Genomic DNA, 144,179 nt, shown 5'->3' with positions numbered 1-144,179 from the left:
GGAAGGTGTCATCAACAGTGCCATCAAGTGGCACTTGCTTAGCAATAACCTGCTCAGTGACGCTCAGTTTGGATGCCTTCAGGGCCACTCAGCTCCTGACTTCATTACAGCCTTGGTTCAAACATGGACAAAAGAGCTGAACTCAAGAGGTGAGGTGAGAGTGACTGCCCTTGACATCAAGGCAGCATTTGACCGAGTATGGCATCAAGGAGCCTGAGCAAAACTGAGGTCAATGGGAATCAGGGGGAAAACCCTCCGCTGGCTGGGGTCATACCTAGCACAAAGGAAGATGGTTGTGGTTGTTGGAGGTCAATCATCTGAGCTCCAGGACATCACTGCAGGAGTTCCTCAGGGTAGGTCCAACCATCTTCAGCTGCTTCATCAATGACCTTCTTTCAATCATAAGGTCAGAAGTGGGGATGTTCGCTGATGATTGCACAATGTTCAGCACCATTCAGCACCATTCGTGACTCCTCAGATACTGAAGCAGTCCGTGTAGAAATGCAGCAAGACCTGGACAATATCCAGGCTTGGGCTGATAAGTGGCAAGTAACATTCGTGCCACACAAGTGCCGGGCAACGACCATCTCCAACAAAAGAGAATCTAACCATCTCCCCTTGACATTCAACGGCATTACCATCGCTGAATCCCCCACTATCAACATCCTAGGGGCTACCATTGACCAGAAACTGAACTGGAGTAGCCATATAAATACCGTGGCTACAAGAGCAGGTCAGAGGCTAGGAATCCTGAGGCGAGTAACTCACCTCCTGACTCCCCAAAGCCTGTCCACCATCTACAATGCACAAGTCAGGAGTGTGATGGAATACTCTCCACTTGCCTGGATGGGTGCAGCTCCAACAACACTCAAGAAGTTCGACACCATCCAGGACAAAGCAGCCCACTTGATTGGCACACCATCTACAAACATTCACTCCCTCCACCACCGACGCACAGTGGCAGCAGTGTGTACCATCTACAAGATGCACTGCAGCAATGCACCAAGACTCCTTAAACAGCACCTTCCAATCCCGTGACTATACCAACTGGAAGGACAGGGGCAGCAAATACATGGGAACAACACCACCTGCAAGTTCCCCTCCAAGTCACACACCATCCTGACTTGGAACTATATCACCGTTGCTTCACTGTTGCTGGGTCAAAATCCTGGAACTCCCTTCCTAACAGCACTGTGGGTATACCTACCCCAAATGGACTGCAGCAGTTCAAGAAGGCAGCTCACCACCACCCTCTCAAGGGCAATTAGGGATGGGCAATAAATGCTGGCCTGACCAGTGACATCCACATCCCATGAATGAATAAAAAAAAAATGTAGAGAACCAGAAGGTTTCAACAACCAGAAAGGCAGCAGAAATTGCTAATGATAATGAGCTTGTTTATAAGCCCAAACCCTTTGTCCGACACTCCCACAAACCTGAGAAGGGTAGAAGATGGGAGAGTGAAAGTATGGCAAGTAGCTGGGGACAGGAAGGGACAGCTGGGAGTGCCCTGGAATCTCCTCCTCAGGCCAGAAAGGAAGATGCTGAGGGCGGAAGTGAGATCTGCAAGCCTAAGCGTTATCATTGTCACAAGGTGGGACACCTTTGTGCAGAATGCTTGAATTTGCAGGGTAAACCCATGGGACTTATTGGGGTACACAAAGCCAATGCAGGAAAGCGGCCCTGACGCAGAGTATGACAGCTCAGGCTGTAGATTTGACTGTCAGCTGTAAGGCCAAATACAAAAACACAAAGATTGGTAGGAAAGTAACTTGTGAAGTGGGCATAAGGGGACCACAAAGGGATATAGATAGGTTAAGTGAGTGGACAAAGATCTGGCAAATGGAGTATAATGTGGGAAAATGTGAAATTGTCTACTTTGGCAGGAAGAATAGAAAAGAAGCATCTTATAAAAATTGTGAGAGATTGCAGCGCTCTGAGATGCAGAGGGATCTGGGTGTCCTAGTGCATGAATTGCAAAAGGTTAGTATGCAGGTACAGCACGTAATTAGGAAAGCTAATTACGTTTATCCTGAGGGAAATTGAATACAAATGTAGGGAGGTTATGCTTCAGCTATACAGGGCATTGGTGAGATCACATCTGGAGTACTGTGTACAGTACTGGGCCCCTTATTTAAGGAAGGATGTAAATGCATTGGAGGCAGTACAGAGAAGGTTTACTAGACTAATACCTGGAATGGGTGGGCTGTCTTATGAGGAAAGATTGGACAGGCTAGGCTTGTATCCGCTGGAATTTAGAAGAGTAAGAGGTGACTTGATTGAAACATATAAGATCTTGAGGGGTCTTGACAGGGTGGATGTTGAAAGGATGTTTTCCCTTGTGGGAGAATCTAGAACTAGGGTTTAAAAATAGGGGGTCGCCCAGTGTGAGGTGGGGGGGAATGGAGTCAAATTAGCATCATGGGTGGAGGGGATGGTGGGAAGGGTTGTCAGTGAAAGTTTGTGCAGTTTGTGGGGGGAAAGATCAGATGGTAAAGGTAAGTGTTTTGGGGGGAAAGGGCAAATAATTAATGTAATTGTTATTGGGGGGGAAGAGGGGCAAAAGAGATGTATTTATCTTTTTAAATTTGATTTAACTTTAAATATGCAAATTTCCCGGTAGGGCTGACAGCCCTTTAGAAATGGCGTCAGCACCTATGCACAGGTAGCTGACACAATTGCTGGGGACGGACAGCTCACCCCTTCCACGTGATCGGCTGGGGGTCGGCCAGCCCTGGCTATTTAAATGCACCACACTGTTTGGAATTGGGGTGGCTCATTAAGAGGAACATAAATATGTGCTGTCTTTTCTCGACATTGAAGGCCCTTTGCTAGCAAAAACCTGAAGCTAGGGACTAAAGGAGTGACCTGAAATAGCTAAGTGTCAGTGCTCCATTAATTTGGAGAATAACAAGGGTACTAGCAGAGCTGTGTGTGCTGATTGACCCCAAAAGGGCTGAACTCGACAAACACGAACCACTCACATTGGTCAAGGCATTTTTTGTTGGCAATTAATGGCATGTGTGAGGAGCTTGTGGACCTCCTTGTCACAGATCTGTTCAGTTGCCTCTGCCTTTTTCCATCTTTCCCCTTGTACACCAAGCTAAGCTTCTCCCAAGATTCTCCTCTGCCCTAGCTGTGAACATGTGTCTTTCTCTAGTTTTTCTCCATCACCCCAAATGCCCTCTGTTCTCAATGCAATGGATGAGGAGGACCATTCGGATCATCAAAATCAAACAAGCCCCAGAGATTCCCAACTTCTCCCATTGTAGCATCTAATTGTTTCTTAAATAATTCCAGGGTTTTTGCCTGCATTGATCTATCTGGACGCTAATTCCACATGTTGATTACTTTTTGCATGAAGGATTTCCTGACATCAGACTAAAATTACATTTCACTTACTTGAATCTGTGTCCCTAGTCCTTAACTATCTGCGTTGACATTTTCAATAGCCTTAATAATCTTACATAAAGGATTACCTCTCAGATATATCCTTTTTACACTAAAAAGCCCAAGACCTAGATATTGGTTCACAGGCCAGCTTAAACTGGGCACAGGGATCGACCCCTGCCATGTGATGGGTAAGACGAAAGCACACCTGCTATTAACCTCGGGTCTCATTTACAAGAGGCCAGTGAGCTGCAGATGCCTGCTGGTGCCTCCAGGCAGCTTGCTGGCAGTAAAGTTCAATTTCAATTTCAGGCCCAACCATTAGTTTCCAGCATCTTCATAACTGTATTAACAACTTCAGTTTGTCAATGTCCAATGACCTCATTAAATTTACCAATGTAGTCTTAAGAAATTTCTTCCAAGTTAATGCAGTGTCTAATGTTGATAGCATGTGGAAGTCTTTAACTATCAGTTGACTGACTAGCAGACCCTCCCAGCTGATAGCCCCAATTTGCATATTTAGAGGACCCTACCACCTGACTCAGATGGGCACAGCAGCCATACGACATTAGGCCATTCCTAAATTGGCCTTAGCCAGATCGAGAGTGTGGATGAGTGAATAAGCTTTCCCCCACCATTTTAATAGCACTACTCCCCTGTTTCCTCCCAGCAGTGCCAGTGAAAATCTACCCGAATAAGAATTTTATTTTTTTTTATTTTAGAGATACAGCACCGAAACAGGCCCTTCGGCCCACCGAGTCTGTGCCGACCATCAACCACCCATTTATACTAATCCTACACTAATCCCATATTCCTACAACATACCCACCTGTCCCTATATTCCCCTACCACCTATCTCTACTAGGGGCAATTTATAATGGCCAATTTACCTATTTTACTCTGAAAGTGTACAAGAATTGAACTTGTAAGGAAAAGCATTCTTAAGATTGCTCCCAAAGTGGTCTGTGATATAAATGCTAATTTTATGATGTGTCCACATTGAAGTATATATATATATATATATATATATACACACACACTCTCAAAATATGGTTTAAATGGATTCCTGCCTATCTTACTTATTCCGTGAAATTATATTAAATTCTGTTAAGGTTTCAGTTTCCACTTACTGTGTCACTTTGACGGGATTCCCTTTCCAGAACTCCCTGTTGACTGCTGTCCTTTTACATGCTGCAGTCCATCACTCAGCAGATTGAGTGGATTTAGCTGTCAATTTGTGAATAATACAGTTAATTAGAGCCACTCAATGCGTACTAATAATCTGCCTATCTCTCATTAATCTGCTTAATAAAATGCCACTTTTTATAAATAGTCCTTTAAATGCATCTGTGCCAGTTATAATTTAAATACAAGATAAATGTCTTCATAATTGCTAAATAACTACTACATTAAGTAAGTTAAAGCACTAGAAACTGGCACATGAAAGTAATAACTTGAATAGGGGTTTCAATCACAAGAAGAAATGAAACTCAGGAATTTCTCAGAAAATAGGTTCATATTTGAAAATTAACTGAAATAAGCTTGTATATTAAGGTCAACATCATGGTGTTGGAGAGTTTTACATCAGGCTTAGTCTACAGCCGCTCCATCCCCGGCAATGGTGTCTGGCGCCACCGTGCAGGCGCAGGTGCTATTTTTAAAGGGCTTCAAGCCCTTAACAAAAATTTGAACGTTTAAAGAGAAAGTACTTTGTTAATTTTTTTAATCAAGATCAAAATCTGGAGGCCCTTTCCCAACCCCCCAATGGTTGTTTTATATGCCAATATGACAATCATTAATTTTATTCCCACCCTGAACATCCCCCCCACAACCTCGTCACTATTGCCCTTCAACCTCTTCCCACCATCCCCACAGCCAATAAAAAACATTTTCCCATTTCCCCCCCCCACACCCCTGCCTTGATAATTTCAGTCCTCCCCCCTCCCCACCAGTGTCTCGCCTCGGAACTCCATACAGTAAGTGGATTTGGATTTGTTTTACATATTTTTAAGATTTAAATGACGGTCCCGCTGCCAAGCGGCAGGGGGGGCTGCACCAAGGCCTCGCCGCCGCCGGTAATATGCGTCGGGGCCTTCCCAGCGTCGAGGGTCGTGGTGGGCTGCTCCCGAAGTAGTTTACGGGGTCCCCCCCCCCCCCCACCACGACCCCCGACGTTGAGCTGCTGGTAAAATTCAGCCCCGTGTGTGCGGAGAAGCTTGCTGATTGGAGGGGATAGAAAATATGGTGGCTCCACAGCAGAAAACAGCTGGTCCAGGTAAGACAAATTTCCAAGATTCCTACAAGGCCTTGGAATAGACTAAAGGAACTACACTTCAGAAAGGAAACATAATCTCCTAATGAGATAGTGTTCTGTGCCCCAGGACACATATATACCATTATTTATAGTACAGTACTGCCTCTGCAGCCATAATAGAATCAGGGTATTAAAGAGATGAAGCACCAACAAATATGACCCAGCACTGGCGTCGAATCTCCAGACCCATGGGAATCCTATGCACTAGACCTTGAAATTTAATTTGACTTTTACAGTGGTCCCTCTTAAGGACATCAAATAATTTCAGATATTAGAAGTTTTTACCACCTAACTGCTGAATAATTTAAATAAAGTATATTATGCTGCAGCAGCAGCAATAATATGTTTCAAAGATGGTTGTGAAAAACATGCAGTGAACAGAAATGTTTATAAACCATATAGTGAATGGATGTTCAGATAACAAGTGGCTTGCTATTATTTAAAAGAGGGACTCCGGAGCTTTTTGGCTGATAAGTCATTTGCCGATAGCACCAGAATTATTTGTTTACATGGGGATGGAAGTTCTTCACTAATCAGGGTTGCAACTCTTTTTGAAAATGCATTTATTTAAATTTTCCATTAAATATTAGCTGAAGTAACACAATGACAGTGTCTCTAAGATATGTAAAGCTAAATGAAGGAAGGGAACAAATGCAAGTATAATGAGATTGTATTTGGATGTAGAGGGGGAGAAACTGATTGTCTCTGGCAGTAATACGAGGACAGAAAAAAACAGTTTTGGGGTGTAATGTCCCATTTGCGACTATGTTACGGATGATGCCATATTGGTAAAGATGGCTTTGCAGCTGCATAAAACTGTCATTAGGTCCCTTGCATATGTAAACTTCACCAAAAATTGTTGGTGAGTAGGTGCCAGGCCCGCTCCGCTTTGCATTCCCCAATGGTTGCCAGTAAAAACATCGATCAATCATTACTGCTGCAGAGCTAGGAGCAGCAGGAGAGTCCTCCCAAATCCACTGCACAGGTAATTGCCCTGTTACAATCTGTTTCCACTTCACCCCCTTCCCTGGAACTTATCTTTGGGTTGCAGCCCTCACTGGCAACAGCCTGATATTCATATATTAAAATGGATGTGCTGCCTTAGGATAAACAAATTAAATTATTAAAAGGATACTCAAAGATGGAAGCCCAATTTCGAGCGGGCCTTGCACCTTCTGATTGGGGCATATGCTGCCTGTGCAATACTGATCCTGGTCCCATAAACCTGCCCAGACAAATTGCTACCTCGAAATAACTATTCACACTCTCTTTTACTCAGTGCTGGAATGAAACTTCCAGGCTTAGGGGAGTAAAAAGGCGTTGGCCCTGTTTTTTGAGCATGAGGACTGTGATTCGCAACCTACTGATGCTGATTCTGCTGGAGGTAGGCAGCAGGTAAATTTGGTGCTGTCACCTTATTTACATGATAGTTGCATTGGGCTGAGTGGCTTCTATGCTACTGGCTGCCTCTGCACTCAATGGCTTGAATTTAATGCAGCCGTCAAGGGTACAACTGTCCGCCCGGAAATCCGACGTTGTGACGTCAGTTCCGGATTTTGTCAGTGGTGGGAAAGGGCAATGGGAAAGGGCTGCCGCAATGTGATGTGATGAGAACCTATTTTAAATTGCTGAAATGGTGATTAATATGCATTTAAATATAATTAAAAACTATTTAATGATAGGTGAGTGAATCTATGAATAGCAGGCGGCAGCCACATGCCTCTAGATTCCCATCCCGTGAAACCTGGCGGCACTGAGAAGACAGGCCTCATTACCGCGATGAGTAGGCAGCATTGAGCACTGCTGCAGAGGAGAAGAGGGGGTTTGGAGGCCATTTTGAAACTGCGTTGCTGTGTGCTCTGCAAGTGGGTCTGGCTTACTGGGGGTTAAGTGTGGGCTTGGGGGTGTCAGTATAGGGATGGCAAACTGCTGTGTGATGGGTCTGTTTGCTCACACTGCTGGAACAGAGGGTGGGCCATCATCAATGTTAGGCTCTGAGGTCCATCAGCGACTCCACTGACAGAACTGTCACATCCTCAGGTACCAAGGCAGGAGGCCAGATGGGTGAAGCAACGGGGGAGGAGACAAGAGACAACCTCATAATAACTTGTTTACAGCCATCCCGGTGTCTATTCACAGAGGGTGAAATACATGCTCACCTTAATGCCTGAAGTCTGTCGTGTCCTTTCCATTTGTGGTCCGTATCTTGCAATTTTTTTTATTCATTCATGGGATGCGGGCGTCACTGGCTATGCCAGCATTTATTGCCCATCCCTAATTTCCCTTGAGAAGATGGTGGTGAGCTGCCGTCTTGAACCGTTGCAGTCCATGTGAGGTAGGTATACCCACAGTGCTGTTAGGAAGGGAGTTCCAGGATTTTGACCCAGCGACAGTGAAGGAGCGGCAATATAGTTACAAGTCAGGATGGTGTGTGTCTTGGAGGGCAACTTGCAGGTGGTGGTGTTCCCATGCATTTGCTGCCTCTGTCCTTCTAATTGGTAGAGGTCGTGGGTTTGGAAGGTGCTGTCTAAGGAGCCTTGGTGCTTTGCTGCAGTGCATCTTGTAGATGGTACATACTGTTGCCACTGTGCTTCGGTGGCGGAGGAAGTGAATGTTTGTGGATGGGGTGCCAATCAAGGGGGCTGCTTTGTCCTGGATGGTGTCGAGCTTCTTGAGTGTTGTTGGAGCTGCACCCATCCAGGCAAATGGAGAGTATTCCATCACACTCCTGACTTGTGCCCTGTAGATGGAGGACAGGCTTTGGGGAGTCAGGAGGTGAGTTCCTCGCTGCAGGATTCCTAGCCTCTGACCTGCTCTTGTAGCCACGGTATTTATATGGCTACTCCAGTTCAGTTTCTGCAATACACGCTAGTGACCATGGGAGAACATATGTTAACGAGGGCTCTCATCATATTGGCATGTTAATGAGGGCTGTGGTCAGATTGGCATAGCCCTAAGGAGGAAGGGGGACGTCAGCAGTTCACGACATAATGACTCATGGCTTTCAGACAATGAAGCCTAATAATTGGAACAAAGGATATTTTAATTTTTTACCACAAAACATATATGCTACACCCGTGTTATGACCACATGGTGTGATGTGGGTGGTTCCCACTGTTCAACTCTCCACCTGACTGCAGCAATTGTATTTGTATTAGAGTTTAGCCCCTTGGTGTTTTATTTTTCAGATAGACAGCGACAGGTTTTATTGTAGGTTTTAAAAACAGAAAGTCAATTGTTTTTTGATCAATGCGCCTTATGCCAAAATTGTTGCAACCGCATTCACTCGCATTTGTTCGCACACATAAACACAAGAAGAGACAGAGAGAGAAGGGAAAAAGGAAGATGAATTTTAGTGAGGGGGAAGGTTATGATAAACCTGTTGAAGTCTCTTGGAAATCAAGTTCTCATGGATGCAGGCCTGGTATGAGTGTAGATTTCTCTCTTGATTGAAGGTTCAATTGAAGACTTCTAGCTCTCACTGATATATAATGTAGGTGTCGGATTGGCAGCAGGGCATGTACTTTTTCTGGCTTGGCTGGAACACAAGCTGTTAGGATGTTGCTTCACCCTTCTTCTCTCTCTCTTACTGTGTTTTTTTTTGAGGCAGAGCTGTTATCTCCCACCTCATGTTAGGAGACATTCTGGTCTCTTCCCCGTGGTGATCGCACATGAAGATTGGTCCTTTGTCTTTGTCAGACAGTTTGAAACACAAAAGGCCAATCCCCTTTTTCTTCAGTGACCATTTTGGACCATTGTTCACTTTTTAAAATAAAGGTTCAATTTTTTCAAGACGAAGTCAATTTTTCATAACTGTTTAGAGTTAGTTGTTGTATCATTGCACTTCTGGTGTGCATGACACAGATGAGACCCAAAGTGTGGCTATGTGCTCTTCTTAACACGTTTGCAGGTGCTCCTATGTGGCAGCAGCTCAGCTGGAGGCAGCTGTTGATCAGGCTGCCCCTTGACCTGTGATGACTTTGGCAGCTGTCCTCTGGCTGCTTGAGGTCTGGAAGACCCCAGCTGCCTGGAGGTGTCCTGAACTGGTGCAGGCCTCGCCTCAGGCATCGTGGCTGCTTGAGCTGGGGTCACTGGTGGAGGAGCTGAGGAGCCGATGGCCACACTCAGAGTGCCCTTAGGGGAGCTAACAGATATGGATGGCAGCCTCTCTTCCTCTGTTCAAAGGCTCTCTTGAGCCTCCCTGCTTACCAGAGAAGGACCAGGAGTTGAAGAAGGATCCAGGCTCCTGTTCCTCCTCTCACCTTGCTATTGCTGCATTGAGTTCATGGCCAAGGTGATGGTGTGCAGTTCTGTGCGTATTTGTGGGATCTGGCATCCATGAGGGTGGCCAACCTCTTGATGGAGGAGGCCATTTGCTTATAGGTCTGAGACATGGTAGCATTCATGGAATGGATAGACTTCTGCACTTTCCACTCATGACTGCATATTGCATCTCCGTCAGATGTTGCCTTACCTCTCTCTGCAACACCAGCATGCCCTGTGCTGTCGACACCAGAGGCTTGTCTTAGAGTCATAGAGTTATACAGCACAGAAACAGGCCCTTCGGCCCATCGTGTCTGTGCTGGCCATCAAGCACCTAACTATTCTAATCCCATTTTCCAGCACTTGGCCCATAGCCTTGTATGCTATGGCATTTCAAGTGCACATGTAAATACTTCTGAAATGTTGTGAGGGTTCCTGCCTCTACCACCACTTCAGGCAGTGCGTTCCAGATTCCAGCCACCCTCTGGGTGAAAAATGTTTTCCTCAAATTCCCTCTAAACCTCCATTTGCCACAGCTCCGCCCATCTTACCAGCCCATCTATATCATCCTGTAATCTAAGGCTTTCCTCCTCACTATTTACGACACCACCAATTTTCGTGTCATCTGCGAACTTACTGATCATACCTCCTATATTCACGTCTAAATCATTAAGGTACACTACAAGCAGCAAAGGACCAAGCACTGATCCCTGTGGTACACCACTGATCACAGGCTTCCACTCACAAAAACAACCCTCGACCTTCACCCTCTGCCTCCTGCCACTAAGCCAATTTCAGATCCAATTTGCCAAATTGCCCTGGATCTCATGGGCTCTTACCTTCTTAACCAATCTCCCATGCGGGACCGTATCAAAAGCCTTACTGAAATCCATATAGACTACATCAACTGCTTTACCCTCATCTACACATTTGGTCACTGCCTCGAAAAATTCAATCAAGTTAGTCAGACACGATCTCCCCCTGACAAAGCCATGCTGACTATCCCTGATTAATCCCTGCCTCTCCAAGTGGAGATAAATTCTGTCCCTCAGAATTTTTTCCAATAGTTTCCCAACCACTGATGATAGACTCACCGGCCTGTAATTACCTGGTTTATCCCTGCTACCCTTCTTAAATAATGGTACCACATTCGCTGTCCTCCAATCCTCTGGTACCTCTCCTGTGGCCAGAGAGGATTTCAAAATTTGTGACAGAGCCCCTGCAATCTCCTCCCTTGCCTCACATAACAGCCTGGGATACATCTCATCTGGGCCTGAGGATTTATCCACTTTTAAGCCCGCTAAAACAGCTAATACTTTCTCCTTTTCAATGCTAATATGCTCAAGTATATCACAATCCCCCTCCCCGATCTCTACACCTAAATCGTCCTTCTCCACAGTGAACACAGATGAAAAGTAATCATTTAAAACCTCACCTATGTCCTCTGACTCCACACACAGATTGCCACTTTGGTCCCTAATGGGGCCTACTCTTTCCCTGGTTATCCTCTTGCCCTTAATATACATATAAAACGCCTTAGGATTTTCCTTTATCTTGCCCGCCAGTGTTTTCTCATCTCCCCTCTTCATTCTCCTAATTACTTTTTTAAATACCCCCCTACACTTTCTATACTCATCTAGTGCCTCCACTGTTTTCAGCACTCTGAATCTGCCATAAGCCTCCTTTTTTTAACTGATTCAATCTTCTATATCCCTTGACATCCAGGGTTCCCTGGACTTGTTGGTCCTATTCTTCACCTTTAACGGGTACATGTTGGCTCTGGACTCTCACTATTTCCTCTTTGAATGACTCCCACTGGTCTGATGTCGACTTTCCTACAAGTAGCTGCTCCCAGTCCACTTTGGCCAGATCCTGTTTTATCATCTTAAAATTGGCCTTCCCTCAATTCAGTATCTTTATTTTCGGTCCATCTTTGTCCTTTTCCATAACTACCTTAAATCTTACAGAGTTATAGTCACTATCCCCAAAATGTTCCCCCACTGACACTTCTACCACTTGTCCGGCTTCATTCCCTAGGATTAGGTCCACGACTGCCCCTTCCCTTGTAGGACTTTCTACGTACTGGCTCAAAAAGCTCTCCTGTATGCATTTTAAGAATTCTGCCCCCTTTAAGCCTTTTGTACTAAGACTATCCCAGTTGATTTTGGGGAAGTTGAAATCCCCTCCTATTATTACCCTATTATTTTTACACCTCTCTGAGATTTGCCGACATATTTGCTCCTCTATCTCTCCCTGACTGTTTGCAGACTGTAGTACACTCCCAGCCAACTGATTGCCCCCTTTTTGTTTTTAAGTTCTGCCCATATGGCCTCATTTGAGGAACCTTCTAAGATATCATCCCTCCTTACTGCAGTAATTGACTCCTTGATCAACAGTGCAATGCCACCTCCTCTTTTACCCCCTTCCCTGTCATGCCTGAAGATTCTATACCCTGGAATATTGAGCTGCCAGTCCTGCCCCTCCCTCAACCATGTCTCTGTGATAGCAATAATATCATAATGCCATGTGTTAATCAATGCCCTCAATTCATCTGCCCTACTAGTAAGACTCCCTGCATTAAAATAGATGCAATCCAGCCTTGCATTTTTCACTTGTGCCTTAACAGGTCTATATTTGCTCTGCCTTCCAGACTGATTCAGTTTCTCTTCTATATTTGACTGTGCATCACCCCCTACTGTAACTCCACTCTGTATCCCATCCCCCTGCCAAATTAGTTTAAACACGCCCCCCCCCCCCCCCCCCACCACCAATAGCACTAGCAAACCTCCCAGCAAGGATGTTTGTCCCGTTCTGGTTCAGGTGCAATCCTGTCCAACTTGTACAGGTCCCACCTTTGCCAGAAACAGACCCAGTGATCCAGGAAACTAAAGCCTTCCCTCCTGCACCATCTCCTCAGCCACGCATTCATCTGCTCTATCCTCCTATTCCTATACTCACTAGCACGTGGCACTGGGAGGAATCCAGAGATTACAACCTTTGAGGTCCTGCTTTTTAATCTGCTACCTAGCTCCCTAAATTCTTGTTGCAAGATCTCATCCCTCTTTCTACTTCTGTCGTTGGTACCAATGTGAACTACGACCTCTGACTGTTCACCCTTTCCCTTCAGAATGTTCTGCAGTTGCTCCGAGACATCCTTGACCCTAGCACCAGGGAGGCAACATACCATCCTGGAGTCTCGTTTGTGGCCACAGAAATGCCTGTCTGTTCCCCTTACAATTGAATCCCCTATCAGTATGGCTCTCCCAGTCTTTTTCATCCCCTCCTGTGCAGCAGAGCCATCCGTGGTGCCATGAACTTGGCTGTTGCTTATTTCCCCTGGGAGGCAAAGTGGTATATCTGTTTGAGAGAGGGATGTCCAGAGGGGACCCCTGCACTACCTGCCTGTGCCTACTACTCCTCCTGGTGGTCACCCATCCCTTTTCTGCCTCTGCAGCCATTACCTGCAGTGTGACCACCTCGCTAACCATGCTATCCACGATGTCCTCAGCATCTCGGATGCTCCACAGTGAGTCCATCCGCAGCTCCAGCTGCGCAATGCGGTCAGCTAGTAGCTGCAACTGGACACACATCCTGCACACATGGTCTACAGGGACACTGGAAGAGCTGAGCTCTCCTGCCATGACTTAGCCTTAGATTCAACTCCTTAGTTACTCCCTTTAATTTTGAGTACTAATTACGATAGGGACTTTATTCTACTCCAAACACTACCTACTACAATCTAAATTCCCGACCTTTACTTTTACTTTGGCTATTGAAAGTAGTAAAAAAGGTTAGAAATACTCACCTGTTCCTACTTACCAATCAACTGCCTCCCCTTGCAACGCATCATTTTCTGAGCTGTGACGTCAGTCCTGCAACTCTCTCACTATCCCTGTGAGAGTGTGTGAGCTGCTGGAACTCCCGCTCGCCGGTGCCTGTCTCCTTGCAGGTCAGCCTTGGTCTCCAGCCTGGGGCTCAGCATGGGCCTGGCCACCCACAGTCTTCCAACTGTCGGACACCTTGGCTGTCTCAGCCTCAGCCAGCTGCTCAGGCGCGTGTGATGTGCTGTCACCAGCTTGTGACCCTGATTCTAATTCCAAGAAGATACCCATGGAGGTGGAAGTATTTGTGCTGGTGGAGGGTGCAAGAGAGTCATAGCATGTGCATACTCTTGAGTTGTTGTCCTCCTCAGAGGTGGACAACTGACCCCCTGTGGCTGTGGACCCTTGCAAATGGCTACGTGCATGAGAGAATACAAACATATGTGGGTTAGGCTGTTTAGATCTCCTGATCCAACCATGCATTTTGTGCGTCTCCAACATTAATGCTCATGCCAATGGGAGTCAATCCTCATTCTCTTGTCCAAGGACTCCAATCTCCTCGTCTGATACTGTGCGGCCACCCGGGATGTCCGCCAGTTCCAATGTTTCTTCCTAGGCGGAGGTGAGAGGACACAGATCTGGGAGTTCTCTGCCAGTTCGGGCCATCTCCCGCCTATTGTGGGCCTTCTTGTCCTGCAAGAGGAAGGATGGAGAGGCTAAAGAATAGCAGACAGATCAACATGACTGTTCTGCTCATGTCAGCCCCTCATCCCGTACTGGGGGATCTGATATATCTAATACTGATACTCTGTCAGGGGAGTTAAGGGGGATGAGCAATGAATGAAGGTGGCCTGTGGCCAAGAGGCAGCCATGCATGTGTCAGGATGATATAAAACCCTCGCCACTTAGCGCTGCTACCCTCCCCCTGTTGTACAACCTCCCACGTAGTCACATGCAATGCTAAGAAAGGCAATTAGTATGGAGTACTCACCTGGGCAGAATGCAGGAGGTCACTGACCCGCTTCCTGCACTGGACTCAGTTATGATGGGTGATCGCACGGCTGCTAGCTACCTCTGCGATCTCCACCCAGGCCTGCTTGGTCAGGAGGGAGAACTTCTTCTTGCCATCGTGGGGGAACAGAACCTCCCGCCTTCCCCTTGCAGCCTGGAGGAGATTCTGCAGGAAGGCATCACTGAACCATGGGGCCACACTGTGTCTTGCCTCAGCTATCGCTTTCTGCCTTCCTTGACGGGGGTGGAGGGGGCAAAGGAACCGGTCCGACAGAACTTTCGGCTGCACAAAGCTGCAAATGACTCCAAGGCAGGAGTGAATGCAGGACTGGAAGGCCTTTAAATATGGTGCCAACACCTGCTCCAGAGTCATCGGAGGCCATAATCACTGACTCGCCTCCCACCTCAACACGTGATTGGGGGGACCTACGCCTCCCCTATGCTAAATGGCTGTCCACCACATAATTGTGGTGGGGCAGCTGTCTATGTTATGAGCTGGAACGGCACCCTTTTCCAGGCTTGCTGCCGGTCTCAGCAATGGGCTCATTAACTTCAGCCCAGCAGGGAGTCGAGCAGGGAGCCGAGCAGGGAGCTGAGCAGGGTGTGATGATAGCACGTGGTACAGCCAGCACTCTGTTCTTAAAAGCACTCTTAAAGGGAAGCTGCCCTGAATTACAGGAGGTTGCTGCTGAATTCTAATGCTAAACAAGAAAAATGGAACACCAGAGCAGAGAGGTGGCTCCAGGGTCATGGAGTGGCGCTGGGGTCCTTAGTGGTGGAGGTGGGCAGGAGGAGAGATGCCTAGGTTTCATGGAGGCGGGGGGCAGGGGGTTGGTGATGGTGGCGCAGGAGACCCTCAAGGACCACCTTCAGAAGGAATTGGGATCAGATGGCCAAGAAGGCTAATTCCTGGAGTCTGGACCTGAGGACCTGACAGCAGTGCCACAATGACCTCATGCAGGAGGCGAACATCAGTGACTGCACCTTTACACAACATCTCCTACCCACCACACCACCAACATCTCACGCTGCCCAATGTACCACACCCCCTCACTCACCCAGCAGCACTCATGCCCAACATCCAAATACTTCACCTCACCCTCACACTCCTACCAAATGCTGCCAGCCTCACACCCTCTTCTTCCTTCCTCCACATACCTCCAGCTATTCAGCTATGGCAGGCAGATCACTCAAACACAGTGTGACACAATCACTGATATTCTTCCCTCTCTCTTGCAGGACAAGGTGGCACACAATAGAAGGGAGCAGAGCAGAACCAGTGGGGAACAAGGACACTTGCTTCTCCTGGGCCCTACGGAGGAGAGGGCTCTCTGCATCATGGGGCCGGCTGCAACAGAGCCCATGACATCCAATGTCACTGAGAACATTGAGGATGATGGTATATTCCTGCCTTATGCCCCTTCTCAGCTCCCCATTTGCCCTCATTCTGCTATCTGGTATGATGATGGTGTGACCACAGACCTCATACTTTTCAACCCAGTCCCCTTCCCTCAGCTTAACCATCTTGTTCTGATTTTCTGCTTTCAGACACCCAAGAACTGCTGCCTGCCCAACCACAGTACATCTAGGAGGAGGAGAGCAACACCACAGCACTGAATAAGTGGGTTTGTCACCTGATCTGACACTTGCAACCACCAGCTCAGACATTGCCACTGCACTTACCTTGAAGGCTAGTATAGATTGGGGATCAGCACATAGTGAGTCACCGGGCAAAAGTGGGCTGCAGCTAGGCCAGGGGTTAAGGATGGTTTGTTTGCCAACTTACTAGAGGGCGAGGTCGCAGATGAGTTCTCCTGTACGGGATTCAGATAAGGACCTTGATGGGGAAGCTTACAGGAGAATTCTGGTGGGAATTCACACCTAGGAGCCGGGTACATTGGCTGGCCTGTCAGACAGTTTCCTTTCACTGTCAAGCAGCCTGGAGTAAAGACTTGCTCGGGTATGCAATTGAAACCCGACCCAAGCCCGACAGAACCACACCCAACCCAAACCCGACCCGGCCTGAATCCTTTGATTTTTTCCCGCACCCGACCCGACCCGACTACCAGAATGAAGTTGATTATATAAAAGAGGTTGTTTTCGACCTTGGATGGAATCGCTCACTGCAGACTAGGGCGAGTCCGGATGCACGTTTCCCACCTTGATGTTCTGGCTGTTTAACTTTTGAAGCTTTTCCCTCCCTGACCAAAAGGCAGCACTGTGTCTGACCCGGCCCGACCCAGCCCGAGCCCGAATGCCGGACCCGGAAGAGAGACCCGACCCGACCTGAACCCGACACATGTCGTCGAGTCTGGTCGGGTTCGGGTCGGGTAACCATGCTCGAGCATGGAGGACTCTGGCTCCACCTTGGCAGAGGGCATTGCGCAGAGCTCATCCTCTTCACAGCCTCTGTTCCATCTCCCTGTTGTCCTACAAACCCAGTGGCACTGCAACTGCATCTGCAGCCCCCATATCTGTTGGAGCTTTTGTGTGGACAGGTCACCCTACCTTTGAAAATGCAGCAACTCCCTGTCAAATCCAGGAACTTGCCACACCTCCAAAAACACTCCACAGTCCTTCCAGGCATTTCACAATAGCAGAATTTCTTCAAATGCCTGCATGTTAGGTCCCTGGCCCTTTACATAATGCTCATGTTGAGCCCCTGTTGCAGTTGAATGATTAACCTTTGGTGAGTGATATACACATTTGTTGAACGGACTTGTGTGGACCAAATTAGGACAATAGGCATCACATCAGCCTGTAGGGCTGTGTGATGTCAGGATAGTTTCTGGTATATTCAGGGTGTGCCTGTGTGAGTGCCCTTCTCAAGATCGAGTGCTGTGCGGGCCGTGTTGGAAACGGCTGGCAGCACAGTGTGTGCCCCCAGCAGAGCGTCCATGATCTTTGAATTTTTATTCATTATTTTTCACAATTGTACATATTGTTTGCAAGAAATATTTTTCCCTGTTGTTTTGGTAAGTGTTTTAGTCTCTAAGGATTTCCTTTGTCACAGAATTTTAGTTGAGAGCTGGCTATCAGTGACTGTCCTTACAAATGGATTTTTTAATCTTTCTGATTTTGCAGAAATCTCTCTGATTTGTGAGAAATGTTCCAGTCATAAATCAGTGACCATAATAAATGTCGAAGAATCCTGATGTTAAACTTTTGTTTTTCTTAGTTCTCCAGTGTGACTCTGCACTTTCCTGTGTTATCACACATTCGGCCAGCACGCACTGGAAATTAGGATTATCAAACAGATGTGGGATGATCCTCCTTCACTTCATAAAAAATATATAAACTGAAAATATTTTACATTGGGAAGTTTCAAAATGCTTCTTACCCCCCAAGAGAATATTGTGTTAGTTATCTGGAATTTTTGTCCCATAAAGTATTTTACTAATTTGGGCTAAAAAGGGGCCCACCCACTAGGGATATTATTACTTTCTATTCTTTGTCTATGTGCTGCTATGTATTTGGTGCCACAGCTGTTGTACTTTATTGAGTGTTTTATGTGTGTCGGGTTTATATATAATGTATCCTACGTGGTTACTGCAGGAGTGTTAAAGGTTACATGCCTCACATTGTTAACAATTGCATACATAAATTATAGTTAGATATCTGGAGGGGTCATTTTAACTTTTATTGATGGTGGAAGGGTAATATGTACAACTTGTATAACAGGCAGCTAAACCAAGATCACCTGTTTAACACCATTGACAAATGTTATAATTATCCCGCTGTAGTTTTCATCTCATAACAGTTGTTACTTCCTTTTAAGTAAAAGAAATCTGATATTTCTGTAACCACCATGAAAACCATGTGCATTTCTGAATCAGTACAGTGTCACTGTGTACAAAGAACACTCCATTGAATGAGTCAACAGAGTACTGTTTTATGCTGAAATAATTGTTGCATTCTGCTTTATACTGGAATGAGGAACAATAGTTGACTAAAGCAGGACGTACAGTAGGCTATTGTTTTAGAAATGGTAGCTTTCATTGTGTCTTAATGTCTGCTGATACAGCCAATTGGCAATCTTGCTTTTATTGATCTATGAATGGAGAATAATAAACTTCAGTGAGGGTACAGGGAAGCTTCAAGCATTGAGTTTGTTTACTGATTACTACAGTGACATTTGAAGAATTTCTTAATTAGAGTTTGAAGCCTTAATATGGTCTTTTTGAGAATCTTGTGAGTGCTTAAGTCACATTCCTAAGGCTATGTTTTTGATGTGAGACCTGGCTTAGATATTAAATAATGTCTATGCTACTGTGTAATTTGCATCATTGGGACTATAACTTTAGAAGCATTGGCTTGTGTGTGATGTACATGCTGAAATGTTTTTGTAACTATTTGTCACTCAGTGGTAGCATTCTCACCTCTGAGTCGGATTACAGGTTCAAACCCCTCTCCAGGGACTTGAGCACATTATCTGGGCTGAAACCCAACGCAGTACTGAGGGAGTGCCACACTGTCAGAGGTATTGTCTTTTGGATCTGATGTTAAACTGAGGCCCAGTCTGTCCTATCAGGTGGATGTAAAAAAATGACGCAGCATGATTTGAAGAGCAGGGGAGTTCTCTCAGTGTTCTAGCCAATATTTATCTCTGAACCAACATTATAAATACGCTATCTGGTGGTTGTCTCATTGTTGTTTGTGGGCCCTTGCTGTGCACATATCGGCTGCTGCCCTACTAGTTACATCCTCAAAAACCTCTAATAAATTTGTCAAACATGATTTCCTGTTTAAAAAACCATGTTGTCTTTATCTGAGGTTGTGAAATGTGCTATATAAATGCAGGTCTTACTTTCTTTTACATAGGCTGGTGCCATGTGGCTTCCTCAAAAACTACTCTGTCAAAAGTTTAAATCATATTTGATTAAATAATAATTGAATGTAAATCTCATGTATCTGAACTTGCTGAAAAATATAACTCATTCTGTAAGAATGGCAAAAGCAATCATTTCTGATGTTCAATTATATTTGTGTTAGCTTTATTTGTCATTAATTCACGAATGGCTAATAGTTACTTTTGAATTCTGAGTCAAGTATAAATTGATGAATATTATACTTGACGCTTGAAATTGTTTCCAATTCTTTGCCTTTTTAATTAGATGTATAAATTATCAGATTTAGTAAAGGAAGATTTTGTGGTGACTGTACATCAACAAAGCACATGGAAAGTTTCCAGTGTCTTGACTTCCACAAAACCCTTTAAATTACTTTAAACACACTTGTGGAAATTTAGTTTTACTGAGTCAATATGATTCAATGGGATTTTCAGAAATGTTTAATGATAGATAATATATGACATGTTTCGTGATATATATTCCTTCGTATTTTAGTTTAGAACAAAATAACAATTCTAAGCTGCCCAAAGCAACAACAGCAACAAATTGCATTTGTATAGTGCTATGAAAGTAGAAAAACATTCAAAGGCATTTTATAGAGGCATAATCAGACAAATATCGATGCTGAGCCAAAAAAGGAGATATTAGGAGATTGGTCAAGATTGGTCAAGGAGATGGGTTTTAAGGAAGGTCTTAAAGGAAATGCGGAAAGTGGACAGCAGAGAGGTTTAGGCAGGGAATTACAGGGCATGAGGCTTATATGGCTGAAGGCATGAGGGGACATAGCTTTAAGTTGAGGGGTGATAGATATAGGACAGATGTCAGAGGTAGTTTCTTTACTCAGAGAGTAGTAGGGGCGTGGAACGCCCTGCCTGCAACAGTAGTAGACTCGCCAACTTTAAGGGCATTTAAGTGGTCATTGGATAGACATATGGATGAAAATGGAATAGTGTAGGTCAGATGGTTTCACAGGTCGGCGCAACATCGAGGGCCGAAGGGCCTGTACTGCGCTGTAATGTTCTAATTCTAATTCTAATTGATGGTCGGGTGAAAAGATGGGGAATTCACAGGGTGCCAGAGTTGCAGGAACACAGAGTTCTCAATGGATTGTAGAGCTGGAGGAGGTTATAGTGATAGGGAGGGGAAAAGCAATGAAGGGATTTAAACATAAAGATAAAAAGTTTAAATTTGGAACCGTTGAGACAGACTTGGTGCAGGATAGGAAAGGTGCAGCAGAGTTTTGGTTAAGCTAAATTCTATGGAGGCTGGATGGTGGGAGACCAGCTAGGAAAGCATTGGAAATTAAAGTTTGGAGGTGTAAAAGGCAAAGATAAGTGTTCCGTAGCAGATGAGCTGAGGCAGGGGTGAAAAAGAGTGATATTGCAGAGCTGGAGTGGACATCTTAATGAGGCAAATAATATGGTGATGAGAGTTAAAGATAATGTCTTTGGCCTTTGCAAAAGGACTTTATCACTAAATTAATTTTGTGTACATACTGTTATGAATGCTGGACTTTGTAACATGATTATGTTTTAAAAACTGTGATTTTTACATGTTTAAGATGGAGTCAAAGAAGTCACATCAACTCTGCTTAAGGACAAGACAGAGATCTTGGTTACCAGGGCAAGCAAAGATCCAAGATCAAAGACTTTTTGAAAAACAGAGCCTGCAGGGGTGGAACACCTGAAGAAAAATGGATTTCACCCCACCAGACTTGCAGATCATAAATAAGGGAGTGCATTTTAAAAGCCCACCGGCAAAATTGGCAGCGGGTACAAAAATTTGCGGCCCACACTCATGGGGTCCAGGTCGCAGAACCGCCGCGATTTCAAATGCGTCAGCTCGTTAGCATGGCCAGGGTGGCCGCCCTCCTCAGTGATGATGCTTGTCCCCAGCAATGGCGTCTGGCGCCATTTTTAAAGGTCTTACAGCCCTCAATGACCATTTAAATTTTAAAGGAACAGTGACTTTAAAGTTTTAAAAAATGAATAAAATAAGCTTTCCATGCCCTCTCCCACCCCCTCTCCAATGGCATTAGACATCATTCCTGCCCTTCACCCCCCCCCCAACAGAATACCTACAGTGAAAATTTGACCTTTCCCCCACAAAGTCTGGAACCTTTGTCCTTTACCCCCTCCCATCACCACCCCCCCCCGACCAATTCGAAGCATTTTAAGCCTGCTCCCCACCTCCTGCACAGAGAAAATCACCTCCTCCCCCCTCCCCACAGGTGTCGCACCTCGTTTCCTTGAACGGGGATTGGAAGGCGCGTCATTGCCGGCCACCAGAATGAAGATCTCAATGTGTTGGCAGAATCGCTGTGGCCTGCATATTAATTAAAGGTATGTATCCATTTGCATATTATAATGCGGGTCCCATTGCTGAGCGGTGGGGCGGCTGCCACGAGGCCTCGCCACTGTCACCGAGATCGGGACGGGGCCTGCCGGCATGGGGTCGGTGAAGGGCCTCATCCGTCGCTATCTTCAATCCACCATTCTCAGTGTTGGAGAGCGTTTAAAATCCAGCCCAAGGAGTCAGTGATTCTCAGAATTCAAATGTGCATGGCAGGTTCTAACACCTGGAGACAATGGAAGGCCCAGGTGGCTCTGCTGAAACCAGACTTCTGAACTTTGCAGATTGGAAAAGGACAATCAGCAATTGATGTTTGATTCCAGATCAATTTAACAGGTTTTCTGAAGGAGACAGGCTGCAAGAATGGAAGTTAGCAGTGGCAGTCTCAGAGCAGGCTGGAAGAAAGACAACCAGTGGTGCCAGTGTCAAGAGAAAGAGAAGGAACACCTGCTCTCAGAGAAGACTGATACAGCGAAATACTGCAAAGACTTGAACCTGTTTTGAAAGCTGAAGTTCACAGAGAAGGAAAAGACCAACCAGTCCACCAGGGATCACCTTATTCATGGATGTCCAGTTCTCAAGTGCCCAGAAAAGTGAGCAAAGAGGACATTGACTTTGAGAAAGGTCTGGGACATCCAATCCATTGCAACAGGGAGGAGTTTGGGATTTTTAACCGCAATGATTGCGCCATCAAAGAGCATTGTGTAATGTAATTTCAAGTGTTTTAATAAATAAATATCTTTCTTTGTAATTTGGCATATCAGCTACTTGCAAAATACTATTTAGTTAATGGCAATTTGTTTTAGTTTAGTTGTTATAATAAGTCTTGAAACATGAAATTGTGTTGTGTAATTCTTTCAATTGGTCTGGGGGTTCATATCTTGTATTTTAATGTAAATCGTTTCACTGGGGTTGTAACAATACAATTGGTTTAATTTTATTACTGAACATTTGTCTATCTACCACTATTATCAAAGTGAACATCAAGATGCAAGCTTAAAAGTTAAAGGATTGATGAAGGAAACAAGCTATGTTATTTATGGAGAAGAGTAACTTTGTTTAGATTTCATTAAAAGGTTTTATTTGTTTACTGAGACCTTAATTACTTCTCTCTACCATCCATTGTAAGTTAATAGCCTTGAGGAAGTTTTCACAATGTTAAGAAAGTCAGTGGCTCAATTACTTTTTCATTAAATGCTGTTTTTACAGATGCTTGACACTAAACAAAATGAAAAAACTCGGGCAAAGTGAGAGAATTGTTGTTCTTTCATCACATATTAATTGAACAGCAGCAAAAAAAAGTCGTGGAGAATTTTTATCATCTTCGCATTTTGTGTATTATGTGCTGCCGAGCTGTGTAATGTGCTAATGGAAATGGAAGGACAACCCACTGAAGAACAAAACAAACTCATGATACCAGTGTGAAAAGAATATTTACACTTCATGAAAGTAATCCTTAGGCATGACTTAAAAAAGACTAGAATCTGCTGAACGCAAGTTTTGTTTGTGAGCACATTAAAAGGTAGGATTTTTTTATTTGTGAATCGTATATATTTCACTACAGTAAACAGGTGGGTTTGCTTGAGACTAAAATGATATTGCAAGCAGGTGTTTCTGAGGTAATTGATATAGGAGAATGTGTGTAAAATGATTATATGAATAACTTGTGCTATGCTATTTGAAAGTGGGACTGGCACTTTAATGTGTGTTGTGGCCCATGTTTCAATACATTAAAACCTTTATCAAAATATGATGAAGATCACACCTCAGATGGATATATTAAAATCAACACCAAATAAACTAAAAATCATCACAAATTAAATATCCTGAAAGTAAAATGGGGAGGAGGGATTTAAGATTCTGAAGTTACTGTTTGCCCTTCCTTTGTGTAAATATTTCCCCAAACACCTTTACTGTTAACTATACATTCTTCCCTGATCCACCCTGGGGCATGCACTTTAGCAAGAAAACTGTGGCTGGAATCTTGCTATGCTTATTCATGTTACTAGATGTTTGCTGCTTACAGCAGTTTAGTTCTGTTGATGGTGTTGCTAATTTTGTGCTAATACTGTAAAATCACATTTTCTGCAGCAAGTAAAACCGAGCCATATGACATTTCCACAAGATGTCTGAATTGCCAAGAAAGCTGATCATTGGGCTGTATCGGATTTAAAATAAACCAATTCTTTATATCCCGCATTTTGTTAAATGCTTTAAATCACATTTACTATATCAATTGATATTTAGTTATCAATCAGTGGTATATTTTCTGTAAGGTAGGAGTTTTCTTAAACACATTTTCCATCATGTTTAAAACTTTACCTTATTATACCTGCCTCTCTACACTTCCACCAGCTGAAGCTTGTAAAAATGCTCTGGGCTGAATTTAGTCACCCTGGTGGGGCTTCTGGCGACTGGCCGAAAAGGCAAACAGAACCACGCCACGGCGTTTTGGAACCCCCAGCCCCGCCCCGCCGCCCGCCGGCGCGATTCAATGGCATTCAGGCCCTTTAGTACCCGACGCTGGAACCCCATCCCTTTAATGACGGGGATCCCGCCTCCAAGAGCTGCCGATCAGAGGGCCTGCAGCTCAGCGGTATAGGTAGTGCCACCAGGAGTGGTGGCCACTGCCGGTACTACAGGAGGCCTGGAACCAGGCCAAGCTCTGGAGCCCGGGACGAGAGGTAAGTGAGGAAGGGTCGCTGGGGCAAGTCTGGCAGGCCCTGGCAATGGGTGGGGGGATGGTGGTCATTGAGGGCAGTCGTGTGTTACTGCAGGGGCAGCCTTTGTGATGGGGGGCCTCCCGTGGGTCACAGATTGTCCACGGCGGAGGCCCCCCCACAAGTCCACAGGGGGGTGGCAGGAAGAGGCCCTTAAGTGGCTAATAATTGAGCACTTAAGGGCCTCAATTTGCCTCTGGGCTGGAAGGCAGTCTTCGGCCTTTCCCATTCCTGATTTAATCATGGTGCGGCGGGCCCTCCACTCACCACCTTCTGTCGCAATTCAATTGGCTCCCCTGCCTCCTAGGCCAGTTCTGGCAACTGCCACTCTGGAACTGAGAAAGATGCCAATAACTGCAATCCAGAAATTGGCTTTAATTTGTTTAAAGCAAAATGCAGTCAGCAATAACTGGCTAAGTGCACTAATCACTTTAATTGACTGAAACAGGCTTCCCAGCTCAGTGATGGGAAAACACTTATAAAACTTTGTTCTTTGTTACACCCTACTTCCCCAAAAATCCCAGATCCAATCCCATTACACTAACGCAATATCAACCCTCCCAATAGTTCTACGTTAGCCTTCCAATCTGTTTAAATGCTAATCTTCTTCTCCTTAATCATCCCAGACCCTTGCATCCACCACTCCAGTAAATTATACCTCATTACCATCTCTCTCCTCACACATCCTGTGACACCCCTACCAATGGTCCCATTTGACCCACAATAGAGCAGCCAATGCTTGGCAGGTGGGGGTATGCCTGACAAAGGCAACAATTGAATAAAATACCGAACATATTATAACACGTAAATGTTCATCTCAATGCTTCCAGAGCCTATTGCCCAGTCTGCTGTTCCCAAACCCCATTATCCAATTTCTGTGCTCCCAAGCTACTACTTCCATTATTCCTCAAACCTGCATCTAGAATTCAGAAAAATGCTTGACCACACCTTAAAGCTAACTTCTCATTACTGTTACAAACCACTATATCATCCACCACTCCCTAACACTGCCACACCATAAACTCCCTACCTTCCTTCCACACACCACAACCCCTCTCCCATTGCTTCCAGACCCCTGAATCACCAATAGAACAGAACATTAGACCTGGTGATAGTTTGTGACAAGTGTTCTTTCACTTGTTTGATTTGCTATTATAACTCAGATGTGCTGTTGCGGGCCTTTTATGTTCCAAAGCTGGTCAACAAACTAATTGTTGAGCATATACAAGCAATGTTTCAAAGATTAAATGATATTTCTGCAGCAACCAAAGTTGAAACACACAAGTAGACTTGTCTAAAAGTATTTTCACATACACACCACCCTTATTACAATATACCCTCTGTGAGATGAACATTTACATGTTATAATATGTTCGGTATTTTATTCAATTGTTGCCTTTGTCAGGCAAACCCCCACCTGCCAAGACTGAGGCACACAATATTTCGCCACATGAAGACTAAAACTTAAAATTTCAAGCCCTGACCGGAAAGACATTTCCATGGGAACAGACAATGTTGCAACAATGGGGACTCTGCAGTTGCTCTCCAATACACAGAAATGGTCAGACTAGTCTTAGTCACATGGCTAGCTGGCTGGGGCATAGAAACTTGAGCCTCCAACAAGGGATGTGAAGAGACTGTTCCATATAAGGAACTAGTCATATGATTAACCTGCTGAGCACCCTGGGAGCTTTTTGAATTTGAACTCCCAAACAAAGGAATTGCCAGGCAGAATGCCATGTGCTCTCCTGGAACTAAGAACACCTCCTGCCTATCTCTCAGAGAACTGAAACCATTGAAGACACGTGAAACACAAAGAGAGAAAGGTTTGCCATGTGAACAAAGTTTTAAGAAGATTACTGGGCCCCAATGAAGGACTCCGGCGAGCCTGAGAAACAGTAACAAGACATTGCCTCAAACTGTTCTACATATCTCTTCTGCTGTTTTCTTTCCCTATCCTGCATGTTTATATCGTGTGTGCGTGCTAGCGTGTGCACGTTGTATATCTGCAGGCGTGAACCATATTAGAGTTAAGCTTAAGGTTTAATAAATTTCGTCTTTCTGCTTAAAACCAAAGAAAGCCTGTTTGTGCTCAGTTATTTGCCTGATAATTGGAAACTGTAAACACAGATTCACACAAAGGGGAGCTCAAAACACAGTGTGCTTAAAATTAAACCCTGTTACAATAAGACCAGCAAGAGACCCCCTAGACACATTGCTCATCTGGTCATAACACCTTATGAAACAGCACAAAATTAATCATGAAATGGTTGCAGTTAAAGTAGTTTCATTTTTTAACAACATTAAGAACATTTTGCTGAGATTAGTGTCCAAACATTTTATAAAAGTATACTTTTTAACAAATGTAACCTTAAAGTGAAACATGTGAATAGTTCAAGTTATCCATCTGTCACAGTCAGATCCCAGAATTTTTGAAAGGAGGTGGTGAATGAATAAAGTTGGTTATGTAGTTCAAGTAACAAGCAGAGTCACAAATGAAGTTTCATTAAAATCTTCCGAAGAGTTTTGAAGTAATTACCCAGCTCGTGATGGGTTACTCGCTGCGGAATTCTGAGCCTTTGACCTGCTCTTGTAGCCATAGTATTTGTGTGGATGGTGCAGTTCAGTTTTTGGTCAATGGTAGACCCCAGGATTTTGATAGTGGGGGTTTCTGTAATGTTAATGCCATTGAATGTCAATGGGAGATGGTGAGATTCTCTCTTATTGGAGATGGTCATTGCCTGCACTTGTGTGGCACGAATGTTACTTGCCACTTATCAGTCCAAGCCTGAATGTTGTCTGGGTCTTGCTGCATATTGACACGGACTGCTTCAGTATCTGAGGAGTTGCGAATCGTACAATCATCGGTGAACATCCCCACTTCTGACCATATAATGGAGGGAAAATCATTGATGAAGCAGTTGAAGATGGTTGGTCCTAGGACACTAGCCTGAGGGACTCCTGCAGTGTGACCAAATGCTCTTGCGATTGCCACCAGTATTTGAAAATTACACATCAAAATAATACGTACACCATACAATTGGAACAATGTGCTGGTAAAGGAAAAGATTTTGCATACATGAAAAAATCTCATCCAAATCATGATGCTAATGGTTTAAACTATTCCAGGTTAAATTTTAAACTATGCTGGTTTAGTTAATCTCTGTTGGAACAGGGATACAAGTGTTACAATTGGCACGGGGAAAAATCAATCAGGGCTTTTGCTCTTCCTAACTCTCCAGTGATTGACGCCTGCTGGAAGGTGTGAATGTTGGGTGAGAAGAAAATTGATCTTGAATCTAATGGCACACCAAATCTGTCATCCTTACCCAGTCTGGCCGATATGTGATTTATTCTGGTTTATCCTCTCATCTCTACATACAATTGAAAAAACAGTGACTACATTCCTATGTCTAGTTACAAAGATGAATTTGCACACTGTCACCTTGATGGTAATTTGGGTAGCGGTTAAGACGAATGTCAAAAAGCTATCGACAATATTGTTAAAGTCTGAGTTATTAAGAATTATGTTTTGAGGTATCTGATGTGGTTTTACTTTTGAGTGATATTGTGTTGCTGTATTAGTTTGCTCTGTCAGCCTTCTGACCTGGTGCTTCACTCCTCCCATTATTATGCAGAACAGGGGTGTATTCATTGGGTAGGCAATTCAAATCCTTCTAAATATGTGGGTAGGGTGCTCCAAGACTGACATATTGGCTAAGTGTAGTGCACGGCTATCAAGCTCCAAAAATCACAGTTACTTCAATAACAGGTCACCTCAGGTCATGCTGCATCTTATTTCAGTGTAAAACCGGCATAAATCAGTTTCACACTAATTTTTTTGGAAAAAAATTGGTGCAATGCCATCTTATGTGACAGCTACACTGAAACATTCCCCTGCATTTTAAGAGTCCGCAGCTGAAGTAGGCAGCAGATGTAAAAAAATTCAGCCCGCCCACACAAGCTGCTTCACGGAGCCGTCGCAATCTCAAACGCAGCGGTTCATTAACATGGCCGTGGTGCCTGCTCCCGCAATGATTTGGAAGGAGCGGGCAAGCCGCCGCAGGCAATGGCGTCCAGTGCCAATGTGCAGGCGCTGGCGCCATTTTTAAAGAACTTACAGCCCTCAATGCACATTTAAAATTTAAAGGGCCAGGTAAGTTTAAGTTTCCTAATACTAAATAAAATAAACGTACCCACCCCCCAATAGCAAATCACAACATTCCTGCCCTTCTCCCTCCTGGAACACAGATATTTAAAATTTGACCTTAAAATGTTTGGCACCTTTGCCCTTTACCCCTTCCCATCATGCTCCCCGACCAATCCACAGCATTTTAACCCCACTCTCCCTCCCCCCCCACCACCCCCAAAGAGAAAAAAATCCTCCTCCCCACAGGTGTCAAGCCACATTTCCCAGAACGGGGATTCGAAGGTGCGGCATTGACAGCCGCCCTAATAAAGATCTGTGCGGCGATTAAGGAGGCAACAGGACCCTCATTAAATCAGGTATGTAAATTAGTTTACATATTTAAATGGAGTCCCTTTGCCAAGCAGCGGGACAGCTGCCATGAGGCCTCACCGCCGAGATTGGCAAGGGGCCTGTCAGCGTCGGGGTCAGTGGTGCCACCCCCGCCAACGTTCCCAACGACGGAGGGGCTTTAAAATCCAGCCCTCCAAGTCAACACTGCTGAAAGCAGGAGCACATTCACACAGTTTAACATTTGCTGCTATTGGCCACTGGATGGTGCTGTGGTTTAGTGGCAGATCAAATAAAGCATAGAAGGAGAGCTTTGAGCCCATCAGGTACTTACACTTGAACTTTATTTTATTTAGAGATACAGCACTGAAAAAGGCCCTTCAGCCCACCGAGTCTGTGCTGACCATTAACCACCCCTTTTATACTAATCCTACATTAATCCCATATTCCCTATCACATCCCCACAATTCTCCTACCACCTACCTACACTAGGGGCAATTTACAATGGCCAATTTACCTGTCAACCTGCAAGTCTTTGGCTGTGGGAGGAAACTGGAGCACCCGGCAGAAACCCACACAGTCACAGGGAGAACTTGCAAACTCCACACAGGCAGTACTCAGAATCGAACCTGGGTCACTGGAACTGTGAGGCTGCGGTGCTAGCCACAGCGCCACTGAAGCACTTTAACTTCACTTCTCTGATTTTTAATCCATTTTTTTTATTAACATCCAATTTTTTTTGTAATTACTTTATCGTCTTTAATTCTTCTGGTGATAATCTTGAGTCTGCTCCCTTCTTACTGATTCCCAACCAGTGCAAGCATGCTTTCAATATTTAGCCTCTCAAAACATTTCATAAACTTGAAAACCTCTCAGATCCCTCTTAACTTTCTCTGTTCCAGTGAAAGAAGCCTCAATTGTTAACCTAGTTTTTGTACATATTTTATAATTCCTGGTGTCATTCTACTGAAGCTCCATTATTCTTTACCATCCTTCCAGTAATTGGGTGTTTGAAACCGCATACAATGATCCATCATCCCTCTGTGGTTCATGGGCATCTGCATTTATCTTGGATCCAAGCAGATTTATGATGGTAGATTTTCAACTTTACTGCCTGGATAATAATCTGGTGGGTGGATTGCCTGTCCTTTTAAAAACCTGCCTGATATTCATTCTATTGAGTTCAATAATGGATCTCTAACAGGTGGGCAATCACTCTGCCTCAATACCATCCAGGTGGTGAAGACAAATCTATCTCATGGATTTTTACACCAATAAAATGAAGATGCTTGACTGAAAGGTCCCAAGATAGACCAGTCCCTAGGATGGGTTGGTATATTCTCCTGAGTACTAAGAGAAATTGGGGACGAGATTTGGAGACGAGGGATTAAGGTGCAGACAATTTACTAGATTGAATACAATATATGCAATCCAGAGGAAAATTCTACTCCACCGGTCTTGCATCAGTAATTAGTAAAATAACGGAATTGGTTATCAGAAAAATGACTTGTAGGACAATAATCCAGTAAATAACAACCAATACAGTCAGTAAAGTCAGAAGGGGAAGCTCCTGCCTGACCAGTCTTGCTTTTTGAGGCATTCCAAGTATACACTGGAATTTCAGATGTGGTAAACTTGGATTTCTAAAAGAACTTTGACAATTTTCCACACAACAGGCTGCTTTTGATAGCAAAAGCAGTGGGAATTAAAATACGGATAAGAAATTAGCTGAAAGAAAAGGGACAGCAAGTCAGTGATGGGGGAGTGGTAATGGGCGGGGGAGATACTGATTGGAGTAATGCTACTGTTCCCAATATACATTAATATGGTGGATTCAGAAAATCAATGCAAATTGGTTAGATTTAGACATAGCACTAAATTGGGATGGGGATAGCAGGTTGAGTCAGTGGAAGTAGCCACTGACCCACAAGGAGAGTTAGATCAAATCTGTAAATAGGTAGTTCAATGGCAGCTGAAATTCATTGCCAGCAAATGTAAGGCACTGCACACTGAAAAGAAATTAAACATCATGTATACTATGGATGGTACGGAAGATGTAGTTGATAGTGACCTGAGAGTACTAGTAGATTTGACAATTAACATGTCAAGTCACAGTGGTGCAGCAATAAATAAAGTGAAAAGAATACTAAATGATATTGCAAGATCAGTAGAGTATACGCTGGAGAAAGTCACACTAAAACTATTCAGTTCACACAGCAGATTGAGTACTGTGTTCAGTTTTGGTCACTAAGACCTAAGGAATACAAATCTATGGCTCATAGATGAGCTACAGTACTGATCTCTGGTGTCAAAGGATGGAGGTATGAGGAAAGAAAGAAGAAAGTGCGGCTCCAACTTTGAAAGAAAGGACTCAGAGTGGATCTTATAGAAGTAGACAAGATAAAAAATAAGTTAAACCTGGAGCACAACATCAAAATAAACCAAAGCACTATAGCAAGGAGGCATAGGCTAAAACTGATGAAATGCCAATTTAAGACAGACATCAGGACAAACTTCTTCAAAGAGAATGATCAACAGTTGGAATGATCTTTTTGGTATGTAGTGGACAGAAATGCCAATCCCACTGTTGGATAAATCATGAGAAAATCTCTCAAAAGTCAAGTGATTTGATACAAAAATCATGAACTGCTATTTTTTCAAACTATGTTCAAATATAGTTTGACAGTTGGGTTAAAATCTTTTTTTTTAAAAGAATGCGTTTAGTGACAAAGACATTGTTGATAGCTCATTTTCTGTGCTCTTCCATTTCTGGCCTCTTGCACATTCCCAATTTTAATAGCTCCACCATTGGCGGTCATGCCTTCAGCTGCCTAGGCGTTAAACTATGGAATTCTCCTAGTCAGAGTTCAAGCCCCACTCCAGAAACTTGAGCATATAATCCAGGCTGACACTTCAATGCAGTACTGAAGGAGTGCTGCACTGCTGCAGGTGCTGTCATACAGCTGAGATGTGAAACTGAAGCCTCATCTACCCTCACAGGTGGATGTTAAAGATCCCATGGCACTATTTTGAAGAAGAGCAGGGGGGTGCTGTTCCCAATGTCCTGGTCATTACGTATCTTGCAACCAACATCACTATCACAGATTATCTGGTCATTATCTTGTTGATGTTTGTGGGAACTTGCTGTGTGCCAATTGTCTTCTGTGTTTCCTATAGTACAACAGATTCCATTTCAAAACTAATTCATCGGCTGTAAAGTGCTGAGAGACTTCCTGAGATCATGAAATGTGCTTTATAAATGCAAGTTTTGTTTTTTCCCCAAATCCATACTGGGCATTCTTAATGAACCCATATCTTTCTTGTTGAGTGTATTTTATCCAGTATTATAGCCTCCTTACACACTACTGGTGTTGGGATGATTGGTGTTGTAGTAAACTGTTTTATCCCTTTTTGAGCAGAAATATTATTCTCAAGTCCTTTGGCAAAATCTCCATATCCAAGAATGTTAAAAAGATAGTGGTCAGTACCTCTGCTATTCCCTCTGACTTCACTGATCATTCTGGGATGTAACCAGCAAGATCCAGTGTTTTACCCAGTTTTAGATCCATTTTTCCAATTCTGCATCCTTATATAATTTCTGTGCCTCCTGCTTCGTATCCTTATAGTGCCTTTGCCAACTCTTTGAAAACTGAAGCAAAGTCCTCATTTAGTATCTCTGCCATCACTTTACCCTTCAAAAGATTTCCTTTTTCATTTCAAATTGTCCCTATCCTTTCTTTTACATCCTTATAAAATTCTTCACCATTTCCTTTTATTCCCTGCCAGTCTTCTTTCACACCCTCAACCCCGCCCCCCCTGCCCCCCAAGCTTTCAAATCTCTTTTGCTTCCCTCCAATATTTGTCTTGATGTTCTTTTGTATGGATTAACCCTGGATTTGTCAGATGCCTCATTTTAATTTTAATTTCTCTTCCCATTCAATGAACTCCAGCTTTTGCTGCACCCCTTTTACTTGTTGGAATATTCCTGGTCTATACCCTAATCATCTCCACTTTAAACATTTTTCCATGGTTTATGCACTGTCCTATTTGATATTTTTTCTTTCCATTTTTGGGCTACTTCCCTTTTTAACTTCTTGAAATTGGTCCCAATAAAATCCATTTATCATTGACTGTTCCTCCCCTTTTCAGTTTTAATGTAAAACCTAATTAGTTTCTTGTCATTGTGGCCCAGATGTGCCCCTAGAGAAAGCTGTGAATTCTGATTCCTCTTAAAGAGATCTGATGCCTATGCTTTGTGTACAGTAGGTCCCTGCCCGCTCAGCACCAAACCTCCTCCTGACTCCGTCGCACACATGGCCGTGCTTTGCTTGCCAACTGCAATCTTTGCCCCAACATTAGTAGTAGGGGAGACAGTGGCATCGTGGTAATGTTGCTCAACTGGTAATCCAGAGGCTCAGCCTAAATGCCCTGGGGATATGGGTTCAAATCCCACCACAGCAGCTGGTGGAATTTCAATTCAATTAATTAATATATTCAATTAATTAATAAAAAATCTGGAATTGAAAGCTGGTCTCAGTAATGGTGCCATGAAACTATCATTGTTTGTTGTAAAAACCCATTTGATTCACTCATGTCCTTTAGGAAAAGAAATCTGCTGTCCTTACCTGGTCTGGCCCATGAGTGACTCCAGACCCACAGCAGTGTGGTGACTCTTAACTGCCCTCTGAAAAGGCCTAGCAAGCCACTCAGTTGTGAAGGGCAATTAGGCAACAAATGTTGGCTTTGCCAGTGACGCCTGCATCCCATGAAAGAATTTTTAAAAACTCACAAGTCCATGGCCGTTCCCTGTGTGTCAGCTGGTGGTTCGCTTCCATGCTGAAAGGGAAGCAGACCTTGAGGTCACATGACCTATATGAGCAGCAGCCAACAAAAGATGTGTTTTTCAATTCTTGCAAAAATTCCACGGAGCCTTCTCGTGAGTGAGGTTTAATTTTACTTAGAAGTCAAGTCTCCTGTGATAAATTTGTGAGAGTTAGCATGTCTGAGTCGAAGTGAGAAGTTCCGATTCATTCAATGTCAGACAATTTGATAGGAGGACTGCAAGGGTTTCTTGGATGGATGAGCCAAGATTGGCAAAATGACCTCCTTTATATGCATTTATCTTGTGGTTTTGTGAATAATCTTTGAATGAAACAAATGATTCCTTGATGCAGCTTACAGTCCAGCCTGCAGGTGGCTCTCTGTCTCTACACTTGAGTATTTAAAGAGCCTTCTCTTTTGAAAGTAAAATGTTTGGGAGAAGAAATTAATCTCTCTCTCTCTCTCTCTGTGCCCCCTTTCTCTCTCTCTCTCTCTCTGTCCCTCCTTTCTCTCTCTCTCTCTCTGTCCCCCCTTCTCTCTCTCTGTCCAAACTATATATGCTGTGCATGCATGAATTACATATTGTATAGATACCCAAATCAAATGCTAAGTGCTTGCTTACTTTACATACCTTAGTCTTGTCTTAAATAATGTTATCACAGAACTATGCCATGCCCACAATCTTATACTAACACCCACCCCCCAGAATATATTTTGATAAAATTACAAGGAAGTTTATTTAAATACAAAAATATTTTGAAGTATGTTGTTTAGTAAGCAGAAATGTCTTTGACCATTGAAAATATAAGAATCCTTTGATATTGTCCTGTAAAATTCATAATTTTCTGGCCAATATTTTGTATATTAATAATAGACTCAATTCCTTAAATTACACTGTCAAATGGGTAAGAATACTCTACACAACATTTATAATGCATTTCTCAGTTTAGGTAAATGGAGCAACAGATTTGCTGTCTCTTTAATGAAATGGAAAATATGATCAACTGGTATTCTACCACACCAAGAGAATGAAAGATAGCCTGGATCTCAGAGAGGCCATTAAGTGGTAGAGTCGGGTCACACATAACTTTTCTACCTAATTAGGATAAAAATGGAGACTGAGTGACGAGTTTTTCTTACTCATTCAGACTACATCTGAATCCATTTTCTCTCCTCTGCCCCCAGCTGTGGTACTTCATTCACCTTGTATAGGATATGAACCAATAGCCTGCAGAGGTCCTAGTCCTGTGAAACTGCTCAAGTCCTTTCTGAATCATAGGAGGAAACTTATTGAAGCAGAACAGGCCTCGACATCACATCGTCACTGTTTTAATCAAAGACCACAGACTTTATTGTCTGTCATTCTGTTTTTTATCCTCACTTCATGCTGGACTTTGCTCATCAATATTAATTGTGTTCTGGCAATTGAACCACAAAGAAAATTCAACTTGCCTTCTAATATTTAACATGATTGTGAAGTGATTTAAATGAAATAAAATCAACCTACACCGAACTAATGCTAACTTTAAGCAATCATTTAGCAGTAAAATTAGAGACATTTCCAATTACCACAGAGTGGGAAACTTCTACCTTTTAAGATCCAAGTGTTTTGATGGCTCATTGTTTAAGCAATTATACAGCATAATTGGGGGTAGCATTTAAAAGAAAAAACGGCAAATTTTTAAATAAATGAAATGTAAAAAGCATGCATATTTTAATAATCCTTTGAAATAAATAAGATTAGTGAAGTTAGCACAACAGACTCGATGACTAGTCCTTTAAGTATTGCTATCATCTACAAAGTTCAAATTGACACAAAAACATGGTGCAGAGATTGAGTTTTGTTCAAAAAATGTTTTGTGTGGCACATTTCTGATACCTCACAACTGACCCAAGTCAACCAACTAAAGGATCTTATAGCTTTAAATCTTTTGAAAAGTGGTCATAGGACAGCTTTCAGTTAAATAATTCATTTGTTTTTCTTTTCAAGAAGGTGTTGAGCAAAAATAAAACTGTTGTTCTTTGTTCCGTGGAAGTTGTTCATTCTTCATTGAAATTCATAGCACCAGCTCACTCCCCAGCTGAATGCATCAGTACGTATTGAGCTTATTTTGCAAATAGTGACTGATATCTCTTAATTACTGAAAGAACTTCTACTGAACACCTACAAAAAATAGATTGTTGTAAGATTATAGAACTAGATATCAGCAGCAGAAAAATAATTATGCTAGGGCCTCAACTTTCAAAACCCATTTAAGTGACACAATGCCAGAGGTGATGTTGCAAACTGCACTTCTGATCCTCCAAGCCCTACAAGGAGAGCTTAATCATCCTTTGTCGGAGATGCAGACTCTGTCCCCTACAGGAATGTGAAACACCCACGAGAGAGCCTGGAAGCCGATCTGGTCACCTACCTTGTGTCTGTGGACTCTTTTTGGGCCATGCAATTTTCCATAGCTTTCTGCCCATTTCTGGTGGGAATTCGGTGAGAGAAAATTAAGTGAGGTCTGGGAATTAAAATAGCCTAGGCTTCATTCCTTGAGAAGGGGTGAGTTACTTTCCACCTGCTCAAAACCTAGCAAGAGTTAAAATAGGGGCCTTTTTTTGCACTTTTTTTTAATTGCAGAGGAACTCCACTTAAAACTATACTGTAATGGGATGTCGAGTGATTAGGCAAATACCAGGATAATTGAGAAAATCAATTGCAATCTCTATGGACTCGAATATAAGATGAAAACTAATTTTGAATTGCATGGAACATTTAGTACAGCAAAATAATGTTATCTAAATGATTGTGCTAGTTTCCAAATCAAATATATTTTATGACACCACCAATTAAAACCATTTAGTTGTTAGCACAACTATTTAAAATTGTGTCTTATTTTTCAGTAAAACCCTCTTCACTAGCTGATCTTATTGTAACCTTCGTCTAGCGTCATAACCTTGTAAAATGCTCTTTCTTCCGATCACACATTAAACATTTTTTTTATATGTTTGCTTGAGCATTTTGTTTTTTGAAAAAACAAGGCAAACCAACATTCCTTTCATTAAATCCTAGTATTCTCAGAAAATTTGAGTGTTTGAGTGGAATGCTGAACGCAGTCATCCTGTTTTTCATAGTTTATTGTGAAGTTATAGACAAAGTTTTGAAGGCATCCACATGATGTACACATCAAGGTGTATACGTGACCCGAAGTACACACCTGGTCATGTCACATAGTCATGCCAAAGGCCCATTGTTGAACCTGATGCTGTCTCCTCGTGAGTAACAACCCCAACTGTCCCATCCTCTTCTCTCACTCTCCCTGGTTAGCTTGCCTGCTAGGGGCTAACTTTGCTAGCCCATTCTGTCCCGCTCACTGCACCCACCATTACCCCCTTCAACTCTGTCAACACCTCTCATGTTCAAAAACTGGAGGACGAGATTCCAAAAACATCCCCATCCTCAATGATGATGGAGTCCAGCACATCAGTGCCAGGGGTTGGCAACATGTCTGTACACGGACACCAGTGTAAAAATTTTGAGGCCCATGGTAATTTTAAGTGTCTTGCTTCAAGCCTTTAAGCTTGTGTTTTAAAATAACCCAGCAACTAGGTTATTTTAAAACTGGGTTATCCAACATATGGCCCACTGGTGAGGATCTGGCCACCAAAGTCATAGAGAGATACAACACTGAAACAGGCCCTTCAGCCCACCGAGTCTGTGCTGACCATCAACCACCCATTTATACTAATCCTACATTAATCCCATTTCCCTCTCACATCCCCACAATTCTCCTGCCATCTACCTACACTAGGGGCAATTTACAATGGCCAATTTACCTATCAACCCACAAGTCTTTGGCATGTGGGAGGAAACCAGAGCACCCAGAGGAAACCCACACAGGTCACAGGGAGAACTTGCAAACTCCACATAGGCAGTACCCAGAACCAAACCCGGGTCGCTGGAGCTGTGAGGCTGCGGTGCTAACCACTGCGCGCCCAAAGGTTTCCATTTGGCTTGCCAATCCTCTATAACTGACAAGGGGCTGCCTGTAGCTCGGCTTTGATTGACAGCTGTCCTATTAAAGTGTATATCAGGCGGAGGGGGTAGATAGTACCTGCATCTGACGGAACGTGGCCACCTGTCTGTGATTGCTCAGTGTCTGTGACTAACAGTGGGCTGCTCAGGCAGGGTGAGCGCTAATTGGCGGTTTGCAGTGCAGGCACATTGGGACTGGCTGCCCCTACTCTTTTTGCCTGTTCAGGGACCGAGCAGGAATGGGAATTGATGTTGAGGGGGAGAGGAGAGAGAGGCCGAGGGGAGCAGGAGGCAGGCCAGCACACTGCCAGAGGCCAGCACACTGCCAGAGGCCAGTGGTGTGATGCTGAAGGAGCACGCTGAGAATCAGGCAGCCCTTTAAACAAGCACTGGCACGGTGAGCAGAGGGGAGGGAGAGAGAAAGGGGAGAGGGGGAAAGAGAGTGGGGGGAGAGGGTGTGGGGAGAGAGAGAGGGGGCACAGAGGGGAGAGAGAGAGAGAGGGGAGAGATATAAACAGAAAGAGGAGAGAGAAAGAGGGACATAGAGGTGGAGTGGGGGGACAGATGGACACAGAGAGGGGAAAGGGATGGCTACAGAGAGATGGAGAGAGAGGGGAGAGAAAGGGAAGAGAGAGAGAGAGGGGGGGGAAGAAAGGGGAAGAGAGCGAGGGGGCACAAAGAGGACAAAGCGAGAGAGGGAGGGGAGAGACATGAACACAGAAGGGGAGAGAGAGGGAGGAGAGATGGACACAGAGAGGGGAGAAAGAGTGGGAGAGAGATATGGAGAGAGAGGGGCACAGAGGGGTTGAGAGAGAGAGAGAGGTGAGCGAGATGGACAGAGCAAGAGAGATAGAGAGTGGGGAGAGAAAGAGATCAAGATCACTCCTGACAGATGGACATCTATCTGAATTCTCTGCATTGCTACAATCGTGTGAGCAGACATTGACGACTTGTACAAGCAAAAACAATGCCAGGTATCTCACTAAATAGGGAGAAATGTGTATTAAATTGGACTGTTTTATGATGGCATTAGGTTGGCTATACACTTTATATACAAATTAATTGCTCCCATGTCCATGGTTGGGCCAATAATTTTGTCAAATGTCTGTGGTGCAACATGTTGGTGCCTACACCTGGTCAGTGCAAAAGACAAGGCTGAAGCATTTGCAACCATCTTCAGCCAGAAGTGCCGAGTGGATGATTCATCTTGGCCTCGTCCTGAGATCCCCACCATTGCACTCTTCAGCCAATTTGATTTTCTCCATGTGATATCACGAAATACCTGAAGCACTGGATACAGCAGAGGCTATGGACCCTGACAACATCCCAACTATTGTACTGAAGGCTTGTGCTTCAGGACTAGCTGCACGCTTAGCCAAGCTGCTCAAGTACAGCTACAACACTGGCATCTACATGACAAAGTAGAAAGTTGCCCAGGTATCTCTATCTATTAAAAGTAGGACAAATCCAATCCGGGCAATTACTGTCCCATCAGTCTACTTTCAATCATCATCAAAGTGATGGAAGGTGTTGTCAACCGGCACTTACTCACCAATAATCTACTCACCAGTGCTCAGCTTGGGTTCCACCAGGGCCTCTCAAGTCCAGGCCTCATTACAGCCTTGTTCCAAACATGGGCAAAAGAGCTGAATTCCAGTGGCAAGGCGAGAGTGACTGCCCTTGACATCAAGGCAGCATATGACCAAGTGTGGCATCAAGGAACCTTCGTGAAGTTGAAGTCAATGGGAATCAGGGGAAAAACTCTCAATTGATTGGAGTCATACCTAGCACAAAGGAAGATGGTTGTGGTTGTTGGAGGCCAATCATAGGACATCACTGCAGGAGTTCCTCAGGGTAGTGTCCAACACCCAACCATTTTCAGCTGCTTCATCAATGACCTTCACTCCATCATTAGGTGAGAAGTGTGGATGTTCGATGATGGTTTCACAGTGTTCAGTTCCATTTTCAACTTCTCAGATAATAAAGCAGTCTGTGCCCTGGTCAACACTCAGACTTGGGCTGATAAGTGGCAAGTAACATTCGCGCCACACAAGTGCCAGGCAATGACTGTTTCCAACAATCTAACCGTCTCTCCTTGATGTTCAACAGCATTACCATTGCAGAATTCACCACCATCAATATACTAGAAGTCACCATTGGCCAGAAACTTATCTGCACAAGTCATATAAATACTGTGGCTACAAGAGCAAGTCAGAGGTTGGGTTTTCTGCAGTGAGTAACTCACGTCCTGACTCCCCAAAATCTGTCCATCATCTACAAAGCACAAGTCAGGAGTGTGATGGAATACTCTCCACTTGCCTGGATGCGTCAAGCTCCAACAAAACTCAAGAAGCTCAACACCATCCAGGACAAAGCAGCCCACTTGATTGGCACCCCATCTGCCACCTTAAACATTCACTCCCTCCACACAAACGCACAGTGGCAGCAGTATGTACCATCTAAAAGCTGCATTGCAGTAACTCGTCAATGTTCTTTCAACAGTACCTTCCAAACCTGTGACCTCTACCGCCTTGAAAAACAAGGGAAGCAGGCCCATGGGAACACCACTGTCTGTAAGTTCCCCTCCAAGTCACACAGCATCCTTCTTGGAACTATATCACCATTCCTTCATTGTCGCTGGTCAAAATCCTGGAACACCCTCCCTAACAGCACTGCAGGTGTACATACACCACATGGACTGCAGAGGTTCAAGAAGGCAGCTCACCAGCACCTGCTGAAGGGCAATTAGGGATGGGCAAGAAATATTGGCTTAGCCAATGATGCCTACATTCTGAGAGCAAATAAAGATGCAATTTCTTTTCTTTCTTTTTCTGTTCTGTCTATGATTAACAATAGTAAGAAAAATTTGGTAGTGATAATGGAAGATACAAATGCTGATAATATCTGAATTGATAACTTTGGAAACAGTAAACATGAGAAACATTGTGCATGGTGTCCTGCAGGCCCCCACCTGCCAAGCATGAGGCATATTAATTTTGCCACATGGACATTAAATTTCAAACTGATGTTGAAGTGAAGAAAGGACTTGCTTTAAAAAATTGCCAGATCTGGGAAAGACATTTGCATATTAACAGACAGTGTTTGGAAGGACAAAGCAGCCATTCCATGACACATTCAAACCACAATGGACCCTTGGCTGGAAAGACATTTTCATATAAGAAGAAGAAGAAATAGGAGCAGGAGTAGGCCATTCAGCCCCTCAATCCTGCCCCGCCATTCAATAAGATCATGGCTGATCTGTCCCAGGCCTCAACTCTTTCGGGCCTGCTCTGCATACCTCTCGACTCCCCGAGATTTCAAAAATCTATCTATCTCCTCCTTAAATACATTTAGTGACCTAGCCTCCACAACGTTCTGAGGTAGCAAATTCCAGAGATTCACCACCCTCTGAGAGAAGAAATTCCTTTGCATCTCAGTTTTAAATGTATGCCCACTTATTCTGTAACTATGTCCCCTAGTTCGAGATTCCCCCACCAATAGAAACATAATCTCAACATCTACCCTGTCAAGCCCCCTTAAAATCTTATATGTTTCAATAAGATCACCTCTCATTCTTCTAAACTCCAATGAATAAAGGCCTAACCTGTATAGCCGTTCTTGATAAGACAACCCCTTCATCCCAGGAATCAGCCAAGTGAACCTTTTCTGAACTGCTTCCAATGCTAGTTTATTCTTCCATAAATACAGGGACCAAAATTATTTGCTGCACCTGCATGCTAACTTTTTGTGCTTCATGTACAGGAACACCCAGATCCCTCTGTACTGCAGTATTTTGTAGTATTTCACGATCTAAATAATCTGCCTTTTTATTCTTCCTACCAAAGTGGATGACCTCACACTTTCACACATTGAACTCCATCTGCCAAGTTTTTGCCCACTCACTTAACCTATCTATATCCCTTTGCAGATTCTTTGTGTCCTCATCACAACATGCCTTCCCACCTATTTTTGTATCTTCAGAAAATGTGGATACACTACGCTCTGTCCCTTCCTCCAAGTCATTAATATAGATAGTAAATAGTTGAGGCCCTAGGACCGATCTTTGTGGCACCTCACTAGTTACGGCTTTCCAACCTGAAAAAGGTTGATCCTGACTCTCTGCCTTCTGTGTGTTAGCTAATTTTCAATCCATGCCAATACCTAACCCCCAATAGCCTGAGCTCTTATTTTGTGCAATAACCTTTTATGTGGCACCTTATAGAATACCTTCTGAAAATCTAAATACACTACATCTACCGGTTCCCCTTTATCCACTCTGCTTGTTGTATCCTCAAAGAAATCTAATAAATTTGTCAAACATGATTTCCCTTTCATAAAACCATGTTGACTCTGTTTGATTATATTATGTTTTTCTAAATGTCCTGCTATTTTTTCCTTAATAATGGACTCTAACATTTTCCCAATGACAGATGTCAAGCTAACTGGTCTATAGTTTCCTGCTTTCTGTCTCCCTCCTTTCTTGAATACAGGCATATGCAGCAAGGCTCCTTCGGCAGCACCTTCCAAACCCGCGACCTCTACCACCTCGAAGGACAAGAGCAGCAGATGCATGGAAACATCACCACCTGCAAGTTCCTGTCCAAGTCACACACCATCCTGATTGGAACTATATCGCCGTTCCTTCACTGTCGCTGGGTCAAAATCCTGGAACTTCCTTCCTAACAGCACTGTGGGTGTACCTACCTCACATGGACTGCAGCGGTTCAAGAAGGCAGCTCACCACCAACTTCTCAAGGACAATTAGGGATGGGCAATAAATGTTGGCCTAGCCAGTGACGCCCACATCCCATGAATGAATTTTAAAAAACATTAGCGGTTTTCCAATCCACTGCTACCCTACCGGAATCTAGTGAGTTTTGGTATATGGTGACCAATGCCTCCACTATCTCTGCAGCCACTTCTTTTATAACTCTTAGATGCAGGCCATCAGGTCCTGGCGACTTGTCTGCCTTTAGTCCCATCAATTTGTCCAGCACCTTTTCCCTCTTGATAGAAATTGTTACAAGTTCCTCCCTCCCATTTACACCTTGCTCATCTATTATTGTCGGGATGCTTATAGTGTCCTCCACTGTGAAGACTGATGCAAAATATTGGTTTAAATTATCTGCCATTTTCCTGTTCACTGTTATTAATTCCCCAGTCTCATCCTCTAAGGGTCCCACACTTACTTGAGCTACTCTCTTCTTTTTTATATACCTGTAGAAGCTCTTACTGTTTGTTTTTTTATTTCTTGCCAATTTACTCTCATACTCAATTTTCTCCCTCTTTATTAGCTTTTAGTCATCCGCTGCTGGTTTCGAAAAAATTCCCAATCCTCTGGCCTACCACTAGCTTTTGCCGATTTGTACGCCTTTATTTTTGATTTGATACTCTCCTTAACTTCCTTTGTTATCCATGGGTGGTTCATCGTTCTCATCGAGTCCTTCCTTCTGACCGGAATAAATGTTTGCTGAGTGTTATGAAATATCTGATCAAAAGTCTGTCACTGTTCATCTACTGACTTTCCCTGTAGTCTATTTTCCCAGCCTGCTTTAGACAACTCTTTCTTCATTCCTCTGTAATTGCCCTTGTTTAAGTTGAAGACACTGGTTTGAGACCCGAGTTGCTCACCCTCAAACCTAATTTGAAATTCTACCATGTTATGATTGCTTCCCCTTAAAGGATCCTAAACTATGAGATCTCTTATTAATCCTACCTCATTACACAATACCAAATATGAAATAGGCTGTTCCCTGGTATGTTCTGCAACATATTGTTCTAAGAAACAATCCCTGATGCACTCTACAAATTCGTCTTCCATGCTACCCTTGCCAATTTGATTTGTCCAGTCTATGTGCAGATTAAAATCACCCATGATAATTGCAGTGCCCTTCTTACACACGCCTCATTTTCTGATTAATATTTTGTCCCACAGAAAGGCAACTCATCAGGGACCTATAGACGACTCCCACCCATGACTTCTTTCCCTTGCTATTCCTTATTTCCACCCAAACTGATTCTACATCACGATCTATTTACACCTATATCATTACTCGCAACTGCACTAATCCCTTCTTTTAATAACAAAGCTACCCCACCTCCTTTTCCTTTCTGCCTATTCTTCCGGAACGTCGTATATCCTTGAACATTGAGTTTCCAGCCCTGGTCATCCTGCAACCACGTCTCTGTGATAGCTATCAAATCATATTCATTTATTTTTTTCTGTGCCGTCAGCTCATCTGTCTTGTTACAAATGCCATGTGCATTCAGATAAAGAGCCTTAAGCTTTGACTTTTTACCATTTTTACCTACTCTGGTTCTAATTTCTGCTGTACTCTTATGCTTGTATTCTCTGTCCCTTCCTGTCACACTCTGATTAATGTATGCCCCTTCACTACCCTGCATCTCTGCTGTCTCGTTACTTTTTGACTTTTTAAACTTCCCTTCAATTGAACTCTCCCCCCACTATTTAGTTTAAAGCCTTATCTACAACCGTAGTTTTATGATTTGCCAGGACACTGGTCCCAGCATGGTTCAAGTGAAGCCCATCCCAACGGAACAGCTCTCTCTTTCCCCAGTACTGGTGCCCAGTGTCCCATGAATCGGAACCCATTTCTCCCACACCAATCTTGGAGCCACGCATTTACTTCTCTAATCTTATCTACTCTATGCCAATTTGCATGTGGCTCAGGTAGTAATCTGGAGATTATTACCTTTGTGGTTCTGCTTTTTAATTTATCCCCGAGCTGCTCATAGTCACTCAGCAAAACCTCTTTCCTAGTCCTACCTATGTCGTTGGTACCTACGTGGACCACGACAACTGGATCCTTTCCCTCCCACTCCAAGTTCCTCTCTAGCCCAGAAGCGATGTCCTTAACCGTGGCACCAGGTAGGCAACACAGCCTTCGCGACTCTCTATCTTTGCTGCAGAGAACAGTATCTATTCCCCTAACTATGCTATCCTCCATTACAACTACATTTCTCTTTTCTCCCCCTGCTTGAATGGTGCTCTGAACCACGGTGCTGTGGTCAGTTCGCTCATCCTCCCTGCAGTCTGTGCCCTCGTCCACACTGGGAGCAAGAACCTTGTACCTATTGGATAAGGGCACTGGCTGAGGCTCCTCCAAAGCTAACTTATGGATCCCCATACCTGCCTCACTCGCAGTCACACCCTCCTGTCCCTGACCACGGCCCAGATTGGATGTAATTAAATCTAAGGGGTATAACTGTCTCCTGAAACACAGTGTCCAGGTAACTCTCCCCCTCCCTGATGTGTCGCAGTGTCCACAGCTCGGACTCCAGCTCATCAACTCTGAGCTGAAGTTCCTCGAGCAGCCAACACTTGCTGCAGATGTGGTCACTGTGGATTGCACCAGCGTCCACCAGCTCCCACATACTACAGCTGCAACACATCGCCTGCCCAGCCATCTCTATTCTATTTAATTAATTAATTTGGATCTCAGTATTTAAAAAAAAGAATTATTTAAGTGTAGTCTTAACCTGTAATGACGTCTCCTGATTTAAATTACTTGGCCAAAACAAAAAGAGACACGGAAGAAATACCCACCGATCACTTACCAGGTCTCCTGTGACGTCACACTTTGATTTTTGTTGGTCAAGCAGGTCCACCGAACAGAGCGCTCTCACCGCCGCCGCTGCTTCTGGTCTCGGGCCTCGGATCTTGGCTCTTTTATCTCCCGGCTCCTCTCGCCTGTTCTGCTCTCACCGCCGCTGCCGCTACTGCTTCTGACAGTGCTTGGAAAGGACAAAGGACCATTCCCTGACATATTCAACCCACAATGGACTTTTGATCACCAGATGTTGAAGGTGAGGGAGCTTGCATTCCAGGTTGACTGCTAAGATGACCGAATACACAAACGGACACTGTCAAATCAGCTAGTCACATGACTAACCTGCTGGGCAACCTGATTCTTTTTGAATTTGTACAAACAGTTTGGGCAGAAAGCAGAATGCTCCTGGACTGAGAAGACCTCTCCTGTCTGCCTGCTCCCATCTCTTTCTCACAAGCCTCTGAATCCACTGAAGACACATGAACCCCAAGAGAGAAAATTCTCCTACAGTGGACAAGGTTTAAGAAGAAGACTGGACCCCAACGAAAAGCAAGATCTACCTACAATCAAGGACTCTACAGTGAGCTCAAAGAACCGTAACAACAACTCTTCAGATATTGCCTCAAACCTTTCCACTTTATTTTTCTGCTGCTCTTTTCTGTCTCTCTTTGCATGTGTGTATCGCGTAAGCATGCTAGAATGGCCATGTTGTGTATCTGTGGGCGTTAGCTGAATTAGAGTTTAAGTTTAATAAATTTCAACTTTTCTTCTTTAAATCTGAGAAAGCCTGTTTGTGCTGGTTTCTTTGCCTTATAATTGGAAAGCAGTGAACAAGGATTCACCAAGGGGGAGCTAAAAACATGGTGTGTTTAAAATTAAATCCTGTTATGGTAAACCAGGTGAAGGCTGAAAGGGAACCCCTTTCTCACCTGATTGCAATAATGGTTATGTATATATCCCACTGAACTGAAAGCATGTTTAAAACATTAGCTTATTAAAGTTCAGATGATTTTTTTTAAACAGCTTGAGACTATGTAACACTGTTTTTTCCACTACATTGTGGCCTTGTAATACTCTCCTGGCTATGTGTTGTGCTCGACATTGTACATTATGTTTGTAATCACTTATAGAGTATACATTGACCGGATCACAGTATAGAAGGTTTGCTCTTTGTCATGGGGGAGTGACTTGCTATTTAAAGTTAAGGTGAGGGGACATGAGGGGCAGATGGAACCTGCTTTTGCAATGAAAGACTTTTTTATGCTATTTATGATAATCAGTGGGAGCATTCCTCATGCATTTCAGATGATTTGGTAATGAGGTTGCATAGAATGTGCCCACATTGTTCCACAGAGACCATTAAAACTCCCACTTGCAACATTAGCAGCCCCTCTCTTTATATAGAGGCCTTGGAAAGTTTCAAGCAACAATAAAAAGAAGGTATCGTTGGACAGAGCAGAACGCCTTTGTGCTGCACCCAATTTATGTTGGTTTAACATCATTTGTAATGTTGGGGGGAGGGTTGCGCTTTATTCAGATTAAATATATTTAAAGCCGTAGAAAACGTAAGCATTACTTGAAAAGCTACACTGGACTGTGACTTGTCCATTTGTGCATTCAACTGAATTAAAGCATATCCCTCTTCAGGCTATCGAGGTTGTATTCAGAAGTGTCAGATGTCAAATCCACACATACAACGTGCACCAGCCTTCTCAGAACATTCTGCAGTTATGTTACAATGCTGCAGATGTCTTCATATAGAAAGACACTTTTGATTTAATTGCCCTATTGTTAGTGCAGATCAGTACTGCCTTCACTTTGTGAATTTGTTGAGCTAAGCTAGTTGTGAAATTTGTTCACAAAGCAAACCCATATAGCTGTGTTTTTGTACAAATTCAGATAGGCACAATGCCTTCCATTTCACAAGAAACTTGATTTAAAATAGAATTATTCTGTAGTATTCCTGAAGCATTAGTATTCCTTTCAATTATCCTGTAATGTATAGAGATTAGATTAGATTAGAGATACAGCACTGAAACAGGCCCTTCGGCCCACCGAGTCTGTGCCGAACATCAACCACCCATTTATTCTAATCCTACACTAATCCCATATTCCCAACAAACATCCCCACCTGTCCCTATATTTCCCTACCACCTACCTATACTGGTGACAATTTATAATGGCCAATTTACCTATCAAACTGCAAGTCTTTTGGCTTGTGGGAGGAAACCGGAGCACCCGGAGAAAACCCACGCAGACACAGGGAGAACTTGCAAACTCCACACAGGCAGTACCCGGAATCGAACCCGGGTCCCTGGAGCTGTGAGGCTGCGGTGCTAACCACTGCTCCACTGTGCCGCCCTGTGTTGGATAGAATTGTTTTGTTCCTCCTTTAAGACCCTCATGCAACCTCAATGATCCCAGTTTCTGCACCCTTAGGGCTGGATTTTGTACCCAGCCCGACGTCAGGTTCTGTGGGGGTGGTGGGTGGGAGGGGAGCGGTCAGAGAATCGAAGTAGCAGCGGCTGCCACGGAACCCGACGCTGGGATTTCTGGACCCGATTCTCCCAGGGACAGGATAGGCCTGCGCAGCCTTCCCACGCAAAGGCCGTTTGAGGCCCTTAAGTGGCCTATTGATGGCCAATTAAGGGCCTTTTCCTGCCACTGCTGGGAACTTACCAGCAGCGGGGTGGGGAGGGGGCTTCTGCCTTGTTGGGAGGACACCTGGTAAAATGAGGCACCCTCCCTGTGGGCTTGCAGGGGTGGGGGGGTGTCCCTCCTTCATGGGCGATTTGTGGTCCACAGAGGACCGCCCCCGCCCCCCCCCCAGGAACCACTGTACCCACCGGATGCCCCCTCCCCCAGACCGAATGCCCATTCCATCACCTCTCCTCACAGGGGCCTTCCGGATCGGCCCCGGTGACCCCAATCCCACTTACCTGCGTCCTGAGGTCTCCTCCATCTTCTCCACTGCAGGCTTCCTGCAGTACCACCAGTGGCCACCATTCCCAGTGGCGCTGCTGATACTATTGAGCTGCCGGCCCTGTGATTGACCGGAAGCTCTTGGGGCAGCATCCCTGTCCCTATTAAGTATTTTAAGGGATGGAGATCCTGCCTCCTTCAACTTTGATCCCAAAAGACCAGAGAATCGCTCCGGGGGTAAGAAAAATGCACAGACAGGGTTCCTCCTGCCTTTTTGGCTTAAAATCCAACCCTTAGTGTGCTATGCAAATCTACACCATTTTAATTAACTGTTAATTTTCTTGCAACACCCTTAACTAAATAATTCTGTGGTCCTTTATAGTAAACTTGCTTAATTTTGAGATTCCATATTCATAGAGTCATAGTCATTTATGAGACAGAAGGAGGCCATTCGGCCCATTGAGTCCATGCCGGCTCATTCATTCCAGTTATTAATAGATCTCTAGTTAGGAGAGATTTTCTCAAGATTTCAAGCAACTACAGGTCTTTATCTAATTGTTTTATTTGATTTGCAATGGGAAAGTTGCATACATAAACATGCTTTATATTAGTTTGTGCAAACTTTGTCTTGCAACATACTATAAATATATTTTCACATTCTTCATATTTTTTAACTTTTAGTTGGGCTTGTAGAAATTCGGATTGGAACACTAACACAACCAATGATCCTTATATAATATACCCCAAATAACTATCACACTGTCTCCTAATCCAACCTCAGAAATTGGCCTTTGGATTACACCAGTAGATTCTTTATGGAGAGTTTAGCTTTCTCATTTATCATCCTTGTACCAGCTAGCAGCTTAAGAGGTAATGTTATAATTTTTAAATACAATGAGAATATCATTGAAATAATTAGCTATCCCCATTTTTTTTACAAAGTGATGTCTTTGATAAGGGAGTATCATTGCTTCTGGGAACTAGCAATGTTAAGCACTCTTTGTAAACACAGGAAACAATACGTGTTTCAAAAAGTCATTCATTGCGTCACAAAACTACATGTGTTGCTAAAAATGTGATGTCACCATGACGCACACTCTTGTCACCTTCCATAAAACACTAACACTTCCATTTTAATATCTATGCTAAATAGTTGAATAGTGAGCATGGTTTTTAGCAGTAAAATTGAATATAGCTAAATGTGCCTGGTGTGGACATCTGGGTCTTATTGCAGGAGTTTAGAGGTGTTTAATATGATTTTGATCTAATTGGAAACAAACAAATTAGTAGTTTCTTGGCAATGTCCTTCAAAGTTTTCTCAAGACACTAGTAGGATAATAGTCTAATTACCAGATATAATTTGTCATCTCCTGAGGAGAGGTTAAGGACTAAGAGCACAGATTCCTTTGAGCTGGCTCTCTGCCACTGTGTCATCTGTCCAGGACTAATCAAGTTATCATATCAACAAATCTCCCTCAGTCACAGACTTTAGTGTCTGGCCTTTGAGAAAATTTTGATGGCTGCAGCGCAGACAAATTTCTAGCAGCAGGATGTTGGAGCTTTCCCGCCTGGCTGTATGAAAAGTACCTGTAACCTCCGCACAACCTCTCCTCTCCCTCACGCTGAGAGTTCACTTCATGTGAGTCTCATGCTGTTCATTGCAATCAGTCAGCAGCCTCTAATTAGGCCAGAACTACAGTGTGAGGGAGCTGTTCCTATTCACCATCAGATACACAATGCAGATTAAGCCATGCTGCAAATATCTGTTTTCAAAACCTTGTTTTCTGGAATTGTATCTCATTGAAGAGGATCTAAGCTTAGAGGATTTGAAATGAAAAATATAAACATGAAATTTTAATGAAGCCTTCTCTGATTTTACATAGTGATGAATCAAGTGTACATGTAAGTGCTTTTCTCTTCTAAGGTATTGTGAAGCAATGATATTCTTACTTTAGACATTGATTACATCGGAGCCCCATGAGTCACATAATGGCTTTTTGGGCCCAAACTAAAAGCATTGCAGAGTGCAAAAACCACCAGAAAGAATAAAAGGGCATTTCTCTAATACAAAGAGTTTCCTACAAGGCTTCACATTTTAATACCAGTGCTGCAGAAACAGCTAATTACAACTTTCCACCCTGGGGTCTTTTTGAAAGTTTCTGAAGACCAGAGGCTCGATTCCAATCAGAGTTAAGCTGTCATAAATTGGCATATCCCATTGAAATTAAATGAGAAGTGCCAATTTAAGACAACAGAGATCTAATTAGAAATTGAGCCTCAATACTGACAGCTATTTACATTATCTGTTTGTGCGTTTTTGTGTCAATGCCAAACTTAGTTGAGAATACACTTGGAGGGTGGGTGAATGTACTGGGCGTCATTAATGAGTGCTCATGGATTGCCAAAGTTATATCTTTTCTGTCAATTCCCAGTTACATACAAGTCATCATAAGAAGGATAAAATCATATCTGAGTTACTGACCTTTCTTCTTAAGGCAGTTTGGCATTGCCGACCTGGAAAAAGCAGAACATTAATTTTACCAGCACTGTGCATATCCATAACTTCCAATTCCAAGGTCAACAAATATTTGTTTATATTGCAAAAAGACAGCACAGGAAGAGTGAAAGAATTTAGATAAATATAAGTTTCTGTGTTTATTACTTCATTGAATAACAGATAACAAAACATTGCTATTTAGATCTTTTAGTATACCGAATGAACTGCTCAAATATTTCTTTGAAAAGCAAAACACTTAAAGAACCATACATTCTAATAAAATGAATACAAATATTTATAAAATAATGTAAGTTACTTCTCAATCACATTCCCTGTAATTAGCTTTAGGCGCAGAATTCTTGAACAACTGAAGAGAGCCAAAAATTATTTTTCTTGCTGGAAGATTGTGGATTTTGGTACAATACTTTGGAGTTCGATGACACAGCGGAGAGCAGACATTTCTGCAGATTGCTTTCCGTTAAATTATATTTTCGTGAGAATCTCCTGGCAGGCATGACAAAAGCCCAGGTATGGAATCTCTGCTGGAGACTGACCTTTCGCATCTGCAGCGAATACACTGCGAGCAAGTAGCACAATGGAACTCAAAGTTGGTCAGTGCACTGACCCTGGCTGCTAAAGCTACCTGCTGCTCTCTTCAGAGCTGCAAAAAGCATGGCTTTCAAAATGATGAAAAAACTCTTGGATAATAAAGAAGTAACAAATGTTAATAAAAGCCAATAGGAACCATCTTAAACCATTGAAAATAATGTCAACATCTGTGGGCCTTTTACTCAAACAGGCAGAAGCTGATGAATAAACTCTTGAAAAGGCATTCAGTACAAAGATATTTGAACACTACAGTTTTTTTGTATTTCTCAATGCAGATTTTGATTGCAGTGCACTTGTTTCTCTTTGATGTCTTTGAATCAATACTGATGTTCAGCTTCATCCTTATTATGAAACTCAAGTGTATGAATCAGAGTGCAAGAGTAACGTTAGTCTTAAATTTAATGCAAGGTGAATGATTTTAGCTGCAAACACATGACTTCACACACACAGTCAAGGGGAGAAGTAATTCTATTTTCTTGCAATAATCTGTGATAGGAAACTATTTTTATCACAGTTTTAAGGATTTCAGATAACATCAATGTAATCCTCTTAACTTTACCAGGAATTACACATTGTGGGAAATTTAGAAAGGAGAAAGATAAAAAGGGTTGAAATAGCTATACATAATGTATGAAATGTTTGGGATTCAAAGGCAGTCTCTGTTCTGAATTATTTTTGGTTGAAATACCAGATGATCCCTGTTAAACATTATGGAACTGTACTTTTTGTGTGTATTTATATGTATCTTACCAACTTTAATACAAATGCTGAGATAATTTAGAAGCTTCTATATGAATGTTTGGGAGGTTTCCCCACAAAGCTACTGATTCACCTTCCCACAGTTTGGTAATTCAATCAATCCTATTCTCATGTCAACACAGGAACCCTTCACTTGCAATAACAGAAATTTAAAGTGACCAGCACATTTCAATGTTTATGTCATATTTAAAAAAAAAGACAATCATATTATTTGAGTTGTGATGAGTTCCTATTCATCACAGTCACCACCACCAAATATTTTTTCTATACAACGTTTGCTAGGATGCAGAGCAGAGTGGTTGATTTAAGCAGGCACATATGAACTTCCTTAGGACTGTATTTTCCATTGAGTCATACTTACACTAATCTTCATAGAGTTAGGGACACACAGATCTGAAGGCCATTAAATAACCTGTGAATCATTTGTTTCATATAATTAGAAATCAGATTGTGTCCTTTAATTAAGATCAAATTGGCAATTATCCTTGATTGATGTAACAATCTTTGAGAAAGAAATGAATTGGTTGATTATGTGACACAATCATGCAAAATGTTCTTCTGCATTACGTATCCCTGTTATATGCTATCAGTCTCTTCATTGCTAATTGTATATATGTATGTAGCATTATAAGTTGTTTCTGAAAAAAAATACTTAATAGGAGGTTAACAAAAGTGCCAATTTGACACCAAACAGATTCAAAACTGATGTTTTTAAAGGGATGGAGTTCATTCAAGAGGTAATTCTTTGAATCATTCCAAAATACTCAGAAATATGCACTTTTATGGGGTAAATTAAAATTTTAGCAAGGGAAGATGAAACTGTTTATCCAATCTCTTTCCCAGTTACTTGTTCAAGCTGAGCCTGAGGTGCACAGTCTTGGTCTCCTTTCAGTATTGAGCTGAGCATCAAACCCCATGTCTAGTCTCTCACCAATCTCACCTATTTCTACCATCATAACTGCCTGCCTACGTCTCTTCCACTGAAACCATCATCCACATCTCTTGCGCCTTGTAGCTTGGTTTTTATAATGTTCTCTTCATCAGTCTCTTCAGCTCTACATGAGAAAAAATCCAAATTACCTGTCGTTCATATCCCATCCCATTTAGTCTCAAACCCTTATCAACCCTATTCTCTTGAAAACATTGGCTTCCCATTAGCTAGTCCATTGACTTTAAAATCCTGGGGCTATGTTTTATCCTGGTGATGGGGGTCCTGGTGGCAGGCTAGAAGGTGGGGGGAGACCCCGCCTTGGCCCTCTGTCGGTCCCCGGGTGGGATTCCACAGCAGGCAGCCAATTAAGTGCCTTTAAGGGAGACTTTAAGGGACAAGCTCCCACCTCCAGAGCTGCCGGCCAATCGAAGGGCCAGCAGCTGTGCAGTACCAGCAGTGCCATTGGAAGTGGTGGCCACTGCCAGTACTGTAGGTGACCTGCAGTAGTGAAGATGGAGGAGACTCTGGGACGCAGGTGAGTGGGGTCGGGGTTGCTGGTGGCAGTCAGGCAGGCCCCAGTGAGAGAGTGGAGATGTTGATGAGGATGGGGTGGGGAGGGGGTGGTGGGGTGGTTCTTGCCACAGGGGTGGCCATCCCCACCTAGGGGACCCTCTGTGGGCCATGGATTGCCCACAGAGGAGGGACACCCCCAAGCCTGCTAGGAGGTTGCCAGGTCTCACCTGGTGGTGACTCCACATGACAGTGGGTTCCTCTGATGTTGGTGAAATGGGAGCGGAGATGGGAAGCTACCCTTAAGTGGCTCAATTGGCCTTGGGCAATAAAATCCTTCCCCTTGTCTCAATTTTTAAATCCCTTCATGGCCTCATCACATCCAGTCTTCAGTTCTCCAATGCTTTCCTTATTAGCCTCTTGAATTCTACCTTACACAACTTGCAAATTCACAAGGATTTTGCTACCCATATTATCTCTACCTGTGCAGTTTTATCCAATCTTAAATCCCACCACACAAACTCTGTTTTTGCAACTCTGGTTTACTGTGAATCTCCTCCCACATCCTCTGTTCTGTCTCTGCTAGAACTTCCTGTCTTCACATCTTGCATTCTGGAATTAACTTCCTAAACCCATCTGCCTTGCTAGCTCTCTCCCTGGAATCCACAACTATCTGACCAGAAGGAAAGAGTATTACTAGCTGAGCCATGCTGTCACATGCACCTGAAAATTATGTAAATTCTGTACACTGACAACACCCAGTTTTACCTCACCACCACCTTCACTCCATTCACTGCCTTTGATCTATCAGACCGCTTGTCTGACATCCAGTATTGAATGAGCAGGATTGTCCTCTAATTAAATATTGGGAAGACTGAAGACATTATCTCCGGTCCCCACCACAACTCTATTCCCGAGCCATTGACTCCACCCCTTCCTCATCACCTGTCAGGTGCTGAACCAGACAGTTTGCAACTTTGGTGTCATATCTGACTCCGAGTGAGCTTCCGATCCCATATACGCTCCATCACCAAGGCCACCTATTTCCACCTCCATAACGCCTGTCTCTGCTCCTGTCTCAGCTCATCTGATAATCCTAATATCTCCTTTGTGGTTTGGTGTTAAATTTTGTTTGATAACACTCCTGTGAAGCACCTTGATATCTTTTATTACGTTAAAGGCACTATATATATGGTGTTGTTGTGCAATATCATCCTGTGAACTTTTAACACAATTATATCAAACTCCTTTCTCCACTATTTTAGTGAGGATGATTTAAAATAAATCTTATTTTAAATGACTGTATTTTAAAATATTGGACCAAGCAATTTGTGCAATAATATTGCGCAGTGTAATTGCTACAGTACAGAGTCAAATAGTTGTTCTTGACTTGATGTTATTAGAGTCATAGAGTCATTTACGGCAGAGAAGGAGGCCATTCAGCCCATTAAGTCCATGCCGGCTCTCCACGGAGCAATCCAGCCAGTCTCACTCCCCTGCTCGATCCCTGTAGCCCCGCAAGTTTATTTCCTTCAAGTGACCATCCAATTTCCTTTTGAAGTCATAGATTGTCTCCTCTTCCACCACCCTTGTGGGCAGCGAGTTCCAGGTCATACGCACTCACTGCGTAAAAAAGTTCTTCCTCACATTCCCCCTGCATCTCTTGCCCAAAACCTTCAATCTGTGTCCCCTAGTCCTTGTACCATTCATTAATGGGAACAGTTTCCTTGTCTAACTTATCTAAGCCTGTCATAATCTTGTACACCTCTATCAAATCTCCCCTCAATCTCCTTTGCTCCAAGGAGATCAACCCAGCTTTTCCAACCTAACCTTGTAAATAAAAATACCCATTCCGGGAATCATTCTAGTAAATCTCCTCTGCACCCTCTCCAGGTCCCTCAGATCCTTCCTAAAGGGCTGGATTCTATAGAGCCCTCATCATCAGGATCCATGGCCGGGGGGTGATGGGGGGGGTGCCTGAAGATAGCCCCGGATGAGGCCCGCCATGGGCCTTGACGCCAGCAGGGCCCGGCCCAATATTGCTGGTGGTGGCAAGGCCTCATGGTGGCCCCACTTGCTGCACGGCGACAAGACTGTAATTTAAATATTTGAATAAATTAAAATACCTGCATTAATTATTATCCCGTTGCCTCCTGAAGTCCTGCCGCGCTCTTCATACTGGCAGCAGGCACTGTCACGCCTTCGTTTCCCCGTCCGGGGAACGGAACGGTAGGCAAGGTTATAGTTTAAAGTTTGTGCAGTTGTGGGGGAAGGCCAGATGGTAAAGGGAAGTGTTTTGGAGGGGAAGGGCAAATAATTAATTTAATTGCTTTTTTGGGGGGTGGGAGATGGGCAAAAGAGGTGTATTTATTTAATTTCTTTTAATCTTCCTTGAAATATTTAAATTTGCCGGTAGGGCTAACAGTCCTTCAAATATGTCATCAGTGCCTGCGCACAGGCAGCTGATGCCATTGCTGGGGGCGCACAGCCCGCCCCCTGCATGTGATCGGAGGGGGGCCTGCCCGAGCTATTTAAATGAGCCGCTACGTTTGCATTTGCAGCGGTCCTTTGGTGTACAGCCCACATGGGCAGGCCACCATTGAAAATCAGCGGCAGACTTATAGGCCGGAATTTTATGGTAGGCGAATGGGAGCCGGCCACTGACTGAAAAGTCCCCGGTCGAATCCGCTTCCGCCTTGCCTGGGGATCTGACCCATATTTTGCAGGTCCTCCGGCTTCAATTGGTGTAAGGTGGGACTGCCACCCGCTTAAGGTAGGCAGTCCCGCCTAATAGAGCTGCCGGCCAATCAGCAGGCTGGCAGCTCTTAGTCCCATCAACGCCACCGGGAGTGGTGGCCACTGCTGAGACTGCAGCCCAGCATGAAGACAAGATGCCTGGGAGCCGGGAGGGAAGATAAGTTTTGGATGCCTCGCCTGGGGTAATCGGTCAGGCCCCAGCGAGGCAAGGGTGGTAGATTGGGGGGAAGGAGTACGTGTTGGGTCTTGGGGATGATTGGGGTAGCGTGGCCGATCATGAGGGCCACCCGGGACGCTTGGAAGCCATCTGCTTCCGTTAGGCGGCTTCTCCCAGCTCCAGAACGCCTGCTTGCCACACGTAAAATCCGCGTGGAGGTGGGCGATGGCCCTTAAATGGCCACTTAAGGGCCTTGATAGGCCTGGGGTGGGCGGGCCGGTTTTCGCTGCCGCTGCCCTGAGTTAAGGGGCAGCGGAGGTGGGACCAGGTTGGGAAGGTTTCCCGTTGCCTCCCGCTCCATTTTACGCCACCCCCCCCCCCCCCCCCGCCACCATCCCGCTCGTTGGGGAGGCATAAAATTCCAGCCATAGAATTCAGCCCAAAGTGTGGTGACCAGAATTGGATGCAATACTCCAGTTGGGGCCTAACCAGAACTTTATAAAGGTTCAGCATAACTTCCCTGCTTTTGTATTCAACGCCTTTATTTATGAAGTCCAAGATCCCATGTGCTTTATAACAACTCTCTCAATATATCCTTCAACTTTCAAAGATCAATGCATGTGTAACCAGGTTCCTCTGGTCCTGCGCACTCTTTAGAAATATGCCATAGCCATTGAGTTATTAAAAACAAAACAGGAAAAAGCAGTAAGATACATTCTTGTTTGCGAAATTGCATAATTGCTACATATTGTGCCCCTAATAGACCAGGGCCACAAAACCCTGTTGCTTAGCGCCCGTATTTTTGGTGTTACGGGTATTGGTATAGGTCCAAAATGGCATCTGTGCCAGCTGGGCATGTTTCTGCTGCAGGCCATGCCAAATGTCATTTTGGGTAAGTCGTTAGCATGCATGCTGGGAAAGTGCACTAGAAGTATGCAGAATAGGTAGCTAGTGATGTTAGGAAGCTTGTAAAACTGTTTTGGCTCCAGTGCTGTCATGTTCAGCTTTAACACTCCAGCTACTGCCCTCTTTTAACCTCGCACAGCGGAACACGCATTCAGTAGCAGGAAGGACACTCCCCCCCACCCCCACTCCAGTACTATTTAAAGGGATCATCAACTACTTTTATGTTAGTTGCTGATTGATTTCTACTGACTGTTACAGAGTTAGTAGAAGCGTTTGAAGTTTATACTGCTAGTTGAAGTTGCTGAAGTCTACAGGGCGTGGCGTGGTATGTGGTGAAGGCATTAGTTCTGTCTTCAAGGATTCTACTCAGAGCACTTGCTCCCAGTAGTTTCTATCTACCTTTGCCTGCAGCATGAGAAGAAGATTGAGCACAAGCAACACAGCAGAGAACAAGCTGCCAAAGAGGGAGGTGGAGGAAGAGGAGAAGTTCTCTCAGCAGGAGGCTATATCCATCCTAAGCAAGACACAGGCCGGGGGGGGACGGGGGTCTCAACCTCTGGCAAAAGCAGCGCCGAGAACCCCAAGTCTCTCCGAAACAACTGCCAATTAGGCACTTAATTGGACAGTGGTGGGCCTTCCATAAGATCAAGGACACTAGTGACAGAAGTCCTGCTTTCTGAGAGGCAGTGTCTGCTGCCAGTGGAGCACCTACCCGAGGCCTAGGAGCAGCTCTGGACCCAGGCCACAGGTCGGTCAGGGTGGGAGGGGTCTCTTGGAGTGGGGGTTGCGGGGGAGGGGATTGTAGGGAGCTCGGCAACAAGGGCAGGGGGATGGCTCTCAACAGGACACCCCAATTCCCGAAGCTGGGCCCCCCTTTCAGACACAAAGTGCCTTTTAACAAGGGAACTCCATCCCCCCACACCCCCCACTGGAGCTGGCAAGCAACCCGCACAGTTTTTCTTTCTGTGTTCTCCGTGGGCTAATTGCAGCGGTGGCGGGATAAGGCCCTTAATTGGGCATTAATTGCCCACTTAAGGGCTTCAATTGGCAGCGGGGTACACTAAAGAGGTGCCCACTGAAATCTGCCATCTGTTGCAGGCAGACCTACAGCCTCAAAGCAGGACAAGGACTGCATTGCCAGTGCCTATGACGGTGACCATGGCCATGAACATTTTTGTGCCTGGCTCCTTCCAGGTTGCAGCGGATGACATTTGCAGCATCTTGTAGTTTGCCATCCACTGTTGTATAAGGGAGCTCACTGAGGCTGTCTATGCAAAAGGAGTTGAGTACATTTCATTCTCTTTTGCCACAGATTTGCAGGCAGAATGAAAATGCAATTTCACCAGGATAGCGGGCTTTCCCATAGTGCAGAGTACCATTGACTGCACACCTGTCGTTTTGCGAGCGCTGCATGTAAATTGAGGGATCTACTGCAATAGGGAAAGGTTTCCACACCCTCAATGGTCAGCTGATGTGCGAGCATCCTCAGTGCATAATGCAGCTCAATGCCCGGTATCTTGGCAGCTGTCATGATTCCTTTATTCTGTATTAGTGGCCTCCTCCTTTCTTCCTCCTTCTCTTCCTTCTTCTCTTCCTCCTCTTCCTCCTGTACTTCAGCAGCTCACTATATACCTGGTGGCAACTGCCGTGCACCATTGATGGTCGGTTTTACAGCATGCACCAGACCACAATGAATCATGAGACATACTTTGGAGGGTACTGCAGGGCTCCTCCAGAGTGGTCCAGGCAACAAAGCATTGTTTAAGCGCCCCAATGGTTTGCTCAATGACTATCAGCACTTGAGCCACCATGACAAACCAGAGGCTGGACACTGGATGACATTGGCTATCCGCTGAACACCTGGCTCCTGACAACTCACACACATGTACGTATAACGACAGCCATGCTGCCACTCGAAATGCCATTGATTTTCTGATTAGTTGCTGCTGTCTGCGGCTGTGCGCCACCTTATCATGAAAGTGGGAGGGAAGTGGGCCAGTGAGTGTGGTGCAATCTGTTTGGGCGCTGTGGTCATCATGGTTAGATAGGTGGCAGTGTGTACAAGCTGTGAGATGTGGTTGCGAGGCTTGCAGCAGTGCAAAGTGTGTGAGGATGGGGTGAAGCCACCAATGTGAAGTATGAGTCGTGGTTGATAGAGGTTGCTGATAAGTGAGTGAAAGGGCAGTGATGAATTGAGCATTTTGTGAGGTTAGTTGTTCCGCAATAGAATGTGACATCTGAAAATGCATTCACTGACTTTGACCACTCGTGTCAGGTCATTGAACCTCTTACGGCACTGTATCCAGGTCCTCAGAGCTACATTGCTGGCATTGACAGGGATGGATATCCGCTCTTTCTGCCTTCTCAGTGTCTGTCTGGAGGGTTTCCTAGCCCCATGTGGAGAGAGGACCTCTTTCCTCCTGTCCACCTCCTGAACCAAGGCTTCCAGTGCTGCATTGGAGAAACATTGGGTCTGCTGTCTGCCCTGCTGCAGCTGGAATGCACCTTCTCCTTAAGAGGTGAAAGCGAGCTTTAAGTGGTGCTAGCCTCACATGAACTTGAGCCCCTGCTGAGGTGTGGAGCTACTCAACTGCATTTGCATGCTGCCTATCAGAAAGAAGGGGTGCAGGTTAAGTGCACTTTGCAATCCCCACACCCGTTTTCCGTGGGCTCTTGAATTTTACCCCCAGTTTTGTGCCTGAATACAGTTTCTGTATTTTACCTTAGTCAGTTCGTTCTTAAGTTCTAAAAAGTTCATTTTTACACATCAGTACATAATAACCAACTTATCTCTTTATTGTTCCCAAACGTTGTATTTTTGTGACCAAAATAATTTGACACACACTAAATTTAATTGCCCACGTCGACACTTTCAGGACCATTGTGCTGGTACTATAACACTTGGGCCAGCTGTCATGCAGATAAAATCTGCCACAAAGCCTGTATGAGCCACAATAAGAAAGATTCTGGTTAATGAAATGTCAAGACATTTAATGGAATGGCAGAGAGGATTATTTATTTCTATTACAGCACAGTTACCTTTGTTCTTGAGTTCACACGTTTAGATTACTTAAATTTCAGAAGCAATGCCTTGATTTTGATGAGTTTTATGTATTAAAAAATCTCTTCTTTAAGGATTAAATTATAAATTATGACACAAGGTTGAAATCTACATTGAAAAGATATTTTAACAGCCACAAGTATCTATTTTGTGGCTTGAACAAACCACCCTCAAATTTTCTCTGGATCAAACAGATCTAAATGTAATTAGCATCACATTTTATTGAGACTTGGAAGAACCACTCTGCAAATCACAATTTCTGTAACATTCATAATATCTCTCCAATACTGATAGAAAATGGCATGGTTTAATATTAATAGAAATAAATGCTATGTTTTGAATTATTAGCCTTTTGGGTTTCGGGGACAGCCAGTCAATTTCAGATCCACACTGAGTATGTCATCAATGTATCTTTAACCTCCCACTTTGTGACTTGGCTTACATTCTGGAGCCCAGTCAGTCATGTGTGAGTACAATGTGCCTTAATTTGTACCAATTACAGATTTTAATTTCTTTTCCTCTCTTTAACTTTTTTCCTCTTCCCGCTACTTCTGACAATGTCAATTATTGCTAAGTTTCACAGGTGCAGCATTTTCCCAGTACCTCGCCCAAGCTGTTATTCTTCATGTGTGACCCTTGACAATATGTTGTCAGTGGACTATTGATGAACCTGATCCTGTTCCCACCTGCTATCCACACACATGGAGGGGTTCAATCAGGAGCAGGAATTTTGATGACGCTTCTCCCATCTTATCTCATGCACATAAATTGTAATTGCGATATCCTCAGGATCAGACCTTCTGTCTGTATGGCTTAGTTCAATGTTGGATGGTGCTTTTACCAACTAGGCCATTGGGGAACTTGTCCCACTTACACCTAATACTCATCTGAAACATTAAGAAATTGTATTTAGTCTGACCCAACAGACTTATTACAGAAATGTAAATGGAGGAACGAGAAAAAGACCATTCAGCCACTTTGCATGGACCATTTTCATCTGGAGATCATTTGTCAATGGATTCTAAATTTATGAAGTGGATTTTAATTAGACCATTGAAAGAAGAGAGCTTAACGGGAGAAGGTGTTGGTATATGAATAACTAAGGAAATGGAAACATTGGTGAAGTAGATCAGCGCATGGTCTTCACTTCTGGGTTCTGGGGATATTGAAAGTGCTCCCTCTCTGCTTGTAAGGTCCCGATTTAAAGTTGGGCAAGCTCAGCCCCTTCCGGTGAATAGGAGCCTACAGAAAAACTGTTTATAGTTCAGTATAAGTTGATGTTACACCTAAAAAAGAAGTGGTTTGGGAATAGAAACATTAACCCTGATGCAGAAGAGGATGGTCTTCAGGGGTTGCTGGTGGGCCCACTGGTGGGGCAGAGAGAATTCTACTCTTCAGCTGGGAATTCCCGATGCTGACAAAAAGGAAGATGTTTCATTTATTAGTACTGGCATCACATAGCTTCATGAGCAAAAAAAAAGATGAGTAATATATTTTGGAAATAAGTTAAATGACAGCATTACTTTTCAATGATTCCATGAGAAATGAACTGATTGATATCTGGTAAGGATCCATGGCATCCTATGAGAAAACATTGGTTGGAATATCTTCAGTAATATATCCTGCACATACAACTGGAATGTTCCCAATCCTGAACTTTTGTGGATCAGTGGCTCTTATTATATTATAGTTTGTGTTAATGGTTTTTCTTAGACTGCTCTAAAATTTATGAAAAAACGCATGATTTTGCTACATTGAGTATACAGAAGTTTTTTCTACATAGTGAACAATGTACTCAAGGATAGTCCACGCACCATGTGATGATTCTTTTCAGTTTACACTTGCTCAAAAGTTCATTTAATTATCTCAAAATGTGTAGTTTCTCACACCACCAAATGAAATCACATCATAGAATTTTCTGAAGATTACTTACAAATGGAAAATAAACGCCTAACCCTAAATTACTAGTCTGCAGACCAGGCACATTCAAAAAATACAATGTTTCTAGCAGATCTGACATGGTGTTTCTCCTGATCAATCAGAGGCCGAGCTGCCATAGTACGTGAGTTGGGTGGTAAGATTGGATGAGAGGTCCACATCTCCACTGGAAGAATTTGAAAGAAGTTTGTAGGAGACCTGCTGTGAAGCAGTAAACTAAGTGTTTTGATTAATTCCTGGAAAATAAATAAACTGTGTTCTCTTTATCTACTGTAGGCAATTAATTAAATTTGTTTTTCTCATATTCAACAGCTAATTAAATGAATAGGTGAGTTGTAATTGATTGTCATTGTCTTTCATTTTCTGTGTAATGATGGGACCTGTTTCATTCGACAACTACTTTGTTCCTTTTTCTTTCAGATTCTCAGGAGCACTCTTGTTCCCTCTGGCTCCACATTCAGGTAATAACTTTTGAAGTAACTTACTTTTTGATGATGGCCTCCCGCGGTCCCTTTAAGGGACTGTTGATAAGCTGCATGGTAACCTGGCTATCCTAAATTCAGTAGGCCAACAGGCCCAGCAACAGTTATGTTCAGGGCAGGCCATTTTTGGAATTGGGTCCTAAAACAGGTGTCGGACCCTCATTAATACATCCGAGAGTTACAATTTTCTTGAGTATTGCTGAAAATAGAGACACGTTGTCGAAGCTTTTCACCTTGCACTCATCAGGACAATCTGCAAAAATACCATCGTAAGGGAAAACAACAACTTTATACTGTATGAGAAGATAATCAGCACTCTCTTCTCATACAGTACAAAGTTGTTATTTTCCCTTACATTGGTATTCTTTCAGATTGTCCTGATGAGTGCAAGACAAAAAGCTTCGACAACATGTCTCTATTTTCAGCAATACTCAAGTTACAATTTTGTGAGAATTTGGTGCTAGTCTGAATTCTACCCTTCTAAATTAGAGAGTTAAACAGGGAGGGATGGCAGTGCTAGGCATCCTTGTGATGTGTGCAGAGTACAATATTTTAGCCATTGTGTATCATTACTGATAACGGTTTCAGGTCAGCCTCCTAATGAATCAAATTAGCCTGTATTACAGCTTCCTGTATTTTACCATCAAACTTCCCTTTACCACTGTGAGTCACACAATGAGGATATTAGAAGATGTGCAGTGAATGGCACTATATAAATATAAATCAGCATACTGCAGCTCAATGACAGATGTTGGAGTGACCTTGGAGGCGACATAGGTTAAATAGTTTGCCACTTATCTTGTAGAGTAGATCTATGCTGGCAGGGAGCTTCAAGGAAATGAGGTGGAGTGTTGCAGCGAGGAAGATGGAAAAGAGTGTTGGTGCAATGACACAGGCTTGCTTGACCCCAGTTTGCACTCAGATTGGGTCAGTGACAGATCCGTTGGCAAGGATTACAGCTTGCCTGTCGTCATGCAGCAGATGGAGGATGGTGACGAATTTCTCCGGGCAGCCAAATTTGAGGAGGATGTTCCGTAATCCCTTCCGGTTGATAGAGTCGAAGGCTTTTGTGAGCCTGCTGCTCCCTACATTTTTCTTGGAGTCATCATCAACCTCTGTCATTGAGCTGCAGTATTATGACAACGCTTGCGTATGTGCACACTCAGAGGCTGAGCTTCAAACCTTTGTCAATGCATTCACAGAAGCAGATGAAAGAATGGGCCTAAAGCTGAACATCCGGAAGACAAAGGTCCTCTACCAGCCTGCTCCCGCAGCACAACACTGTCCCCAGACGATCAAGATCCACGGTGAACCACTGGACAATGTGGATCACTTCCCATACCTTGGGAGCCTCCTCTCAGCAAGGGCAGACATCGACAATGAAACTCAGCAGCTACTCCAGTGTGCCAGCACAGCCTTCGGTTGTCTGAGGATAAGATTGTTTGATGACAAAGACCTCAAACCTGGCACCAAGCTCATGCTTTACAGGGCCGCAGTGTTACCTGCCCTCCTGTATGCGTCAGAAACATGGACACTGTGCAGCAGACATCTCAAAGCCCTGGAGAGATATCACCAGCGGTGCCTCCGCAAGACCCTGCAAATTCAGTGGCAGGACAGGAGCTCCAAAATCAGTGTCCTCTCTCAGGCCAACAGCCCCTGTATCGAGACATTGGTCATGACTAGTCAGTTACGTTGGGCAGGCAACATCGTCCGCGTGCCTGACACAAGACTCCCAAAACAAGCTTTCTACTCCGAGCTCTGTCACGGCAAGGGGCTACCAAGAGGGCAGAAGAAATGCTACAAGGATGTCCTTAAAGCCTCCCTGAAAAAATGTGACATCTCCACCCATTTGTTGAAATCTCTTGCCCAAGACTGCCCAAAATGGCGAAGAAGCATCCGTGACGGTGCCAGCCAGTTCTAACAATGTTGACGTGCCCAGGCAGCGACCAAATGCAAACAGTGGAAGGAGCGTTCAGACTTTCAAGCATCCCTTCACTCACCTCACCAATCACCACCTGCCTGACCTGTGGCAGAGGGTTTTTTTTTAATTCGTTCCTGGGATGTGGGCGCAGGCTAGGCCTGCATTTATTGCCTATCCCTAATTGCCCTTGAGAAGGTGGTAGTGAGCTGCCTTCTTGAACCGCTGCAGTCCATGTGAGGTAGGTACACTCACAGTGCTGTAAGGAAGGGAGTTCCAGGATTTTGACCCAGCGACAGTGAAGGAACGGCGATATAGTTCCAAGTCAGGATGGTGTGTGGCTTGGAAGGGAACTTGCAGGTGGTGGTGTTCCCATGCAACTGCTGCCCTTCTCCTTCTACGTGGTTTTGAAGGTGCTGTCCAAGGTGCCTTGGTGCGTTGCTGCAGTGCATCTTGTAGATGGTACACACTGCTGATACTGTGCATTGGTGGTGGAGGGAGTGAATGTTTTTTGATGAGGTGCCAATCAAGCGGGCTGTTTTGTCCTGGATGGTGTCAGCCTTCTTGAGTGTTGTTGGAGTTGCACCCATCCAGGCAAGTGGAGAGTATTCCATCACACTCCTGACTTGTGCCTTGTAGATGGTGGACAGGCTTTGGGGAGTCAGGAGGTGAGTTACTCGCCACAGGATTCCTAGCCTCTGACCTGCTCTTGTAGTCACGGTATTTATATGGCTACTCCAGTTCAGCTTCTGGTCAATGGTAACCCCAGGATGTTGATAGTGGGGGATTCAGCGATCATAATGCCATTGGATGTCAAGGGGAGATGGTTAAATTCTCTCTTGTTGGAGATGGTCATTGCCTGGCATTTGTGTGGCGTGAATGTTACTTGCCACTTATCAGCCCAAGCCTGGATGTTGTCTAGGTCTTGCTGCATTTCTACATGGACTGCTTCAATATCTGAGGAGTCACGAATGGTGCTGAACATTGTGCAATCATCAACGAACATCCCCACTTCTGACCTTATGATTGAAGGAAGGTCATTGATGAAGCAGCTGAAGATGGTTGGGCCTAGGACACTACCCTGAGGAACTCCTGCAGTAATGTCCTGGAGCTGAGATGATTGACCTCCAACAAGGATCCAGAATTGGACTATTCAGTCATCTAAGGATTCACAACTCTCGAGTGGAAGAAAGTCATCCTCATTCCCGAGGGACTGCCTAAGAAGAAGGATAAATGTAAGTGCTTTCTTTCTTCCCTCGCCTTAAAAATGGGCGGATGACAGAGGGGCAGCGGAGATCAACCTTAGCAGTTGTGAACAGCTTGCCCACTTAAGCAGAGGCTGTTTAATTACGGAAAAACAACCTGTCAACTGCACCTTAATGCTGAACACACACAAAGGCTGAACTTCTGCTCAGACTAAACTCTATACTCCTTTGTCCTATCTCACTTTGTTTGCCTCTGACAGCTACCTGTAAAATCATGGTGCTGCCACGATATGAGTCAAATCTCGAACTTAAAGAGACCACTGGTGACCCCGCTCCACACAAGTTCCGAAGTATTTTTCCTTTTAATCGTGTAGGACTGCTTCTCCTGAGTCCACAAGTACACTGCAGCCCGCCTGCTGCTCGGTGCTCACTCCCTCTGGAATTGGCTTCCTCCACCCCAAGCCCAACCTGTCAGCTGACTCAGGGTGGAAGTCAGTTGATTTTCCTACTCCCCCACAATCGGGAAGCTGCAGGAAAGTGCCCATTTTGGTGTCCACAGCTCATTGGTTGTATCTGAATGTGGCCCACACCTGAAAATGGTTTAGGCCTCCTGATGCCCGCTGTAGGGCCTTGTGGGCATTCTGCTGATTTCACACATGTGGTGGGTGCAAGTTGAAAAGTTCCCTCACTGTTTCACAGTGTTCAGTGAGTTACTATTCAAATATTTATCTGCAGTTGGTAATTGTGACTTGTCTATTACTTTACTGAATGCTGCCAGCAGTATGGTAAAAATGTTACTTAATGAAATAAAAATAAATTAGGAACGCTGAGAGAGGTTGCCAAGGCTTGTCTGTAATATATTTAAAGCACTTATTCCAGATGAAAATTGCATTCCACATCAATCCAAGCCTCATTCGAATCTGTCACCATTTAGAGACTAACCAACATAGTTAACAACAAAAGTAGACTGTGATGTATGTATTTAATTTACATGACAGGCAGTGTATCATGTGGCTGGAAACAGGAAGACAAAGGATCAAGTTTTTATGAATATGCACATTCCACTTTTCAAAACACAAAAACACAAAAAAGATTTGGCAACGTTTACAATTACTGGAGACTTTGAACAAAGAAACTCAAATGCCTCCCCACATTCTTGGATTTAGATCACTCCATTTTTCTTAAACTCCTTTCAAAATGAGTTATGATTAACTAATTGGAAACAGAAAGAGTATATTTGTGAATCAAACTGAAGGATGTGCTATTGATCTACTCACTTTCTGATCTCTTTTAGCTTTAGATTAAATTTTACTATAAAGTGTAGTTGATTATTATACAAATAAATAGAGCTGACATATTTGTGTGAAAGATTGTGTTTCTAATTATTCATAATTATCCTCGCTCTCTCCATCGCTCATAGGTATTAGAAATTTACGCCTCTGTCTCATAGGTGTAAAGAATGAGCAATTAACATTTCCAACATCAAAAAATGGGTGAACAATTAGTCGGCTTCAAAATTCAACGTTATTTTGCAAATATGAAGTCACCCTTTCCTCCCCTCTCTCTCTCATGCACACACAACCTTCCCTCTTGCCTCAGTCCTCCTCTACCACCACCCCCCACCCCACCCAAATTTAATACACTTTCTGACGTTTATAGAACACAAAGCAATGGATACAACAGGGTTTTGATCAGAACTATCACTTTTCTCCTCATTCTCTTGTACAGACACACACACAGCCTCTGGAATGTAAAAAGAATTATTGCAATTTGTCCTTCTGTTTTTCAGATTTATTTGAGGAAATATTACTGAGTAGAAATTGCTAGAAGCTAAAGAAAAGTATTCCATTGGTACAGATGACTGACCTACACTGATATACCCTGAAAAATTAGGCACACTGTATGTCCTCAGATTGCACAATTCACATTCAAGTTCAACATCATGGCTCTGGATAAAGATATAAAGACTGAGCCCACACCTTTGGACCTTCAACCAAAAGCTTTAACAAAGGCATTAAAAGATACAAAACACAATTCAGTTGCTAAATGTAATTGTGTAATTGTGATTTTTTTTACATTATGTTTAAACCTTTAATTTGGAATTAGAAATTCCACTTCAGAAAAAAACTGGCAGATGAAAAAAAATTCTGAAAACATTTTGAGTAATTTGTGGGAATTTGGTAGCAAGATTGTGCAATCACAGCATAAAATACTGTAAAATCTTGACCGTCTCACAATGTGACACCTTTAACATTCAAAAGATCTAACATAGTATCAACCACAGGAGTAACACATTCTGTAGTTTTTAATGAAACATGGCGAAAATATACTGAATTCTGACTAGATCAGCTCATCTTAGTTTCCATCCCCACATCCTTAGTGAGGTTTTTCTCCTTTAGCAACTTTGTGAAATACTGAAAGGCACAGGATTGAGAGACACTTTGGACAAAATGGTCAAGAGTAATAATGGGAAGCTGTGCAGGTGAAAAGGGGAGGAGATGGACAAGAAAGATATCAGAAGCTCTGCTACTGAACAAGAAGTGACAGTGTGTCAGAACATAGCCTGCTGAGTTGAATTCCATCATTAGCAGCTGCCTGTTGAGGACAGAACATCACTCTCTGTGGGGTCCTAATCTCCACATTAGGGCGAAATAGAGAAAGAGTTTTGCTTCATGCACCCTGCGTAATTAACAAACAACATGTGCTAACAACATAATGTTTCTCAATAGCTGTGGGCTGTTTTTGTTTCGCATCTTTGGATGACTCATTGTCCCTGTGAATATATTTTGAAATTAACAGCCATTTGCAGCTAGAACTCTCTCCAATAAACATTGGTTTTGCAGATAGGTTCTATTGTCATCATAGTTTTGTGAACAGGAATATTGGACCAAATGCTGCTATAGCAAGGCATCTAATGGTGCCTGCTGTTAGTAAGACTTGCCCTTGGATTTTTAGATTTTTAAATATTTTGCACCACAAGTTGCTGGAAGTGTGAGTTGATGTCGTCGCAGTGAGGGAAACCGGCATCTGAAATTTTAGGTGAACAGGCAAGCAATTGTATATCAATTTATAACCAATCAGATTGAAGGAGTGTGAAATTAACAGCACAAGGACAGAGAAGGAAGTGCAAATTAGAATGGATGAATTCAATGCTAAATCAGGTACAGAGAGGAAATGAGTGGTAAAGAAAGGTTAAATGGTGAGAGAGAATAAAAGATCAAAGGAAAAGTTAAAAAAGTGACATTTTAAAAAATCTGTAGCAATAATTAAAACTTGAAGGAATCAAACTCCACCTTTGTAATAGTTCATTTTCAGTGCCAGGGAGGTTAACTGGTAATAATTAACAGTTATCACGTCATTAAAAGGGTACTTAGACTGGAATGGACAAGACTTAACTTTCTATTGTGAGTTTAATTAGTATCTATCACACAAATACAGCAAATACAGCTTCACGCCATTCAATGGACGTCAATAATAAGGTAGTAATCAAGATGCTGTTTTCACAAAACCAACTGTAGAGCGGCACAACTTTTGAATTTTTGAGATTAACTGTGCATTTGCCCCTGTCTGTAGTTGCTGTGCCATTTGTGCATAAATAAATGTCAGTACCATTAGCCTAATCATTATTTTGACTAGAAAATCTGGGCCGTTAGTTAGGGGGCAAAATTGGATAGCCCCCAAAAACAGGAATGTGGATCATGACCAGCAATTAACCCACGCACATTCATTCTGATGCAGGCAGTATGCAAACTTCATGCTCCTGCTCATATATATGATTGCTGGTATTCATTCTTGAGATGTGAGCATCGCTGGCAAGGCCAACATTTATTGCTGATCTCTAATTGCCCTTAAGAAGGTAGTGGTGAGCTGCCTTCTTGAACTCCCACCGTGCTGTTAGGGAGTGAGTTCCAGGATTTTGATCCAGTGACAGGGAACGAATGGCAATATAGTTACAAGTCAGGATGGTGTGTGACTTGGAAGGGAACTTGCAGGTGGTGGTGTTTCCAGGAGTCTGCTGCCCTTGTTCTTCTAGGTGGTAGAGGTCATGGGTTTCGAAGGTGCTGTCGAAGAAGTGTTGGTGAGTTACTGCCATGCATCTTGTAGGTGGTATGCGCTGCTGCCACTGTGCGATAGTAGTGGAGAGAGGGAATGTTTAAAGCGGTGGATAGGGTGTTGATCAATTTGGCTGCTTTGTCCTGGATGGTGCCAGCCTTCTTGAGTGTTGTTGGAGCTGCACCCATCCAGGCAAGTGGAGAGTATTCCATCACACTCCTGACTTGTGTCTTGCAGATGGTGGACATGATTTGGGGAGTCAGGCAATGAGTTACTCGGTGCAGAATTCCCAGCCTCTGACCTGTTCTTGTAGCCACAGTACCTATATAGCCTGTGCAGTTAAGTTTCTGGTTAATTGAAACCCCAGGATCTTGATGGTGGGGGATTTAGCGATAGTAATGCTGCTGAATGTCAATGACAAATGACTAGATGCATTCTTGTTGGAGATGATTATGACCTGGTACTTGTTACTTGCCACTAACCAGGCCAAGCTGAAATGGTGTCCAGGTTTTACTACATGCTGGCATGGATTGCTTCAATATCTGAGCAGTTAAGAATGGTACTGAACATTGTGCAATCATCAGCGAGCAGCCCCACTTCTGATCTTACGTTGGAGAGAACGTCATTGGTGAAGGAGCTGAAGATGGTTGAGCCTCTGACACTAACCTGAGGAACTCCTGCAGCGATGCCCTGGGATTGAGATGATTAACCTCCCACAACGGTGGCGCTGCTGGGACTAAGAGCTGCCGGCCTGCTGATTGGCTAGTAGCTTCACTAGGCGGGACTTACTGCCTCAATGAGATGTCAGTCCCACCCAAGACCAAGTAAAGGCCTGGGGACCGTAAATGGATCCCCAGGCCTGGCGGAGGCGGGATCGCCAGAAGCTTTTTAGCCAGTGGACGGGTCCCCCTGCTGCCCACTGTAAAATCCAGTCCAGTGACATGATCAGGTTGAGTCAGCAAACCACGTTTCAGAGACAATTTAGTAATGGACATAAGCATCTATACATGCGTAAATATTATTCACAATGGCCCTATCCCATTATATAAATTATTTATATTTTGTATGTTTTCATTTAAGGAAAGGGGGATGTTATGATATCACTTTAACTGTTTGAGTACTTCAGAATCATCACAGGAAGTGATGTCAGACAACATGTGATCTAGCAGTTGTAGTTATTTTAGTCAGTAGTCAGCATGTATTTAATAGAGCTCATTTGAAAATCTATTACTTTGCAATAAAGAACCCTCCATTCAACTTACCATTCAGCCTAAGATTATTTGGTATCTTATTGCTGTGAAAGCAATAATACAACAGGAACCTCAGGAGGCGGCCGAGATGGATCATCCATTTGGCACTTCTGGCTGAAGATGGTTGCAAATGCTTCAACCTTGACTTTTGCACTGACATACTGGGCTCCATCATCATTGAGGATGAGGAAGTTTTTGGAACCTACTCCTCTGGTTAGTTGTTTAATTGTCCATCACCATTCACCACCATTCAGAACTGCAGAGCTTTGATCTGATCCATTGATTGTGGGATTTGTTATCTCTATCTAGCATGCTGCTTCTGCTTTTTAGCATCACCAGGTTGGCATCTCATCTTTAGGTATGCCTGATGCTGCTCCTGGCATACTCTCACACATTCCTCATTGAACCAGGGTTGGTTCCATGACTTGATGGCAATGGCAGAGTGGGGGATATGCTGGGCCATGAGGTTACAGATTTGGTTGAATACAATTCTGCTGCTGCTGATTGCCCACAGCACCTCATGGATGCTCAGTTTTGAGCTGCTAGATTTGTTCTGAGTCTCGCCCATTTATCATGGTGGTAGTGTCACTCAACACGATAAAGAGTGTCCTCAGTATGAAGACAGACTTCACTCACTTACCTTTCAGATATCCAAGAACCACAACCTGGCCAGACAGTGGTGCAGAATCAAAAAGTGGAAGAAAAAGAAAAGACTGATGAAGAAACATTATCAATTGCTTTCACACTGCCAGCCACCAGCTCAGATACAGACACGGTGCATACGTTAGAAAGTAGCTTCAAGGTGGGATCTGCATGTGGTGAGGCACCAGATAAAAGTGGCCTCCAGACAGGGCAAAGGAGAGGTATATCGCAGTTGCCAGCTCCCTGGATGGCAAGGTTATACATGAATTCTGCTGCTGAGGTATCAGCTGCATGAGGACTTTCATAGGGTGGCATACAGTAGTAGGTTGATCAGTGTGCACATAGAAATGCTTGGTGCATTGGCAAGCTTGATAGAATGTCTGCCATCACTGTCGAGGAGCATGGAGGAGTCCAGCACCAACTTTGTACATGGCTTTGCGTAGAGCTTGGAGCCCATGCTTTCCAGCGTGGAAGTGGTGGCCAAATCCATTGCCACACTTGCGGACTCAACCATGATGCAGAGTTTGATGTCCGATACCTTAGTTTCCATTGCAGCACAAGCATGAGCCACTCAATATCTGGCTGCTGCAGTGGAAACTCAGACTGCGGTCGTGCGAGCTAAGCTTGTTGTCATGCAGGCTCAGACTGCTGTCAACATGGCTGAGGATACCAGTGTTCAAAGGGACTTGTAAGGTCTGACAGCAGTCCAGCAATCTGTCCTCCAACAGGCTATTAGGATTGCAGAGATGTCACCCCGGGGGACTAGCAATGGCCACCATTCAGCATTTGTGCTCCCGCCACTGCCACTCCGCCAGTGCGCTTTCTATTGCTTGTATACCAGCCAGTCCAGACTGCTACTGCCATGCCGAGGGCATGCAGTCTGAAGCTGGGCCTTCTAGGGCCAGAGATGCTTGACATCGTCCTCCAAGGCCATCTGCAGTTGCCCCCACTGAAAACTGGGAGCCTTCAACCAGCCATGCTGCAGCCACTGGGCTAGCACTGTATAGGAGCTGTCATGTTTTCCTTGTCCTTATGCTTACTAACACTTTGGACATCAAGGCACTAACCACACATCATGTTGAATGTTGTAATTGTAGCATAGCTAGGGTGTTACTGATAAAGTCTCAGAGTCTGGATAAGGTCAACCAATAACTCTTATTATTTACACTCTCTATTTACACTCTCCACAAACCTCTCTAACTAGCATCCTTCGTGCTGTTACTCTCCTCTTCCAAAGCCCATTACCATGTGACTATTACATCATCAGCACTGGAGTGTGAGGGGTTGCTCTCACTGTCTCCAACATTAACCCTTTCAGGTCCTTATACTACATCTCCCCCCATTCTTTAACCATACATTTTCTTTAACATATTTACATTCTTGACTTTACCTACTACCCTTTCTTCGCCCAAGTCTCTGACTTCACAGATCTGTTAGGAGGTTTCACAACTTTCCCTGATCTTGTTCTAGTCTGAGCAGGATGACCAGTAGTCTTTCTTGTAAGTCTTGATCGTTGACTTGGTTGATATTTACCACGGATTGTAGTATTCTGTTTGATTTAGGTTTGTTCAACTGCATCTGAGTCTTCCAAATGATTGATTGACTTTTGCTTCTGGGGAACAGGGATAATGTTTCTCCTATTTCGACAAATGCTTCCTTCTGTTGTATGTGCCTCATACGATCTCTGCTAGTGTTCATCTTTGTGGATTACAGTACATTCCCTTTCTAGGTCACATATCCGTATTCTTTGGCCTTCATTCAGTTTCGGTAAGTCTTTGGCACAAAATCCTTTGTTCTAGTTTCGAGTTTGTTTTGAGAATTTTCCTGGTCTCTTACTCTCTCATAGTCTCGGGCACCAATCCTGGAAGCAATTTTTTAGGCAACACAGGAAGTTGCGTTCTTATCTTAGTGCTCATCAGTATCTCTGCAGGTGATAGTCCACACATCAGTGATGTAGATCGATAAATTAGAAGTGAGGTTGGAAGGTGTTCATTCTTCTTCAATAAGGATTTTATGGCTCTTCCACCTCACCATTCAACTGTGGATAATGTGGTGAACTTGTGAAATGTTGAAATTCCATTCTTGTCACAAACTGTGTGAAGTATTTATTTGCAAACTATGGTCCGTTTCTGACAGTACTTCATCAGGGATACCACATGTCGCAAAGGTGTCTTGTAGAACTCTTATAACTGCTTCTGTTGTTGTTGAATATAACCTTCTCACTCTATCCACCTTGAGAAGTAATCAATGATGAGTTTGTAGGGCTTTCCATTGGACATGAATAAATCCATACCTTGACATTCGCATGTCTGGTCGGAAATTAAGTAGTTATCAGAGGTTCATGCTGCTCTGGTCTTTGTATTGCACAGATCTAGCAGTTCCAGATCACATTTTCGATATCTTTGGATATTCCTGGCCACTACACTGATGATTGTGTGATTGTGCCCTTGCTCTATACTTCAGTATCCCCATGTGGCCTTGATTTACATGTTCCAAGATATCTGATCTAAGTGAACTGGGAATTATTAGTCAGTCATTATAAATTAACAAATCTTTAATGATTGTGAAGTATTTTCTATTTTCATAGAAAGTTTTCATTGTCTTCCCAATAGGACATTCTTGTGGCCACCCTTGTGTTCAATACTGCCTTAAACGAACAGATACTTCATCACTTTTTTGGATGTGACAAATTTCTTGCAGTTTCTGTATACTTGCTGGCCATTGTTGTGCAGTATACTATGAATATGACTCTATCTTGTCCACAGAATTCAGATCTGGTTGTGACAGATGGTCTACCGTTGTTCTTGACAGCACATCAGCGGACATTTGCATCTTTCCCTGGATGTATACAGTCTTGTGCGTATATCGCATTAATCCTAAATGAAATCTTTGGATTCTTGGAGGCATTTTTGCAATCTCCTTTTCATCCAACAAAGATACCAAAGGTTTATGGTCTGTTTCGATGATGATTCTCAATCCAACAATGTAATCAGAAAACTTCTCACATTCTCGAGTGACTGCAAGTGCTTCTTTTTCAATTACTGCATACCTTGTTTCTGTCTTGGACAAAGCTCTAGATGTGTAGTATATTGAGAGTTTGTGAGGTTGCTGCTGGAAAAGGACTGCCCCTAACCCCATGGAGGAGGCATCTGCAGCTATCGTTGTTGGTAGTAGTGTAGGGTAATAGTGTGCCAAGATGCCCAGCAATATGAGTATTTCTTTAATCTTCCAGAATGCTTGTTTTTGATGTGAACTCCAACATCATGCTTGATCCTTTTTGAGAAGTTGTCTTAGCGGTTCTGTTACCTGCGCTAAATGAGGTAGAAATTTGGCTGATTCGCCATTCCAAGGAATCTGGAGATGTTGAACGGAAGTAGGAACAGGGAATCCTGTAATGGCTCGTGTCTTCGGTAGGTCTGCCATTATACCCTTACTGCTTACTATGTGTCCCAAGAAATGGCTTGATGTATTGGAGAATTTGCACTTCTTGTTCCGTGTTAGCCCTGCTTCTTGGAGCTGTTGTAAAACTGCTCGAACTCTTTGGTCATGTTCCTCTACTGACTGTCCATGTACCAGGATGCCATCCATGTGACAACTCCCTCGAGCCTTTCTAAGATGTTTAACATAGATCTTTGGAATATCTCTGGTGCAGAAGTTATCCCAAATGATAACCAATTGAAACATAACCATAAGCTTGAGGTCTCATCTAAGGATACTTGCCAAAATCCACTATTGGTGTCAAATTTGGTAAACATGATACTCGGAGACAATTTTGCTAAGCTGTCATCCACAGTGGACATTGGGTAAATTTCACACGCCACTGCTTTGTTAAGCTACGTTAAACCCACACAGATATGAAGAGTACCATTTTGGCTCTCCATCTTTGGCTTCAAGAACTGTACAGTCATTGGATTTCATTAATCCAAAACTTTTCTTCAGCCAGTGGAACAGCTCTGTTTTGTCTTTGGACTTCTGCCTGTCGTACAATCTGGATTATCTTCTCGAGTGTAAGGTTATCTTTCGACTGTAAGAGATCTGACAAAGACTCATCAGCTATTCCCACAACTATTTGGTCCCTTCATCAGTGATAATGGTGATTAAAAACCTCTACCTACCCATAGTGCAAATTAAAAAGTGCAATGAACATCTTAAAACTATGTACAGCAGCTCGAATGTCGTTATTACAGTCCAGTTTCTAATCCATAAATCCAAACCATTGGTTGCAAACATCTTGATTTACAACATCCCTCAGCCAATCTGTACAGATCGTTTATTAAAAATCTACGGATTCACCCATCTTCTGGACTAGCTTGTTAAATGTTTCTCTTTCCAGAAATTTGTTAATGCTTAAATTGAAATATTTATTGAAGGCTTGTAGCACATCCTCAAATTTATCAGAAGCCTCATTTATTCCTTACCTCACAATCACGTCATTCACAATTGCACCCATAGAGTTTAAAAGGGTATTTGTTCTGCTTCAGTATGCACCTGGGAAGCAATCTTAAATCATAGGAATCTTTTTCTCCATAATGACCAATTTTGTACCTGATTGGGTCCTTCCTGAATGTGGCAGCTTTCAGGCATTTTAAATTTTGAATCCATTTTGTTTTCCTATGATTTGTTAGGCTTTTTAGGGTGTTCACCTTTCTTTTTAAATCTTTAATGGAGGTGTTTGCGCTCTTTCTGGGGGATTTCCCGTACTTTCCAGGAGTTCTCACACTTTATCTCCATGGTCTGGTTGGGTAATGGCTGCCGACTCCGCCTGACTCCCAATTTGCCTTATCGCTAGAGATTGACCTCTCTCTGCACTTTTCCAACCCAGCGTGCCGTTATCCAACAATGTCCTCTTTTAAAATTCTCTCAGTTGATCCTGGATCGTCACCCTGCAATGTGACTCAGAACCCAATCACTGGACCAGGATATTTCATTGAAGACTACCACACTTCTGTGGTGCAGTCTGAATGCCTGCACAGCTCATCAACTGTTGCATCTTCTTTGGCTATGGAGCTCTTTGTAGTCCCTCCAATGAGATCTGCTGTTTTCCTGGTGCTACTCATGAGGTAAGGTATTCTCAGTATTTTATTTATTTAGAGATACAGTACTGAAACAGGCCCTTTAGGCCCACCGAGTCTGTGCTGACCAGCAACCACCCATTTATAATAACCCTACAGTTATCCCATACCACCTACCTACACTAGGGGCAATTTACAACGGCCAATTTATCTATCACCTGCAAGTCTTTGGCTGTGGGAGGAAACCGGAGCACCCGGCAAAAACCCACGTGGTCACAGGGAGAACTTGCAAACTCCACACAGGCAGTACCCAGAATTGAACCTGGGTCCCTGGAGCGGTGAGGCTGCGGTGCTAACCACTGCACCACTGTGCCGCCCTAAGTACTTTCTGGTTATTTTAACCGGTGCCACCATGTGTGTTGTTCTAGTTGCAGCATAGCTAGGGCGTTATTGATAAAGTCACGGAGTCTGAATAAGGTCAATTAATAACTCTAATAATTTACACATCTCTATTTACACTCTCCACTGTCCAGCTAGCATCCTTTGTGCTGCTACTCTCTTCTTCCAAAGCCCATTACCATGTGACTGTTACATCATCATCACGACAGTGTGAGGGGATGCTCTCACTGTCTCCAACATTAACCCCTTCAGGTCCTCATACTACATATCAGGGGTCAGTTAACATTTAAATAGTGGGTTCCATCATTGAGGATAGTAACATGGCATACATTGCAAGAGAACATCTATACATGTCTGATTTGTTTGGTGATCAGCAGCAAACTGAGAATGAGACTCAGTCACATGGTATGTTACATCTCCAACAAGGTGTACTGAACATGTAACCACACCCATTTAAAGGCGTACTAAAACATGCCTCTTTTTACAAACTACAAAGTTCCCCCTTATAATTAAACATAACTATTTACAATGCAAGTAAAATGTGTGTCTATACATTACAGAATGATGAGCTGGAAAACTCATAGGGTTATAAGTCTCTAAATCTTTGTGGCATTCATCTCACATGCCCTGACTTAGTAAATGTAATGTTGGCTTGCAGTTGTTGGATCTTCTCACAGTGATCTGTAGGAATAGTATGTTTTGATGTTGCATGGAATGTGGTCTTGGACCTTGTCCTAGATACCATGGAGTTATCTGAATGTTGAGAATAAGGTACTTCTCTGATTTGCCATCTGTTTCTTCTCACAGTTGCACCACTGGGTGTACTGAGCTCGTATGACCTTGGCTCTGGACAGATTTGTGTTACTTCAGCTGGCTGCCATGTACCTTCTGTGGGATGCTGAACTCTTACTTGCTGTCCTACCCTTCGATCTGGCAATTCTTTACCTGCTTTCCTGTCATCCTCCCCTGTTTTTCCAAAAATGCCTCTCTCGATTCTGGAAGGGTTAAGTGATGGACATGAGGTAGATTTGAATATACTGGTCTGCTAAATAATAGTTCCACTGATGAGGGTATTGTTGAGCTGAGAGGAGTGGCTCTGAGGTGAGGCAAAACAAAGTGTAGATCTGCTTGGTCCTGAGTTAGTGATTTCACCATACAAACAATTCTCTCAGCCATGCCGTTGGATCTTGGGTAGTGCAGAGATGATGTAGTGTGGTTGCCTTTTGCACATGTCCCTGAATGGCTTCCCCATGAACTTAGGTCCCTTATCCATAATATTTCCAAGTTCACAGATGACATAAAACTAGATGGGAATGTGTGTTGTGAGGAAGATGCAAAGCAGCTTCAAGGGGATTTGGACAGACTTAGTGAATGGGCAAGAACGTGACTGATGGAATATAATGTGGAAAAATGTGAGGTTATCCATTTTGGTAGGAGGAATAGATGTACAGAGTATTTCTTAAATGGTAAGAGATTAGAAAGTGTGGATGTACAAAGGGACCTGGGTGTCCTCATCAATAAGTCACTGAAAGCTAACATGCAGGCGCAACAAGCAATTAACAAGGCTAATGGTATTTTATTTATTTAGAGATATAGCACTGAAACAGGCCCTTTGGCCCACCGAGTCTGTACCAACCATCAACCACCCATTTACACTAATCCTACATTAATCCCATATTCCTACCCCATCCCCACCTTCGCTCAATTCCCCTACCACCTACCCATACTAGGGGCAATTTATAATGGCCAATTTACCTATCAACCTGCAAGTCTTTGGCTGTGGGAGAAAACCGGAGCACCCGGCAAAAACCCATGCAGTCATAGGGAGAACTTGCAAACCCCACACAGGCAGTACCCAGAATCGAACCCAGGTTGCTGGAGGTGTGAGGCTGCGGTGCTAACCACTGCGCCACTGTGCCGCCCCAAGGTATATTAGCTTTTATCCGCAAGAGGATTTGAGTACAGAAGCAGTGAAGACTTGCTTCAATTGTATAGAACCTTGGTTAGACCGCACCTGGAGTACTGTGTGTAGTTTTGGTCCCCTTACCTTAGGAAGGATATTATTGCCATACAGGGAGTTCAACAAAGGTTCACCAAACTTGTTCCTGGGATAATGTGGGAAAAAGGCATTGAAATGGATGATCAGCTGTGATTGTATTGAATGGCAGAGCAGGCTTGATGGGCTGAATGGCCTACTCCTGCTCCTATGTTCCTATGTCTGATATGACATCCTGGGGTGCTCCAAATAGGCTGCAAATGGCACCTAGTGTTTCGGTGATCCTTGTATAAGGGCTTGTCGTAAAGTGCAATTGACAGATTTTAGGATACTTTGAGAAGTAGTCAGTGACAACTCAGAAATCATCCCCATGGACATGGAATTAGAACAAAGAACAAAGAACAGTACAGCACAGGAACAGGCCATTCGGCCCTCCAAGCCTGCGCCGATCTTGAGGCCTGCCTAAACTAAAACCTTCTGCACTTCCGGGGTCCGTATCCCTCTGTTCCCATCGTATTCATATATTTGTCAAGATGCCTCTTAAATGTCTCTATGGCACCTGCTTCCACCACCTCCCCCGGCAACAAGTTCCAGGTACTCACCACCCTCTGTGTAAAGAACTTGCCTCGCACATCCCCTCTAAACTTTGCCCCTCTCACCTTAAACCTATGTCCCCTAGTAACTGACTCTTCCACCGTGGGAAAAAGCTTCTGACTATCCACTCTGTCCATGCCGCTCATAACTTTGTAAACCTCTATCATGTCGCCCCTCCACCTCCGTCGTTCCAGTGAAAACAATCCGAGTTTATCCAACCTCTCCTCATAGCTAATGCCCTCCAGACCAGGCAACATCCTGGTAAACCTCTTCTGTTCCCTCTCCAAAGCCTCCACGTCCTTCTGGTAGTGTGGCGACCAGAATTGCACGCAATATTCTAAGTGTGGCCTAACTAAAGTTCTGTACAGCTGCAGCATGACTTGCCAATTTTTATACTCTATGCCCTGACGGATGAAGGCAAGCATGCCGTATGCCTTCTTGACTACCTTATCCACCTGCGTTGCGACTTTCAGTGACCTGTGGACCTGTACGCCCAGATCTCTCTGCCTGTCAATACTCCTAAGGGTTCTGCCATTTACTGTATACGTCCCACCTGTATTAGATCTTCCAAAATGCATTACCTCACATTTGTCCGAATTAAACTCCATCTGCCATTTCTCCGCCCAAGTCTCCAACCGATCTATATCCTGCTGTATCCTCTGACAATCCTCATCACTGTCCGCAACTCCACCAACCTTTGTGTCGTCCGCAAACTTACTAATCAGACCAGCTACATTTTCCTCCAAATCATTTATATATACTACAAAGAGCAAAGGTCCCAGCACTGATCCCTGCGGAACACCACTAGTCACATCCCTCCATTCAGAAAAGCACCCTTCCACTGCTACCCTCTGTCTTCTATGACCGAGCCAGTTCTGTATCCATCTTGCCAGCTCCTTTCTGATCCCATGTGACTTCACCTTTTGTATCAGTCTGCCATGAGGGACCTTGTCAAAGGCTTTACTGAAGTCCATACAGATAACATCCACTGCCCTTCCTTCATCAATCATCTTTGTCACTTCCTCAAAAAACTCAATCAAATTAGTGAGACACGACCTCCCCTTCACAAAACCATAAATCGGACACAATCTTGGCCCATGGATGACTAGGCACCTCGGGAAGAACGAGTGGTTCCTTTTGCTGACTTCTTGGCATGCCTCGCACTGCTTCACTGTGACCTCAATGTCGCCATGGATGCCTGGCCAATAGACTGTTTCTCTGGCTAGCTTTCTGGTCTGATCAATGCCCATATGAGATTGGTGTAGTTGTTATAGTATGTCATGTCTCAATGTTTCCTGTATGATGACCTGTTAACCTTTAAAAATAACTCCACTGGATATACCAATTTTGTCTCGTTTTGCCCAAAACTGTCTCACGTGCTTGTTGACATCCTGAATCGAGTCTGGCCGTCCTTCTATGATTGTGTTCCAAAGCAGCTGTACTGTTGGATCCTTCGCTGTCTCAACCTGCAATTGTTGACATGCTGCTGCGTGAAGTCCATCAGATCCACATGGAATTGATCCTCTAGCTCCCGGTCTATCAAATCGACTTGTAAATCGATGTTTACTTCAGTCTTCGCCAGATTGGGTAACCTGCTTAGCATATCGGATATAACCATCAGATTGCCAGGCTTGTACTGCAAATATAACTGACCCTTTGGTTGGATACTAGGTGCAACATAATCTTCTTGAAGTTTTTTTGTGGCTGGGTTATGTTAATTCAGCTCTTAACCCTCTGTATGTCGCAGTCATAACCCTATACTTTTACCAATAGGCATTGCAATCTCTGCGGTGCACTAGTCAATGGCTTCTTCCAAATCATCTCGAGAGATTTGTGGTCTGTTTCTGCTGCAAATCTCTTCCCGAATAGGTGTATGTGAAAATACATAACTCCAAACACCAAAACTAATGTTTCTCTCTTGATGTTTGAGTAGTTTGACTGTGCTGCAGACAAACATTTTGATGTGCATGCAATGGGCTTGCCTTTCTGCAAGGTGCACGCTCCTAATCCTTTCTGGGATGCGTCCACTTCGAGAGTGGTCACCTCTCTGGGGTCACAAAACTGTAACAACGATGCGTCCGATATCGTCTTCTTCAGTTCCTGGAAAAGATGCTGGTGGTCTTCGTGCCAATGAAAATGCACCTCCTTCTTCAATAATTCCTGTAGAGATGACGCCTTCTGCACAAAATTTGGGATATATGGAAATAAAAATTTGAAGAGGCCTAAACAATGTTGGAGATCCTCCTTATCTTGGGTTGTTGGCATCAGATGAACATCCTCCAGGTTGTTGTGGTCGGAATGAATACCTGCACTGGAGAACATTGACCCAAAAAAATTGGTTTGTTACACATTAATCTCACATTTGTGACTGTTAAATACCAGCCCTTCGTTGTGTGCTGCTTGCATCAAGCGATGTAGAGTTCCGTCATGCTCCTGTTTCATCCTTTCCACTACGGCAATGTCATTCTCGATGCATATGCAACCTGATGCTGTACAAGTAATGTGATCCATATGCGCCTGAAAGAGATCTTAGCTAATTGATAGCTCAAAAGGAAGATGTTGAAAACAATATCAAATAAATGGGGACAGAACGTAGTGAGCTCTTGAGACTTCTCAGCCAAATGTACTGACAAATAACCAGTCTTTACATTTGTTTTGAGAAAAATTTGGCTCCCGCAAATTTTGGGTTAAGCTCTTCCAGTGTGGGAATCTTGTGTGGACAATGCTTGAGCGCTTTGTCCAACCTTCTCGGATCCAGGCAGACTCTAAGAGATCCGCCTTTCTTGACTACACTCATGATTGAGCTGCACCAGTCTGTGTTTTCTTGTACCTTTCTGATGATCCATCAGTTTCCATCTTGTCCAGTTCAACTTTCGACTTGGACTGCATGTGGATGCTGCATTTGCATGATGGGTCGATTGCTGGTCTGGCAGTCTCTCTTAAATATGAAGTTGCGACTCCCTTGAGGCTGCTAATTCTATCAAAGAAATCTGGGTACTGTGCTGTTAGATCATTGACTGAAGTGATGGGCGGATCTTCTGATACTGGTTTGCCTCCGGAACCTGGTAGATCCCATGTTTCATCACCAAAGTTAGATTTTGGCATGCAGGTAGACCCGTAATAGCTGGACCTTTTGTCTCTACAGTGTAGAACATTTGCGACATCCAGGATGACTGGGTATATTTACACTCTATCATGATGGATCCTAAGCATGTAATGGCTGATCCGTTGTATCCAATGCAGACAATTTTACAGCAATTGGTTTCGCCGTGTATCCATTTTTTTGGGTACATTTCTCATAGAATCCACAGAGGGAGTATGCTTGCACTCATCCCTATGTCGATTTTGGCCAATAACAAATGTTTGCCAACTTTTTGTGGACAGATGATGTGGATCGTGGCAAAAACTTCAGGTGGTGCAATGACATCTATGTGTTCTGTGATATGGAAGGTATGGAAAGTGTGCTCAACTCGCCTCGCCTTAGCTTGCTCTTCATTGCCACTGTCCGCTTGTGTATGCTTTTCTTGCTGAATCTGCCTGAAGGTACTGTCTGCTTGTGGTCCGCTGGAAACTTTGTGTGACTCCTCGCAGCTCCTTCAGCCTTAACTCTTCTGCATTGCTTCTGTCAGTGACCCTTCATGCCACATGTTGTGAAGAAATCAAAGAATTCTGGGCAACTCTTTGGCACGGGTAGAAGTCCATATCTCTTACATAGCTTCCCAAGCTTGGATACTCTCATCGGTGTGTTCACCGTCAAGGTTATACATAGATCTTGTAGACTCTGTCGGCTGCATTGATGGCTTCATATTTACATCTGGTCTTTAAGATGTTTGTCAAAGCTGCAACCTTTGGGTTTATCTAGCAGGTCTTTCTGAAATGCATTAATCAGTATGGATGCAATCACCAGCTTGGCGATTCTTTCTGTTAGCTTGACATCTGAAAGGTCACAGTATGTACCCTTTTCCCTGCACCTACTAATGAAGTGGTCAGTGGATTCGTGGGGTTGCTGATGAATCACCATAAACTGTAGACTTTTTATGCAAAAATTAATTTGGATTCTTAACTGGTCTTCTGGAGTTGTCCAGATTTTCTTCGGATCCTTTTGGTCCTCCTCTGTGAGCCCAAATGTATGTAATCTTTGTAGTCCTTTGTTTCCAATTGCAATATGGATTTTGATAGCCTGCTTACCTGGCTCAGAGACTCCCAGGTTGACAAACTAAAGCTCTGTTCTTTGTTTGAACAGCCTGAACTCCAATATTAAATTGACCACTTTCCAATTGATGCTTAGAAATGTTACTGTTATTTTTCTGTTTTTTTCAGAACTTTCCTGCTGCTTTCTGTGTTTTACAACATTGCCTCTGTCATTTTGCTGCTCAGCGCCTGAATGCTGCATTCTCAGTAGATGCTGCACTTCCTCAGCTTGCCATAGCTTGTCCTTTTGAAGAAGCACTAGTTAAGATGGGTGGCACGGTTTTTGCTTTTGCACATTTTTTCTGACTCCATCCACAAAGCTTGGTTGTGGCGGGAATGCACCACGATGCTTGCACAACCAGTAACGTGACACAGACTTTTCCAGACTTTTACTTTTGTTTTTGCCATTAACTTTTGCAACCCTTCTTGGCCTGATTTCAATGACGGTCCTGGTTTCCCTTGCTTGCGATTGATCCGGCTGCCCGTGTTTCAGTAACTCGCCCTCCCTAGCTGAGCATTGCACAGCGCTATACCTCTCGACACTGTTCCAATTGTTAAAACTTACAAAACTCATTGTATAGTGGTTTTCGGTTTTAACACCACACACTCTTTGTTGACTGAGTGGTTTTGACTCTGAAGTTCATTATTGCTTACCAGCCACTTCCAGTTTCTCCACTATCAATGGTTCCGCACTGCGCAAGGTGAACTTCGATTTCAAGAATCTTTGAGTCTTCAAATGTTCACCACCTCTGGCTGATGTTGTATTTGGTGGGCTCTAAAATGAAAAAATCTCCACTGCTGCTGCCATATTGTGTTTTTCTTTTCCTTGTGCTGACTAAGATTTCAGACATCAAGGCACTAACTATGCATCAGGGGTCAGTTAACACTTAAATTGTGGATTTCTTTATTGAGGGTAGTAGCATGGCATTACATTGCAAGAGAACATCTGTACGTGTCGCCGCCACTTGATGATCAGCAGCAGACTGAGAATGAGACTCAGTCACATGGTATGTTTCATCAATTCCTCTCTAATAAGGTGTACTGAAAATGTAACCACACCCACTTCGGGCTGTACTACAACAGGAGCAATATAACAGGCAAAGACACATGGAAGACAGGCAGTAAGGGAATGCGCAAGGATGATTAGTTGACTTATGTATGGAACATTGAATGGTTTGTTTGATCAAATTGGCTTGGATTGTTTGTTTTGTAGTGGCTTTTATTTCGGCATTATGGCCGAGAGGATGATGTGATGGACTGTAAAGAGGAAAGGTAAGGTGTGGGACTGTTGGTGAAGGGGGAATTAGGATTGGGATTTACTGGTACCACAGTCGGATGAGCTGATCACCAGCATCCCGGCTGGAAAGGTGGTGTTTGTTGCCTCCTCCTCCTTTTCTTCCTCCTCCTCTTCTTCCTCCTCCTTTTCCTCCTGCACCATCTCCTTCTCCTCCTCAGCCGATCAGTGAGGTCGTGCAGAATGCAAGCAGACCATGACAAATTGTGACACACACTCTGCAGAGCAGTCTAGGCAGTGGAAGCGTTACTTAAGCACCCCAGGGGTCTGCTTGGTGATGCTTTGTGTGGCAGCATTGCTCCCATTATATGCAACCTGCCCATGAGTGGTTGGGTTGCACACTGGAATCATGAGCCTGGTGACCAGCAGATAATCTTTACTGCCCAGCAGCCACCAGCTGGTTTGACAAGGTGGCCCAATGCTGATGGTGCAGTGGACTGGTGCAGAATAAAGGCATCATGACTACTATCAGGATTCAAGGCATTCACCTGCATGATGTGCTAAGCATGATCGCACACCAACTGCACATTCAAGGAGCAGACGCGTTTGTGGTTGCGGTACATCTCTGCATCTTCATGTGGCACCTAAAATGCGGTACATCTCTGCATCTTCGTGTGGCCGTAAAATGGTGAGGGAAGGCAGGGGGAGGTGGAATGTCTGTTGTCTTGCCGCCACCTTGCCACCTTGCCAGCAGTGGTGAAGGTGACAGAGGGCCCTCCAGCCCAGGAGCCAATTGAGCCACATAAGTGGCTAATTAAGGGCCTGTTACTGCCACCGCTTGCATTTTACCAGCGCTGGTGGGCCCTCTGCCACATCGGAAAAATACCAGGTAAACCCTGGCAGGCTCTCAGCAGGCTCGGGGTGAGGGGCTGGATAAGCCCTCCTGCTAAGAGCTCTTCTTCCCATCTTTTATGTCACCTTTCCTCCTTCTTACTGCTGTGCTGTCGGCCAAGTGGGTTGGTAACTACAGCACCCGTGACTAGGAGCAAGTGGTCTAAGCAGAACCCTTGAAGTCAGAACCAAGGCCTTCACCACATGCAACACCACACCCTGTGGACTTCACCAACTGTAAAGAGCACTAGAAAACTCACAGCTCTTCTACAAACTCACCAGCAGCTCACAGAAATCAATCAGCAACTAGCCTGAAAGCAGCTGATGATCTGTTTAAATAGCACTGGTGGAGCAGGACCTTCTTGCTGCTGAATACATGTTCAGCTGTGTGTGATAATTGTATATTAATTGTACTTAAATAGTCGTTTGGTAGTACAGACTTGAGTATTGCTGAAAATAGAGACATGTTGTCGAAGGTTTTCATCTTGCACTCATCAGAACAATCTGCAAGAATACCAATGCAAGGGAAAACAACAAATTTATACTGCATGAGAAGAGAGTGCTGCTTGGTTGACAAGTGAACTCTGATAGGTAGAGGCATTGCAATGGAGAATGCACCAGTTTATGGTGACTGACAGTTAATTGCCCAGCTTGGGTTAGGAGATGCATGCTTGTAATATGTAATATGTATCTCAGTAAATAAATGCTTCTAAAAGTGTGTAAAGGTTGGCTCCAATTCTATCCTTCACCACATGGTTTTCTGAAGTATTATATGGTAGCAGAAGACAGTTGTCTAACAGTGAAGGTTTGAAACTAAGAATTGTTTTTCAGGCAGTAAATTAAATTCCTAGTGGCCATTGTGGAAAAAGGCAGAAAGCAAATTTAAATTGTGGGGATATGATTACCCTCAAATGTTCTCAGAGGCTGAACCATATGACCAGTGGAAGAATGAAGTGGATATGTGAACACATGTTATGTCCCGACCAAAGAGAAAACAAGATATGGCCTTGGTATTGTTGCTTCCTACAAGAAGTAAAATCAGAAGTAAATTATTTTGTGAGATGGATGCCTGTCAGTTGGATCGCACTGAAGGTTTAGACCTTTTATTAGAGTTCTTGGATGAAATCTATAAGAAAGATGATCTGTTAAATGTTTATGAGGCAAGGCCAGAACTTGATAGATTTTGGAAAACAAATGGTCATTCCATGGAGGTATATATCATAGACTTTAACTGATTGTATAAAAGATTGACAAATGCAATTTGGGGATCGTTGGATCAGTACTAGTGTTTAAATTAATGGATTGTGCTAAAGTGTCTCACATGGATAGGCAAGTGGTTCTAACTGGTTTTCAATTCTTGGAGAAGGAGATCCTGTCAGATCGGATGTCTTTTTCCTTAAAAAAATTCCAATGCAACTATCATTTCCTTCAGCCTTTGTGGAACAAATGAAATATTTCGCAATGACACAAAGAATAGAAGACTCAGTGATTGCCAGATTTCAATATAGTCCAGATATCAGATGCAGGTGTGAATACAACAGAAGGATTAAAGACAGGCAGAATGAAAATGAAAGGACCTTTAGCAGATCTGGCTGTTACAGCAGAAGACAAAATTCAAACAAATGCCAAGGAACAATTAATAGGGGCTTCAGGTGTGATTTAAAGTATCATTAGGCAGTGAACTGCCCAAAGCGAAGAGGCAGGGTCCTCAAAATGACATATGATGAGGAGAATTCTGAGGAAGAGGATGAAGATAATGATGCATCCAAAAAATTTATACTGGTCACAAGTAGTTGTGATGAATGTGTTCATTGCGGATTGCTTTAACTGTGCAGTATTAGATAGTGCTTGCACTTCAACAGTATGTGGAACAGATTGGTTAAAATGTTATCTTGTTTCACTAAGTGGTGAGGATCAATGCAATGTTAAGGAATATAAAAGTATTTGCTTTATGTTGGCAATGACAACGCTTAGAGACCACTAAAGAGAGTTGTAATTCCATGTAAAATAGCTGGAGAAAGTCATTTTATAAATACTGATGTAGCCTTTAGTGAGATATCTATGCTGTTGAGTAAACTTTCTGTGAAAAAGGCAGAAATGAAACTTGACATGGAGCATGATGAGGCAATTATTTTTGGAAAGTCAGTTGATCTGCAGTTTACCCAGTCATGGCATTATTGTATCCCCATAACAGAACCTCATTTTTCTCATCAAAGTGTTATCCAAATATTAATGACACAGGTGATAAAAATCAGAGAAAAATTGTCTTAAAGTTACAGAAACAATTTGCTCATCGTACTTACCAATGGTTAAATATCCTGCTAAAAGGTATAGGTGTTGTTGATGAAGAGATTAATAGTAGAGATTAGCAAGAATTGTGAAATCTGTAAAAAGTATTGGAGGACGCTGCCACATCCTATTAAAAGCCTTGCATTGGCATGTGACTTTAATGAGGTAGTTGACATGGATCTAAAGGTATGGGACAAAGACTGAAATATTTTCATTCTACCTTTTGTAGACCTGGCCACCAGAATTAATCTTTCTATAATAATACATAATAAGGACAAATGATGATTTTAGACAAAATCATGGCGAAATGAATAGGGACTGGACCTGGGACCACCTGCAGGGGAATTTGTCAATGATGAGTTCAGAGACATGGGAGAAAATATGGACGTCTTGGTCATGAATATGGCAAAAATTCTTTCAGCAATGGACTTTGTGAAAGTTAACATGAGTGATTGATGAAATGCTGCATACAATTTTAGCTGATTAAGCAGGCTGCAAGTTGGCAACCACCCTAGAAAGGGTGGTTCCTGCAAAGAGTACACTGCAGATGATGAACTGGTGAAAGGTCATGACATGTTTCTCTCTCCACAGATGCTGTGTTTTTCTGTTTTTGTTTCAGATTTCCATTGCCTACAGTATTTCGCTTTTCTATTAAGAAAATTAAATCTGGATAAATGCATACTTAATTTCCCATCCTTAGATGACAATTAACAAATCTCCAACAAGAGAGAATCTAACCATCTCCCCTTGACATTCAACAGCATTACCATCGCTGAATCCCCCACTATCAACATCCTAGGGGCTACCATTGACCAGAAACTGAACTGGAGTAGCCATATAAATACAGTGGCTACAAGAGCAGGTCAGAGGCTAGGAATCCTGAGGCAAGTAACTCACCTCTTGACTCCCCAAAGCCTGTCCACCATCTACAAGGCACAAGTCAGGAGTGTGATGGAATACTCTCCATTTGCTTGGTTGAGTGCAGCTCCAACAACACTCAAGAAGCTCAACACCATCCAGGACAAAGCAGCCCCCTTGATTGACACCCCATCTACAAACATTCACTCCCTCCATCACCGATGCACAGTGGCAGCAGTACAAATGCTGTAAACATTGCACAGAAAAGGACTGAATTTTCCCAGCCCATGGTGGTGGGCTTTTAGGCACGGGTGCTGGGGAGGAAGCCGCAGTGGGATGGCTCCCCGATGTATTCCGACACTGGTGAACTTTCCTGAGGCCGGCTGGGAAGTGGATTGGTTGCCTGCTCCATGGAGGTGGCAGCCAATTAAGATTGCTGAGGCCCCAATGAGGGGTGATTTTGTGGCCTTTCTGCCATTTTGCTGGTGGTGGAGCGGCCCCATGCTGCATGTGGAGGCTGCCAGCTCAATGGAGGCAGCCTCCAAGTAGCAGGCTGAGGGGACCATCAAAGCTGGAGGTTCCATGATGCAATGAGGGGGACTGCATTAATGAAAGACTGCAATCATGGCCAAGGCCAATCCAGCGGAGGGGTTTCCCCTCTAGCTCAGTTCACCTACTGGTCTAGATGCCAGTTTACTAATCCCTGACATGCAGGACAGCAAGGGCACCTCCATGTTCAGATGTCCTATTTCAGGAACACCCACCTCTCTCAATGGAGCTGCTGAGGCTTCAGAGCTGCTGCCCCTTTGATTGGGCTGGTAGCCACAGGAGCCCACATTGGCCAATTAGGAGGCCACCTCAGGGAAGATCTCTCCGCTGGTCATGCTGTCCCCATTTGGTTCCGACATTGGTGTCCTGTAGCCCGTCACAAAATCCAGCCCAATGGGTCTATGCCAAGAACATTAACTCTTTGGTTTGTTCCACAGATGCTGGCTGTCAGTGACAGGAAGTATAGACAGGCAGGGAAGTTTCTATAAAAGGCATGATGTCATCATCTGTGAGACAAGTTTCAGTCAAAACCATCCACATAAGGCCATGGATGGTATCGATCTTTTCTGTGAGTGAACAGACATTCAGGAATTGAATGCAAAGAGGGCACTGATTGTTGAATTAAAAACAAGAAATGCTGGAAATACTCAGCAGGTCTGGCAGCATCTGTGTAGAGAGAAACAGAGTTAATGTTTCAGTGACCCTTCATCAGAACTGGCAAAGGTTAGAAATGTAATAGATTTTAAGCAAATAAAGTGGGGGTGGGGCAAGAGATAACAAAAGTGAAGGTATTGATGGGACAGGGTCACAGAGAATAACTGACCAGAAGGTCATAGAGCAAAGGCAAACAGTATATTACTGGTGTGTTGAAAGACAAAGCGTTAGTGCAGAGAGGGTGTTAATGGACAGAAAAATGATTGTTGACCCTCTTGCAGAGTCCAAGATGAAAATGCTGGGGTGAACAAGACATGAAAGAGGTTGGTAAAATTGGTCACAGTGGGCTCACTGGGCAGGAAAGTTGGTATGGGAGGAGGATGGATTGCTGTTCATACGGATGCAGGAATAGGCCCTTTGGACAATGCCCACAGGGAAATTGTGGGCTTATCCAAGAGGGATTCAAGCCTTCAATGGCAGCAGGAGAGTAGGAAGGCAAGGAAACAGTAAAGGAGGTACAACAAAGGTTCACTGGACTGATTTCTGAGATGAGAGGGCCGTCCTATGAAGAGGTATTGAATAAAATTGGCCTATATTCTCTGCAGTTTAGAAGAATGAGAAGTGATCTCATTGGAATGCATAAAATTGTTAGTGGTTTGACAGGGTAGCTGCTGAATGGCTGTTTCCCCTGGCTGGAGAGTCCAGAACTAAGGGGTCACAGTCTCAGTCTAAGACATTAGCTACTTAGGACTGAGATCAGGAGAAATATCTTAACACAGATTTGTGAATTTTTGGAATTTTCTGTCCCAGAGGGCTGAGAATGCTTAGTTGTTGAGTGTGTTCAAGGCTGAGATAGAGAGATTTTTGGGCAGTAAGGGAGCCAAAGGATATGGGTTAGGGCAGGAAAGTAGATTTGATATAGAAAGTCAGCCATGATCTTGTTGAATGGCATAACAGGCATCAGGGGCAATATGGCCTACTTCTCTACTCCTACTTCTTATGTTTTCATGTTCTCCTCTTCACCTGATGCTTTGTATCAAATGAATCAAAAAGCTTTTGCACCTTGCATGCTCTGTACATTAATATTACAATGAAATGTAACAATATCTAATTAACCATCTCAGCCCACAGGTGCAAAACTTCTCTGGACCAATATTACCAACAAACATCACAAGATCGTCACAAAGCCCTTAAAGCTGACAGAAGTCATCCATTTTTAGTGAGTCTCCCTCTGTGGGTTCAGTGAGTAAAGACATTGATCCATGGTCTGTCTTGATTCCCTACTTGTTTACTGGGTAATGTAACCTCATTTGGTGTTTAGCATATACACACACAGTGCTTACACATGCACAATGGTTTAAAAACAAAACCTTTAAAGTTTTTCTCTCAAAATGTAATCGTTCTTTTTACCAGCTGGTTGCTATGAAGCAGCAAGGGGAAAAAAATCTACTGTATGTGAACTGGTCATGCAAGAGAAGGGAAAGAACAGATTGGGAACCAAGCAGCTCTGCTTTTACTTACCTCCTAGCATTTAAAAGTGCCCACCATATAAATGGGTGCTTTTGCGAGCTGGCAAGCATAAAGGTGTCACATTCAAAAGTGCACCTGACAGTTAAATTAAAACTGAACAAGATTGTCCTTTCATAATTTTCTAAAATTCAAATCCCATTTATTGCTCTCATTAAATGCTGGAAATTATTATTTCTTAAAGCTGCAAAACTTTGAAGCAACCACAAAACAGGCAGATTGAAGCTAACCTGCCAGTTAAATTAATTATAGATGCCTTATGTTGAGAAAGATATTGAGTTTTTTTTTCAGAAAAGGACAATTTTGGGTTGTGTACTTCATGCCACTGGTCTCAGCTCTTTTTGCTGTGTCTCTGACAAGTAGGAGGCCAATGGTGAAGATTCAATCAATAGGATTATTCTATTGAATGTCACTAAATGTATCAATATCACTAAATGTATCAATATCTTTATATAGCTTTTGAGAAGACTTCTTTTTTAATGTGGAGACTTGTTTTGGGACTCATTATAGGTTGGAAAAAACTATTAGTCTGTGATATCTGTGGGATTAAAACTTTAACCAGTAAAAATCAAAATTGCTGCATGAACATAAATAGTACCTGAAGTTGGGTTTGTGCTGAATAAAAGGTGAAAAAACATCAGCAAAAATTATAAATGGTACTAATTAGAACAAAATCTACACATCACAGGGTTGACAGAAGTCCAATTCCAACCAACCCTTACTGTTCACTCATATACTGACAATTATTATACAATTAGTTTGAGATTTAAAATTAGACATGCGATCACATGAATGTCATCAATAATAATTGCACCTAATGATAATAATTACCTGATCACAAATTCATCTCCAGATAATTAGTTGAATAATAATTAACTGATAAAACATTCACATAGTTTTATTGGCCAGAATCAAAATACTCTCTCACTGTCCAGAGCTGGATTAGAGGAGACCTTTTCGTCCCTCAGTTTCATGCGGTATGTCCACTGAAGCACAAAATGTCATCTGAAGTGAGTTGAGATGTGCTGAGTGACAAGTTTAGGTCAATGAATTGCCTAACTGGTCTCAAATCAGATCATGTCAGCTGGAAATGGCAGGGCATCCATGGTGCCTACGGCCAGTCATTACCTAGTGTTTCAAATCCTTTCTTATCACAAAGCAGTGAAGATAAACAGGTGTGGTACTATAGTTAGCTGGAAGGCTAAGGTGTCATTTGAGGGCAGGGGATCAGGCCAGTGTTAGTAAGATGCTGATGGGTTATGGTAACCCCTTATTAACTGCAATGTTTAAAATTTTATTTTGATGTTTCAGTAACATTCCTGAATATTATGGCCCCAATTATCCTGGAAATTTTCATTATAGATTTTATTTGCTAGTTTTCTTTGGATGCAGTTCTCCTCTTCTAACTAGAAGATAGAAGATAATCTTTTGCACACCAGAATTAGTGCAATTGACTTTTTTTTTACTTCAGTTCTATTCTTTGCATTTCTTTAGATAAAAGATTCTGCTGCACATGTGCTGTTTCAACTGAGAGATGGTGAAACTCTGTGAGAAGAATCAGATTTGAGCTATTGACCAGTGAGACTAGAATTCAATCTCAGGCCTTTCTGTGGGGGCGCATCATTCTTTGCCTAAATTTACTGATTTATTCAGTTGTTATTGTCTTTGTACATTATTTTGCAAATTAACTATAATTATCAGGTTCATTCTGATTTGCAACTATCTCAAAATAAAAGCAAAATACTGCAGATGCTGGAAATCAGAAATAAAAACAGAAAGTGCTGGAATTACTCAGCAGGTCTGGCAGCATCAGTGGAGAGAGAAACAGAGTTGTTTCAGGTCTGTGATCTTTCATGAGAAGTTACATGATGGGGTGGGCGGCGAGGGGTTGAGGCGTCGCCAGCAGAGATGACGTCGGTGCTGGCGCCATTTTTAAAGCACTGCCAGTGCTGCTTAAACTGCTGCTTCACTGACTGACTTTGCTGCTGATTTGCCTTTGATGTTGCTTTGTCTTTGCTGCTGCTGACCACCATCCACACCCCACCCCCCACCCCCACCTGGAGTCCCTCTACTGCTGTACTGCTGACTGCCCAACCCCCCAACCCCCTGCCTGGAGTCCTGTGCTGCTGTACTGCTGTACTGCTGACCCTCCTGCCTGGAGTCCTGTACTGTTGACAAAGGCCTCAAAAGGCCAAGAGCTCTCTGGAAGCCAAGAGGGAATATGTCAGATGGAAGACACCTGGGTGGTCCCACGTTCAGCGATGCCCCCCTTGAAATTCTCTGCCAAGCTGCAATGGAAAGATGTGAGGTCCTCTTTCCAAGGGATGGTAAGAAGAGGTCCTCCCACCTGACCAAGCTGGTCTGGACAGAGATCACAGAAGAGTTCAGCAGCCGAGAGGTCACTCAACTCTGCTGGGTCCAGTGCAGGAAGTGAGTCAATGACTTACTTCATTCTGCCAAGGTGAGTGCTCCATATCTCTCTCCTCTTTGGGGCTTGCATGTGACTACGCGGGAGGCAGCACGACATGAGGAGGGAGTCACCACAAGGGCAATGGCAAGGCGTTTAGGCATCACCACATCCTGGCAGATGCATGGCTGTATCTTGGCAATAGACTATCTACTTTCACAGCTCAGCCCAATGATTTCCCCTCAGAGCGGATGTGGGGAGGAGCTATGTAGGAAACCCCATCAGGGGATGACAGGCTGCCACTAGCAGAACTATTCTCTTGCTCATCCTGCGAAGTTTCACTATGTCCCTCTTTCCAGTTGCAGGACAAACAGGCCTATAACGCCAGGGAGACCTCACAGATTGGTGGACGAATAGCCAATATCCGGCCTCTTTACACGGCTGAGCTGGAGATACTGGAGCTATCGGGGGCCCAGGGTGGCTGCTCAATAGCAGATGGTGAGACTAGAGTCTCCGCACAAGAGAGTGAGGATTGTCTTCATTCAACATACACTTCACTTCTGGAGATCCACATCACGCATGGTTGATGACAAGATCTGCGCAGCCTAACCCACAGATGTTTGTTTTCTGTCATGCAGATCATTAACCGCAGGAGGCTCCAGCTGAAGGGGGATCAGCCATCAACCTCTGAGGAGGAGCAACAGTCAGTGGATGCACTGTTACATGACTCCCCTGCACCTTCCACCAGTGCAGATACTTTCACCTCGGTGGGTTTGCACTCAGCCTTAGAATCAGGGTCACAAGCTGGTGAGAGCACCACACACATGCCCGAGCAGCTGGCTGAGGCTGTTACAGCTGAGGCCACTGACAGTCGAAGGACTGGGGTTGGCCAGGCCCATGCTGACCCTGTGGTGTCAACAGCACAAGGCATGCTGGAGTTACAGATAGTGGTAAGGCAACATCTGGCGGAGCTGCCCGAAGCCATGCGCAGCCTTGAGCAGACGATGGAGGAGTCCATCTGTGCATGAGTGCTGCCATGTCTCAGGCACGTGAGTGTATGGCTTTTTCCATCAAGAGGTTGGTGACCCTCATAAAGAGCCAGATCCCACAAATGTGCACTGACCTGCAAATCATCACCTTGGCCATGAGCTCGATGCAGCAGTGGCAAGGCAAGAGAAGGACGAGACCCCTGGAGTCTTCCCCAGCTCCTTGACCTTCTCTGGTTAGCAGGGAGGTTCAAGTGAGCCTTGAAAGGGAGGAGGAGAGGCTGACTTGTATAGCTGGGTGCTCCCCACAGGGCGCTGATTATGGATAGCGGCTCCTCGGCAACCCCCCACCTCCCCCCGCCCCCACCAGCAAGCCCAGCTCCAGTAGCCATGATACCTGAGGAGAGTCCTGCACCTGTGCAGGAAACCCTCAGGCAGCCAGGGCCGTCCAGGCCTCAGGCATCCAGAGGATAGCCGCTGAAGTTATCCCAGATCAAGAGGCAGCCTGATCAGCAGCTGCCTCCAGCCCAACGGCTAACGCAGGGGCCACACCTCATAGAAGCAAATGGAAACATATCAAGAAAAGCACAGAGACACTCTTCGGGTTTCACGGGTGTTTGACGATTACCATTTGTTTTGTGTTATTAAGTTCTATTATTATTGCAGTTCACATTCATTGTTGGAAAATGCTTATGCTTTCACGCCTTAATTGTGAGATGCTGACTTCACCCTTCTCCCTTATTGGGCTGCCAGTGTAGACAGGCCTCCTTTGATATGTCTCTAATGTGTCAGAGCGCGTGGTCACTAGGCACGGAACCTAAATAGAAAGGAGGAGACAGACTGAATGCGTTGAGGTAAGTCTTTATTGAGTTCACTTTGTGAGGCCATCATGGTGGCTGGAAACAGGTAAGTATGAGACTCTCTCTTGCCTCCCTGGCCTGTCTCTCAATGTGCCTGGCCTCTGCTGCAAGGGGTTCAAGATCCAGTGCTGCCTGCTCGTCATCTTCCTCTGCATCCTCCTCGTTGGTTGAGGACTGGCGATCAATCATGTCCTCTGCAGTGCTAGATTGGGCAGAGCACAGCAGACCACCACTATACATGAGACCCTGACTGGGGCATACTGCAGGGATCCCCCAGATCAATCGAGGCACCGGAATCTCATCTTCAGCAGCTCAATGGCCTGCTCGATGGTGGCTCGGGTGGAGCCATGGCAAATGTTGTACCTCTCCTCCGCTGCATTGCGAGGGTTTCTCATAGGCGTGAGTAGCCATGTCTTCAATGGGTAGCCCTTATCCCTGAGAATCCATTACTGAAGGCAAGCAGGGCACCTGAAAAGCTGTAGCACCTGGAACTGTCGGAGTATATAGGCGCCGAGGCTGCCTCCCGGGAAGTGGGCAGACACGTGTAGGAAATGCTTTTGGTGGTCGCAGACCAGTTGAATGTTAATGGAATGAAAGCCCTTCCTGTAGATGAAGGCAGCTGGCTGGTCCATTGGAGCCTTGATGGTCACATGCGTGCACTCTCTCACACCTTGTACCTGGGGGAATCCAGTGATGGTCCTGAATGTGATGGCCCTCTCTACCTGACTTTCAGGGTCAGTCCAGTAGCACACATACCCGATGGCCCTCTTGAACAGGGTATTGGTCACCTCCTTGATGCAGCGGTGGGCTGCTGCCTGGGAGGCCCCACACATGTCCCCAGTGGATCCCTTGAAAGATCCAGATGCATAAAAGTTAAGTGCCACTGTGATCTTCAGGGCCATTGCCATAGGGTGACTCCTCACAACTTGTCCTGCAGCATGGCGCATAAGTCGGCGACAGCCTCCTTTTAGATACGTAGTCTTCGCTGACAATGCTGCTTTGACATTTGGAGGTAGCTGAGTCAAGTCCAGTACACTCGCTGGCACAGCTGGGCCCTTCTTGGCATGGCTTTCTGCTGTCACTCTCGTCGTGGAGCTTCACAGGCAGGCACAGCTGCCTCCTGGCTCTGCCTCCGTCAGAGGTGCCACATCACGCCATGGGGGTCCACAAAGACAGGATGTATCAATAGGCCTCCACAGCGCTGTCCTTGCACAGACGAAGTTGCCTTGACATCTTTGCCTTTGCCAGTCTTCCTCTCGGCTTACGTGCTCATGGCCCTTCGTGCCCACCCTTGCTGAGAAGCAACCTTCTCTCCAGATAGTATAGCAACCTGACCCTCTCACCCCAGTGGTATGGCCACCTAGCAGTATGGCCACCTGTGCAGGCCACCTGAAACCAAGCCTACCCGTGCACAGCACAGAGCACAATGGCCTCCGCTCCCCCCTCTTCCCCTATGCAGTGCTGGTCATGGCTTCCTACCCGTTGAGGCACTGAGGCCTCGCCTCAGTGCTGCCACCTTTCAACGGCCGGGGATCCAAAGGCACATGAGGGCCGCCCATCATCCAATTAATTCCTAGTCCCCCACTGAATCATGATCAATTGCCAGCAAATGTATTATAAATAACTGTTCAACAATTTAAATTTCACTCCCATCGCATTGGGGTGGCAACGCTGTCTTGGTGTTTTCTCGCTGCTAACTAAATCCGAATCGACATCACGACATCGGATTTCTAGGCAGACATGTCCATCGCTATTCTCTGGCTTCCCACATGCCTTCACTCCTGCTCCAAATGGCCTCACTAAATTCAGCCCAGAGTTTTGGTTCACTATAAACTTAATTTATATTCTTATTTCCATATTCTATATCGTATTTATAACAAAGGATGGGGATTAAATGTCGAGGAATGAAATTAGGTGAATTGGATCTTATTAGTTTTACAAAAGGTTTCAGTCCATCACTTTCTGTGTTTAAGTATTCACAACACAATAATGATAGAATTAATTGCACTAGATTATCTTGCACCATGTAATAATGAGCAGGTTACAGAGGTGAAACCTGGACAGCTGGTAATTCCTTCATCTGTTTTTTTTTGCTCAGTAAGACTTTGGGCAGGTTTACTTGGCACAATCTGTTGCTTGGTAAATGGGGGTCAGAGGCCATTTGCCACCAGCAGGTAATAACAAAACCCCAGCAGTAAAAACCTGGTATTAGTGTCTGTCATCAGCTGCTCTTTGTGTTGTGGTCTTAGACTGGAACATGAGTAGATCACTCATCAGTTAAGGGAGAGCTAAAATTACAACTCAAACAAAGCCCTCTTTTACTGGGAATTGCAACTAATTACAGCAGCTAATTAAGTAATGAAACACTCTTATTTGCTTAGGGGAACCAAAAACAGGGTTCCTTGGATGATGAGGAAGATAGAGATTGTGATGAAACAAAAAAAAGGTGAATGCCAGGTGAATTCTTCAAGTGAAAACCAGGCCAACTACAATAAGTTGGGATGAAAAGGAAAATAAGGCTGGCAAAGAGAGAATATGAGAATAGAATGGCAGTCAACCCAAAAATCCTCTACCGGCATGCAAATAGTAAGCAGGTAGTAAGAGGTGGAGTGCGTCTATTAGGGTGAAAGAGGGTAATATACGCTTAGAGGCACAGGGCAAGGCTAATGTACTTAATGAGTACTTTGTATCTGTGTTTACTGAGGAAGAGAAATCTGACAAAATATCGGTCGACGTGGAGAGAGTAGAGGCAATGTATAAGCTAAAAATTGAAAGGGGTGGGGTTCTGGAAAAGCTGGCTATGCTTAGGGTAGATAAGTCACCTGGTCCGGATGGCTTGCATCCCAGGTTGCTAAAGGAAGTGGGGGTGGAGATAGTGGAAGGGCTTGCCATAATCTTCCAATCTTCCCTAGATATGGGGGAGGTGCCAGAGGACTGGAGAGTGGCAAATGTGACACGCTTATCCAAGAAAGGATGTAAGGACAGTCCTAGCGACCGGCCAGTTAGGTTAACATCAGTAAGGTTTTAGAAATAATAACCAGGGGAAAAAATCAACAGGCTCTTGGAGAGGTTTGAATTAATTAAGGATCGCCTGCACGGATTTGTAAAAGGTAGATCATGCTTGACTAATCTAATTAAATTTTTTGATGCGGTAAAAGGTTGATGAAGAGAATGCAATGAATGTTGTCTATGTGGATTTCAAAAAAGCGTTTGATGAAGTACCACATAAATGGCTGGTTAACAAAATTGAGGCTCATGGAATAGGAAGATCAGCGTCCAATTGGATAAAAAAATTAGCTTCAGGACAGAAAACAGCGAGGCATGGTTAATGGTTGCTTTTCAGAGTGGAAGATGGTAGAAGTGGTGTTCCTCAAGGGTCAGCGCTAGAACCACTGCATTTTTTGCTATCTATAAATGACTTGGATCTTGGAATACAGAGTAGAATTTCAAAATTTTCCAATGATACCAAACTTGGAGGAGTGGCAAACAGTGAGGATGATACAAACCGCCTACAACAGGACACTGATAGGCTAGCAGAATGGGCAGACAAGTGGCAGATTAAATTTAATACAGACAAGTGTGAGGTGATGCATTTTGGTAGAAGGGATAGGGTGAGGCAATATATACTTAATGGTACAGTTCTAAAGAGTGTGCAGGAATAGAGGGACTTGGTGGTGCATGTGCATCGATCTATGAAGGTGGCAGCACATATTGATAGAATGGTGAGCAAAGCATATGGGATCTTGCGCTTCATAAATAGAGGCATTGAATACAAAAGAAGGGATTTAATGCTGAACCTTTATAAAGCTCTTTATAGGCTCCAGCTGGAGTATTGCATCCAGTTCTGGTCACCACACTTTAGGAAGGATGTAAGGGTCCTTGAGCTGGTGCAGAAGAGTTTTACCAGAATGGTTCCAGGGATGGGGAATATTAATTACAAGGTTAGGTTGGAAATGCTCTGGTTGTTCTCCCTGAAGTAAAGGAGATAGAGGGGAGAAGTGTACAAGATTATGACAGGCTTAGATAAATTAAGCATGGAAAAACTGTTCCTATTAACTGATGGTACAAGGACTAGGGGACACAGATTGAAGGTTTTGGACAAGAGATGCAGGGGGAATGTGAAGAGGAACCTTTTTTACACAGCAAGTGGTAATGACCTGGAACTCGCTGCCCACGAGGCTGGTGGAAGTGGAGACGATCAATGATTTCAAAAGGAAATTGGATGAGCATTTGATGGAAATAAATTTGCAGGGCTCTGGGGATCAAGAGGCGGAGTGGGACTGACTGGATTGCTCCACTGAGAGCCGGCATGGACTTGATGGGCCGAATGGCTTCCTTCTATGCTGTAAATGACTCTATGACATGCATTTGAAAGTTAACTTTATGGGTACAACTTTCTACCCCAGGTGTGTCATACACCTTAAGATAAGGAATACAAACTACATATTATACAAACCATTGCAACCTAACTTTTCAAACTTGTTAGAGATAATCACTGAATGAATTCATAATCCAAGAGCTGCAAGTTGACTAGTTGGACTAATTCACTCATTCTGACCCAGTTCAAATAGCTCATGCCTAAACTTTAACAATGAACAGTGACACCAAAAAGAACAGGGGTGAGATCATCCGTTGTACCCGCCTTGCATTTGGCATGTCTTGATGTCAGTTTCCGTGCTCTCTGCAGCTAAAGAGATCTATGATTTGTTTTTTACATTCTGATTCATTGTTGATTAAGGAATTAATGAGGAGGAGATCACTATCATATCCTGACAATAAGTTCACCAGTTAATATGTTAACCTAACTAGAAATTGTTTCCATAGATTTTGTAAGACTTTAGCAAATATTCTTTGTCAGCATGATCTCATTGAATGGCGGAACAAGCATGAGGGATTGAACAGCTTTCCTCTGTTCCTATGTTCCTATTCTTGCCTCAGCTTTTTGTTTTGCCGCACTTGTGTGGAATTTCATTCTCGGCTTCATTTGCTTCTGGTTTTTAAATTCCAAATGTGAATTCTGGAAACCTGGCCACATTATGCTGGCCCATAAATCACCTCACTATACATAGTGATCTCCATAAACACAGTGAGCATCCAACCCATGCTTTATACTCAATGCAAAAATATTGGGCTTTTGCATTTACGTTTGGTCAAAAAGGGTTAGTTTGAGAATATACCCAAAATTGGTGTCCTTAAACCTTGTGCATTTCAACGAATCACAAGATAATTACAGATGAGAAAGACCATTTGGCTTATATTAGTTTATCCATCAAAGCACTCTTAAATGCAAGCTGGTTTAAATCAATTTCTAGTTAGAAATTGGGAAACAAGTAGAAACACAGTTTTAGAAAGAGAGGAAGATTTACTAAAAAACATTGTGAGCAGCATCATAGGAGATCAATTACTCACTAATCATTTAAGGCTAAAACTTCACCAATGAGTTTACAGTTACTGCAGGACATTGATTAGTCCAGACTTTTTCATCAAGTGATGTCAAATTGGAGACAAATGTGCTTGGGTGGAGTAAAGAACCATTTGTTGTTCCTGAAAGTTGGACATGAACTGAACTGGTCTCTAAGCTGAAGGAACAGGAAACATGCTGCAGGCTACATATAAGTTGTGTGTTAGCTCAGAACTACAATAGCACCTCACATCAAACGGTTTACATTTCAACCAAAGGGATCAGTTGACAAGACCTCAAATGACTGTAATCTGACATGGTTTGATACATATCACGTAGTTCATTTATAGATATATATCAACGTCACCAGTACTGCAGTTGAATTTTGTACCCACTTAGTCACTGGCTAGCAATGCCTGTTCATGAACAGCTGGAAAAATATTAGTCACACTTTACTAATGCATCTGTAATACAATAGAGGTTGAAACAAACCACAATGTTTAGGGCAGCACAGACAATTGATAAATATTTCACACACAATTTAACTATCTAACTGATTTAACATTCCTGTGAGTTGCATAAAAGAAATAATTTCACACTGGAATGGCTAAATCAGAATATTCACCTATGATATAGAAAATAATTGATATCTGAAATAGTTTCCAGGCAGTAACCTCATTGGGGGTTCCAGAGTCTTATGGGAGTGAAGCTCAAGCAGTTTCTAACATTGCCATCTTTACTTTGAGATCGACTTACAGCCATTTATTCACCTCATTTTTGAAGGCTCTAATGTGATTTGTCTTCTATTTGATAATGCAAGTACAGTTTCGTATACTATATTTTAAAGTTTTTGACAGTTTTACTGTGTGGTGCTGTGACCAATTGGCCAATGTCAATAAGACTTCTGTTCCTGCTTCATTTCCAACCCAGCTACCCTTTTGTTTGTTTCTGCAGCACCTACTTGGGATGTACCAGATTGTCTTTTCAAAACCTGTATATGTGCCAACCATTGTTTTTGTTATATGATTCTTCTTAGAGTCATAACCAGAGTAGCCATCTCACCATAATGACTTGAAGGGAACGGGATGTTGCGAACTATGAGAGAGAGAGAGAGACCAGTGGAATGTGAAAGCGCAATTAAGTATGGATTTAGCCTCAGTAGGAGTTCAGCCTGATAGTGAGCTCAGCACCTTGGTGTAGTTGGGCAGGAGTTCTTTTTCTATAATTAGTCCTTTTGTGAAGTGTGTAAGTGAAGTTTGATTCTTGCACAAGGGTTTTGTACTAATGGGAGTTCAGGCTCACAGTATTTAGTATAGGGAATCGTAGTGATGTGTGCAGAGTATGATATGTGGGCTATCATGGATCTTCAGTGTATTGAGGGGCAGCACATATGCACTAAGAAATGGAAAATTGAGCCACTGGAGTAGAGGATCTCTCTTCTCAAAGCAGCAATTGGCTGGTCATATTCTGCAGAATCAGAGGTGGTGCATACTCCCTGGAATATCATAACCTTTCAGAGCATGGTCACCCAAGAAGCAGCGCTAAATAGTTCAGGAGGCAAGCATACTGTAAAAAGAGAGAAATGAGTGACCCATCATAGAGGTAGCAAAGGGAGACAGGACTCACAAGAAGTGTCCAATAAATACAATATGCCCTTAACATAGAAAAACATCACAGGTGCTTCACAGAGTCATAATCGGATATATATGAACAGTGCCGAAAAAGCAATATTGGGATGAGTGACAAAAACCTTGATCAAAGAGGTGGTTTTAAGGAGGTCTTATAGCATGAGGGAGGTAAGAGGCAGAGGGCTTAGGCAGGGAATTCAAGGACATGGAGCCTAGAAGGCTGAAGTCACATTTGCTAATGGTAAAGTAAGGATAGGGGGATGCACAAAAGGCCAGAGTTGGAATTACAGGGTGGAGGGATTGTAGGTCTGGTGGAAGTTACAGAGATAGGGAAGTGCAAAGGCATGGAGAAAATTAGACATGAGGATGAGAAATTCATATTTGAAGTGCTGGGAGCTAATGTAGGTCAGCAAGGACAGGAGTGATAGGTGTGTGGGACCTAGTACTGGATAGGATACGCGTGGCAGAGTTTTGGAAGAGCTGAAGTATATGGAGGATATATGGCCAGTATTGCATTGGACTAGTCAAGTCTGGATGTGACAAATGGATGGATGAAGGTTTTGTCACTATAGGCTGAGGTAGGAGCAAAGGTGGGTGATGTTATGGAGATGGTCTTTATGATGGGATTGGAAGCTCAGCTCAGGATTTATAGGATGCTGAGGATGTGAACAGTCTGCTTCAACCTGAGGCAATGGCCACTGAAGTGATGGAATCTGTGGCAAGAGTATGGAGCTTGTGGCGGGGGGCAGTGGCGCAGTGGTTAGCACTGTCCAGACTGGCCAAGAGAGTGTGGGAAAATGGCGCACTGACACGGAACACAAAAGTCCGAGTGTATCAAACATGTGTCCTCAGTACCTTGCACTACGGCAGCGAGGCCTAGACAACGTATGTCAGCCAAGAGCGAATTCTCAATTCATTCCATCTTCGCCGCCTCCGGAGAATCCTTGGCATCAGGTGGCAGGACCGTATCTCCAACACACAAGTCCTCGAGACGGCCAACATCCCCAGCTTATACACACTACTGAGTCAGCGGCGCTTGAGATGGCTTGGCCATGTGAGCCGCATGGAAGATGGCAGGATCCCCAAGGACACATTGTACAGCGAGTTCGCCACTGGTATCAGACCTACCGGCCGTCCATGTCTCCGCTTTAAAGACGTCTGCAAATGCGACATGAAGTCCTGTAACATTGATCACAAGTTGTGGGAGTCAGTTGCCAGCGATCGCCAGAGCTGGCGGGCAGCCATAAAGGCGGGGCTAAAGTGTGGCGAGTTGAAGAGACTTAGCAGTTGGCAGGAAAAAGACAGAAGCGCAAGGGGAGAGCTAACTGTGTAACAGCCCCGACAACCAATTTTTTCTGCAGCACCTGTGGAAGAGTCTGTCACTCTAGTATTGGCCTTTATAGCCACTCCAGGCGCTGCTCCACAAACCACTGGCCACCTCCAGGCGCTTACCCATTGTCTCCGAGACAAGGAGGCCAAAGAAGAAGAAGAACTTCTGGTCTCTCCTGCAAGTGGAAACACCTTCTCTCCATTTACCCTATCAAACCCATTCATAATCTTAAAGACCTCTATCAGGTCATCCCTCAGTCTTCTGTTTTCTAGAGAAAAGAGCCTCAATCTGTTCAATTGTTCCTGATAGGTATAACTTTTCAGTTCACAGCCCTTCCAGGTGTGGTCTAACCAAGGTTCTATACAAATTTAACATAAATTCTCTGTTTTACAATTTTATGCCATTGGAAATAAACCCTAGTGCTTTGTTTGCCTTTTTAAAATGGCCTTATTATCCAGCATCGCTACTTTTAGTGATTTGTGTATTTGTACTGCCAGATCCCTCTCTCCTCTACCCCATGTAGACTCTTATTTTCCAGGGAGTATTTTGGATTGGAAAACCCTTTTGAAACTGTTCTCCTGGCTCTGGCAGTGAGTGTATCAGTCTTGACTGCTGACAGTTTAAAACTTCAAACCAATTTTTAAAAGATTGCGCATTTTTTCAATTAAATTATATATATTTTGTGTCATGTGGCGAATATGGTGACCTGATCACCACAAAGTTTGACAAGCATCAAAACCCTAGTGGACTACACTGGGTTATACAGGAATTCTACAATTTGAGTGCATTCACCTTTTTGAAGCAGGGAAAAGGTTTGCCGATCGATGTTTTAGAGGGTTGTGCACAGTCCATGACAGAGTGTATATGCATTTTTTTGTGTAATGAAGTAGTTAAATGGGGCAAATGGCTTTGCTTGTTCTGTGCTCTTTTATAAACAAGATCTTTCAATTTGGCAGACGGTAACCAATATTGGCAGTCTCAGTTTGTCTGCCAATAGCTAGGGGTGGAGAGACAGAGATATTTTAATAACAAAGTTGAATAAAGTTTAATATCCCTTCTGTTTACTAGTCTTTTAAACCTTCTCTGAAATTATAAACAACATTGAATGATCAGCCATTTTAAGGATATTAAATCAGCATGCTGATCATTGTTTTATGGAACTGGTATTCAACTGATTTCCTATGTTTACTACAATAGTGATTGAGTCACGAGTGATGCAGGTCTGGTCTCAAAATCATCTTCTATCATATGGATGTCATTAACTATAATCAATGCATCTGGTTAAGAAAATAGTGTCTATAAAACAAACCAGATATTTTATATGGTAGCTCGGGATTGAGCCTATAATTAGCTTTTACATCCATGCTGTTGTTTTTAAGTTATAATGCTCCATGAACTTTTAAAGCATGCACATGTAATTATTAATTCCATTATTTACCCCTGAAATAATCAAGAGTGCCAAGCCTGCTATACTCTCAGCACTACATGAACTGCTATGCCTGTGCTGGGACGAGGGAGCAGTACCCCAGGACATGCGCGATGCCAACATCATCACCCTCTATAAAAACAAAGGTGACCGCGGTGACTGCAACAACTACCGTGGAATCTCCCTGCTCAGCATAGTGGGGAAAGTCTTTGCTCGAGTCGCTCTGAACAGGCTCCAGAAGCTGGCCGAGCGCGTCTACCCTGAGGCACAGTGTGGCTTTCGTGCAGAGAGATCGACTATTGACATGCTGTTCTCCCTTCGTCAGATACAGGAGAAATGCCGTGAACAACAGATGCCCCTCTACATTGCTTTCATTGATCTCACCAAAGCCTTTGACCTCGTCAGCAGACGTGGTCTCTTCAGACTACTAGAAAAGATCGGATGTCCACCAAAGCTACTAAGTATCATCACCTCATTCCATGACAATATGAAAGGCACAATTCAACATGGTGGCTCCTCATCAGAGCCCTTTCCTATCCTGAGTGGTGTGAAACAGGGCTGTGTTCTCGCACCCACACTTTTTGGGATTTTCTTCTCCCTGCTGCTTTCACATGCGTTCAAATCCTCTGAAGAAGGAATTTTCCTCCACACAAGATCAGGGGGCAGGTTGTTCAACCTTGCCCGTCTAAGAGCGAAGTCCAAAGTACGGAAAGTCCTCATCAGAGAACTCCTCTTTGCTGACGATGCTGCTTTAACATCTCACACTGAAGAATGCCTGCAGAGTCTCATCGACAGGTTTGCGTCTGCCTGCAATGAATTTGGCCTAACCATCAGCCTCAAGAAAACGAACATCATGGGGCAGGATGTCAGAAATGCTCCATCCATCAATATTGGCGACCACGCTCTGGAAGTGGTTCAAGAGTTCACCTACCTAGGCTCAACTATCACCAGTAACCTGTCTCTAGATGCAGAAATCAACAAGCGCATGGGTAAGGCTTCCACTGCTATGTTCAGACTGGCCAAGAGAGTGTGGGAAAATGGCGCACTGACACGGAACACAAAAGTCCGAGTGTATCAGGCCTGTGTCCTCAGTACCTTGCTCTACGGCAGCGAGGCCTGGACAACGTATGCCAGCCAAGAGCGACGTCTCAATTCATTCCATCTTCGCTGCCTTCGGAGAATACTTGGCATCAGGTGGCAGGACTATATCTCCAACACAGAAGTCCTTGAAGCGGCCAACATCCCCAGCTTATACACACTACTGAGTCAGCGGCGCTTGAGATGGCTTGGCCATGTGAGCCGCATGGAAGATGGCAGGATCCCCAAAGACACATTGTACAGCGAGCTCGCCACTGGTATCAGACCCACCGGCCGTCCATGTCTCCGTTATAAAGACGTCTGCAAACGCGACATGAAATCGTGTGACATTGATCACAAGTCGTGGGAGTCAGTTGCCAGCATTCGCCAGAGCTGGCGGGCAGCCATAAAGACAGGGCTAAATTGTGGCGAGTCGAAGAGACTTAGTAGTTGGCAGGAAAAAAGACAGAGGCGCAAGGGGAGAGCCAACTGTGCAACAGCCCCAACAAACAAATTTCTCTGCAGCACCTGTGGAAGAGCCTGTCACTCCAGAATTGGCCTTTATAGCCACTCCAGGCGCTGCTTCACAAACCACTGACCACCTCCAGGCGCGTATCCATTGTCTCTCGAGATAAGGAGGCCCAAAAGAAAGAAAGAAGAAAGAATTTACAAATCACACTACAAAACTGGTTCCTCCCTCTCCCTGAAGTGGTTGGAGGATTAACCAAGACAGAATTGGCATTAGTGAAATACAAAAGAGGTGGGGATGGGGTAGGAATATGGGATTAATGTAGGATTAGTATAATGGGTGGTTTTTGGTCGGCACAGACTCGGTGGGCCGAAGGGCCTGTTTCAGTGCTGTATCTCTAAATAAAATAAAAATAAAAAACTCAGTCCCAATGGAAAAAATAAAATATCTAGAGATTGCAGAATTGGAGGTTCCCAACTTCTTCACAAATTCTAAACCCAATGGAGAGGTTTTTTTTCTTGTTTGTGTAATAATGATCCAAAGCAAATTAGAGAAATTGCAACATTCTATGTATTACAGTTTGTTCACATCAGCTTGGGGCGTGGGAGTAGGTGGCTGTCAGGCAAACAGCTGATATCTATACTTGAAGCAGTAAGGGTGTTTCCTTCGTGGGTGGAGAGGAGGGAGGAGGGATTTTCACTTGTTCTTTCAACAAATATCCAAGATAACAATTTTAAGTGTTTCCTAAGAATGGCTGTGATGTCTGATACAATTGGCTATTCTAATGACTTCAAAAACTGGATCAGGTTTGTAAAGCATCACCACTATTTTCTGATGATGTTGCATTTTCCCTATTAAGCCCAATCTGTAACTTGATGGTAATATATATGAGTATCAAATACAGCAATGTATAACATCACAAACGAAAGTCTAAAAATTAGTAGAATTAATGGAAGTAAAATCCAGTTCTACTGACAATTTAAATTTTTCATATCTGTTCATTGAAATGTAGGTTTGTGCAAGAACCCTATCACTTAGCAGTTGTGAGTTTCTGTAATCTCCTTCTGCTCTGCACAATTCACAATCCTTCTTTAGAATGTGGGTAATTGAATTAGAGTTCTTCTGCTCTTTGACCTATGTTGTAATCCATGTTGTAAGATTCCTTAAATTAATATATGTTTGGCACCATGCTTGCAATGTGATTGAGGTAGATTTTTTTCCTCAGTCCTTATCTCAAAAAATGGAATGGATCCCTGCAGCAACTAAGCTTTCCCACACTCCGGGCTGAACTTTACTGGCCCCTCAACGCCACGGGTTGTGGCGCGGGGGCCTGTAAAATGTTGCGGGGAGAGGTCCACCTCGACCCGCGATGTTGAGAAGGGTCCCCGCATATTACCAGCGGCGGGGGGACCTTGGTGCGGCCCCCACGCTCCCCCCCACCACCCCCGCCGCCTGGTGGGCGGTCCTTCATCTGCATATTTAAATCAACAGTAATTATATTCAAATTAACTTACCTGCCATCCCACACCAATTTTACGGCCTCCGTTTGGCCTTCGTGTGTCCTCGGAACTCCACGCGGAGTTCTGAAGCGAGAACCTGGTGGGGAGGGGGGGAGTAATAAAAATTTCAGGGCGGGAGGGTGGAGGAGTGGGGAAATCAATTTTTATTGGATGTGGGGATGATTGGAATGGGTAATCGGTCAAATGTTATAAGTTTAGTGGATAAAGTTTGGGTAGGGAAAAAGGAATGTGTTGGTCATTTTGGTCATTGAAATGACCATGGGAGGGTTGGGGAAGGGCCATCCACATATTTTTTATTGTTTAATAAAAATTTCATACTGCTGCCCCTGCCCATTTAAAAATTTGAAGTAATTCTAAGGGCATAAAGCCCTTTAGAAATGGCGCCAGCGCCTGTGTGGTGGCGCCAGACACCGTTGCCAGGGACGCGGACGTCATCGGGGGTTGAATGAGCCCACTGAGTTTAAATGGCGCCGTCATGGAGCCCGAATAAAGTTCAGCCCTCCATGTTAGTTAGTTCTATTTTTGACTCGAGGTGGAAGAGGAGAAAGAGATTTCCAGCTGCATGCAGATGGTGTAATGTTAATGTTACATATAGGAGGAGGGAATAATTCCACCTGTAGTTCCACACAGCAAGTGGTTGGAGTACTGCTGATTCTATCTATCTATCTATCTATCTATCTATCTATCTATCTATCTATCTATCCATCTATCTTTTGTGAATTTTTAAAATAATGAAGAATATTTCACTGGTTGAAAAAAGCCTGTAAGTGTAATGCAGGAAGGAAAACTGCCAAGTGTATATAGAAAACATTTTTCTCTCTTACTAGAAACCTTTGCTCACCGTTACTCTAACTAAAAATTCTGAGAAACAATTGCAAAGTGGGATCTCCCAAGCTCATGGTAAGGAGTTTAGGGACACTATATAAGATCCATGTGATGCCTGTGTGTTTTAAAATTCCAGATGCTAACTGCACAAGGCTCAGCACAATAGAAAATGGTACACACCCAGCACACGTGCATAAATAAAACATCTCAGGCGTAGGATGCAAAATCTGAAATAGATTGACCAGATAGACATATTTTGGTGGAATTTAACATGGTTGTCTGTGAAAGTGATTTGCATATAGACAATTAAGAAATATGGAATAAATAAGTAGAAATAAACAGCTGAATGAACTTAAATATTTTAAGCTTAAATGTTTTGGGACCTTTTACTATGTTAAAGACACTATATAAATGCAAATAGTTGTTGCTGGGTGCGTAAACCACTTAGTTAAGTCCTGTGGAAACTCAAATCCACCACAATTACAATCCTGTGTAATGTTGCCTTTAATTGCTCAGAGTGCAATGGAATTAGAGCTGCAATTAACTGGAATATGCTGTAACTAAGCATTTTTAAAAATCAGAACAACTATTAATATGTTCCTCAAATGCAGTAATTAACACCCCACAACTAGTTAGCAACACTATTCCTTGTGGGAAAATAAACTGGAAAGTGGTCAAGTGAAACAACAGACCACAAGTTGTCACATGGCTACAACAGAAAGGAAGAATCTACTAATGTTGGAAATCTGACATAAAACAGAAAATAGTGGAAATACACAACAAACCTGTGAACATTTGAAAAAAGAAAATACAGGTTAGTGTTCCAGGCCATGACCCTTTGTCAAACAGAAACTGGAAGACAAGTGAGGCTCTTAATGGAACTGAACAGAAGGATTTGGTTTGGGGGGTGTGGGGGGAGGGTAAAATAGACTCAATGCTTCTTTATATCAATAGTAGTCACATGGCATCTGTTACTGCAGACTCTACCCTAAATGGAGAGATAAGCAATGATATTCACATGTGAAATGTTAGAAGCAGAATTTCTCTATCCTTCAGTTTCTGTAGAACACATTCTTTTCTAACTTCTATATGTGTTGTGGATCCTAAGTTCCATTTACAATGACTGAATTTGGATGCAGTCTCCTTCATGGAAACTGATGTGAAGAATCAATTCAATATACATGCCATATCCTGATCAACTGCTTTGGCTTTACCCAATCCATCCAATCTAAGAACTTCTTTCTACTATTAACCAAGTTTGAAAACATTTTTGGGGACCCACTGCAATTTGTATCTTATTTTCTCTCATTTTTTTCTTTAGTTGTCTTCATTTTTTCCTTGGATATTTAGAAATATTCAACTTGTGTTTTGAGTTCCTTCTAGCCTTGTTATTAAATAGGATAGATGAAATCTGAAAAGAAGAACAGAAATACTGGCCTGCATTTTCTTCTCCAACTTCTGCTTTTGCATCTGTGGTCAGGCTTTTTTGGCAGCTTCCCTGAGATATTGTCACCTGTGCTTGAGAGCTTACTGCTCGGAGGAGGTGACAAATGGCTGTTGCTACAGAATCAGCAATGCCTGCAGCAGCTTAAAAGGCCACATAATATCCCCAACTATCTCCATTTGATGCTGTAACCAATAAGAAACATTAGTTGCAACATCCCTCTCTTTTAAGTGCCTGCTGGGCTATTTTAAAGTTGTCACTGCTTTCCCATCATGTAGTAATGTATATTTGGAACATTTGTAACATTTGTACACAGGCATGATTAGTGGCTAATTTACTAAAGCAGTAATGATGGAAAATGGATGCAGAACATACTAATTTTAACCATTCTTCTGTGATGGCAGGACAGGTGATTTGTCACGGCTGCAGCATGTGGGAGCTCCTGGATGCCACTGTGATCCAGGGCAAACATGTCTGCAAAATGTTTGCGGCTTGAGGAGGTTCTTTCAGCTTGTTTAGATGAGAGTGGGGGATGCAGGGTGGATGAGCAACCTGACCATGGCACCATGGTACAGGAAGCCATTCAAGTGGGGGGAGCAAAAAGGAATGCTGTGGTAGTAGGGGACAGTATAGTTAGGGGGATTGACACTGTTCTCTGCAGCAAAGAGCGGGAAGGCTGTGTTGCCTGCCCGATGCCAGGGTTCGGGACATCTGCTCAGGGCTGGAGAGGAACATACAGTGCGAGGGGGAGGATCCAGTCATTGTGGTCCATGTAGATACTAGGCAGGACAAGGAAGGAGATTTTGCAAAGTCAGTATGAGGAGCTAGGCACCAAATTAAGAAGCAGAACCTCAAAGGTAATAATCTCTGATTATTATCTGAGCCACATGCAAGTTGGGGCAGGGCAAATAAAATTAGAGAAATTAATGCATCGGTCAAAGACTAGTGTGGCAGAAGTGGGTTCTGGTTCGTGGGACACTGGCACCAGTACTGGGGAAAGGTGCTGCGTTTGGTGTTCCATCGAGCCGCATAACTAGGGAAGTAGAGAGGGTTTTAAACTAAATAGTGGGGTCAAGGGATCAAATTTAGGAAGATGCGGTTAATCAAAGAGTAGAGACAAGGCAAGAGAGAAAGGTATTAATATGGGACATGATAAACAGACCATGACAGGAAGGGACAGAGAGTTCAAATCTAAGAGGAAATCAGCAGTCAAGGCTAGATGTTACAAAAATAATAAAAGGACAAAATTCAAGGCTCTGTATCTGAATGCAGCAAGTAATTAGGAAAGCTAATAGAATGTTATTGTTTATTGCGAGGGGAATTGAATACAAAAGTAGGGAGGTTATGCTTCAGTTATACAGGGCATTAGTGAGACCACATATGGAGTATTGTGTACAATATTGGTCTCCTTATTTAAGGAAGGATGTAAATGTGTTGGAAGCAGTTCAGAGAAGGTTTACTAGACTAATACCTGGAATGAGCGGGTTGTCTTATGAGGAAAGATTGGACAGGCTAGGCTTGTATCCGCTGGAGTTCAGAAGCGTAAGAGGCGACTTGATTGACATATAAGATCCTGAGGGGTCTTGACAGGGTGGATGTGGAAAGGATGTTTCCCCTTGTGGGAGAATCTAGAACCAGGGGTCACTATTTAAAAATAAGGGTCACGTATTTAAGACAGAGATGATGAGAAATTTTTCCTCTCAGAGGGTTGTGAGTCTTTGGAATGCTGTTCCTCAAAAGGCAGTGGAAGCAGAGTCTTTAAATATTTTTAAGGCAGAGGTAGATAGTTTCCTGATAAGCAAGGGGGTGGAAGATTATCGGGGGTAGGCGGGAATGTGGAGTCGAGGTTACAATCAGATCAGCCATGATCTTGTTGAATGGCAGAGCAGGCTCGAGGGGCCTACTCCTGCTCCTAATTTGTATGTTCACATATTCGTATGTATCCATGATCTTCTAAGATGTTGATTTTAGCATTTTATGGCATTCTGCAGCATCACTTTCCACCTGGTAGTTTATAGCAGTTACCAATTAATAATTTGCTGACCTGATTACTCAGTTGAGCTAAGCCAGCTTGGCTCAGTGGTTGAACTCTTACTCCAGAATTAGAAAATAGTGGTTTCCAGCTCTACTCAAGGCTTTAAGTACACACGCCAGGCTGAGGGAGTACCATATAGCTGAAAGTTGGATCCTTTACAATTACCATGGTAGGCTCATGGTTATGTTCCTAGGATATAGAAATATAGGAGCATGGAACCAGAGTGGGTCAATCAGCCTTTAGAGCTGCTCTGCTATTCAATTCAATCATGGCTGATCTGTACTTCAACTCTATTTACCCACATTTGCTCCATGTACCTTGATACCTATATCTGATTTAAAAATCTGCCGATCTCAGCCCTGAAAGCTCCGATTGCACCCGTATCCACAGTCTTTTGGGGGAGAGAAATTTTATTATGCTTTGTGTGTAAATGTGCTTCCTGATTTCTCTCCTGAAAGGCCTAGCTCTAATATTAAGATTATGTCCTTTTGTTCTTGATTCCTACATCAGAGGACATAGTTTCCCTATATCGTTCCAATTTAATCCTTTTAACATTTTAAGAATTGCAATAAGATCAGCGCTCAATCTTCTATACTCAAGAGAATACAAGCCATGTTTATGCAACCTGTCTTCATAATTTAAGAGCGCATGCCCTGGAGGTTGGGAGTTAAAATCCTATAATGGCATGTTGCGAAACTGAATTTAATAAAGCTGATAATGGTGGGCTAGCGCTAGACAAGCTGTTCGATTGTTATACAAACCCAACTGGTTTACTAATTTCTTTCTGGGAAGGGAGCTGGCTACCTTAAACTCGTGCGATATTTTAACTCACAGACGTCGTCTGCAGTTTCCCATCTGAAACCAGTAGGGAGTGACAGCTGGTTGGCAAAAGCATCAAATCGAGAACCCAAGGAACAGTTTCCAGAACACAGAAAAGTGACAGGGAGGATGTCTGGGAGTTCCTTGTGGTCGAAGGATGGTGGGGCAGGAAAGGTCTACATTTTCCTTGTGGAACCGAGTGGAGCATTCTTACTTCTCCTAGCCTCACAAAGAAAATCAAAAAGCACTTAGCTACTTAGAACAGCTATAATGCTTAGTGAGCCTGGCTTTGAATTTCTTTTATTCATTCTTGGAGTGTGAGTGCCGTTGGCAAAGCCAGCATTTATTACTGTCACGAAGACCCCACCTGCCAATGAGGCATATTAATTTCGTCATATGAACATTAATTTTAAACTGTGGCTGGAAGGAAGAGATGACGTGTCTAAAGAGATCAGCAGTGGCTGGAAAACATTTGCATACTAAGAGACAGTGCCTGGAGACAATAGAACAGTTCCCTGATCCAATTAACCCAAATGGATTTTGATCACCAGACATTGAATGTGTAAGAAAGCCAGCATTCCAGAGTGTCTGCTAAGATGGAGAATCCACAAACGCAGGAGTTTGTTAAGACAGCTAGTCACATGACTAATCTGCTGGGCCAGGTTTTGTTTGAACTGCTCACAGCACAGTTTTGGGTCAGATTGCAACTGAATTTTGAAGAAGAGAGCCTCTCTCCTGGCTATCTCTCTCTCTCTCTCTCTCTCTCATGAATCTCCGGATCCACTGAAGTCATTTAAACCTCAAGAGAGAAAAGACTCCTACATCAAAACAAGTTTTAAAGCATGCACTGGGCCCCAACGAAACAGCAAGACTTACCAGCAATCAAAGTCTCTACATCGAACTCAAAGGACTGTAAATAAATGCCAGCTATTGCCTCAAACTTTTCCTCTTTGTTCTTTCTACTTTTCTGTCTCTATCTGCGTGTGTGTTAATCGCGTATGCATGCTAGCGTGGTCGCATTGTGTATTCGTAGTCGTTAACCGAATTAGAGTTTAAGGTTCATAAATTTCTTGCTTAATTCTAAGAAAACTTATCTGGTTGATTTCTTTGCCTTACAATTGGAGAGCAGTGAACAAGTATTCACTGAGGGCGAGCTAAAAATACGGTGTTTTTAAAATAACCCTGTTAGAGTCAAATCAGCCAAACGCTGAGAGGGAACCCCTAGACCCCTTTCTCACCTGGTAGTAACAGTTACTCATCCCTAATTGCCCTTGAGAAGTTGGTGGTGAGCCACTGTCTTGAACCATTGCAATCTATCTGGGTGCAGGTACACCCACATTGCTGTTAGGGAGTGAGTTCCAGGATTTTGACCCAGCGACAGTGAAGGAACAGCGATATAGTTCCAAGTCAGGATGCTGTTTGACTTGGAGGGGAACTTGCAGGTGGTGGTGTTCTCATGTGTCTGTTGCCTTTGTCCTTCTAGGTGGCAGAGTTCGCGGGTTTGGAAGGTACTGTCGAAGGAGCCTTGGTGAGTTGCTGCAGTGCATCTTGTAGATGGTACACACTGCTGCCACTGTGCATTGGTGGTGAAGGAAGTGAATGTTTAAGGTGCTGGATGGGGTGCCAATCAAATGGGGTGCTTTGACTGGATGGTGTGGAGCTTCTTGAGTGTTGTTGGAGCTGCACTCATCCAGCTGAATGGAGAGTATTCCATCACACTCCTGACTTGTGCCTTGTCGATGCTGGACAGGCACTGGGGAGTCAGGAGGACAGTTACTTGCCGCAGAATTCCCAGTCTCTGACCTACTCATGTTGCCACAGCATTTATGTGGCTGGTCCAGTTCAGTTTCTGGTCAATGGTAACCCACAGAATGTTGATGGTGGGGATTCTGCAATGCTAATGCCATTGAATGTCAAGGGGAGATGGTTAGATTCTCTCTTATTGGAGTTGGTCTTTGCCTGAAACGTACGGGATGTATGTAACTTGCCACTGAATGTTGTCCTGGTCTTGCTGCATTTGGGCACAGTCTGCTTCAGTATCTGAGGAGTTGTGAATGGTTTTGAACAGTGTACAAGCATGAGCAAACAGCCCCACTTTGACTTTATGTTGGAGGGAAGGCCATTGATGAAGCCACTGAGAATGGTTGGGCCTAGGACACTGTACTATGAAACTACTGTAGTGATGTCCTCAGGCTGAGATGATTGGCCTCCAAAAACCACAACCATCTTCCTTTGTGCTAGGTATGACTCCAACCAAAGGAGAGTTTTCCCCCGATTCACATTGACTTCAATTTTACCAGGGATCCTTGATTCCACACTCAGTCAAATGTTGCCTTGATGTCAAAGGCAGTCATTCTCACCTCAACTCTGGAATTCAGCTCTTTTATCCATGTTCGAACCAAGGCTGTAATGAGGTCAGTAGCTGAGTGGCTCTGGCGGAACCCAAACTGAGCATGGGTGTGCAGGTTGTTGCTGAATAAGTGCTGCATGACAGCACTGTCAACGACACATTCCATTACTTTGCTGATGATCGAGAGTAGACTGATGGGGCAGCATTGGCCGGATTGGATTTGTCCTGCTTTTTATGGACAGAACATACCTCGGCAATTTTCTACATTGTTGGGTAGACGCCAGTATTGTAGCTGCACTGGAACAGCTTGGCTAGGGGCGCGGCAAGTTCTGGAGCATGAGTCTTCAGTACTACAGTTGGGATATTATCAGGGCCCATAGCCTTTACTGTATCCAGTGCCTTCAGTCATTTCTTCATATCACATGGAATTAATCGAATTGTCTGAATAGTAGCATCTATGATGGTGGGGACCTCAGAAGAAGACCGAGATGGAACATCCACTTGGCACTTGGGGCTAAAGATAGTTACAAGTGCTTAATCCTTGTCTTTTGCAATGATGTGCTAGCCTCCCCCATCATGTGCTGGGCTCCCCCATATACCCCAGTAGTCTGCTTCTCCTGCACCAGTCCAAATCTGCACTTGAAACTAGCAAATGAGCTAACCTGGAAAAACGGGCACAAAATGCCATTTCCATTTAAATCTGTCTAAATTCCATTATGACCCACTTGGGTCTAAACTGCACCTGTATCAGAAAAGCTAGGCTCTTGACTCTCTATGGTTAAAGATTCAGAAAAGCAGCAAGATTGACCAAGACAAGAGTACCTTGTTATTTAGATTTTAGATTTAGATATACAGCACTGAAACAGGCCCTTCGGCCCACCGAGTCTATGCTGACCATTAACCACCCATTTATACTAATCCTACACTAATCCCATATTCCTACCACATCCTCACCTGTTCCTATATTCCCCTACCACCTACCTATACTAGGGGCAATTTATAATGGCCAATTTACCTATCAACCTCCAAGTCTTTGGCTGTGGGAGGAAACCGGAGCACCCGGAGGAAACCCACGTAGACACAGGGAGAACTTGCAAACTCCACACAGGCAGTACCCAGAATTGAACCCGGGTCACTGGAGCTGTGAGGCTGCGGTGCTAACCACTGCGCCACTGTGCTGCCCTACCACTGCGCCACTGTGATTTTGTGATTCCTCTCACACAATGCTCTTAAATTATTTTTCTCACAGTAGAAAAAACAATGATTAACAACAATGTTAACTGTATTACAATGTTCCATGTATCTTTTAATTATTTCCAAGTCAGTCATGTCTGGAGGTTCACAATTACTGTTAAAACGTACACTTTAAATGTAACACCAAATTATATAGCGCTTGTGGTATAATCCACATGCAACATGCAGACCATGTAACTGAGTCTTATTTCTATAAAACTATCTCTGTTTGTGAAAATTCTGTTTTCTCACATGCTTCAGTTTCACTATGTAATTACATTTCGATCTGACACGTGCCTCAGTTGTATTATCCTTCCAGTTTCCTCTTGCACTGCAGACTGACCTCCACATACTCGTGCTGTGCAGTGTGTGTGCTGCTTGCTTATCTGCTTCTCAAATAACGGAGATGTGGGTGGAGCATGTGCTGCCTATCTGTAAACAGACTATAAAGATATATTGAGATATATGAAAAATTTAGTCACCAGCACATCATGATTAGTTTCATCTCTAAGAACTACTCACAACAACTTCAATTGCTGTTTGAAACTGGTAGCATTTTTTACCTCTTCAAGTACAGCCCTTTGTGTAGTATTGAAACACAATGTATTTTGTTTAGTTCTCAAGAGCAATTTGAAGTCAACAAAAACATGTTCTTATTCTAAGTAAAAAAGATAAGAACTTGCATTTATAGGGCAGAATTTTGTGCAGCCAGAAGGGGCAGGTTGGGAGGCGGAGAGGGACATAAAATTGGGGTGGGATGCACTCACCCAGAAACCCGATGTCATGACGTTGGTTCTGGATTTTGTCAGCGGTAGGAAAGCTCCAAGGCAGTGTTGCCACTATGATGCAGCGAGACATCAATTGGATCAGGTACTTACCATGCATTTGCATGAACCTCACTCCAATTTTCTCGACGGTTGGGGTTTCGAATTTAGTGAAAGGTGCACAGGGATCACATGCCTTTTAATGCCTTCCTGGTTAAAGGTGGCAGTACCGAGGTGAGGCCTCAGTGCCTCCTTGGGAAGGCAGCCATGGAGACTGTTGGATGAATGCGGGAAGCACCGGCCATTGCCCGATAGCGGTGCTGGCCTCACAGCAAGGGTGGGCACGGAGGGGTGCTGCCCCATGGCAAGGGTGGGCTCTGTCTTAGGTGGTAGGCTCTCTGCAAGGGTGGGCACTGAGGGGCATTAACATATGTTCAGAGTGGAGTGGTAAGGGGATGGTTCCAAAGGCAAGGTTCTCTTTCCAAGGACAGCACACAGGAGGGGGAGAGACTAGCTGGAATGGGTCTCATACACCCTGTAGACCCCCACTCTGCAGAGCAGAGTCTCAGAGGGAGGCAGAGCCAGGAGAGTCATAGCAACTGGCCACACCAAGAAGGGCCTATCCGTCGCAGAGAGTGCAATGGACTCGCCTCAACTACCTGCAAATGTCAGAGTCGCAGTGTCAGAGAAGATTACAGCTCTCCAGGGAGGCTGTCACTGACTTATGCACCATGCTGCAGGATGAGCTGTGACCCATGGGCTTCGGTAGACACCCAATGTCTATGGCCTTGAAGATCACGGTGGCACTCAACTTTTACATGTCCGGCTCTTTCCAGGGATCCACTGGGGAAATGTGTAGGTCTCCCAGGCAGCAGTCCACCGCTGCATCAAGGAGGTGACCAATGCCTTGTTCAAGAGGGCCGGCGACTATGTGCACTACCAGAGCAACCCTGACAATCAGGCAGAAAGGGCCATCGACTTCAGAGGCATCGTTGGATTCCCCCAGGAACAGGGTGTCATTGACTGCACACATGTGGCTATCAAGGCTCCCACAGAACAGTCAGCAGCCTTCATCAACAGAAAGGGTTTCCATTCCATCAACATCCAACTGGTCTGCGACCACCAAAAGCGTATCCTGCAGATGTGTGCCCACTTCCTGGGAAGCTGCCACAACGCCTACATACTTCGACAGTCCCAGGTACCATAGCTTTTCAGGACCTGACTTGCCTTCAGGAATGGATTCTAGGGAACAAGGGCTACCCATTGAAGACATGGCTACTCACACCTGTGAGAAACCCTCAACCAGCAGCAGAGGAGAGGTACGATATCGGGTCCACCGGAGCTACCATTGAGCAGGCCATTGGGCTGCTGAAGATGAGATTCCAGTGCCTCGATCTAAAGGCCTGCTCGGGTCTGCAACTGAAACCCAACCAGAGCCCGACATAAGCACATCTGACCTGAGCCCGACCCGGCCTGAGTTCTTTGATTTTGTCCCGCGCCCGACCCGACCACCAGAATGAAGTTGATTATATTAAGGAGGTTGTGTTCTACCTTGGATGGAATCACTCACTGCAGACTAGTGCGGACTCTGCGGAGTCCGGATGCACGTTTCACTTCTAGACGTCCTGGCTGTCACTGTGTCCGACCCAGCCCGACCTGACCCGAGCCTGAATGCCGGACCCGGAAGAGTGACCCGACCCGAACCCGACACACGTCGTCAGGCCCGGTTGGGTTCGGGTCGGGTATCCATGCTCTACCTCGATCTATCCATTGCAGTATGTCCCATGCGGGTCTCACATATCATGGTGGTCTGCTGTGCTCTGCACAATCTAACACTGCAGAGGGGGGAGGCCTTGCATCAAGAGGACATGATGATTGCCACTCCTCATCTGTTGAGGAGGATGTGGAGGAGGCTGCCAAGCAGGCAACGCAGGATGATGAAACCCTTGCACCGGAGGCGAAGGCCATTGAGAGGCGTGCATGAGAGGCTCGGGACAATCTCATATATACCTAGTTCCTGCCACCACAATGCCCGTTTCAAGTGAACTCAAAAATGACTCACCTCTATATATTCCACCTGTCGTCTCCTTCCTATTGCATCATCGCCTACTGCCAAGGTTCATCATGCGCTTTGACACAGCTGAGAACATAAAAACATAAGAAATAGGAGCACGAGTGACCAAATGTGGCCAGGCCCTACACTGGAAGCCCAATGAGGGAACACGGATGAAGGTGTCACCTGATAAGGCAGCAAGGAAAGCATGTGAGATTTTCAACAATGAAATTGACCTCCATTTATTAAAACCTTTGCAACATCCAATAACAAGACCAAGTTCTGTACACCCGTGAAACCCCCAAGTGTGTCTTCACACGCTTTCATGAGCTTCTACAATGTGCTCCCCCTACACTGGCAACTGAGGTGAAGGCAGGCTGTTGAATGCTCTATCCCATGGTCTTGGATGACCTCAGCAGGGCTCCGGCTAGCTGAGGGGTTTCTGTGCAGGTGCAGGAGCCTCCACAGTCATTGAAGCTACAGGAGCTGGTGTTACTGGCAGAGGGGCTGAGGGGTCACTGCCCACAGGGGAGCCTCCAGATGTGGAGGGCAACTTCTCCTCTCTTCCAAGGCTCACTTGAACCTTCCAGCTAACCAGAGAAGGTCGAGGAGCAGATGAAGACGCTAGGCACCTTGTTCCCATCATGGACAAGATGAGGGAGTGCAGGTTTGTGCACATTTCTGAGATCGGGCTCCCCAAGAGAGTCACCAACCTCTCGATGAAGGAAGCCATGTGCTCACAAGCTTGAGACATGGCAGCACTCATGGCATGGATGGATTCCTTCATCACGCACTCATGGCTACGCATAGGCTCTGGCAAGTCCACCACGTGTTCTCTTACGTCTCGCTGCAACTCCAGAATGTTCTGTGCTGCTGACACCAGTGGCTTGTTATCAGCCTGGGGTTCAGCATGGGCCTGGCCACCCACAGTTCTCCCACTGTCAGTGGCCTTGTTTATCACAGCCTCCATCAGCCGCTCGGATGTGTATGCGGTGCGCTCACCAGCTTGTGACCCAGAATCTAAGCCTGAGCGCATACCCACTGATGTGTGAGTTTCTGCATTGATGGACAATGCAGGGGAACGATGGGATGGTGCATCCTCTGAGGATTCCTCCTACTCGTTGGAGGAGGACAACAAGATTACACCAATGCTAGCAGACGAGCATCCCTCTGAGGGGGCACAACCTGCATGAGAGAATACAAATACTTAGGGATAATAATGCATAGATCTGCCCATGCCAACCATGCGTGATGTGGATGTCTAGAAGGGGAGTGGTGCACACTTGACCACAAAGCCTCCTCACTCTCTTGGGTGGACACTCCAGTCTCTACATCTGCTATTGAATGGCTGCCCTGGGAGCCTGCTAGTTTCCGGGCCTCCTCCTCTGCCGGGATCCCATCTCCAGTCTGCGGCCTCTTGTGGCCCTTTTCTCTTGTGAGCGGAAAGACATACATAGTCAGCCCATGCAGGAAGACCAGCAGGACCCTTACCCTGGTGGCAGCACTTCGGCCCCTGATGGGAGCTTCCAAATGCCTTTTCCTCATGTCCGCTCTCAAGGGATGTGTTGGGGTGGGGCGGTGGTAATCTCGGACAGAAGGCAGGCTGTCGTGGAGATGCAGCCATGCATCTGACAGGATCTCCTGCTGCCTTAGCCCCTTGCTGGCGTCTTTGCAGCCACTCCCTCCCCATGCTGCACGCACTCCCACCTTGACACATGCAAGCCCCAAAGAGGACAGCAGTATAGAGGACTCACCTTGGTGGAACAAAGGGAGTCATTGACCCACTTGTGGCACTGGACTGAGGTTCGCTGGGTGACTCCCTAGCTGCTGACCTCCTCTGCGATCTCCATCCAGGCTTGCTTGGTCAGGCGGGAGAGTCTCATCCTGCCATCCCTTGGGAAGAGGACCTCCTGATTTTCCCTTCCAGCCTGGAGGAGAATCTGCAGGAGGGATTACTAATCTGTGGGGCCACCCAGTGTCTTCCCCTGGACATGGCCCTTGTTGGCTCCCATTCAGCTCCTAGTATTATGAGGCCTCAGTCTGGATGTGAACAAACGAACATACGAATTAGGAGCAGGAGTAGGCCATTTGGCCTCTCGAGCCTGCTCCGCCATTCAATAAGGTCATGGCTGAACTGATTACTCCACATTACCACCTACCCCCAAAAACCTTTCACCCCCTTGCTTGTCAAGAATCTATCTACCTCTGCCTTAAACATATTCAAAGACTCTGCTTCCACCACCTTTTGAGGAAGAGAGTTCCAAAGACTCTCAACCCTCTGAGAGAAAACATTTCTCATTATCTCTGTCTTAAATGGGCGACTCCTTATTTTTAAATAGTGACCCCTAGTGCTAGATTCTCCCACAAGGGGAAACATCCCTTCCACATCCACCCTGTCAAGACCCCTCAGGATCTTATATGTTTCAAACAAGTCGCCTCCTACTCTTCTAAATTCCAGCGGATACAAGCCTAGCCTATCCAATCTTTCCTCATAAGATAGCCTGCCCATTCCAGGTATCAGTCTAGTAAACCTTCACTGAACTGCAGCAGCAAAGGGTCTCTAGAGTCAGGTGAGTCACAGAGGGTCAGCAGCACAGGGTCTCCAAAGGAAATTTAGTCACGGGGGTCAGCAGGACACCAGCACAGGGCCTCCAGAGGCTGGTGAGTCACAGAGAGTCAAGAGCACAGGGTCTCCAAAGGGAATTGAGTCACAGAAGGTCAGCAGCGCACCAGCAGAAGAGTAGAAAGGCAAAGCAGCAGCAAACTCACTAACTGAAGCAGCAGTATAAGCAGGGCTTTAAATATGGCACAGCACCTGCATTCCTGTCAGCTGACGGTACCATTGGCACCTCGTTGCCCAGCCCCATCCTCCAATAGGATAGGCCCTCACCTCATGATTTCAAGTATGTCGTGTGGCAATGGTACCTACTTCCAGTGTGGCTGCCGGGACCCTAGATGGGCTGACAAAATTCAGCCCTTATAGTGCCTATTGTGACCTCAGGACATCCCAAATTGCTTTAGCCAATGTAATACTTTTGAAGTGTCGTCACTGCTATAATATAGGAAATATGACAGCCAATTTGCACATAGCAGGGTTCCATAAATCAGCAATGTGATAATGGCTAGATAACCTGTTTTAGTGAATTCACTTTTGCAATTAATTGAACTTCAATTAATCCAGTATAATATACATTTATAAGCCTACGTCTGAAATTTACCAGGAAGAGCAAACTTTATTTAGTAGCTGAGTTATTCTTTATTTATAATGTCAACTAAAAGCCAGAGTAGACTCGATAGCTGTGTGAATCTGAATCACAATAACTGACCTGTGCTTGATTAACTTTGGTCCTGGCTTAAAGATCTTAGAGGCAGGCTTTCTCCCAGTCCCACCTCAGAAGCAGCATAGCATAAATATTTAATGTATTTTCTGAATTAATTGCTGCAGTGTCTTCCAAATTTAATTTACGAATCTGATGTGACAGTGTTACCCATGACATACCTCATTTTCAAAGTGAGCGATTTAAATGTGTTGCCCCAGAAATTGGTAAATGATTTAGGACCTTAAAGGCTCTAAAGTTCCTGGGTTCCTGATGTGTGATCCAAATTGCCACAGGGCAATTCTGCCCATTGAATCTAAGGATGCTGATTCCCTCAGAAATCCCAAATCAGCTACTTTGCATAATGCTGGGCAGCACAGGGGAATGAATCCTGGCAGCAGTCGGCCCAACATGCTGGGGGTGGGGGCGTGGGTACTGGTGGGGGTGGGGAAACATTCAAGGGGGCATAACTTCTTCATTTAAAGGGATGAACATTTTTAGGGGATGAGCAGGCTGGTAAGAGGGAATGCAAAGTCAACTGTAAGGGATGGATAGAGGCAAGCATTGAAATTTTATGAGGCTGATATAGAAGTGTTGCTGTCAGAAACCAGAGAAAGAAGGGATGCTATTGTTCGAATCACTGGGAGAAAGATGTCAAATACAGAAGCATGCTTCATGTAGAAGGAGGTGACTGTGGGTGTGTGAGTGGGATCTCCATATCCATATCTCCATATCCTCAAGGGTCCCTTAAAATGATGATCTCACTCAGTCAGCAAAGATAAGCAAGTAATCAGTTAAATACCACAAAAGCTTACAGAGAGGAATATGGGTGTTCCCAGCTCTAATATTCACAAAATGACTGCTCCTCTTGTTCACATCAAAATAATTTATAACTTAACTTTATGGGGTTTCTTCTGCTGCACCCTCAGTAAAAATAGCTAGAGTTATTTTCACCTACTTCTTGCAACCAGCAAACCTTTCCCTAATTTGGAGCTGGGTGACTGCACTGCATTTAATTGGCATCAGTGCTTTTACTGGATGATGGTCTTCAGCCCTAAATAAGATTACCTTCCTTTGGTGCACTTCCAGTACCAGGAAGTCCGATTCTTCAGTATCAAGGAGATGTGTTGCTCACATATCTCTTTGGTGCCATTGTAAAGAATGTATCCACTTTTCTGCCCCTACCACTTGCCCTTTAACGGTATCCTGCAGCCCTTTGTGAGCTGCTATTTCCCTGGGCAAGTGTGCTACAGGTCAAGTTCACTGGGCAAACATTGGTCTGCCAATTTAAATAAAGGGGAGGGACTCCTTTCACAAAGTTTAGCATGGTCTGCCCTCTGAGCTGCTATCTCAGCTGCACAATGTGATAAGCAGATCAATCCCATTGTTGCCATTCTCACAAAATCATTTGAGACCCAAAATAGTCTTTATACTATTTTCATTTTACACTCTTTTAATCCTGATTCGAATCTTTGCTGCCCAGGATATTTATATGCTCAACCTTTCCAGGTGTTGCAGGTGTCTCTTTACCTCACAGCCAATGAAGGTTAATTTGAGTATTTTCACGCAGCATTAAGTGAATTACCACATGTTCTTTGAGTGAGAAATGGAATCAATCCTTCAGGCCATCCTATGACGACCACCTTTTTGGATCCTTTAAACTCTATTGGCTCTATTGCATGACAAAAAGTTAATTGCCTTCAGCATGAAAGATCTCAACTAATGCTACCCTCAGCTCAAGTCACACTGAAGTGTGTTTAACTGCCATAGTTTGTCTTGAACCTACTAAGCATAGCTGTTGTTGGGTAGTTTTTTATTTAACACTGCATCACTGTCAATAATTCCTGCTTGAAATCAGAGCACTAAACTGTTGTTTACAGTGCAGCTTACTAATGGTCACACTGCAGAAGCAGCTAAGAAAACTTAAATCAAATTAGAATATTATTCCACAATACAATAAATGGCGAACACTGAGGAAGTTACATATATTCAGTGTTCAACAGAAGCTTTGTTTGTTTTTTCTGATGTTATCTGAAGCCAAAGATCGATGAATATACTGTCTATGTTTCACGTAATCCAATAACTTTTCAATAGCACTAGCCAAGATTATTCTTCATGTGAAGACATCTGGTTTTCTTTTTTTCTTCCTTTCAGGTGTCAAGGAATGCAAGCTCCAGCAGCTGATGGGGACTAATGCCCCTCCAGATCCTTCTTCCCCTTCACTTCCCTCTGACCCCACCCCTTCTGATCTGACCCCTTGCCGTGTATTTACTATACTCTCTGACGCTGAACATTCTGTACTCAGCAAAGGTCTCAGTTTTATCCCCTTACACCCCCACCTCAATGAATTTCGCACTTGGCATGACGTTGAGCTCTTCTTCCTTCGCCTCCACCTCCGGGCTCACTCCTTTGACCAGGAGTCCTCCCCCCGATCAGCAGACCCATTCACCTGCCTCCAGCATTCGCCCACTACCTGGACCCCTCCATCTGGCGTCTTGCCTGCGCTTGATCTTTTCATTGAAAACCGTCGGCGAGACATTGGTCATCTCAATTTCTCTGCCCCCCTTACTCATTCTAACCTGTGCCCCTCTGAACTTGAGGCACTCCGTTCTCTCAGGTCTAACCCCGACATGGTCATCAAACCTGCAGACAAGGGTGGTGCTGTTGTTGTATGGTGTACCGACCTCTACCTTGCAGAGGCTCAGCGCCAACTCTCAGACACTTCTTCCTGCCTCCCTTGGGACCATGACCCCACCACCGAACATGAAGCTACTGTCCACAGGACAGTCACTGACCTCATCTCTTCTGGAGATCTTCCCTCTACAACTTCCAACCCCAGACAGCCCACTTCTACCTCCTTCCCAAAATCCACAAACAGGACTGTCAGCCTGCTCCTGCCCCACTGAACTTATTTCTTCCTATCTTGACTCTATCTTTTCTCCGCTGGTCCAGTCTCTTCCCATCTACATCCATGACTCTTCTGACGCCCTACGTTATTTTGACAATTTCCAGTTTCCTGGCCCCAAACGCCTCCTCTTCACTATGGACAGCCAATCTCTCTACATCTCCATCCCCCACCAGGACGGTTTGAGGGCTCTCTGCTTCTTCCTTGAACAGAGGTCCGACCAGTCCCCATCCACCACCATCCTCCTCCACCTGGCTGAACCTGTTCACACATTGAACAACTTCTCCTTCAACTCCACTCGCTTCCTTCAAGTAAAAGGTGTTGCTATGGGTACCCGCATGGGTCCTAGTTATGCCTGTCTTTTTGTGGGATATGTCGAACATTCCTTGTTCCAGTCCTACTCAGGCCCCCTTCCCCAACTCTTTTTCCGGTATATTAATGACTGTATCGGTGCCGTTTCCTGCTCCCACCCCGAACTGGAAAACTTTATCAACTTTGCTTCTAATTTCCACCCTTCTCTCACCTTTACATGGTCCATCTCCGACACTTCCCTTCCCTTCCTCGACTTTTCTATCTCCATTTCTGGGGATAGGCTGTCTCCTAATATCTATTATAAGCCCACTGACTCCCACAGCTACCTTGACTACACTTCTTCACAACCTGCCTCCTGTAAGGACTCCATTCCATTCTCCCAGTTTCTCCGTCTCCAACGCATCTGCTCTGATGATGCGACTTTCCATGACAGCGCTTCTGATATGTCTTCCTTTTTCCTCAACCGAGGATTCCCCCCCCCCCCCCCCACCATTGTGGTTGACAGGGCCCTCAACCGTGTCCGGCCCATTTCCCGCACCTCTACCCTCACCCCTTCCCCTCCCTCCCAGAACTGCGACATGGTTCCCCTTGTCCTCACTTTCAACCCCATCAGCCTCCAAATCCAAAGGATCATCCTCCGCCATTTCTGCCACCTCCAATGTGATGCCACTAACAAATTCATCTTCCCCTCCCTTCCCCTGTCAGCATTCCAAAGGGATCATTCCCTCTGCGACACCCTGGTCCACTCCTCCATTACCCCTACCACCTCTTCCCCTTCCCATGGCACCTTCCCCTGCAATCGCAGGAGGTGTAATACCTGCCCATTTACCTCCTCTCTCCTCACTATCCCAGGCCCCAAACACTCCTTTCAGGTGAAGCAGTGATTTACTTGTACTTCTTTCAATGTAGTATACTGTATTCACTGCTCACAATGTGGTCTCCTCTACATTGGGGAGACCAAACGCAGACTTGGTGACTGCTTTGCGGAACACCTCCGCTCAGTCCACAAGCAGGACCCCTAGCTTCCGGTTGCTTGCCATTTCAACACTCCCACCTGCTCTCAAGCTCACATCTCTGTACTGGGATTGCTGCAGTGTTCCAGTGAACATCACTGCAAGCTCGAGGAACGGCATCTCATTTACCGATTAGGCACACTACAGCCTGCCAGACTGAACATTGAGTTCAATAATTTCAGAGCATGACGGGCCCCCCATTTTACTTTTATCTTTAGTTATTTTTTCTTTTTTCTTTTTTTATATATGTATTTTTTGTGTTTCTTTTATTTTATTTCATCTTAGTTTGTTCAGTTTGCTTACCCACTTTTTTTCATGTTTGTACTTGCGGCTGTTCAATTTAACACCCTATCTGTACTAATGCTTTGTCTTTTAACACACCATTAACATAGTGTTTGCTTTTGCTCCACGACCTTCTGGTCAGCTATTCTGTGACCTTGTCCTATCTACACCTTCTCCTTTGTTATCGCTTGCCCCACCCCCGCTTTACTTACTTATAACCTTTCACATTTCTAACATTTGCCAGTTCTGAAGAAGGTCACTGACCTGAAATGTTAACTCTGCTTCTCTCTCCACAGATGCTGCCAGACCTGCTGAGTATTTCCAGCATTTCTTGTTTTTATTTCTGGTTTTCTTTACTCTGATTAACAGTCACCATGGCCAAAGATAGTGGTTATTGATAATTTAACAGTGATGCTAAAAAATGAACCTTGAATCAAAAGAAAAACACCAAGCAGCACCATCTTAAAATGTAGGACTTCTGTATAGGCTTTTCACTATTTGGAAAGATGCCCCATGTGCACCACCCCTCAGTGACATACTCTATATGTAGCAAGCAATCTTGTGACAATATATATGAATATGAGAAAATATAATGATTTAATTAATATTCATTGCTGAGAGGATTTTTAAAATTTTCTCCTGTTTTCACTTGTAGATGGTGGCTCTTTTTGGATCTGATTCAATGAGCCCATTTATACAGAATGGGTTTACTACTTCATTGCACCTAGCTCAGGAAATCTTTCCTTCATGGTTTCCCTTTCTCCTCACTGGCTATTTTCAACTGATGTCTCCGCATGTGCACTTCCAGTAGGGGTTACTGTCTAGAAATCAGGAGCTGATTTTTTAATCTTTCTTAGCCCAGAGGCACAGAACTGAGACATGATTGTCAAGTGTAACTAGGAACCACTGTATGACGTTACTCCAGGTAGTATATTCCTTCATTAACTATCAAGTTGCTATAATGTTGACCTCTATTTCATTTTCTAATTAAACATCTGGGCATGAAGTGCATATGATCCCATTTAGGTAATGAATGCTTTGTGACTTTCAGAACAATGTGTTTGGATACTCTTAAACACTTCTTTTGAATAATTTTCAGTGAATTTCTAAACTGAGTGGAACTCCAGAACGGTAAAGGATTTACTTGCACTTTTTTTTCTTATTTTGGTGCAAAATTGTTTATTTCAGGGAATTAAACAGAAATCAAGCAGTCACCACTGCATAGTTTTGTAACTGATATTTTCATTTTGTTGCAGAACCAATTGAATTACTGCTGCATCACTTTCCTGAGTATCCAATCCCTTCCAGCAGCCTGGCCATTATTTCAAGGATGTAGAGGTCAGTGATTAGTTCCAGATTATTACCAATGACCAAAAAAGAATAATTTTAGGCATCTATGCTCTGTTAGTATACACAAGCCAGAAAAAAATGAAAAATATTTAAATCTTGTTTTTAAAGAATACCACAATAACGAATATCAACATTAAGAGATGCTGGCCTGGAAACTGGATCGAGTCCAGATTGAGGGCTGCTGCACGTGTCTAATAAGGTCGGTGGCAGGGCGGCAGCAAATTTGTTTTCCAGCCTCATGAGGAGTGAACCGGTAAGCTGCTTACGCCATTGGTGGCCTCAGTGACAGTTCACCAATCATAGGGTGGCAAAGCAAGGACAGTTGGCTCGGATGCCAGCTGAGAGCCTCAGGAGAGTCTCCAGAGGAGGCAAACAGGAGGGGGTAGGGGATGGGGGTGGGGGTGCAGTTGTGGGGAGTGAGCATTCTGCTCTTCCTGGATCCATAATAAAAAAACATTGAATTTATCTTTTGGGTGGAATCTTCCAGTGATCCAATTAAAGACTGCATGATGATTGCTGCCGTCATTTACAGATCAATTTCCCAAAGGGGCTTCAAACAAGTGTTCAGCCCTTGATTTGAGTATGCATTGGGTCTATCACCAGTTTCAAGCGCACACCAATATACACCCTGGACACCTACTGAGTAGCCCAAGCCAATGTGGCACACTTCCAGCAGAGAATGAGTGCATGCACTCTGCCCACCATATATGACCCTTAGGTGCCTATTTTGCACCGTGTGGTTCAATTTGTAGCCTGCTGTGTTTGGGAAATTTCAAGAGTTGCTCAGAAGGCCAAAACATTGTAAAATAAATCTTTTAAGTTGCATCTCAATCAACAGCTCCTTCAGTCTTCTAGTCGAGGATATTTTACACATAAACTAATGTGTGAAAAAGCATTGAGGAACCTATTGATATGGAACGCCTACTTGCAAAGTTCTGGCTACTAGTAAAATGCTATCAGACTACATTTGGGAGCATAGAAAATGGGAAAGAAAAACGGCAAAGCATGTAGAATTGATAAAGAGTCCCATGAAAGAAGAGGGTTGGCCAATGAATAAACATTCAGTTTACCAGTAACCGTGTTTATATTGTAGTGAATAACTTTCAAGAGTACATGCATAGAGTTCAGATACAGAAAATTCCTCCTTTGTCATGGGGGAGTGGCTCACTATTTAAAGTTAAGGTGAGGACACATGAAGGGCAGATGGAACCTGCTTTTGCAATGAAAGACTGTTTTATGCTATTTATGATAATCAGTGGGAATGTTCCTCATCCATTTCAGATGATTCGGTAATGAGGTTGCACAGAATGTGCCCACATTGTTCTGGAGAGACCATTAAAACTCCCACTTGCAACGTTAGCAGCCCCTCTCTTTACACAGAGGCCTTGGAAAGTTTAAAGCAACAATAAACTGAAAGTATCTTCAAACACACAGAGAAAAGCCTTTGTTTTCTGCCTTTTGAACCCTTTCAAAACCCCATTTTGAAGGGTGTTTTCGTTCTGTTTCTCAGCATTACTGAACTCAAAACTCCCTGTTGTTTAGTAACACACAGAATGTGAACTCAATTGTCTGAGTTACTGTGCTCCATATGGTATGTGTATGTAGGTATATGTTTGTGTGTTAGGAACAAACTTCATCTACACGTATAGTTAAAAACACATAGTTCAGCCTACAGACATTGCTGATAAAATGTGCACTTGTTGCACAGCATGTAGATTATGCTTTACAACTCTGATTGGAAAAAGAAAAGAAACAGAGAAATGCAAATTAATTAACTACTTCTCTTATTATCTTTATGATGTTATTCTGCTTTGTTATTTTATTGACCTGCCACCTAACAATTTTACATTCGTTTATTTGATGGGTGCTAATGATATAAAGCATACAGTATAACATACACTAGATTAAAATTTCCCGCTTGTTAAATGTTTTCTTGAGAAAATTGCAATAAAGACATGTTAATTGCTAATTCCTAACTAACAACAATGTTACCAGATACACTGTTGCGGATCAAAGTGGATCGTCTAACGAATAATATCAGCACAGTACAGAGGTCCATCCCCTCATGCAGGATCCTCATAAATAACTGTTATCCACAACTTTTGATGTGTATTTATCTTTCAAACTTGTTTAATAATTTCCATATTGCAATTGGATTAAGAGTAGTGCTACGAATGAAATAAACAGATAGTACTCTGCTGTGAATGCAGCTATTGAACTCTGCTACAAAGCATAAGTCACAGCTTGTGCAAAAACAAAGCTATTAGTTTCTGAGGTATACTATTATAATTTTAGACTGCACTTTGGTTATAATTTGATTCCAAATAAAGATTCTGCATGTGCAGAATCTATTTCCTTTTTACTTTTCACATCTATCAACTTCTATCAAGCGAGTCCAAAGATGTTTAAAGTAAGTGTAAAATGGCTGCAAACTAAATCAGATTCACAGTCAATTAGCTGACTTTGGGTATAAATTAAAAAATGCTTGAACCTAGATTTTCTGAGCAGTGTTATTTTAATACCAGATTAGTGCCATCATTAAAATAACCCTGATTTCTGAAGGCCTGTCAGAAGAGGAATTAAAACAGAAGAGGCCATTCAAGGTAAGTTTTTTAATTTCCCTTTGTGAGGCCAACAGGAGCAGTACTCTGGACCCCACAAAGAAAGCTTAGGCCTCCCTTGTCCCGGCACATCCCCAGAAACCTCATCCCCACCTTCACCAGAGTGACTTTTTCACTGGCCAATTTGCAGCTGGCCAGCAGCCATTTCTCACATAGCTTCCAGCCTGTCTGTACAGGATGTTGGTCAGCAGCATGTTAATGAGGCTTGGCAATTAAATCGCACCGAGTTTCATTCTACATGGGTGGGCAGGAAGTTAACTCGCCTGCGTGGTTTCCCATCAGAAACCCACTACAAGTTCAAATTGTGAAGAAACCACACCTGCCAAATGGAAACATATTAATTTTGTCATATGGAACACTATTTGAACTTTTACTGGACATTGAACATAACTTGTTTAAAAAAGACCACAGAGCTGCATGGCTGAAAACATGGCTGCATATTTGCATTCTGAGAGACAGTTGAATAGAGAGACAATGGAAGTGCTCCATGATTCAATTAGCAAGATTGGGCTAGGCAACAGTGATGATCAAAAGACATTGAGAGCCATTGTCTGTGTAAGAGCCAGCACTCCACCAGCACCGCAGCCCCCCCCCCCTACTGAGAGTGTCTAGCAAGCTTTGAAGAATCAACAACCCTCACAGGCAATGCTGTTTCAAACTAAGAGCTGATCACATGACTAACCTGCTGGTCAACCTGGGAATTGATTGAATTGTGCCTCACAGAAAGGTTTGGGGCAGACTGCAATTGAACTACACGAAGAAAGCACCGATCTCTGTCTTCCTCTCTCACTAGCAAAGTTCCAGGGACCCACAGAAGCAACTTAAGCCTCAAGACAGAAGACCCCTGCAGCCTTCTGGTACCAGTGAAACAAGTTTGAAAGTGTGCACTGGGCCGCAAGACTTAACTCCAATCAAGGTTTTTACATCCAAACTAATAACAGTAACTGAATGCCATCTGCTACTCCAAACTCTCCCTCTTTAATTATTTCTCCTCCTCTGTATCGATTTGTCTGTGTGTTATCTCGTATGCATGCTAGTGTGGTTGCATTGTGTATTTTTAGTAATTTTAACTGAGTTAAAGTGTTAAGGTTAATAAACTTACCTCTTTCTTATTTAAACCTAAGAAAGCCTGTCTGATTGGTTCATTTACAATTATAATTAGAGTGTAGTGAGTAAGGACTCACTGAGGTGAAGCTAAAAACACTGTGTTTTAAAAGTTAAACCCGATTACGGCCAAACCAGGAAAGGGGCAAGAGGGTAACCTGAGACCCCTTCCTCACCTGTTCGTAACAAAATGAACCCCAAGATTTTTGAGATATTTATATTTGGTAGGATGGAAAAATTTTGCGTGGGTTAAGCTAATCATACCAAGACTCTGATGCAATGATTGAGTCCTGTGTAACAAGTCTTCACACCTTAGCTAGAACATGTAGCAAAGGGTCTCTGGAAGAAAGTCTAATCAGAAACAGTGTAGATATTGAGAAACAGAACAATGGTTTCAAGCAGTGTCATTGACAAGAACCAAAATTAGTATTGAAAGTTTTTATTGGTAGTGGGGTAGTGCATTTGATGTAGTCGATATGGATTTTAACAAGGTTTTTGATAAGGTCCCACATGGCAGACTGGTTGTGAAAGTAAAAGCCCACGGGATCCAAGGCAAAGTGGCAATTTGGATCCAAAATTGGCTTAAAGGCAGGAAGCAAAGGTTAATGGTTAATGAGTACTTTTGTGACTGGAAGGCTGTTTCCATTGGGGTTTCACAGGGCTCAGTACTAGGTCCCTTGCTTTTTGTGTTATCTATCAATGATTTGGTCTTGAATGCAGGGGGTGTGATTAAGAAGTTTGCAGATGATACAAAAAATTGGCCATGTGGTTGATAATGAAGAAGAAAGCTGAAGACTGCAGGAAAATATCAATGGACTAGTCAGGTAGATGGAACAATGGCAAATGAAGTTCAATCTGGAGAAGTGTGAGCTAATAGATTTGGAGAAGGTTAAAAAGGCAAGGGAATGCACAATAAATGGTAGGATACTGAGAAGTAAAGATAAACAGAGGGACTTTGGAATGCATGTCCACAGATCTCTTCAGAACAGTTCTGAAGAAGGGTCACTGACCTGAAACGTTAACTCTGCTTCTCTCTCCACAGATGCTGCCAGACCTGCTGAGTATTTCCAGCATTTCTTGTTTTTATTACAGATTTCCAGCATCCGCAGTATTTTGCTTTTATCATAGAATATAAGAGTTGGGAGGTTATGCTGTAACTGTATAAAACACTGCTGAGGCCACAACTGGAGTACAGTGTACAGTCCTGGTCACCACACCATAAAAAGATGCGATTGCATAGAGAAGGTACAGAGGAAATTTATGAGGATGGTGCCTGGGCTAGAGAATGTTAGTTAGGAGGAAAGATTGGATAGGCTAGTGTTGTTTTGTTTGGAACAGAGGAGGATGAGGAGAAACCTAATTGAAGTGTATAAAATTATGAGCAGTCAAGATAGAGTGGATAGGAAGGTTCTATTCCGCTTGGTTAAGGGGTCCATAACCAGGGGGCATAGATTTAGGGTAAGAGATAGGAAATTTAGGGAGCATTTTAAAAAAAAATTTTCACTCAGAGGGTGGTGGAGATCTGGAATTCACTGCCTGAAAGGGTGGTAGAGGGACAAACCCTCACAACATTTAAAAAGTGCTTGGATATGCACCTGAAATGCCGTAACGTACAAGCCTACGGACCAAGAGCTGGAAAATGGAATTAGGCTACTTGTTGGCTGGCAGAGATATAATGGGCAGAATGACGTCCTTCCATGGTGTAAATTTCTATGATCCTATGATTCATAAATATTGTGAAAAATGTTATGTCAGAATAAAGCAGCCTGTTGGCTTGGGTTAGAAAGTGCAACATAAGTAGGAAACTGGCAATTGCCCAAAGCCCAGAAAATGAAATAAGATCCTTCAGTGACCACTTATGAACAATTTATAACTCAAATAAAAGTGACATAGATGGCCAGGAAGGATCTGAAGAAAGGGATTAGGAGAGCTAAGAGAGGGCATGAAAAATGCTTGGCGGGTAGGATAAAAGAAAACCCCAAGGCCTTTTACGCGTATGTCAGAAATATGAGGATGACTAGGGGGACCGTAGGTCCGGTCAAGGACAATAGCGGGAGACTGTGTGTTGAGCCGGAAGAGATAAGTGAGGTTTTGAATGAGTACTTCTCTTCGGTATTTACGAATGAGAAGGGGTGTATTACTGAAGAGGACGGTGGGAAGCAGACTGGTAAGCTCGAGGAAGTGCTCGTTAGGAGGGAAGATGTGTTGGGGTTTTTGAATAACTTGAAGATAGACAAGTCTCCCGGGCCTGACGGGGTATATCCAAGGATGTTATGGGAAGCAAGGGATGAAATTGCAGAGCCGCTGGCAATGATCTTTTCATCTTCTCTGCTGACGGGGGTGGTACCAGGTGATTGGAGGGTGGCAAATGTTGTGCCCCTGTTCAAGAAAGGGAATAGGAACAACCCTGGGAATTACAGGCCAGTTAGTCTTACTTCGGTGGTAGGCAAGTTGATGGAAAAGGTGCTGAGGGATAGGATTTCTGAGCATCTGGAAAGACACTGCTTGATTCGGGACAGTCAGCACGGTTTTGTGAGGGGTAGGTCTTGCCTCACAAGCCTGATTGAATTCTTTGAGCAGGTGACCAAGCAAGTGGATGAGGGTAAACCAGTGGATGTGGTGTACATGGATTTTAGTAAGGCATTTGATAAGGTCCCCCATGGTAGACTTATGGAGAAAGTCAGGAGGCATGGGATAGTGGGGAATGTGGCCAGTTGGATTAAGAATTGGCTAACTGATAGAAGGCAGAGAGTGGTCTTAGATGGTAAATACTCAGCCTGGAGCCCAGTTACCAGTGGCGTGCCGCAGGGATCAGTTCTGGGTCCTCTCCTGTTTGTGATTTTTATTAACGACTTGGATGAGGAAGTCGAAGGGTGGGTCAGTAAATTTGCAGATGATACAAAGGTTGGTGGAGTTGTGGATACCGAGGAGGGCTATTGTCGTCTGCAAAGGGACTTGGATAGGTTGCAGTGCTGGGCTGAAAAGTGGCAGATGGAGTTTAACCCTGAAAAGTGTGAGGTCGTCCATTTTGGAAGGACAAACACGAATGCAAAATACTGGGTTAACGGTAGGGTTCTTGGGCATGTGGAGGAGCAGAGAGACCTTGGGGTCTATGTGCATAGATCGTTGAAAGTTGCAACTCAAGTGGATAGGGCTGTGAAGAAGGCATATGGGGTGTTAGCGTTCATTAGCAGAGGGATTGAATTTAAGAGCCGTGAGGTGATGATGCAGCTGTACAGGACCTTGGTAAGGCCTCATTTGGAGTACTGTGTGCAGTTCTGGTCGCCTCATTTTAGGAAGGATGTGGAAGCCTTGGAGAGGGTGCAGAGGAGATTTACCAGGATGTTGCCTGGAATGGAGAATAAGTCTTACGAGGAAAGGCTGAACATTCTAGGCCTCTTCTCATTAGAACGGAGAAGGATGAGGGGTGACATGATAGAGGTTTATAAGATGATCAGGGGAATAGATAGGGTAGACAGTCAGAAACTTTTTCCCCGGGTGGAGCAAAGCGTTACAAGGGGTCATAAATTTAAGGTGAAGGGTGGGAGATATAAGGGGGATGTCAGGGGAAGGTTCTTTACCCAGAGAGTGGTCGAGGCATGGAATGCCTTGCCCGGGGAAGTTGTTGAGTCAGAAACTTTAGGGACTTTCAAAAGGCTTTTGGATAGGTATATGGATAAAGGAGAATGATGGGGTATAGATTAAATTGTCCTTGACAGAGGACAAAGGATCGGCACAACATTGTGGGCCGAAGGGCCTGTTCTGTGCTGTATGTTCTATGTTCTATATGTTCTATGTTCTAGGTGGGAAATTATTACCTCATGATCAACTCAATTTTTGCTTTAAACAAGGCAGTAGTGGGATGAAAATTTGAAAAGAAATCTTACGCTGAAAACTTGCCTGATGCTTATCCAACTCATTTTCAAGTGGGCCTTGAAATGCATGAGTGCCTGAAATAGGCTGGTGCCTTATTTAAATATTTGAATTGCGTCTTGCGGGATTGTAGGAGCCCAACAGAATTCTCAGCTGCTAATGGGTGGATCAGACACCGCTGACGCTCTGCCCAGTGCTGTTGGACATAACGTGGCCTTAAAGAGCCAGTCTAAAAATGGGGAAGAAACTTCAGGCTGAATGACTTTTGCAGGGAAAGGTGAAACAAGTGTTGCTCCTGCTCCACAAAAATCTTCTCACCTGCTGACAGCTGCTCAGTGGTATGCCTGTTCCCCACCCCCACATCCCCCCCCCGCCACCCACCCTCCCCACCCAGGATTACCTCTCTCCCCTTTAATGTTTATTTTATGGCTTGGTTTGGCAGAGGAACTCCCTTGATTGAAGCACTGTCTGTCAGTGCTCATTGAGGACTGGCAGCTTGCCTATCGGGTTCTAATGAGGCCCAACCAGGAAAGTGGTTCAGCACCACCACCCCCCACCACCCGCCAACTCCCCCCCCACAAACTAGTGGGCGATGTCCATTGCTCATTACGTTCGAAAATTGGCTGCATTCTTTTGCTTGAACTCATGGTTGAACCTCTAGACCAGCAATATGCTAATATGCTTCTAAACAAGTAATTTGATCCATATGCCTGAGAGCTTCAGGCTTCTAACACTTTGTTACACATATTCTGCAAACAACAAGGACGCCATTGAAATAAAGAGTCAGTGTTAAAACCTCAAGAACAACAAGTACAACACTGAGTTTTGAATAGTGTCAAGCAGATTTCGACCTGTTCTACATGCTTGAGTCATTCAACATGTATGCCTTTTCACCATGGAATTAGGACTTTTTGATGATGCAAGACATATCAAAAGTCACAAAACAAGATGCCACAGTGAAAAATCAGGATGTCTGCAAAGTAGAGGGTAAATTGGAAGGCACTCTGCACTTTCAAATTCATCCCAAGATCCCACCATCCACAGTTGTCATCCAGAAAACTACCTCCAGCTGTAAAAGGATTTGCCAAGAAGCATATTAGTAAGCCCTATTGATAAGAAAGTGCTTACACAGGTGTGTGTTGCAACTGATTGGTCTCTTTATTGGCGATGATAATGAAAGAGAATGGCAAAGTGCACCTGTGAACTAATACTTAGCAAAGCCCTCAAATGTCGTCATACCCACTTCAAACTATAGATGATGTTCTGCCTGAACTAGTGAAAGGAAAACTATTAATGGCTGTGGAGGCAAAGAATGTGTTTTGGATGTTGTATTAAATAATTAATGGAATCTGTGGATTCAGTACCATTTGGAAGATAGTGATGGTTATGCATACCTTTTGGAATCTATCAAACAGCTGAGGAACTTAAGACAAGATTATGGGATAGATTTTCTCTCTGTGTGGTTTTCAGGCAGCCGGCTGGCAGAGTATGTTTGGTTGGCCACCTGACAATGCTGTTGGGAGACCCAGTTCATTGACGTAATAATTGACAAAAAGGAAATCATGTCAATTGATGCATGTTTGGAAGCAGCAAAAGAGATTGAATCCCTGAATATGCTCCAACACTTATCTCTGTCTGAACATGGAATGACCAAGATTCAGCAAATAATTACAGCAGATGAAGATCTGAAATTATTGGGGATGATAATAAACAAAGGATGGCTTTGGGATGAAAATGGAACATTTTTGTCTTTGTCAAATTATCTATTGGATTCTGCTTCACTGATCATGGCACTCATTGTGCTAATATTGGTTAGTGCATTGTTTCTGCAATCTATAAAGGTACATGTAATAGTCAGCATTGTAAAAGGGTCACTTCAGCTGCATTATTCCTAAGGAGCACTTCTAATAGCTCTCTGCTTGGGTCTCATTCAGTTCAATTTGATCAGCTTGACTCTTTGGTTGGGTACAGACAGGCTGATAAATGTCTTTGACGTTTACTGTAAGTGACAGATGTACTTGTGTAGACAAACATTCTTGGTAATTGACAACCTGTGATTGATTACTATAATTATGAGAGATTTTATTTTAATGTTATTTATCCTGGCAAGTCTTCTAAGGATTTTGAATGGTGTATTTGTGGCTGACTTTATCTAAGTCAGCAGAGACTGAGCTATATCAATCGCTCTGTGTTTGTGTTTTGCCATGTAAGGAGTGAGCGACAGTGTTTCAAGGGTCAATTTAATGTTGAAAGTTAGAACAGGAGAACATCTTTGTTGTTTTAATATTTCAAGGAGAATATTAAAATTTGTAATCATTGTAAATATACTGTTTGTATTGAACTCTGTTCACTTACAGTAAAGATACTAAAGAGCTTGCTGGACTTTGAGGAGGAGAATTCAGCCAAAAGGAAGAGGGAAATGATGCCAACACAAGTGAAAAAGCAAGTGTAAGAGTTGAAGTTGGGTGGAGTTTAAGAACAAATAGGAGACACCTGTGGAAGACAGAAACATGGAGAGACGCGAGAGTCCAACTACACCCTTCATTACACAGGTGGATCTACCCAGTGAACAAACCACAGCCATAACAACAAAGTACACAGATAAATCAAATCTGGCCAGTAGTCAAGAAAACAGTGAGCCATCACAGCAACCAGAACTTCTGATGGAAAAAGCTCTGATCAAAAATGCAGATCACTATCCCAACAAAAAAGAAAGGTAGAAGAGTGGTACTTGCAGGGACCACTCTGACGTGCACTTCCTGCATGGGTTGCTTCCTGCTGGGAATGCTGGATCATGGTATCACCTTTAATATTTGTTATACCAGTTACTTCAACTTTTCACCTAAAACTTTATGAAGCAATGCAGATTGTGACACTCTGTAGAAGTATTCAATTTTTTTAAAGTGGTCCAAAGGCTTGGCAGAGTCTCACACCATGGACATTGTGAAATGGAGGTACTGATATTATTTTCATTTTAAACGAACAAAGGAAATCACTGCACAGATCTCTCTTTTCTACTTTGCAAAAGTTTGGAATGCCTTTTATTTACGTGCTTGTGGTTTACGTAGCATTTTATTTCCTCTTTTTTTGTTTCCATAGGTATAGACTGCAGTCTCCACCACAACTGATACCACCTTTAGTCTCAGTTAACAGGAGGTGTGATTCTTGTCGAGGTGAATCAAATGATTTCCTCCTCTCTTTTTACCAATAAATGAACTATCTCCATTGAATGGTCTGGCTGAAAGCTAACAGAAATGAGTGACCACTACTGGAATGAGCACAGAAGCTCATCTAGCTCTGGAATTCCCTCCCTGAACCTCTCTCCACCTCTATCTCTCTGCATTTTAAGAGCTCGCCGCCGATCTCATGCCAAAGAGCCGCTGCAATCTCCTGCACGGTGGCTCATTTAAATGACTGGGGTGCCCGGCCCCACCGAATCACATGAAAGAAGCGGGCTGCCCGTTGCTGGCAACGGTGTCAGCTGCCTGTGCGCAGAAGCTGGTGCTATTTTTAAAGGGCAGCCAGCCCTGCTGGCACATTTACATTTTTAAAGAACTAACCCCTAAAATTAAATAAATAAAATTCTAACACCCCTTTCCCACCACACCCCCCCACCATAACAATTACAGTAACTGTTCTGCTGAAAGGTCACAGACCTGAAACATTAACTCTGCTTCCCTCTCCACAGATGCTGCCGGACCTGCTGAGTATTTCCAGCACTTTTTGTTTATATTGCAGTAACTATTTGCCCTTCCCCCCGAAGACACTTACCTTTTACATCTGTAGAAGTATTTCATTTTTTTTAAGTGATCCAAAGGCTTGGCAGAGTCTCAATTGTGAAATGGAGGTACAGATATTATTTTCATTTTAAACGAACAAAGGAAATCACTGCACAGATTTCACTGCCCTCCCCAAACTGCACAAAGTTTAAAGGTCAACCCTTCCCACCATCCCCTACACCCATTCCGTTTATTTGACCCGGTTCCCCACCTCCCACACTGAAAATCTTACCTTCTCCCCACCCCCACCAGTGTGGCGCCGCGATTCCCCAGACAGGGATTTAAAGGCGCAGGAGTGCTGACCGCAGCGCTGAAGATTGTGGCAGGCCCTCAAGATCGCAGGTAAGTCTATTTAAATGTATTCATTTTATTGATTTGAATATTTTAATTGAGTTCCCATCACCCCCGTCACGGAACCTGATGCCTGGGGCAGAACAAAATCCAGCCTATTCTGCCTTTATATGGCACAGTGTCAAATTTTGTCTGATAACTTTCCAGTGAGGTGCCTTGGGATGTTTTTACAACATTAAGGACGCTATATAAATGCAAGTTGTTGGTGTTGTAGCAGCATTAGCTCCAACTGAGCAAATTGCTAATATTTATTATCTAGCTACACGCATGAAGAATGACCATTTGGGTGAGGTACTAGTTGTGCTGGCACCTTTGGAGCCATGACTGTGTGCAAGAGAGTGCATTCAGGAGAGGGGAACCTATAAGAGAGAAAAAATGAGGCAAGGCAAAACAAATAAAAAACACCTCACACTTTTAATTTGGAGTCAAGTCTCTACCTTTTCAGTTGTAAAGCTGACCTGTGTGAGGGGAAAAAAGTCATATTTTATAAGGTAAATTGTTCTTGAGTCCAGCAAAAACAAATGTAAAATTTAACTTGCATAGAATTTAAACTGAAGCTAACCATTCTCCTGTGTTAGCGTATTGGCACAAATAAGATGAATAATTGGGTACCATTTATTTTAAATGGTAATCTCCAACATAACCTCAAAATAAAGAAGGAACATACTTTTCAAGAAAAACATACCTGTCCTGTTTCTAAATATGTATTTTAAAGTCAAAAAGCTTTCTTAAACTCAATAATTTATTTTACAACTTAATATTATAATAAAATAGTTCAGAAGAGTAGCTTACCTTTTACTTCAAAGCACTCTTATACTGCCATGTTTGCGATCCTATGATTGGCATATATTTTAACAGACAACTTATTTGTTTGATACCAGGGGGCTGATATATTTAACAGATATAATTTGTCATCTCCTGAGGAGAGGTTAAGGACTAAGAGCACAGATTCCTTTGAGCTGGCTCTCTGCCACTGTGTCATCTGTCCAGGACTAATCAAGTTATCATATCAACAAATCTCCCTCAGTCACAGACTTTAGTGTCTGGCCTTTGAGAAAATTTTGATGGCTGCAGTGCAGACAAATTTCTAGCAGCAGGATGTTGGAGCTTTCCCGCCTGGCTGTATGAAAAGTACCTGCAACCTCCGCACAACCTCTCCTCTCCCTCACGCTGAGAGTTCACTTCATGTGAGTCTCATGCTGTTCGTTGCAATCAGTCAGCAGCCTCTGATTAGGCCACTAAGAAGGAACTGCTATTAATTTTAAAATAAAATTTGCACTTTATTTCAATAGACTCTTGAGCTTTAAAGGTTCAGTTCCGAAATATAATTTGAATCTCAAAATAAATGTCAGGTTGCAAATTGCTCACAGCATTACATCATTTTGTGTATTTAATTAAGCTAAAGAAATTAAACAATCCTATTTTCCTGTTGCAAGAATTTAACAAATATAAAGAGCAGTAAGATTTTAAAAATAAAGTGAGCACAACACAATATAATAAACCAATTTCACTTGGCATGGTGATAAAGAAATTAATAAATGATTTATTAAATAGTCAAATTGATACAAATATGGGAGAAATATCCAAATGTTAGGCAACATCTGACAAATGTTTTACAAGAATATTTATGTATATGTTGTGAAAACAGGACTCAGGTTGTGCATGTTTCTGATGCTAATTTGCATTTATTTGTAAAAAAAGAAAAATAGGCTTAATAGTCAACTAAGTTCCTTCAGATGTTGAAAAAAATGTAATTTTTTAAATGGAATATCAATGGTTAAATGTTTCTGGATGAAGCAGCAGTGAGCAGCCTTCCAAGGAAAAATCAGATTTCAGACTTCCCTGGCACTTGTAACAAAAGCTCAGGTATGGAGTCCCTGCTGGAGAGTGACCTTTCACATCTGCAGCCAACATGCTGCGAGCAGCCCGCACAATGGAGCTCAAGGCTGGTCAGTGCACTGACCCTGGCTGCCAAAGCTACCTGCTGCTCTCTTCAAAGAAATCAAACACAGGGTCTGCCCTCAGAATGATGAAAAACCCTGAGATAATAACAAGGCAGCTAATGCGCTCAGAGCTCGTGGTGGCTATTTTATCCGCCATCAATAAGATTTATGCTCCAGAAGCTATTATTTCCTAAACATTTTGGAATTGCTTTGACTTATTTTTTTCTTCTATTGTGTAGCTAGTTAGTAATGCCCTCTAAGCATCACTAACTGATTATGTGCACTCCATAAAGACTGAGT

General features: G+C 43.8%; 1 long non-coding RNA gene across 1 annotated transcript; it reads left to right on the top strand.

Moving 5' to 3' along the window:
• The first annotated feature begins 23,219 nt into the window (after window positions 1–23,219).
• Window positions 23,220–130,370, top strand: LOC137374903 (uncharacterized). The gene is made up of 4 exons (XR_010975918.1): window positions 23,220–23,523; window positions 63,079–63,119; window positions 130,115–130,196; window positions 130,317–130,370. It is a non-coding gene; the product is annotated as an uncharacterized lncRNA (long non-coding RNA).
• The last annotated feature ends 13,809 nt before the right edge of the window (window positions 130,371–144,179 follow it).

The sequence above is a fragment of the Heterodontus francisci genome, chromosome 11 (genome assembly GCF_036365525.1).
Source record: "Heterodontus francisci isolate sHetFra1 chromosome 11, sHetFra1.hap1, whole genome shotgun sequence".
Lineage (NCBI taxonomy): Eukaryota > Metazoa > Chordata > Chondrichthyes > Heterodontiformes > Heterodontidae > Heterodontus > Heterodontus francisci.
Note: the sequence above shows the minus strand (reverse complement) of the source record. Positions and strands in the feature narration are given on the sequence as shown.